Source organism: Ylistrum balloti, unplaced genomic scaffold, assembly GCF_031769215.1.
Source record: "Ylistrum balloti isolate Yb309-2 unplaced genomic scaffold, AGI_CSIRO_Ybal_v1 Utg370196, whole genome shotgun sequence".
Taxonomy (NCBI): Eukaryota; Metazoa; Mollusca; class Bivalvia; order Pectinida; family Pectinidae; genus Ylistrum; species Ylistrum balloti.
The window spans coordinates 741,376-879,669 of NW_026782173.1; the positions used below are offsets into that span (position 1 = coordinate 741,376).

At 34.8% G+C, this 138,294-nt stretch overlaps 8 protein-coding genes across 9 annotated transcripts; 1 reads left to right on the forward strand and 7 right to left on the reverse strand.

Annotated features, from left to right (window-relative positions):
• Positions 1 to 4,293: 4,293 nt before the first annotated feature.
• Positions 4,294 to 17,908, reverse strand: LOC132551437 (COP9 signalosome complex subunit 1-like). Its single transcript, XM_060215576.1, has 14 exons — positions 17,860 to 17,908; positions 15,502 to 15,591; positions 15,151 to 15,335; positions 14,388 to 14,549; positions 14,031 to 14,166; positions 13,650 to 13,727; positions 13,080 to 13,217; positions 12,465 to 12,559; positions 11,197 to 11,302; positions 10,115 to 10,195; positions 9,673 to 9,810; positions 9,167 to 9,253; positions 8,948 to 8,995; positions 4,294 to 8,378 (listed from the first exon to the last, which is right to left on the reverse strand). Exons 1-14 carry the CDS (start codon positions 17,890 to 17,892, stop codon positions 8,304 to 8,306), a joined length of 1,452 nt encoding a protein of 483 aa, XP_060071559.1. The 5' UTR covers positions 17,893 to 17,908; the 3' UTR covers positions 4,294 to 8,303.
• A 1,057-nt stretch (positions 17,909 to 18,965) lies between these two features.
• On the forward strand, positions 18,966 to 31,273 carry LOC132551348 (heterochromatin protein 1-binding protein 3-like). Of its 2 annotated transcripts, none has more exons than XM_060215485.1 (11): positions 18,966 to 19,020; positions 20,553 to 20,819; positions 20,986 to 21,109; positions 22,377 to 22,547; positions 22,978 to 23,109; positions 27,761 to 27,898; positions 28,410 to 28,599; positions 28,909 to 29,071; positions 29,619 to 29,731; positions 29,982 to 30,159; positions 30,686 to 31,273. In XM_060215485.1, exons 2-11 carry the CDS (start codon positions 20,590 to 20,592, stop codon positions 30,909 to 30,911), a joined length of 1,665 nt encoding a protein of 554 aa, XP_060071468.1. In that variant the 5' UTR covers positions 18,966 to 19,020; positions 20,553 to 20,589; the 3' UTR covers positions 30,912 to 31,273. The 2 variants fall into 2 exon arrangements, with proteins under 2 accessions (XP_060071468.1, XP_060071469.1); XM_060215486.1 differs by having other exon boundaries at positions 18,997 to 19,020; positions 20,550 to 20,819.
• Positions 31,274 to 34,562: 3,289 nt separating this feature from the next.
• On the reverse strand, positions 34,563 to 41,787 carry LOC132551331 (leucine-rich melanocyte differentiation-associated protein-like). The gene is made up of 6 exons (XM_060215463.1): positions 41,692 to 41,787; positions 40,344 to 40,444; positions 39,581 to 39,707; positions 39,130 to 39,269; positions 38,420 to 38,631; positions 34,563 to 37,768 (listed from the first exon to the last, which is right to left on the reverse strand). The coding sequence occupies exons 1-6, from the start codon at positions 41,785 to 41,787 to the stop codon at positions 37,689 to 37,691; spliced, it is 756 nt and encodes a 251-aa protein (XP_060071446.1). The 3' UTR covers positions 34,563 to 37,688.
• Positions 41,788 to 55,545: 13,758 nt separating this feature from the next.
• Positions 55,546 to 66,833, reverse strand: LOC132551377 (proteoglycan Cow-like). Its single transcript, XM_060215519.1, has 9 exons — positions 66,657 to 66,833; positions 65,945 to 66,026; positions 65,208 to 65,301; positions 58,606 to 58,768; positions 58,105 to 58,164; positions 57,806 to 57,860; positions 57,064 to 57,213; positions 56,299 to 56,505; positions 55,546 to 55,692 (listed from the first exon to the last, which is right to left on the reverse strand). The coding sequence occupies exons 1-9, from the start codon at positions 66,831 to 66,833 to the stop codon at positions 55,655 to 55,657; spliced, it is 1,026 nt and encodes a 341-aa protein (XP_060071502.1). The 3' UTR covers positions 55,546 to 55,654.
• A 3,733-nt stretch (positions 66,834 to 70,566) lies between these two features.
• Positions 70,567 to 71,427, reverse strand: LOC132551382 (inositol oxygenase-like). The gene has a single exon (XM_060215524.1). It carries the CDS (start codon positions 71,425 to 71,427, stop codon positions 70,567 to 70,569), a length of 861 nt encoding a protein of 286 aa, XP_060071507.1.
• Positions 71,428 to 76,144: 4,717 nt separating this feature from the next.
• LOC132551351 (manganese-dependent ADP-ribose/CDP-alcohol diphosphatase-like) lies at positions 76,145 to 78,895 on the reverse strand. Its single transcript, XM_060215490.1, has 3 exons — positions 78,722 to 78,895; positions 77,215 to 77,924; positions 76,145 to 76,996 (listed from the first exon to the last, which is right to left on the reverse strand). Exons 2-3 carry the CDS (start codon positions 77,906 to 77,908, stop codon positions 76,692 to 76,694), a joined length of 999 nt encoding a protein of 332 aa, XP_060071473.1. The 5' UTR covers positions 77,909 to 77,924; positions 78,722 to 78,895; the 3' UTR covers positions 76,145 to 76,691.
• Positions 78,896 to 80,695: 1,800 nt separating this feature from the next.
• Positions 80,696 to 82,015, reverse strand: LOC132551383 (manganese-dependent ADP-ribose/CDP-alcohol diphosphatase-like). Its single transcript, XM_060215525.1, has 2 exons — positions 81,328 to 82,015; positions 80,696 to 80,997 (listed from the first exon to the last, which is right to left on the reverse strand). The coding sequence occupies exons 1-2, from the start codon at positions 82,013 to 82,015 to the stop codon at positions 80,696 to 80,698; spliced, it is 990 nt and encodes a 329-aa protein (XP_060071508.1).
• Positions 82,016 to 84,422: 2,407 nt separating this feature from the next.
• On the reverse strand, positions 84,423 to 88,393 carry LOC132551370 (manganese-dependent ADP-ribose/CDP-alcohol diphosphatase-like). Its single transcript, XM_060215508.1, has 3 exons — positions 88,282 to 88,393; positions 85,417 to 86,134; positions 84,423 to 84,837 (listed from the first exon to the last, which is right to left on the reverse strand). The coding sequence occupies exons 1-3, from the start codon at positions 88,390 to 88,392 to the stop codon at positions 84,536 to 84,538; spliced, it is 1,131 nt and encodes a 376-aa protein (XP_060071491.1). The 5' UTR covers position 88,393; the 3' UTR covers positions 84,423 to 84,535.
• Positions 88,394 to 138,294: the final 49,901 nt, after the last annotated feature.

Genomic DNA, 138,294 nt, shown 5'->3' on the forward strand with positions numbered 1-138,294 from the left:
TCAGTAGCCATGGCCTTTTGTTATTGGGAAGAAGTCGTTTCAATTTTTAATACAAAAATTTTAAAAAGTTTCATGATGGTGTACTATGTTAATGGTAAATGTTAATGACACACTGAAGACTTCATTGGAATGGAATATCCTGTTGACTACAAAAAGAATTTTGTTAAATCGTTGTAAAATTTTTAAAAATTGAAAATTTGATAACCTTTGACCCTATAGTGAGCTTTTCAATTTGACTTTCTAGGTATTATATATCCATTATGAAATTTAACCCCAGACATTGTCAACTATGATTTCATTTCAGTTATGGCTGTTTTAAACTTTTGACATATGATGTCAAATTAAAGATGAGTGCACACCTTTAGACCATGTCTGAAAAGACATTTAAAAGACTATAAACATATCTCATACAGATTTGAAAATTTTAGACACCACGAAATCATTGAAAAAGAATAATTACAATAGGTTGTTTTCACCAGTTTTCACCAGGGTAAAAAGCCTTAATAAATTTATGATAGTGAATCTCCTAAAAGTTATATTGCACTATCACCAGCTATAATTTGTTTTACTGATAGTAACTTTCCTGCAATATTACATATCTGACTATTAGATGCTGTACTATATTTTATTAATGTGTACAAACCATTTCACTGTTTTGTCATTCTTGAAAGGTAATATAATCATTGATTGATCCAGTATCACTGAAATTAAGTAAGAAATATTCTGTCATTACCATTGGATAAAAGAAGGGAATATGAAGGTATGATAAGCTGATTTAATATTCACAGTATATTCTTCTAAATTGTTATTATATTGATCACCTTCAACCGAACTTTAAGCCGAATATAAACAATAGTTTCAATACTTGAGTTTTCCATGTTGTTCACTTTAAACGTATATATTTTGCAAATGAACATGGACGGGGATCTTGATGACTATGTCCTGGTACTTATTACAGACAAAAACTTTAACATTCAATACAGGAGAATTGCTGCCAGAAGCTTTGCACCTCCAATATGCAAACTTTCAACATAATTGTTCATGGTATTGAAAGTATTCTTTGCAGTTCAATGTATGTTAGTGAAACAAAATGGCAGTAGAGACTGGAATGGTCATCATGATACAATCAATGTATATATCATACCACTGTACTAATAACCCATCACTTAGCTCAATATGAGTTTGAAGAACCTCCCTCATCTATATTCGATTCCTAAACTTCACAAAAGTCATTTATTTCTGGCTCGTCTAGTTTTAACCAATCTGTGATGTTTGATCCATTCTACTGTCCATAAGAATTAGAAAAGAGATGGAGGTATGAAAGTTCAATCAGTTGGAGCGTTTGCCGACGTAACCTAATGTGACGATGCAAGATGTGCAGTGCAATACTCCCTAACCAGGGCGTTGTGTTTATCAGAAAGTTGTGGAACAGACTTGTCTCTGCCATCATGGTTGTATCCTCGGGCAAGACCCAAATTGTTCTGGACGACCTATGATGGGCCTCCCATATAATGTTCAAGAAGGTAGCCACAAATTATGAAAAGAATATGACGATAAACCCAACAAACAAAGGCAGCTATAAGTCTATTCCAAATCCACAAAGTTTGGGAAATCTTGTAAGATCCATTCTTGTCCACTCTACAAAGCTTAGGAACTCTGGTAAGGTATCCATTCTATAAGCCAGAGAGCTTAGAAACTGTGATAAAGTCCATTCTCTAGTCTACAAATCTTAGAATCTGTCTGAATAAGATCCATTCTATGGTTCAAAAGTCTTTGAAACTGTGATAAAACGAATTATCTATCTCACAAGTCATAGAAACTTATAAAATCCATTCTATAGGCCACAAGTCTTAGAAATGGTCTAAATAAGATCCGGAAGTCTAGGAAACTGTATGGATAAGGTGCACACAGCTTAAACATTGAGGTAAGATTATTCTATGGGCCACAAGTCTTAGAAACTGTGTGGATAAGGTGCACACAGCTTAAACATGGAGGAAAGATTATTCTATGGGCCACAAGTCTTAGAAACTGTGTGGATAAGGTGCACACAGCTTAAACATTGAGGTAAGATTATTCTATGGGCCACAAGTCTTAGAAACTGTGTGGATAAGGTGCACACAGCTTAAACATTGAGGTAAGATTATTCTATGGGCCACAAGTCTTAGAAACTGTATGGATAAGGTGCACACAGCTTAAACATTGAGGTAAGATTATTCTATGGGCCACAAGTCTTAGAAACTGTGTGGATAAGGTGCGCACAGCTTAAACATTGCGGTAAGATTATTCTATGGGCCACAAGTCTTAGAAACTGTATGGATAAGGTGCACACAGCTTAAACATTGAGGTAAGATTATTCTATGGGCCACAAGTCTTAGAAACTGTGTGGATAAGGTGCACACAGCTTAAACATTGAGGTAAGATTATTCTATGGGCCACAAGTCTTAGAAACTGTATGGATAAGGTGCACACAGCTTAAACATTGAGGTAAGATTATTCTATGGGCCACAAGTCTTAGAAACTGTATGGATAAGGTGCACACAGCTTAAACATGGAGGAAAGATTATTCTATGGGCCACAAGTCTTAGAAACTGTGTGGATAAGGTGCACACAGCTTAAACATGGAGGTAAGATTATTCTATGGGCCACAAGTCTTAGAAACTGTGTGGATAAGGTGCACACAGCTTAAACATGGAGGTAAGATTATTCTATGGGCCACAAGTATTAGAAACTGTATGGATAAGGTGCACACAGCTTAAACATGGAGGTAAGATTATTCTATGGGCCACAAGTCTTAGAAACTGTATGGATAAGGTGCACACAGCTTAAACATTGAGGTAAGATTATTCTATGGGCCACAAGTATTAGAAACTGTGATAAGATCTAATCTATAGTTCACAATGATTAGTAGACATGGAAATAAGATCAATTCTGTAGTCCACAAGTCTTAGGAGCTGTGATTAGGTCCATTCTTTGTCCCACATTGCCTCGTCATGGCGATAAGATCATTCTTTGACCTACAAGTCTTAGAAACATAAAAGATTACCTTAGTTGATGATAGGTAAGGGTTAGAAAGTGAAATTAGCACCACTGTGTTAAGACTCAAACTGTAATGGGTACCAGTCTTGTCCATAATGCTCAACAAGGGGTTCAGTGAGCTTTTTCACAAAAGTTTTAACTGGAAATTGGCATTCTTCCAAGTAATTTAATGTTAATTTTCATTTTTAGGCGACCATCATCAGCGGCCATCTTTTATTTTAACTTGGGAAGTTTATTATCACTACTTCTAGAGAATAAAAAGGTTCTTATCACTATTTCTTGAGAAACACAGCATAGATTTTTCGCAAATTCCATGTGTGTTTCCCTTGATCCCTAGTTGTGCTGGTTTGATTTTTGTACTGATCAGAAAAAGAAAATGGCAAATAGGCGTCCATCTTGGATTTTGATTTTAAAAGTTTGTTATCGCTACTTTGTGAGAAATACTGCATAAATTTTTCTCATATTGCATCTATAGGTTCCTCTTTTTACTAGTTCTGCCTGCTGGAGTTTAGGACTGACCAGAAAAACAATGGCCAACAGGCAGCCACCTTAGATTTCACCTAGTAAGGATTGCTATCCTTATTTTAAGAAGTACTAAATGGACCTCTCTCAAATTTCATACAGATGTTCCCTTTGGTCTCTACTTGTGCACATTCTAATCATGAAATCATGCTCATAAATGAACATTGTGTCCAGCTCATTCTTTTTATTTTTGTCTTTCAATGAAATCCTTACACACTTTGACAATAAGTAGTCTCCCTCATTTTCCTTAATAGTTTCTCAAAAATTTGACAAGAGGCCCATGTGCCTTAATGGTCACTTGAGGTCTTCAGGTCTTTGGACAGCTTTAGAACCTGTCCATCAGTCCCAGCATTGGGGCAGACAGAACAGAATTGATATATGCATACTTACAAATTTTGTTTGATTGTTTCTAGTTTGAAGGCTTTATTTCAATTAAACAGAACAGATAACACTGTCTGTTGTTGTAGTTAGTACATTTTAACCTTGTGACATTGAATGGAGGTCAAGGTCATTCATTTGAACAAACATGGCAGCCTTTCATGCCAGCAGGCTATTGGCTTAATATCATGACCCGGGACCTCTTGGTTATTGTGAAGAAGTTGTTTAAAAGATTTTAACACATTTGATCCCTGTGACCTTGAAGATAGGTCAAGGTCATTCATCCCAGCATGCTACATAACATGAGAATAGTTTCATGAATAAAAGAGTTATCAAAATATGAAACAAACAACTATGAAAATAATACTTCATTTATTTATAAACAGATTTATTATTGAAGACTTTACCAAGATGCTGTAAGAATGTGTAGATCCAAATAAGTACAACATGAGCAATCCATCCTCATTCAGGATGAAATGGCTGCTGACATGACAGTGATGCACTTTTTGGCAGTGTTATACAACATTACACCCAAGCTGAAGCTCTGAAAAATCACATTTTGCAGACTATCTTTGATAAATATTTGTTACTTCAACACAACAGGAAACAGATCAGACTTATTTTAATGGGATTCACAGAAATCATTCTCTGAATTTACCACCAACGTTTTCTCATTATGACCTGGTCGTCGAAAGATATCTAACAACCTTTATGATAAGTCCTAGCGCCTCAAGATACCTATCCTGATGGTTGTGAACTAATGAATTACTTGTTAATATCCACTGGAATTTTATAACAGAAAATTCAGCTGGTATCAGCCATGTTGAACTGTAAATACCCTGAAACAGTGCTGTAAACCATGTGATAAGGGAACTTCTGACAGATAAACATGTAATTTGAATATAAAGAAGTTTTAACTGCTTTTATGAACTCCTCAATCATCTACAACCATGCTGGCAATAACATCTTGAAATTTCCACATTACAATCTATTATATAAAGAATACATGGGAAAAAAGAAAATAACTATTATTTAGTCAATATTTTGCTATTTCTTGCTATAAAGTTGCATGGGGAATATTGAACTGACAAAGATTAAATGCGATAACACATAAATTATGAACCCTTTGTTTCTATGTCTCAATGGCAAAACAATGGCATGGCTTAAATTAGATCAATCAAAACAGAAAAATCATTTCAGCTACATTAATTACATGTTTGATTTCTAATCTATCAAAGTGCAATAAGAGATCTGCTTTAGACTAAATTGATATGACATTTGTCAGTATTTTTGGACTGAATAACTTCAGGAAGTGAATTAAGAGTGAGCTTAAGTAAAATTGTCAAACAGTTTAAATGAAATCAGAATATGTATATTTTCACATATTTTGTGTGTTGTAAATACACAAATTCTCACAAATCTGTGTTTCTCAAAACATTTAAGTCTCTAGTAGCTGTCTCCTGCCATTTATATAATAGTAACAATTTTTCCAAGACTTAGCAATAGGTTCACAAACATCTTTGCTAAGGAATAGAGTGAACCTTCACAGGTTTAAAACCAGTACTATTGTTCTAAATTTTACACTGAAACATGTTTGTTTTGCAAAAGTTGTATATCAGTAAGCCTTTAGAACTGTTAACATAGCTAGTATTATAACCAGAACAATAAATATTGCCTTTCTAAATTCTGAATTAGCCTAGAGAAAATGCAGGCACCTTGTTACTAACAGATGCTATTTCCAATATGAAAGAAACAGTCCCTAGTCTTCAATACCTTGCTCCTTACTTATGCTGTGATACTGAACATTTTTCAGTCGATATACCATACCTATTAACTTACTGCTTTAACATTTAAATGTAAGCAACATTGAATTGACATGTTTCAAGCAATTAAAAAAAACAGTCTAAAGTTAACTTGAAATTTCGAGAAATGTGAATACTCATTCAAATGCATTAACCTATATTTCCTGCTCGTATATGGTGTGTGGAGATTTAAATGGGTAACAGGAATAAAAATGAGCATCTACTATCAAGGTCTAATCTGCGGGTTATTAACATTCAATATATATCACATTTACCATGGTAATTATTTTTCACATCTTTTTCATCCAGCCAAATTAATATGGTGTAGGTTAACAATTTTTTCATCCAGTAATTTTGATTAAATAGGTTTACAAATTTTCCATCCAGTCAAACTTTTTCATTTTTCATTAGGTAATATCTTTATATGTCAGGTTTTAATCATAAGGCCTGGTATCAAGATTGTCTAGTACACATCTAACTGTACACTACAATTACAATGGTAGCATATACCAGTAAATGCATTGAGCTATTCATCAAACACATCAGCAGTACTGATAATCTACCACAAGGAACCAGGAAAAATATATCCAACATCATTATTCCTCTTTATATACATAAGGTTCTAATCTAAGTTACTTGAATCAACATGCAATCTATATTGTCATGATAACTGCTTAATATTAATTCTTTTTCTTTAACTCTATATTTCTTTCTTTCTTGAAAGATCTTGCACTCATGATCCTAATAAAAAGTATTTAAAGATATTTTTTAAAACCTTTGTAATCACATAAATATTTGTGAGAATTATTCTGTGTAACAAAAAAGATATAATTTTGCTAATTCAATCATTCCTTGTATTTGAATGCATCACCATTTTGCCTGTGATAGTATCATTAGTTAGTCGGTAGCTTGAGACACCTAATATACTAATCTTTGGCACCAAATTCACTGACAGGACCAATTATAATTAGATCTTAAAAGTTTAAACTTGTACAAAGTAGTGGTAGAAAATTATATAAAAAGCATGGTTGAACCTCTTCCTAATTTTTTATCAATCAATAATTAGTCATTATATGTTTAATATGGATTTGTTTTTCATTCAGCTGACAAAATGTTCTCCTGATCTGCTTTGCCTTAAAGTGTAATTTCAACTGTAAAAGCAAAATAATTTATCCCTGAAAAATATTTTTCAGTCTTTACTTATTTCAGCTCCAGTTGATAGGATTGCGTTGACAAATGAGGGATTTCTCTCAAGTTATTAAATGGAAAAAAAAAGAATGAAAAGATTAGTCTGATCTTGTGTCATATGACTGTTTTAGCATATTGGTTTTAGGACTATACTTTACGAGAATGAGTTTTTACCTAGAAATTAGTAAAAGGATTGGATCATAAATATCAAAGACAAAAAAACATCAATCATTGACAATTGATTAATTGGATCATCACTTTTAAATGCAGGGTACAAGAAACACTTTTCTGTCCCATGTGAGGTGAAAACGGCATAATAAATAACAGAGGTGAGGGTATAGCACAATATCACTGGAAATTGTAAAGCATCCTACAAGTAATAATGATATTTCTCTGATTCTTGTAACATTCTGCAAATAAAGACAAAATATTCCAGCAAAAACTTGATATTTTCAATATCAAAGCACTTGTTCCACATACTGACACATCTGCGATCACATTCGTTCATTAAAAAATATTGAATCTTTTAGGTAATATAAAATCACAGAGTAAAGCCAGCATGTACATTTTTACGCAAATATAATCTCACTTTCCATACATTTCAATCAATCTACATACAATAAGCATATGGAGAGTAAATGGTGGTTTCAGTATACTTGCATAAAATAAAGACATACTGCTCGCATAGCATACTGTCACTCACCGTTCCTCATTCAACTACAAATCAGGGTAAATAGCACTTAGATGTCTGTAGAGCAATACTCTACCACAAAATTCCACCAATAATTCACTTGTTCATAGAATTCACCTACACTTTAACTGTTGGGTCTAAATCTAGGCCCAGATCAGAAATAGGTCGTCTGACCCCTGTCCACAGAAATATCCATATTCTCCCCGAGTATGGCCTGTAATGATAAATGAATGTCCAATCAGGACTTTCCACTTTGTCTGCAGTTTTTTTTTCAGATATTTTGATATCTAGAATTATCATCGCTGAAAATCACAATAACATCACCAGTGATTTTTCACAAAATTTAGAATTGGTTGCAATGGTGGGGTTTGAATTTTAAATTCTGAAGAAATTTTGTATCACATTATCAACAGACTGTTCAACAAGTAAACATATATCACAAAACTGTCCTGTGGAAAGGTAACAGCACAGAATGAGTGTCCTTATCTCCAAGACTCCTGGATAAGTGGCTGTGTGGTTTTACTATGTATTCTCTTTGCTGCTGAATGCGGATATAAAGACCTGGCTAGGACTACACTTTCACCGATCGCATACTATAACTGGATCCTTGTATCACAGTTGCTGGAAGTCTCTCAAGGTGTATAGTATGCAGGCACCATACTAGACACACACTCTGTCACCAGAGGTCAGTTCCTCACTGATGAAGCTGTTCCTGGTGCAATGGACATTTCCCCTCCCTGACCTCCATCTCTTGGCGGTCCCTGTTGACAGAGTGCATACCATAAGGTGAGCTTTCTCAACCAAGTTTTTTAAGAATTTTCAACAATATTTATGTACAGAAGAAAAAATTATAGAAATAATCTTCAACCAATGGGTTTATCATGTTTCCCTTTCTTCTTCATCAAGCAGCAATCCTAGTAAGAAGTCAACCTTTATCTACATGTAGTCATGTTTATTAGAATTACCAACAAATATTATTTCATTGTCGTTCAGTATATCAAGTTCATTCCTTAAGTTTGAGTCAGAGATGATGTGTTAGTCGCCTGTGCTTTTTGCCAAATACAGTAGATATTGTAATGACAGGTTGACTATCATATTGCAGTTTTTACTACCAGGCTGCTTGGAATTGGAGGTGTATAAATCCAATTAAAAGTACATATTTAGACTAAATAATAATAAATATTTCATACATCTGGAAATGAGGTCAACTTAACCATGTAGGTTACACTCTTCACAGTATCTTAATTTGTGAACTCGTAAATATGTTAAATGAGGTCAATCAATATAATTTTTTAAGTATTTCAATCCAATTTTACTTTTGTTGACTTACCTTGACATGAATCTGGTTTTTCAAAATCGCAGACCTCAATATAAGAGCCTATTAAAACAAAATGGTTGAATTTAAACAATTTTCAAAAGGTTGCCTTTATAGAGGCCAATTTCTATAAAATAATTGACATATGGTCTCTTATAATTACATCACTGTACACTGAATAGAGTACAAAACAAATAAAACCTTGATACTACAGGTTGATAACATCGTCATTACCCTTGTTCGCCTTTGGTATTCCTTGCCCATGGAAAGTGACTTTTCAAATGTTGTACTTCTTTGATCTGTATCTTTTGCATATAAAATCTGAAAATACAGAAAGATGGATTTCTTTTATTAAATATAACTCTGATGAACCTACTTTCTAAATTCTGCTACATTTTCTTCATCTTCTGACATATAAATTATGTTGTAAAAGACTTATTTTTTCATGAATTATTTTGCTCTTTTTCTTTTCCCTTTTTCTATAGGCAGCAACGAGTTATGAAGTAATCTTATGTAATTTTATTAGTGTTGAAAGGAACAAAGAAGAGAATATCACCCCCACTTAAGCTTAGTATTATATGTTTAATTCCTTACATCATAAGATTTGAGGGAAGAAGTGATCGAAGAATACATAATCTTTCACTAAAAGTCAAAAGGTAGGTTCTGATTTTAGATTGATATTCAATGTATATACAAACAGTTTGAAAGTGAGGCTCACTTCAAGACCATTTTATACATACTTTGTTGTGAGAATCTATTCTAGCATTAATCTGCCCCTCCAAAATAAGCTGCATGAGCTCATCCTCCAGACCAGTAACTGACGTGTTGAAGGCCTCAGCCATTTTCCTCATGTCTGCTGACAGGTAAGGGCTGAAGTACTGCAGAAACACAGAAAAAAAACCAAAAACATGAAAATGAGATCATTTTTCAAGGCAATTTGAACTGCCCACTACCTAATGATAGTAGGTTAATAACTATGACTAAATTCAAAAATGAAAAACATGTGTGAGTTTCAGGTAACTCTTACCTTTCAACAATATTGCTATACTACATTTTAAAGTTTTCATCATGAATTGAGCATTCTAATGGAGAATGAAGTAAATAAATAATTTCACCTCAATGAAATTTTTTCACGTTAGATTATGCGTGTATAATGACTTGCTTATATGTTAAACATCTTACCTGACAAAGTGCTCTGTTGCGAATTTGAGAGTACAATACATTAACATGGGGAGCTAAATACATATCCAGTAACAGGTTGTCCTGCAAAAACAAAGTCAGTTGGACTAGTACTAGAAATTAGATACAATCTCTCAGTCAATTGCATATCATAACAGAAAAAAATTGGTCAGGGTCATCCTTACATCAAACTTTTTGTTTGCCCCCAATGTTAAATTTGCCTTAAAATATATAACTAGTGGTACATAGGGTCTGTATCACTCACTGTGTTTGGTTTGGTAGTGATCATAACTACTAAAGCATAAGGATTTTTTTAATTTTCTAATATAAGGACCCATCCCTTTGCCCCAGAATCACTAGGCTTGAATCGTTTAGCTAGTTTGGTGCTGATGAAATTGCTTGATAAAAAACTGTAATGGGAAAGAATTTTAAAGTTTTTTATTTCCCATATTGGGGCCCATCTTTCTACCCTTGAGAATGTCAGACACAACATTTTTATACAAAAGTAAGTAACCTCCACTCAAGGATGCTTCAGACCAAATTTTGACCACATCCTGTTATTACTACAGAAGGATTTAAAAGAAATTGCTAAATTTTCCCAACTTGGGCACACCCTTAGGCCTGTTTTTCATCTTTAAACAATGAAAACAGCCAATCACTATATAAAATAGAATTCAATTGGCAACAGTCCTTTTCATCATATGGAATCACCTTTGCTTTGTATGATTTTCTTCCAAGCACATTTGATCCTCTGAAGTGTAGAATTATTAATGTTGTAATTATTGTGCTAGATTAATTACCAATAGTGACTGCTGGATACAGAGGCTAGTTCATCGAAAGTGACTGTTGGGTACAGCATCACTGTTGATTGCTGGGTACAGAAGCCAAGTCATCAACTGTGACTGCTAGGTACCATAGTCAGGTCATCAATGGTGACATCTGGGTACAGTAGCCTGACATCACTATTGACTGCATGGTACAATTGCCAGATCATTAATAGTGAATGATTGGTACAAAAGCCAAATCATCACTGGTGACTACTGGGTACAGTAGCCAAATCATTACTATGTATGCTATGAACTCACCTTGATTTCTCCTAGAAGCCTTAAACATGATGCATATTTTGACTCATAAAATTTGTGAAGAATGTCTCGTAACTGTGGTTCCAATTCCAAGAACAATTTAAAAGAACTGAAACATAAAAAATATATGTTTTTAAGAGAAATTTCAACCAAAATTGAACAAATGAACTTTAAATTATGTGCCACTGAATATTGTCTTCCTAAACAAAAGATTCCATGATCAAAGAATACAAATCTACTTTTGTATTAATCAACATTTACAGTCACTAGAATAGACATACCGGGTAATTACAGTAAACACTGATAGTCTGCACTGAAAACATACAACCAATCACAGCCAAGGACACTTAACGTTACGTTTTGATATATTCATTTAGAGGAGGAATTTATAGCTTTCTCTGCAATAAATATAACTATAACAAGAGGCTCGAGGGTCTTAATGGTCACCTGAGTCACAATGCTTCTTGTAACATGCCATAGAAATGATTTTGTTAAAAAAGTTAGATTACTATAACTACATTGTACACATCATGCGAATGTAAATTGTGTTTAACATTAACTACTGTTCCATACTAAGACTTCTTACCAAGTTTGAATGTGTTTGACACATTTTTTACCACACCCCTCTGACCCTGGGGGTCAGCTGTGGTCAGTATGTGCATCTCTTCAAACTGTCAACTAATACTAATAATTCTAACCACTATTTCCAATAGAAAATAAACAAATAATTTTAACAAACGTAATTTTCCTATATATAAACTATAGTAAACTTTACCCCCTCCCCACGGGGAAAAGCGAGACCCTGGGTCATGAAATTTACAATTTTGGTAAAGCACCTGTAGGCCTTTCCATCAATGAAGACTATCTGATTCTACCCTACCTGGAATTTGAGAAGAAGATTTTTGAAATTTCAATCAATTTGACCCTTTTTGGTCGAAAATGTTAACAGTTTAAAATGCAGAATGCTGGACAAAAGGGGATCACAATAGGTCACCCTGAGACTTTGTCTCAGGTGAACTAAAAAAGACTATTTATATAAAAGTATTTAGCCAGTCCATATTAAGCTTTGGCAAAGTGCCTTGTACCACAGAAAACCTGAATTCTTATTTTTATTTCTCACCTACACTACAATCAACAGTATTAAGGTCTCATTTATCTTTTTGTTTTCAAGTATAACCAAACCACATCATTGTGCTAAAATAAAATGCTGTTACAGTTATAATTTGCTTTTAATTTCTCATTATAGGTGGCATTTCACAGTTTTTATGTACCTGCTAGATATAACATTTTTCTGTAACTCCTGCCTGTCAAATGAAGCCAAAGCACAAAAAACACCATAGGTGGCCACGTTACTAGCAGACAGCAACTGAAATATGAAAATAGAAATTATTGAATCAAATAAATAAATTATTGTTCATTCTATTTTACATTTGATGGCCAAGTACTCCACAGAATGATACAGGTGTAAGGTTTCAAATATACACATCATGTCGTTTTTGTAAACTATGCGAAAAACAAGAGTTATTATTAAGAAACCATTTCCTGTATTTATCCTTTTATAAACCCAGAGGTCAACAAGTCAACTCTGACTTGAAGTAGGAGCCAGATTTATCACCTGACAATCAAATAGTATTTCCTTTTAAATTCCATCCTAACAGTAATAGACAATGGGAAGGTTTACATTCAGGTATGAGCTGAATAAATATGGGTACAATAATAAAGTAAAATCTTATACAGGTAAAATAATACAGTTTAATTTTCTACCTCAAGAAATATGTTTTCGCACACACCTAAAGAAACAAGAAGCATAATCACATACAAACATCTGTAACTTATCATCAACATTTTTATGTATATTTTAACATAATAATAATAACCATGCTTACCTCAGGAAAGTCACAAAAGTCAAAATTTGCTTGCAAGAAGTATTTGGCAGCAGATTTGTATTTCTTTGTGGCAAGGTCTGCTAAACCTGCAGCACATTTCAATTTGGTTAAAACTGCTTGTCCCCCATCTTTTCCATGCTGAAATTATATTGCATAAGGATCAGGTAAATGCATTCTGATAATTTTCACTAGACAGAAAACAATCTAGTGACAAAAACAAGACAATGATTTAATGAATATGAGCTAGATCTGTTGGAAAGATCCATGAGATATATGGTGCACTAGCTTTCTGCTATGGACTGAAACATTCATTGCTAGCTATTTTCATCCCTTCTTATATTAAACAGGGTTGTAAGCAAAAAAATATTTCACAATGTCACTTTAGCTTTTTAATGTCTAAGCAAGTCACCCAGAGATTAATTTAAATTGAAACAGTAAATATTAAAACTCTGATACATCTATATCCTACAAAGTAAACTTTTTGATAATCTATCCATCACACAAAGTTTTGAAGGTTTCTTATTTCTCTTAAACAGAAAATCTGACTTCTGTCTTATTCCAGGTACTTACCTCAGCCATCTCTGGTGTGCTCTCTGCTTTATTTACATAACTTTGTACATGGGACCAGTTTTGTAGATACACACTAACCTGTACAGCAACAGAAAATAAACTTTTAAAAACACATCAACAACCTTAGGGTAAAAAACAAGGGAATTTTTAAATATACATCTTGGCACATGTCTTTTGACTTTTACTTCACATGAAATATAAACAGTGAAAATTCTTACTTAAACAAAAACACTTATAGCTTCAAACATAGTGACATATTGCAAAAAATCCCTAGGGAGTAGCATGGTGGTATATTCCTATAAAAAACAATAGTGGCCTCGATGTTGACCTATGATATTTGAAGTCAAGATCTTACCAGACCACCTGACCAATAAGGCTTACCTTGATAACATTTAGACACATATTGACTACATGTTTAGAGATTGTGCAATAATCTCTAGCCCTGGAATAACACTTAAGTGCATTGCTTAAATCTCCGCAGTCCAAATGGTGATCACCAAGATCGTCATGGCCTCGTCTGAAAATGTCATAATAGAAATTTCTGTTATAGTGTTATCTACAGTTTTGATACACACAAATAATAAATATATACTCATGTTAACTTGTATTTAAATGAATATGCAGTCAGTTGATTTCCAATTGACACAATTTATATATCATCTGTCTGAATAATCTTTACCATCTTTATTAAGTAGTTATATGCTATAAATCAAATTCAGTGCTCAGTTTAATTCTCACCTTATACTTTCTTTGATAGAATTACTTTTATAGTTTTTCAGATCTGTATCTAGCTTCTCTAACTTCAGCGCTGCTTTCTTTGCCGTTGTTTCTATCCATTGCGTATCTAGAGCTGGCATATTGTGAACAACTCCAGCAACAGCATCCGGTAAACTTGATGAACTGTTTTCAGAATCAATAATAAATAACATATACTGATATGTTAGTGTTATATTTCAAAAGAATTCCAAAGAAGTTTTATTCACAAACGTTATCATGCATGCAGAAATATGTTATGACTTTTTACTTATAAAATTAGTACATGTATTAAGGTAAACGGAAGTATCAAACTAGGACATTTATTTTATTGATTTTAAAAAACATTAAAATGTAAAATAAATATCTCATACCAGAATGTAATAACTTGTCTTGCCTGCCCTGATTTGTTAGTATTGTCATTTTGCAGCAAAGTGCATAATACAATGTACCTATGTCTTACATTAAAATTCATGTCTTATCATCCCAAATACCAAATTTTCAAAGGTAATTTTAGTTACTTAGATGTAAGCATCATCGATATGTTGTTGTCCTGTTGAAATATTAATGCAATGCAAGCCAGGAAGTGGCAATTTACCAAACTGTTCAATTCTTTAAATTCACTCAGGTACAATATCTTTAACCCCAAAACATCACTCTTCCTTGGGAGGAAAGGAAAACATTCCAAATGCTGTTGCTGTCAATAAATTGATATTCAATATACAACTATAAAAGATGACCAACTTACGAAGCCACAGCTTCCTGAAGCTTTCTGTGGATTTCTTGGTACAAGTTTGTGTTGTATGTTGTCATTACATAGGAAAGAGCCATTCGTAGTGCTTCAACACGGAGACTGGGACAGTGTTCGGCAATAAACAGCTGTCTCTTTAACCGGGCCAATCCCGTGTACTGACTTGCATACTGCTCCAAATCCTGTAAAAAAGAAACACAATAGGAACTTTCAAGATTCACTTTTTGTCAAGGATAGAAATACAATACAAAACACTGAACTTATGAGGAAGTGCTGTAAGTTGCAAAAAGCGATTTGTTACTGCGATAAACATTTAGTTTTGAAAGTAAAGGGAATTGTTTCACTTACTAATGATGTATTTTCAACTTGGTACTGGTTATCCTCCACATTGTCATTCTCTTCTGGTTGAGCATCCACCTGCATGGGCTCAACAGCACCCTGTTGACAGCAAAATCATATTGAAACTTTTTTTCTTGATATTAAATCCAGAGACTGGAAATACAATTTGTTACCAATATCTACATCACTGCATGACACAAAGTGCAAAAGATACAGACATTGAAAGTTGACAGATTAATACAGCATTGTTGCTACCTGTTACATGATAAATCCAGTTACCTGAATAAAACCATTTAGCATTTAATAAACACTGAACATTTAAGATACTTTATGAATGTTAAACCATAAAAGAATAAGATTATTTAACTTGTAACAATTAACGGCTCCTTTGAAAACTTGTTGCTAGCATTGTCTTCCATAACTATTTCAAAACTGCATATAATATTCTCAAATGTATCTTGTTAGTGACAGTACTCAAACATACAAATACATTGAAACTGATGGTACTCCTAACCGATAACATACCATTAGTAATGGGAAAACATCACTTTGGTAATGTCCATGCAAGAAATGCACACAAAGCAACATTTGAAGCTGTTTGTGCAGACATATTTATGGGACACATCTATGTTAAGTTTACTTTCAAACATCACAATCTAGGTTTCATCTTTGAACAACAAAGACAAACTAGACATAATAAGGTACATCATAAACAACCTTTGTATTTTCAAATAAGGCCACTTAGTCTGTCCTGATTACAACAATACACAAAAATGGCACCAATTTCTTTTAGTGGTCTGGCCTTTTTAATGGTAATCAATGTCAAAATGATTGATCATGTTATATGCAGCAGTGACACAGCAGTAAGTGGCAAACTAATCAACTAATTAGCAGAAAGTGGCGATACTATGTCACTGAATTAGATATTTGTCTACAAATTTAAATAGCTGTACCATACCATATAGATGCATTAGTTACATAATTAAAATACAAAGTTAAGTTTCAATTTCTACATACTGAATTATATTTTTCTCTAATTTCAAGTCAATTTACTTCTTAAAATAAAAAGACATTGATTCTATAATTGGTTTGTTGTTCGGTGTTGTGAAAGTTCAGTCAGTATACACAGAGAATCTGACTTTACAAAAAGATCTCAAGTAAATCATTCGATGACCCCTACTCAATGTGATAAGTGTTTCTATGGAATCGGAGATGAACTCTCTTGTGTGTAGTTTTGTCCTTTGAAAGACATTTTGCAAAAGTTGTTTTGGATGGCATTGTGACAGGCCTCCAATATGCTGTTCAGTGAGGTGGTCACCAGCTACTTCAATTCAATGCAAGGACACCATGTTTGAAAATGACCCTTGCTGTTGACAGGTCAATAGACCTAATAAACCTCGCAAACGGCAAACTTTTACACAATTATATTATTAGTGATTTTTTTTGGACCTGTATTACACCCAAAATGAAGCAATCCCAAGAATACATTCCATTTTCTTTTTAAACCATTCAGCTATATTTTCCAAATTTACAAAGGTAAAGGCTTGTATAATCATCGGAGAAAAAACACTGATTGTTATCATCATGGGAAAATGGTTGAACTGCTTTGAACCTCCAAGGGTGCTTTTGAATTCTGCTTATTAAATCAAATGTAGCATTTCCTCTTATGCACACTTTAAACATTTTATCTCTGTTGGTATTTTTCTATTGGAGAAGTGAAAATGTCCATTAACACAACACCTGACTGTTTGGTAAGGTTTGATTTGGTTTCTGTATTGCTTAACTAAAACCAAACCAATTCTTTCCGAACATGGTCATAATTTACAGAAATCTTGTAGTCTACGATGAGAATAATTTCAGTGTTTTAAAGAATTTAATCAGTTGCTAAAGAGCACTATCTGACTTCAAAAGAGAGGAACATTTCTTTCAAGGTCATATTCCCATTTCGTATCTTACTTTATTTTTCACAAGGCCCTTAAGAGTCCTAAAGAGTACGGTTAACTTAATCTCTTCCTAGACGACATCGTCTGAAGGGAAGCATATTGCTATCAGCTTGGGACACCTGACTGACAAAATGAACACGAAAGAGAGACATGAAATATACAAAAATAGACGGTTCAAAAAACAAATAGGATAATTGTCAGTAAAGCATGTAAACATGTGGTAAGGATCCAATCAAACCTATCTTTGGAAATATGACAGTTATGGCAAGACCAAATCTCCGCCATGTTTGTTACTCATATGTAAGAAGCAGCATGTTTGACCTTTCAACAAGCATCACTCGGTAGTGCAAACTTGCTGACCGTCAGACATCCTATTAAATGAATCAACTATTTGCCATTAAAGGCATTAAAAGAGGTGGAATACCTGAAATAATCCCGGATGGATTGGAAGCGGCATCTTTCCGGAAGCTTCTCTTACATCTTCCGGATATAAAATTGCGCAGGTGCAACGATCTCCGTCTCACAAATGTTTCAATGAAAACATTTTAAGCGCGAAAATGTTTAAATACAGATTGGTTAAATGGCTGATTAATTTATTTAATTTGGTTAAACATATGCCGGTGTACATTTTTATTGGTCATTATCGTCGATTGGTGCGATCTTGGGATATTGTTATTCTGGATGATATTTGGAAATGCGCAAATAGCTACTTAACACGCTGATTTTGTGTTACTTTCTAAGATCGAATTTTTCAGTCTAGTGCTATGACGAAGTTTCCATATTTACTTCAATCTGTACTGCAATCCATTTGATAACTTTAAAGAGTGATGTTTGTTTGTTCAAATTGTCCGTGAACAATCACGACAATTTTTGGGCGGAGCCCCCTTGGTATTTTTTGTCAATTATGTGATGAGATGTTCATATTTCAGACTGGCATATGATCATCGTCAAAAGAGTACAATTTATTATTATTTCAAATTTTAAAAAAAATATCGTAGTCTTATGGTAGTTTTACCACGGATTTGAAAAAAAAACACTTCAGAATAGGCCTTGTGTGTCAATATATTCTCTGTACGGAAATTCGAACTTGACTTGTCATTTTAGTTCTGCATTCCTGATACAGTTTTATTATTGTATGTGTCGTTAAAATCTTTAACCCCTTGTCTTATTTTAACCAGAAATGTTTAATACAGAGGGATAAGAAACTTGATTGAGCGGTGACTGCTCTGGCATTAGCTTTGGTGCTTGTGCACTGGGGCGTAAAATCCCCTACACTCCATGCTGTTACCTAACTTTATCAACCTATGCCCGATTGCAGTTTTTCAATATTCATTTATTTTATCTGAAATAACCTCCGAGTACAGTTATTGCACAAGTTAACAACAATACAGAAGTATGCGTGTCTTGTCTCTGTCAAACAACATTTCTTTTAATCATTGTAGACCAGGGGAAGTAACCCCTACAACTAAAAATCATGAACACGCGATTCAATGACGTTTTGTACAAAATAAAGCGTCATCACATTGTGGGCACGCACAAGGTAGCGGTTTCAGCGCATCTGTGAAGCAATTTGCTGCATTCTACGGTAATTTGCATAGATTTCAAGAAAGTTTATTATCTATTTGTTTCCATATGTATATGCAAGTAGTATTCTATCTTTGCAAATGCTTTCTTAGTATAGCAAATAGTGTTCAGTATACATGTTCGATTGTAAACAGATTCAGTCACTGTGCACCGATTTACTGCTGTTTTGCAGGGCTCCACCGGGGTACATTTTCTATTGGGTTTTGACATAAATGTTTATATGTTACTTGGTCTGTACTTGCAGAAGATGCATATATCTGTAGCAACATGGATGTCGTATTTTCGATTTTTATTGCAAATGTACTTTTATTTATTTTATGCTTAAAGTGCACATCAGAAAAAAGTCAAATTGAGCCCCTAAACATGGCGAGTGCCCCTAACCTATTTCCGTCCTGCCAATGTCTCAATGAATCTTTGCATAATGATTATTGAGTTGTCAGACAAAGGTAAACAATCTTGTAACATAGATGTTTGCAGCTCAAGCAAATTTAACCTAGCAATATTGATACAACAGCATTAAGATTTTTTTAATCCGTAAATAATGCATTATTTTGAGACAATATTGGAAATGAGTCCTTTAAACCACAGGCATTGTGCTGCATCCATTCCAATATATATTTTACACTACTATACTTATACCAAGTGTCCACATGACTGTAAGGAAACTATTACCACTTGCTAAATTCTCATTATAAATTGATGATATAGATATTTTTTTCATTTTGTACACATATCATCAGTGTTTGCATCAAATTATTTTCTTGGTTTAGATAGTACTGATGCATAAAAAAGGATATGAACGGTTTTTCAGCATTGTGTGTCCCATGTTATATCTATTTTATGAGATATCTGCTATCACAAGTTAAAGACATTAGAATCATAAAAAATTGGATTTAAATATGCTTGACCAAAATTGCTTGTGTAAGCATTTTTTACTACATTGAATAAATGAATTAAATGATAGCGAGCAAACTTTAAGCATACTACCAGGTATGTACAGGTATATCTTATTTCAACATTACAGTGTCAGGCTGTCAACTGATTCCTATATATCCTATATTTTCCTATATTTTATAGAAAATTGGTCACCAATAAATGTAGAGATTGTAAATATTTCTTTGATACTGCTTTTGGCTTCTTTATTTTTCAAGATAGAGAATTCTTAAGTATTTAACAGCATCACCAGCCACCAGAAAATAATTCATTGCATCTCTTCATTGCCTGTATGGGCACCTTGCAAGACAGTACAACAGGATGTTGGCCTTTTAGGTGCCCATTCAGATGATGATGACAAGCTATGCAACAGCTCTCTGCCTGGATTGTGATACTGTTGAAGTAAATGGTTACTTTAAGGTAGTTATGAATGAATGATTAATATAGAAACAGTAAGTGAAGATAAGAATTGTTAGTATAAATGCCTTTGAATGAAACGATTTTCGTTTGGAAAGCTCTTATATTGTGCCTTCAAACTAGCAAGAAACTCCAATATTTGTTGAAACAATATTCCTATATTCCTCTTATATTTTGAAGTAGACTTGGTTGACAGCCTGCAGTGTGAAAACCTTGCACAATGCCCGCCATTAAGCTAAAGAAGGCGACACAAGAGTATCTGGCAGAAAAAGAAAGAGAAAAAGAGGCAAAGGCTGCAGCCAGTCTAGCTGCTGCAGCACCACCACCAGCTGAGGAACCACCTGCAGCATCCAAAGCAGTTAAACCTAAGGCCAAGTTCCTTGAGGCAGAAGTTCTGTTTGAAAAACGTAAACGTACCATACCACCAGCAGAGCTTCGGGCTGGAACATGGTGGGTTTAGGATCAATTTCACACTTTTTCTTCCATGTTTGCCAACAGATTGATTATATAACCTCTTTTTACATACCCAATTTTAAAATGAGCTAGATTTTTCATAGGTTTACCATCCATAGCCATTTCTGTTGTCTACTTATTCTTTTTGTATGTGTACTACCAGGCTAGACGACAATCTAGAGGTGAAAGAGGGAATGAATGTTTCCCTGGTGGCTCTTTATGATTACTATACTGAGACTTGTGTATTGGAGGAAGGCAAAGTGGTGGATGTCCCAGTATTTAACCGGGTAGGTATATTACAATATCGAAGGAGGACAAAGATTAAGTTGTCCCAATGTTTAACTGGGTAGCATATTACAGTACTGGTGGAGAGCAAGGTAGTGAATGTCCAAGTGTTTTCCTGGGGAGGTATATTACACAATTGGGGAGGGCAAGGTGATGGGTGTCACAGTGTTTACCTGGGTTGATATGTTACAGTACCAGAAAAAGACAATATGGCAGATGTCCCTGTCATTAACTCGGTAGGTATATTACAGTACTGGAAGAGGGCAAGGTGGTGGATGTCCCTGTCTTTAACTCGGTAGGTATATTACAGTACTGGAATAGGGCAAGGTGGTGGATGTCCCTGTCATTAACTGGGTAGGTATATTACAGTACTGGAAGAGGGCAAGGTGGTGGATGTCCCTGTCTTTAACTCGGTAGGTATATTACAGTACTGGAAGAGGGCAAGGTGGTGGATGTCCCTGTCTTTAACTCGGTAGGTATATTACAGTACTGGAAGAGGGCAAGGTGGTGGATGTCCCTGTCCTTATCTTGGTAGGTATATTACAGTACTGGAAGAGGGCAAGGTGGTGGATGTCCCTGTCTTTAACTCAGTAGGTATATTACAGCACTGGGAGAGGGCAAGTTGATGGATATCCCCCTGTTTAATTTGGTAGGTATATTACAGTACTGGAGAAGAGCAAGGTAGTGGATGTTACAGTATTTTACCGAATAGGTATTTTATAATACATTACAGTACTGGAAGAGAGCAAGTTGTTAGGTATCCCAGTGTTTAAACAGGCAGGTACTTCTAAGAGTGATTCAGAAACTGATGAACTCTGATATATGCAAGTTGCTTGAGGTAATATTCTGTCAGTAAAGTAATGGGCATTAATATAGTAAAATATAAGCCTAATGCCTATTGGGCATTAAAACCTTAAAAGGAATCCTGTATGTTTATGTTTATGGTATAACACATTAAACACAATATATCAGGTACTTCAGATATTAGAATTAGATTTCATCAAAACATGGTAAATCATGGTTTTGCTTTTTGATATATGGAAAACAATTAGAGTCAAATTGTGAATTGATTTTTTTATATGTGTTGTGAGGTTGTTGAAAGTTCTGGGGCCAAGTTTGGTGATAACATTGAATAGCCCTGTATGTGCAGGCATAAAGACTAGTCCTAGATGTTTGGCATATGGAATTCCACATCTCTTGTTTTTTTTTCATTTTATTGTTACATGTTCTGATTCAGTAATATTCTGTATGTATGTATTCAATTTTCAGTTGGTTAAAGATAAATTTGGAAAAGACTATGGCTTGAAAGAAGATTCTGCTTTAAAAGGACTAGTTAAAGAACGTAAACATTCTGATAAAAAACCTAAAGTGCAAGCTGAATCTCTCAACCTAAAGATGAAGGACATTTTGGAGGAAATCATCAACGAAGCTAAGAATCCTGTATCCTTTCAAAACTTTCCTGAAGAAGTAGTGATTTCTGCTTAAAGCAAGTCAAGGTTAGGAACTTTATATATAAGTCAGAAAGGAACTGTAACATGATTGAAAGTGGACAATATCACCCCACCTAAAAAAGGTTTGGGTAAATTGCTAAAAATAAGTGTCGAGATTAAAACGACTGAAATTTTACTTATTTCTTTCTAGCTTCATGATGGTGAAATGATATTCACAATGTAAATCTTTTTCAGTAAGCAATGGGAGGACTCCCAAGAATATCAAATATCTGGGTTTTTTTTTTTTTTGTTCATTTGAGTTCTTTCAAGTAATAGAGTGGGATAAGTTATATGAGACTGAAAGAATCTGTAGACAATGTCATCAGTGTCTATCAGTTTGAATTTCATTCTAATTGAAGCATTTCCTTAACCTATCAAAGAATAAAGGCTTACGGTTTCAAACATTAAAGAAGAACATTAGTGTGAAGTATCCAGCCCTGCAGCTGGACATCAAACCACAGAAGTTACTTTCTGCTCTAAACAGAGGCCTCATGTATGGCCACCTGGAACTGGTAAGATCTGTGTTTCAAATATCATTCAGTATTCTCAAATAGATTAATCACTTTTAATGTGTGGTTCACATCATAGACATAACATGTTCATATACTTTAATGGGAAAATGATAGAAAGGCTTAATGTAAATTGTAGATATTATTAATGTTTCTGGGATATATATTCTCTGGTAATATAAAAATATATACATTAATACTCATTTGTGTCCAACACGCTTGAGTCAAATTAAATTGGATAAGTCAAATTGTTTGGGTTGTTTTTCTCCTAGCTACGGGTCTGAATGACTGAGTGTAACTGGTCAGCCATATCTTTGTTAATGAGCCCTGTTGTAATTTTCAATCAGACATTAATCTCTGCATTTCCAAAGGTGCACAGGTGAAGGTTAGAATTTATCAGAATTAGGCAACCAAACTTACAAGAAAATATACTGTAGTATGTTAACCATAAATCAACTGTGTTTGTTTACTTTTTACTATAATATAGCCATCATGCTTCATCCTTTGTCACATGCAACCCATAGTGCATCGTGCATAAACATTTTTCCAGAAATGACCCCTAGGGACTTCAGGGTCTGAAAAGGGGAAATAAGTCAATATTTGCTTCAAAACGCTATACTTTATTATTGCTAGGTTGGATTTCAGCCAAATTTGGTCTGAAAAATCATCGAGGATTGGGAATCATATCTTAAATTCAGAAATTTGTTTGACCACAAGGGACTTGCAGCATTTTTCTTTAATCTGCTACTCCTTCTTAATGCCTTGGTAGATTTAAAACAAAGGAGGAGTGCCAATTTGGGCCTTCTGGCGGCCATTAATTAGTTATGGGGGGGTAAAGTGGGGGGTAAAATTCATAAACAGCTCCATTATGACAAACCTACATTATATTTTTGGATTTTTTCTTCTTAATTTTCATGTAATAATCCATATCAAAACATTCATTAGTAAAATTGATTGAAAAAAATATTCCATTGTTGAAAAGTAGGTCATGGTAATTAAGCTCATTAATTGCTAATTATATTAAAGATGAACTTAATTTTCTGCCTTAATGTACATAAAAACAATACCTTTATCATGTGTCATGCTTTAGTAAGATTTATTTTTGAATACTTTATAGAAAATGGAGAATTAATTAATGGGAGGGGGCGGGTTCACACTTTTGACAACTTTTGGTTGATATCAGAGTTGTCTTATGTAATTATATTAGATAATAAATATCTAATAAATAAATGTTAAATTGTACTGCATTAAGAACTGTTTAAAATAAATTGCTTGATAAATGTAGAGATATTTAAACCAGTTTGGTACGGCTGGTTGAGCTTTAAGCTAAAATGGCGGGATATAATGCCATCCCCTGACATATACCTTGTTAAGGATCTTTGTGTCTACCGGTGAGTATACATGTGCACCTTGTCTCAGACAGTTCATATACCCTTATATATACAATTAATACGTGGCAACTACACTTCACAACCTCAGCGATTTTAGTATACTTTCTTGGTTTGACTGTCACTGATATTGTACATATAATTTAGACATATAATTGTAATTCAACTGTTGTTCATAATTTTGTTCATCCAAATTAAGGTTTTAATAAGGAGTGTTTTCTAAGTTTATGCCCTGTTTTCTTTTCTTTTATCAATATGCCAGTGCACAGGCAGTGCGCTTGTTGTAAAGCACAATATAAAGTAAGGCTCTGTTGTCTGAATAAAACGGACATTCTGTCTTACTTGAAAGCAAATATTAATGATGCCTTAAGGTTTGGTGACCCCGTATGTAAAAAATGCAGGGGAAGATACTACAATCACCATTCATCTACTGAACATCCTAGTAGCGATGTAGAGCACCAGCTTGAGTCACCTGAAAACAAAAAAAAATCAAACTTGACATTCCACGGGCTACATTAGGTGAATCTCGATGTTTCATTTGTAAAATGTTAAGAGAGGAATGTAAAAGTAAAATGGTAATGCTCTCAACAGAAATGCGAGTAAAGATTTTTATTAAGACAGGTATCCTTGTCCCAAACACCTGCAGATGTTGTTCTTCCCACATAGTGAATGGTGATTTCCCATCTGATAGTCTATCTTCACTCGCATATTCCAGCAAAGACACTGAACTGGATTCTTCTGAAATATCAGAGATCCTTTTGACACTTAGGGCAGCTGCTTCAAAGAAAAGTTGTTTAGACTTTGATTCCTCAGATGGATTAACTGATCAAGATTACTACCGTCTCACAGGTCTGTATAAAAATCAATTTTCTGACCTTTTACGATCAGTTAATCCCTCTCTTTACTCTACACTGAACAGAAGCGCAAGGACTGCATTAGCTATCCTGCTTGTAAAGTTGAGGACTGGCATGTCTTTATCAATATTAGCTTCTCTGTTCAACATGACAAAGAGAATATGTGGAAAATGTATTCATTCAGCTCGCCAAGCATTGATGACCCACTTCGTTCCTTCACACCTTGGCCTGCAACACATCACTAGAGAACAAGTAATTCAAAACCATACAACGGTATTTGCAAGGAAGATGTTTGCCTCTGGTGAAGATGTCGCTATAGCTGTTGCTGATGGCACATATATTTATGTTGAAAAGTCCAGCAACTATACTTTCCAATGACGCTCTTTTTCGATGCACAAAGGACGCCCTCTCCTGAAACCAATGCTTCTTGTGGCCTCAGATGGCTATATACTGTCTGTCCTAGGCCCATATTTAGCAGACGGTCGAAATAATGACGCCAACATTACAAAACACATGTTGAAAACTAACACTGAGAACATCAAGGATTGGTTTCAAGATGATGATATTCTTGTCGTTGACAGAGGCTTCAGAGATGTGACAGAACTGTTGAATGATGCTGGCATCAAAACAGAAATGCCATTTTTCTTGCCAAAGGGGCAGAAACAACCCCCCCCCCCCCCACTTGCCTCTGATTCTCCCAATGACCTCATCATTGCTGAGCGAATGTTGGCTCTGTCAAAATGTCCCAATAAATTGCAAATTCAAGTTGAAAAAGAAGGTTTGGCTAGGAAAAGAGCCATATGGGTCAAGCTTGATGAGGCCAGTTTGCCTGACTTTCCTCAGCTGACAGAACCGGAGTTGAGAGATCTTACCATGGGAGTATATCAGTTGAAGCAGGCAAAGTCATATACCATGGAGCACTTGTCTGAAGATGGCCAGTATTAATTAATGGCATGCAGGGAAAAGCCTGGCTTAATTAAAGTTCAGATTCGTTCCAGACATGTTGCTTCGAAACTGTACAACCTGTGGATCAACAGTATTCCCCTGGTTTGACTCCTATATCTGGTTGGTATTGGCAGTGTAAGGTTGGTGCCAGGGTAGTGGGCTGCTGTGCCCATATTGCATCTGTTCTCTGGTACCTTTCTTATGAGCGACACCAGCCTAGGATAGCACACCCAACTGCCTCATCAAGCTACCTCAGCTGTGCTGATGACGCAATGATGATTGAGGACTGGTCTGAGTCTGACAGTGACAATGAGTAACTAACTATGTGTACGACCATTGTATGTATAGTGGAGTGAAATGCAACACTAGAGGTTAAGAATGATATCTTTCATTAGCCATTTCTGTGTAAATACTTCGGTAAAACCACTAGATACAGACATATGGTCAAAGTTGTCGAACTAAAATTCAAAGCACCGCCTCTTCTTTGTTTTCTTTAAAGTATGCAAAAATATTTCTTATTAAAACATGGTACATGATAAAGGTGTTGTTTTTATGTACATTAAGGCAGAAAATTAAGTTCATCTTTAATATAATTAGCAATTAATGAGCTTAATTACCATGACCTACTTTTCAACAATGGAATATTTTTTTCAATCAATTTTACTAATGAATGTTTTGATATGGATTATTACATGAAAATTAAGAAGAAAAAATCCAAAAATATAATGTAGGTTTGTCATAATGGAGCTGTTTATGAATTTTAACCCCCACTTTACCCCCCCCATAGCTAATGAATGGCTCAGATCTGACCTTAATTTTATGTCATATCATGACCGCCTAACCCCAAGGAATTCCTACACAAGAAATAAAAAATATCGGTCATGGCCGCCAGAAGGCCCAAATTGGCACTCCTCCTTTGGCCTGAAACATTATCAGGGAGTGGCAATATCATACATGCATGAAGTGATCTTGAGATTGTCTTGACCAAATTATATTTTTATGCTTTTGTCTTGTCAAAAACCCAACATAACTCATCTAGAACAAATACCAGTCGTCTGAACTTCTCATGTTTCAGTCACACTAATGAGAAAAATATTTGGAGTTTGATTTTTTTTAAAGAAAGAAAGAGAAGATTTGTTGTTACTTTTCAGTCTGATCAAAACTTCAACATGGTAACCACAAGAGTTATTTTGTAACATGGTTATGCAACTGTTTTTCATGCACAGAACGTACCATTTATGAGTTTCTAATACTTTAAAAGAATGTTCAGAATTTGACTTTAGCAGATTTGTCAGACCACCATCAGCGAATTCTGTGGTTTGTCCATCCAATTGTTAGATAACCGTTGATGGCCATGGCCCTCTTGTTTATGTTGTTAAATTCGTTATGTCATGAAATGTAAATATGTCGTGTGTAATTGGTTTTTGATGACTTCTCAAGTTTTATGTATCACTTGTTTTCTCTAAGGTGAGAGGTACAGGTAAATGTGGATTCTACAGGCTACCAGGTGAAAGTACTGCAGAGGAAGATCTAAAAAAAGAAACAAAGGAGAAGGAAAAAAAGAAGAAAAAGGACAAAAGTGACAAAGAAAATGATGACACAGCAGTAAGTACATACATGTAATACATATTTGTATTTTTCACTTGTGTTTAATACTGCCTACCAGTGATTGCCACCTTGCCACCTATCAGTGATGTATTGTTTTTGGTTGTTACTTTTAAACAAGTTTCAAACACTCCAGTTTTCCTGCATCATGCGAGTATAAGGAATACATAAAGGTGTGGATGGAAAAGAAAAATATTCAGCAACAGGGTATAGATTATCTTTCCTTTCAATATTACCTTCATAGATAGTGTGTTGGAAGGAATCATTTTGTCAGGTTTTCAATTCAGTGACTGTCACATTTGAATTGAGAACTTTCATTTAAAAAATGCTAAATCTTATAAACTCATGCACAGACATACATCTAAGAGAAACCATTCAAGTAGTACATTTTTTATCAGATATTTAAAGTGTGATTCAATGACCTTTTCACCTTTGTCACTGTTTGTTCTTAAAACCTTTTTATTGTGGTATGTTTTATTACTGGCGATAACAAACATATCCTTTTTCCAAGGCCGAAGGCGAAGGGGGAGAAGGGGATGAAGGTGAAGAGAAGGAACAAAAGTCCAAGAAAGGCAAGAAGAGGAAGAGGAAATCTGATGAATCTGAAAAGAATGAAGAAACTAAAGAAGGAGAGGATGACGAGGAACCCAAGAAAAAGGCAAAGAAATCAAAGAAAAATAAAAACAAGAAAAAACGTGCAAGTAAGTTATAATAAGGATATCTGAATCATTGTTGTCAGGTTTTGTTTGTTATAATCATACATTTTATCTTTAAGGAGGAGTGAAAGTAGCAATGAAGCATTTTGTCTTCAAGAAGGAGTGAAAGTAGCAATGTTGGTTGATGATGAAGATCTGTACTTGTCATAAAAAGTGAATGCAATTGAATTTTGTGTGAAGATTTATATGTTTTATTTTATTTTCTTAATTCATGTGTTCCTCCTTCTTTTAAAGCTGTTTTCCACATCTATTTTCTCATTTCAAGTTGTCTGTTTTTCTTACTCATTTGTGCAGGAAAGCCATGGTCAGGAAGTGGATCTATTCACAGTGACCCTCAATCTGTGTCTGATACATTCTCCCTTGCCATTACCTATATGAGTGATCCCAAGGATGCCTCTGTCACAAAGATAAAAAAGTATATTGGAGATCATTATCCGAGTGCTGATACAGATACCAGGTTTGTAACATTTTGTATTGGCTAGGAAGCAGCGAAAGTGTATATCTAATATCATAATGGTTATCCAGTAATATATTTACTCATAGAACCAAAGTGCTGCTGTTTGTATAGTAGTGTTATTGAGGAAGACCTTGTGCAGTCCAACCTTGGCTTAGCCAAGTATTGATTGTGTACCTCATTGCAAAGAGTGTACAAACTTGTCAGATCATGACAAAAATCAACAGACTTTTTTTAGAAATCTATACAAAGAGCTTAAACTGGTTTAGGGTAAAAAATCTAGTCACAAGGATAAATTTTGGGGGTTTTGTGGGTTTTTTTTTTTTTTTTTGTCATTTTAAGTTATTCCAATACTAATTGCACTTATTCATGCAAATTAGACTGTATTGCATCATAACAAATATCATGTATGATATTAAGAACTTTATTAGTCAAGTGTTGCATGTTAAGTTCATGACTTAAAACTAAGTTATGTGTCATTACCTAACATGTCTTGTGTACAAATACACAGTGCTTATGTCATACTGTCATGTACTCTCTTGTATTATAGATTAAAGAAGGCTTTGGAAAAGGGAGTGGAAAAAGGACTGTGGGAACAGGTGTCAGGTACAGGTAGTACAGGAAAGTTCAGGTTATTGGCAGAGGACTTCAATCCAAGTGATGGTAAGTCTGTAACAAACAGTGGAAAGATTTGTAGCCTCCCTTGTTGCACTTGTGAAAGATCTCATGTTTTTTAGGAGATTGATATTAAATGTTTTGCATAAAGTACAACAATTCTGTTATGGTCATTTTTTTATTGAATTTTTTAAAAAGAATGAAAAATGATTTACAGTTGATATTTCTTTCGAATTTTGGTTGAAGAATAAATTTTCACATGTTTCCAATAATTGGAATCTGTTACTTTTCTGTGCAGCTAAATCTATGGAGGACATGGTATGTCAAGCAATTGTAGCATGTCATGAACCCAAGCAGGCATCAGCTGGCTTGATTAAAAAATACATCATGGAATACCATCCAGAATTTGGCATTGACAATAAACCACATTTGTACAAGGGAGCCCTGAAAAGAGCCTGTTTAACCAACAAGATCAGGTGAGTTTTAAAAGATAATTTATCTTTGTAATCGATATTTAACTTTTGTCAGATCACTCTTTCTAGCAGATGTAAATTTGATTTAATTTAGCTAAAATGTATGACATTTTCTTTTCAACCATTCTCAAGATACTCTACTCTATTTATGACTAAGCCATTGAAAAAATATTTGATCCTAGGACTCCAAAATAAATCTCTTCTATCCGTGCCAAATATAGATATCTGTGTACGAAAATAAATTTGTTTTGTCAACTTTAGGTGAAGATACAGACCTGAAAGTTTGTTGTAGCTATGAAGCTACCATAGATTTATGAAGCTGCTTTAGTTAATTTGCCTGTGTATATATTAACTATCCATAGTCCTTTGAAAATTGGAGACTTGATAATTTGTGGTCACAGTAACCAGGTGTAATCATTGTAATCTTAATCCATCAATTTCTTATGCTAATTAAGTAATAAATTTATTTTATTGATGAGTGAGGTAATTAATTTTGCAGATATATTTTGAAATCAAACTTAAATTTCAGGCAGCTGTCTGGAATCGGAGCATCTGGATCATTTCAGCTGGTAGGTTCATTTTATCCTTCACCAGCCATCTTAGCTGGTGATGCTGAAGCGGAAGCTGAAGAGGCAGCAGCATTAGAGGATGATGACACCGAAGAGACTTACCAGGAAACCTATATCGTCCGTAAAACCAAGTCGGGGCGTGGAGGCATTCCAGTAACAGTTTTAACAAAGCAGAGAAAACGCTGACATCTTCATTTATCAGGATGGGATTCCCATTTTACTCATTGCTGTCATTCTTTCCAGATTTTAAAGTTGTCATACCATTATATAAAACTCATATGAGATATTGGACAATTGGTTCATTCACACATGAAAAGATATGAAAGCATTATTATTTCAATTTCCTATGAATTTCTTAAAGTATTGTTATATTCATATATCATATATTAAGTGTAGCATTGAACTTTGTTTTTGTTTTGTATACCTTGCTTATTGAAAATGCCAAACTTTTTAATGTTATATGCAAAAATTTTTTTTAAAAAGAACTCTCTTTCAAATTAGATAATGACACCTTTCTTGATGTCGCCAATGATTATTTTTTAACATTAGTTAAGTGTCATGATTTTTAGAATGAAATTTTACAGTATTACTCTCTAAATAAAATCATAAATATTTTTGAACATATTGTAAATAGTCTTGAAAAATAAAACCGATTTTAATAGAAAGCTAGGGTATCTATACATACTTAAATACTAATATGATGAATAATATGAAATATGTTTCTTTTGATTATTTTCTTATTGTTTATCGATGCTAGTTAAATTGATGTGAATCTTAAAAGATTAATTTTATTCCAGTTTAAGCACAGTATGATAGATGATAATGTATTATAATGCTGAAAGTTGTTGCTCTGTCCCTGATATTTAATACATTAATTTGATCATATGAATTAAAACATAACCAGTTCTTTACCAGTCATGCTTCTTTAGTGTCTTTCTTTGTTGAAGTTACTACAGTGTATCACATTTTCAGATAAGGATTTTTTTCTTTATATATTGTGTCTTGTGGGCTCCTTAATTTCCATTTTGTGGTGCAAAACAAATACTGTTAAAGGTTTACATAAATGAATCGCAGGCATTTAATTTTCACTGCACTATACATTTTATAAACATATACCAATTTAAAAAAAATTCTTTATGAAGCAGTATACAGAAGTTTAATCCAAACAAAGCAAAATATGGCGTTCTAGGGGGTTGGCATCATAGAAAAAGTGTTCCTGTATGTTGCCATTGAATTACTGTCCCAAATATATGATGGTTAGTATTTATGGTATGATCACCTATTTGTTACCATTAAATGTGTCTAGTTGCATCAGACACACTACAAATTCCTGAAAGATGTACACCTGAAATGTGTTTTTTTAAGAGAACCTGTTTTGAACCCAGTCAGTGGGCAATACATTACAGAATTTATGTCCTAATATTGACATTTCAGTATTGATTCAGGAAGTAAAAAATTGTTGTGTTTTCATCAATCTTACAATAGATTAAGCGAGTACAAAAAAACCTTAGGTAATATTTCTAGTTGTCATTGTACAGAGAAAAGAAAAAAATAATACAAAAAAAAAATTTGACCTTGATTTGAAATTGTAAAAGAGTGAGTGCTGATAATTTGAATAACAACATGCTATCTTCCTGTTGTTAAATATTCACTTATATTGATGCTGACGGAAGAATTTTTTACTTTTGGCTGTTTGATGCTGGTCATCATTTGTATTTTTTGTTATCATTATACATGGCTATCCATTTGTACACCATTTTGTTGTCATTGCTTATATGTCAGATGTAAAGCTCACAATTTTGTTTATGCATTTTCAACATCTCAGTTGTATTCAGTTCTTGAACCATGGATCAACTGTTCATAAATTAAGAACAAGATCAATCATGCCAAGTTGTCAAAGTTAGTACTTGTTGTTCAATCAAGTGTATTCTTACGTACCATTATCATAAAAGTCACAGGGGCCAGGCATAGCAAAGTGATGTTTGGAGGTGTTATCCTATTATGTATAAACCTTCCCACAATCATTATATTGAAGTGTGTAGTCCCTGTGATCCCAAGACTGTATAGAGGGAGCTATACGATAAAAACGGAAAGGCAGCAGCAGAGATATATAAGAATTGTGTTCATTATACATCATACCTATTCTCTAGTGTCAATAGATGTTGTTTGTTGTGGCATTAGATAAAATTTCAACCATTTTTGTAGAAGAGACACAAGAAATATCAATATGTATTCTGAATGTTAAGAGACGAGGGAATTTTTTTTTTTTTTGTGAGGAGAGGGTAGTTTTTGTTTTGAATGACTCATTTTCAGAACTGATATTATTACCTTTTTTGTTTCAGGTAAGAAATACCAACTTTCAGTGAAATATTGTTATGATGTTATAAAACACAATTTCTAATTTTTTCCTACCTTTATACGGAATTGAGTAAGATTTCATTCATAGCATATATACCAATGTTACTAAGTTTTTTGTCCATGTGGATGAAAATGTGACCCAAACACCATCCTTTATTTTCCAAGATATATATTTACATGTCTTTATCAGAAAAGCAAATTCTTCCGGGTAGAAGTAAATCAAACATGTAGGTCACATGTTTTTGTGATTGATTAGTTTACTGGAAACATGCCCTCAATTGATTTTCTTGAGTGTGACTGAAGCTAGTCACATTATGATGAAAATATGTGTACAAATCATGCATGCTGAGGACTTATAAATTCTGTGTGAGCTTTTATTAATTGTGTTTTGTTGATGTCTTACCTACATTTGATGTTAGTGGATTGATTAGCAGTCATTACATTTGTACACAGCCATTTTAACTATATAGGTCTGGCTGGTTAGTATAAATATGTCATAGTTAACAGCAATAAAATAACATGACATTCACCAATATTTTTACTTGTCTTTATGTTTGTACAATCATTATAAAGTAATTATGGTGTCCATTGGTCTGTTCATCCAACTAACTCTTTCACATTCAGAGATATTTTAGAGATTTAATGTTGAAAATTTCTGAAATTTCACACGGTTTGACTTGTTGTTTATATGTAGAAGAGCGATGAAGAATATTCCAAAGAGTCATTGCAACTGAAATGTGCATTGATATCTTAATATACTGGTCTAATATAGGATGTTACAAGTAGATTTTTTCCTATTTCAAAGCAGTGATTTTCATTTACCTTTAGCAATGATAATTCTACAGATGTTAAGCCTTAGGAAGATTCCGATTAAATGTTTTTCTTTTCGTGCACTTTTTAACAACTTTTTTAAAAATTTCATGCAGAGTAAGGAATACATCAAAGTCAAGCAAGCTATTTTTCAAGGAAGATAAGTCTTAATAAAGTATGTGCTTAAAGTAGTATTTCAAGTTAGTATACCATAAGGCCAAATTTCCTTGGATTAAGTGAAGCTACTTCACAGAACATCATACAGAAGTACCGTACCTTCCACAAAACAATTTGGCTATTACTGGCCCAATAACAAAACCACATCAGTACAGACTAGTCCAATTCTCAGAAAAATAAACTGCCACAGGAAGGGAGCTTTAAACCATATATCTCTCATCTTCATCTGAAGGTTTTGTAGACCGTCAAAAACATCTCACTCCTTTGGATTTGGGGTGTTTTGTGATGCAGTAGATGAAAAAAATGACAAACACTTTAATTATTGTCTTTTTCCTTTTTTATTTTTTTCAAGTTTCAATATATTATTTAGCAAATTTGTACAATATTGCTTATAAAGTAAAACAAATTATATTTCATTATCATTAAATAATCATATGTCATTCACTAATAGATCTGGATGTAAATATTCATCTATTTATGAAACTGTTTCTGTTTCAATTTAAAAGAAAATTATCTTTCACGGCAAGTAATTGTATGTTTGTAGATGCAGTTACTACTCCCTGCCACATTAAATACTGAAGACTTATCAATGCAATAATGAAAGTTTCAACATCTAATGTACATATACAAGTAAAGTGGAAATTAAAAAGAAATCTCAAACAGGAAGGGGAATCAATCTTGAATTTGATCTAACTCCAAGAGTGATTTCTCCAGGATGTGTGATCATAATGAATTCAACTGAAAGAAGGATTTCATTAGGGATTTTGATCTTGTCTTTAATTCAAGGAATAAATTCATCTAGCAGCATGATCTGGCCCGTATTCATGAAACCGTCCTCATGCTCAAACATGAATTTTGTGCTCAAGCCTTATGTCATGTTTAAGTTAAAAATTTAAAAATAAGACTGATTTAGTCAAAGATTTAAAGAAAAATTTGAAAGGACTTCAAGTCAAAGTTATATTCAATGTTTATATTAGACATATGTATTATTTTATATGATTTAGGCAAATTATAAAAAAAAGTCTGCTTGAGCATGAGAATGGTTTCATGAATACGGGCCCTGGAGTTGAAATCAACTGAAGGAATGAATTTATCATTGATGTGATCCAGAGGCAAAATAAATAAGACATGCATTGAAACAAGTCACTTCTTCAGGAACGTGAGCTTCAAGTGAATTCAACAGAAGGTGACGTCAACAGCAAAGTGAATTCAACTGAAAGGTTAATTCATCAGTCAACAGGGAAACAAATTTATTTAACAGATGAAATAAACGTTACAATTGGAACATACTTTTTCATATTGTTACACAGGGGATATATACTAACACTACCCAACATCCTATTCCCTACAAGTGTGACCATGTGCATGACTACTTTATTCTCACAAACATTGAATTTGGCATCAGCAATGATGAGTATCAAATATAGCCCCGTAAGACTTGTTCATGAGATCACATTTCAAACCTCAGTTTACAACACATTGGGGTCAGTGATTGTAATCATAACTGGGCTAGCCCATCAGGATCACAGTCTGATAACTAAATCATAATTTTATATATTGAAATCTACTTAATTTTATTTTTATAAAAATCATTGTATTATATACTATTTAAAATTATGATATTGGCACATTACTGACCATTATTTTTCATTGATGTGAAAACAATCAGTTGATTGTGACACCAATGAAATTTAATGTCATGTGTACACATAAAGTTAGAACAACAACATTGTATAATTACAGCATGATTACAGCAGTTTATGAATAAACAACACCAAGGGATTCCATGCATCTATTAATAAGCCCATTCAAGTCTAAACCAATACAGTAATAATATCAAGCAATGCCTAATCTCTGATCTGTGACAATCTCACCTCCCTATATTGAGTCAGAGATCATGTGTTACCCCTGGATTTATTGTAGAATAATTCATATGCTTATACAGTAAAGTTCTTCCTCAGGTAATATCTGATTGCTTATCCCTCCAATGTTAAACCGGGTATTTCATGTAAATAACATACTTAGAGTACATCTCCATATTGTCTGCTAAAGAGTAGACATGGATAATTTCTAAAACTCTTTACTTACTTTAGGAAGACTTAGAAAAATACATATATAACAAAATACAACTTTAAAAGTTGTCATTCTCAAGGAACTCTTTTTTTGGCTTCTTTCTAGGAGGAATAAAATATAATGAAAAAACTAGATAAATTGAAACCAATATTCATAACGCGAACAATTAATGCAGGTGATACAAATTCCATTATGGTTAAAAAATTGACTTTAGAACAATGAAAAGATAGCCAATTGTCTTAATTCTTAACAAAATCCTGCAAGGAATGAAGCCAATACAGAGTGCTGACAAGGATTTTCTGAAAAAGTAATTGTGACCTTGACAGTGCCACCCTGTAACTCAAACTAGACTGTGATATTAACATCCTTTATACGAATGTGAAGTTTGATTGAAATCTCTCCAGGGATGAGGCCATCTGATCGCTTGTGAGTATAAGAGTTATACACATAGAGGAACATTCCTTTATCGCCTTAACAACATTTGTTGTAGGGGGATAATGAACTCAAGACATCCTTGTAACATCAAGCTTTTTGTAAAACCGAGGAAATTGTTGAACCATCAAAAAAATACTTTTACAGAATAACACTGAAATTACCCTGTGAATAAGGCGACGCTTTTCTGACCAATGTGACAGTTTCTGAATGACATGTTTCTTCAACAAAAACAAAACAACAATATACATAAATAAACACATTTCAAAATAACTACAGCTAGGACATGACATATGTGATGGATATTGTAACGATGCATTACCCAGTAAATATCGCAAAAATGGTATCGAGTCCTTTTGCTGGAATGGAGACTTGAACAAGCTTTTAAGCTTTACATAAGACTTACAATACACATATATACTAGTTCACTTGTTACTAGAGACAGGACATTCCAGTTTCAGTGCATTTTTTCCTTTCAAAATAATATACTCTATTCATTGCAGCAAATTGAAAACAAATATATACACACATGATCTTAGGTTGTTGCATATAGTTTTCATCTAAAAACCCACTCACATACAATCTTTTAAGCTTTCTTCATTCAATGCAAACAATCTTCTTAAACCAATGTCATGCTCACCACAAGCAGTCCAAGAAGAAATCTTACATCTGCCTACAAGAGGAACACAACAGGAAACCTTTGATGTACTTGCAGGCAGACAGCCACATCATTTACAGTTACAATATTCATTTTGCAAAAAATTCCCGCAAGTTCAATTCATAAAAACTTCAATTTTGATGTGGAAAATTTCACCAAAACATTGAGAGCAATTCTTTTGGGAGAACAACATTTTTGAAAAAACTTCAAAAACATGAATGGGCCATCTTGAAAATTGATACCAAAACAGTTTCCTCAAAAATAAAAAAATGATAGCAGACCATTAATTCATATATTTACAAGAAAAGATGAAATATTGTCATGAAACGATTCTGTCTATCTTGTTAAAATCTGTTGTAAATGTGAAATCCTTATAGTCAACTAATCACTAGGGTGTGACTGTCATAAAAAAACTTGGCACTATAACTTATTTTGTTGTTTGTTCATTTTAACAACTACAAATCATTATTACGAATGAACCGGTTGCCTTCAGAATGTCTTCCATAATATACGTATTTACTTCTTCCATATGAACCTGAAGAAACAAACAAAAGGCAATCAGTCAGATACTGAGGCATTTCAAATAACGGCATATCTTTTCAATGCTGAGTGTTTGGACAATCTTTAATTTTACAGGAAATGTGCACATTGTACATGATAATTTTCACTAATTATCTCACTTTGACCATTTCTTAGACAAGGAAATTTACCCAAATGCTTTGTTCAAGAACACATTTAAGAATTGATAAATATGTGCTATGTGTGTCTTTTGTTTCAATCTTTGTTTTTCACAACTTATAAATGTCATTATGGGGTGTGTTTAAAAGTGATTGAGAGTAAGCAATGTATTTACATATTACTTTGTCACTACACTAATAACTTTCTTGGAATGATACCTAATCTGGAATATTGGTGAGGGAATTTATAACTGAAATCTGTCTCCTATTTCCATCACATTTTCTTTACTAACTGTCAATAAAACAAATTCATTGTAGTTATTATTATAAAAGTATTGGGAAACCTATTCATAACAATAAACAAATTCTGCTTTGTTATAGTGCTTTGTTTGTACAGGTAACATTGGACACAGGTAATTTTCAGCTTGTAAAGGTTACACTTAGCACGGGTTCCTATAATGTTCCCTTTGTAACATGTTATTGTCAACAATTCCCTCTGAGTCACATACCTTTGTGGTCATCCACTTTCCTCTGAGATTCAGGAAGGGGTGTGTACCCAGTAGGATCTTCCTCTTCTTTTCCACCTTCAATCAATGTCTCAGCAGTACCCTTGATAATCTGCATAAATGGTCCAACACGCTTGGCTTCAGCCAATTCTTCAAGTTTTACAGGTGAAGAATCCAGGAATTTCAAATTGTTTAAATGAAACAGAACATAAAATCTGTAAACAAAAGTTTGAATTTTTAATTAATAAAAAACACTTAGCATTACAGTCAATAGGGAACATAGAAGAATATTTTTCCTGTAAATTATGTCATTATCATACAAGTTTCATTAATCTATGTTAAAAAAAATTAAAGGAAAATCCTGTTTGTTCACACAACCAAAAGTTTTTTCATATATAACAGAAATCATGCCTTTCCATGTGCTTACTGCTGTATAAATAAATGTTCATTAGCATTCCTGATGGTTCCATTGCTGTTAACCTTGTGACATTACTGACTTTGGTTGACCAAGATTTACCTGGTGGATTGATGAAACAGAAAATACTTCTTCTCCAGGAACACCTGGTCTTGTTCTCCTTGTACTTTTTCAGGAGTCTCTGTGTAAATCTTTCTAATGTTCATATCTTGCCATAGTTTTTTTCTAATTTGAGTTTGAATTATGAATTTGTTGACATGTTGCTATTTTCTTCATTGTTTATTCAAACAGTAATTACCTGTATCTTCTGTAGTCTTCTTCATCCTTCTCATGGTCAGATAACTGGTTTGGACACGCAACATTGCCAAGCATGCTAAGGTATCTCAGTCCAGGAAGGTTGGAGGCAAGATTTTGCACTATATTGCTTAAATTGGTAATCTAGTAAAAATCTTAAGGAAATTATTTCCTAGAACACTAGTTATCAGGATAAGTTTGTTCCATTTATTGACACTTAAACCTGTGATGATTTTTAACATATTATTGTTCACATTCAGGTTTATGATACTTTCAACCAATATCTCATCCATTTACCTTTCTTTCATAAAACTTATATTTATCATTTATATCTTCAAGCACTTGATATTTTCAAAACATGTTTAAGGAAATGAAATTTGTAATACTGACTAGAAATGAATGGGATTTCTGATAAAGAACGTAGGCTATGTTTACTATTTCTTTTAAAAGGATACTTTATTTTTATTCACTGTAAGTGTGTGTAAGCTTTCCATCTTTGGAAATTTTAAATTTTCATCAAAACAATTATTATCAAGTATCAATTCTTCTAGATTGACAAATTGATCTAATCCATTCAGAGACCTAGACAAAATGAAAAAAAGCATTTAAATAAAACTTTGCAGAAAGCAATTTACAATCTTTCCAGCTTTACATTCACATTTTAAAACATATGCAAATTACATATATTTTCCAGACAGATTATTTAACTCATGCCATGACTGGAAATAAGCCCAGCCATATCTACTTTTGTTCAATAGAATTAACAATCATCACAACACTATTTTAAAGCTCTTGAAAACATGCTATAAGGAATCCCTTGACTTTGAGGAATATGTCTGCTGCCTTTTCCAAGGTTAAGTACAGTACCAGTCACAAAATTGATCACAGGTTATATATGGTCATAAGAGAAAAAAATTATGAGCATTCCATGTCTAAAAAAAGACAAACTAGATTTCAAATATAAGAATAGGTAATTTGCTAGATATATGTACATGCATTTAAGTTATGTTTATACAGTTTTTCTCATAATATTACAACATAATAAACAATATTCCAATATTGCATGTAAATTATAACTACAGTTGTGATATACATCAATCTATAAAGTCAAAAGCTGCAGATGCTTTGTATATTGTAAATTCTAATTTGATTATTCATAGGGAAGTAAGATCAATACTTCTCGTCAGCATGATATGAATTGCAAAACAGTGATCTTACTGTAGTTGGTTGAAGCTCAGATCTAGTCTGCGAGTGATGCTAGCATAGTCAGTAATTAACTTCTCAGGAATTTCCGCAGCATCGTGTCCTATATATGAAAGCTGAAATATAAGTTGTATGATGCATTTTGAATAATTGAAAAAATTTAGTTCTTTGCATTACATTTACATTACATTACAACTGGCCTGACAAAAAAATTAAGTAACAGTAATGGAAAATTGGTTTATTTTGAGCAATGTGAAGTGCTTCAACCAGCTTAAAAATGTTGGCATTTATGTGTTTAATTTGCCAGAAAAAACTGTTATTAAAATACACTTCACACATTTTTCAAAATGTATGGATGTAACAAGGACTTTCCAGAGAAATATGGACAATTACTATCATAGGTCTCTGTATATTGTCTCTAGCGGTATCAAGCTACCATGTCCAGGACATGACATTTTCGTGAATCGGTTCTACAAAAACGTCTGTCAGTTGCCAGCTGGCCATCATCCATATGGACAGTCTTCGAACTGATTACCCAGGCTGTTGCAGGGATGCTAAACCCTAAACAGTAAGTATATCTAATATCTACTCCTGTTGTGAAAGTATTTTGAAGTGACTACCCAGTCATGCAATGTAGTATTGCACAGTACAAAGGACGGGGCTATAAAAGAAAATGAACAGAGGTTATTTCCAAATGTATCTCTATTGAACAGGTTTTACTTTAGCATTTGAATAGCTGTGTGTTTTACTGTTTGATGGCCCTGGTAAGTTTTTATGTGTTTTCGGGCTGTTAAGAATGTCATAATAATAATAACTTTAGCAGCAAAATGGTGTAAATGTTAGCTATCTCATGGCTGTCCCTATAGACCTACAACTCATCACAGTGGATTATTTAACAACCATGAATTGTTGGTAAAAAGAATATCATTTCTTTTATGCATCTTAAATTCTTTTAAGAAATAAATGTATAAACAACGTACATCTGTTTTTATGTCACCTGACATTTGAATAACGGAAGTATTTTGCTAACTCATCTCATCGCATATGGCTAGTTTTAAATTTGGCGTTCAACATTCGTGTTTTCCAAAGATAGATCTAGTTATCTTATTTTGGAGTCATCCATGTAAAATGCTATAAGTTTTTAATCAAAACAAGTTTTTTATTCAAGTCATATAACACACTGATAAAGCTCTGATGTTGATACGTATTAACGAGGACAATGCACTATTATACCTAGTAGTTACAGATCTGATACAAACAGAAAGTTGACAAGTCTTCATAGGGTATGTGACAGAGCCCATTCAACAAAAGTTATTTCCCACTTGATCAAAGCCAAGATGAGCTCTTCCCCTCGAACAATTACCTGACCATCAACAAAGGTTATATCATCTTCCTGTGTGCCATTTTCCTCTGATTCTTCAGACCCATTGGGTTGTTTATCATCCGCTTCGTCCGCCATGTTTTCAATCACGTGATAAAAATTGTCGAGCACTGTCACGTGTCTATGATTAAAAGGGAGGTCATATTTAGGACGAATTAACATGTTGAATTTTCACAAGCTAGTGGTTACGCTATCTGTTACCAAGTTTTGAGCAATTTGGGCCTGTTGACCAAAAATTTAACGTTGTACTGGTGATAACTTTTTATGATATAAGGATAATGACGGAAAATAAGAAAATGGTATATATATATTTTTTTCATTTGCTGGATTAAAACCGCATTGCCACCAAAATTGTTCAATTTGAAAAGAAAATGTTTAAATCCTATATTCCTATATATGATTTTGTTCTGAAATCCAAATTTAAAAAGAATTTTGTGCATCATATTTGCAAGCTTTCACTTGCAAATCGTAAGGATTCAGGAAACGTGCTAAAAAGAGGTACCATAGTAACAGGGAAAACGTTAAAATTATTTACGCTAAAACCCGTATCACGACGTCAACAACGCCGTCACAAAGCACATTTATGTCTATATCAGGGTCTACATTCTATATGAAGACGGTTTCCTTGAAACAGTTTGGATATTCCACAGAGCTTAGTCGGAGTTATAACAGGGAAACTTTATAGGATAATAGTATATCATGTGTTTTTATTGTTGTTTTAGGAACTTACTTGTACCACTCTGATTAAGGGGAGTACTGTGTTGTGTATATTAAGATATTAAAACACTATGATTTACATGTACGTTTGTCATTTCTATGCACAACCAATAAATCATTTGATAATATAAACAACGAATAAGAAATCAATTTTACAACCAACGCTGTTAAATGATGATCAGTCACCAATCGGAGGTCTATTTTGTAGTCATAGACAGTTGACAGGTCATAGTTGACAAGGGATATCTATACACAGAAACTTAGACTCTCTGAAAATGGAAAATCTGCAAGTAGACACAAATTAAACCATACTTTGAAATGCCACTGTTTCAATAAATAAAGCAATACATTTTAAGTCAAATTAATTTATTTTCCGATTTCGGAGATCAATGTAACCGTCATTGTAGATGCACGACCTTTTTATTTTGACAAATGCTGTAATTGTTATTTTGTTTTGGGAAGGGACTTAATTATGTTGTAATAATTACCTGTATTATTAGTCTATCATTGATTATTATGACAGTAAAGCATGTTTAAGTCAGGTCTGAAGAGTGGTTGAGTGGCGTGGCAGGTGACCGGTTTCGAGTTCCGGATAAGATGTGATGTGAAAAACGTATTCAATCACTTGCCCGACATCGTAGGTTTTCTCTAGACACTAGTTACCTAGTAATTTAAGTTAAGTCGTAGACAGGAGAGTCGTTTTTATGCTGTGTATGTAAACCTTGGACTTTAGGAAGACTGCACATCATCGTAAGTAGTTTAATTTTGTAATCTGAATTACTTGTACATTGAAACAAATTAAACAGCTGATACAACTTCACCAGCATGATTTTATCCCTTCATAAGATGAAAGGATTTAGTACAATGCAGATAAACGCAAGATGTATAATTTTGAAAGACAAAATGGGAAGGTACAAGCTGTAAAAATGTTTTGCTGCAGAGTAAATTATCTTCCTTGCCAAAAACCCAACAAAACTAGAGTGATGTGCATATATATTGGTATCCGGAACGACAATAAATTTGATGACGCAATAATGACTGATGACGTCATAATAAATCACACGTGATTTGCCCATCGCAACCACAAATATTAGCAGCGCGCTAATGATTTCTCTATAATTTTACTCCAAAAATGTCACTGATGCCCCTCTCTATGCCAGGGAAGGACAGATTGGCCAAAAGAGGTCGAATACCCGATGTAGGACAGCAACATTCTTTAGACAGATTCGGTCCTGAAAGGGACATGAGAAAACCAGGAGGTCTGAGTCAGTTGTCTACAACGGCAGACGGAAGTATCACGCGCAGAAAAGCATTGGCACCACTCAACAGCGCGGAGAACGTTACGGTCCCAACCCGAGATCCATTTAAAAAGACCGACAAGATTCCAGGGATATCTGGAAGTAATCGTTCAAAGACCAAGAGGCATGACTACGATGTGCCGAACAGTGCCTTAGACATTGAACTTCCGAAAAGGGACCCGTTCACCAAAGCCGCAAAGATACCGGGAATATCAGGAAACGAGCTAGGTAAGACCAAACGGCATGACCACGGTGAAATGAAGAATGTCTTCTTAGACACCGGGTTTCCAACAAAGGATCCTTTCACTAAAGCAGCGAAGATTCCGGAAATATTGGGAAGCGAGTTTAGCACAACCAAAAGACATGATCATGACGAAGTGAAAAGTGTTATGGATACCGGACTCCCAACAAAGGATCCTTTCACAAAAGCGGCAAAGATTCCGGCAATACTGGGAAGCGAATTTAGCACAACCAAAAGACATGATCACGAGGAAGTGAAAAGTGTTATGGATACCGGACTCCCAACAAAGGATCCTTTCACAAAAGCGGCAAAGATTCCGGCAATATTGGGAAGCGAGTTTAGCACAACCAAAAGACATGATCATGACAAAGTAAAAAATGCTATGGATACCGAACTCCCAACAAAGGATCCTTTCAGAAAAGCGGCAAAGATTCCGGCAATATTGGGAAGCGAGTTTAGCACAACCAAAAGACATGATCACGAAGAAGTGAAAAGTGTTATGGATACCGGACTGCCAACAAAGGATCCCTTCTCGAAGGCGGCGAAGATTCCTGGGATAACAGGAAGTGAAAACAGCAAGACAAAACGGCATGATCATGAAGAAACAAAAAGCGGATTGAATCAAAAGAACCATTCATTCAAAGTGGATCAAACGCCTCTCCAGCCAACTGGCAGCCTGAGTAAACTATCCACTGGAACAGACGCCACTCTCCGGCGTCGGAAATCCTTGGCACCTATTGGCAGTGAAACTGACAAAGATGCCGGAGAAACGTTCCTGAAAGGTGTCAAAAGTGCAGTTGGAGACATAGCAGATCGTAACATAAAACATACACAAGGGAAAGAAATCCACAAAGAACTCGATAGTCGTGCCAGCGATAACAGTACTGTGTTACGAAGTGGTGACTCTGAGGCACTAAGCACTGACGAAGAAGAGTTTTATAGGCAGCATATACTGGCTCAAGATAAAATTCGGAAACAAAGCAATCAACAACAAAAGATAAAGGAGTTACAGAGCCAGGATGTACATACCGCGGTTAGTAAGGAAACTGTCGGAAAATCCAGTAAAAAGAATAAGAAAAAGGAAAAGAAAAAAGACAAAAAGGAAACAGAAAAAAAGAAAGTCGCATCAGGGGTATGGCCGAACATGTCAAGAGGACATAAGTTTGAGGATTTGCCTTACTTCCGCCAAATCAGAATGAGGTACCCAGAGTACCCTTACAACGGATTGCCTCACTGGGCAAAGTACTTTCCAACACCACCAGGATTCGAGAAAATGCCTATTCCAGAAATGTACCGAGATGGGACCATGCCATACGACATGGCTGGATACGAGGGAATGTATGGGGAAGGAGGACCGCCCTATGGAGGCCTAGAGGGGATGTATGGTTCAGGAGGATTACCATACGGAGGTGATGAGGGAATGCAATATGGCGGTAATGCAGGTTTCAAGCACCAGGGAATGTAAGGCAAATAAGAGAGAAAAACGGGGACCAAGGGTGAGTTGATTAATTATTCCCAATTTGCAAACAAACTGTCATACTCGATGTAAGATACTATATATCTTTTATTATTTCAATTATGCTAACACAATCAGGTCCAATCGAAAACATATAAAATAAATCGTGTTGGCTACTACATATTGTTATGGAAATCCTCACGGTTATCATGTGTTATTAGATTTTGTGGGAAAGACATTTGTTAGTTATACAATTCAATGACAGAATTAATGACAAATATAAATCTAAAACTCTGACAGCTTAATTCAGCTTTTATAAACTTATTTTTAATTTATCAATACTTGGTTTGTTTGTATGAACTAGACTTTAGAGCATCAGCTCAACAAACAAGAATGGCTCGTGAGAAAGACTACAGTCCTGAGATATCGCCATCGTCCGTATACACAGAATTAAAGCTGCCATATCTGCTTGGAGCCCGCTTACAAAACCGATGTCCCACTTCTCACCAACGTATGTTCGGACTCCCGCTTGCCCCTTATAGCGCATCTATCCGTGCTTGTCGGTCGAGACCCGAAGGTGTTAGATAAACGCTGAATAACGGAACTTTTGAAGACAATTTTCAACGTAAAAAGAACATAAGTTTGATAAAATTGAATTCAGCATGAAGACTTATGAGAAGAGCTTAATAAACTAAATATGAAAAATGCGAGCTATGTCACGAATAATGAACGTTATTAGCGAATAACCTTATTGTAGTCCTATGAGCCTTATTTGAAATATAGAAAGAAGAAAATTTGAAAACGCATAAGCTCAATTAAAATAGAAATGACAATGTAATTTCATGTTAGAGATAAGATATTTGATGAGAGAACATACGTACATTTGCATATAATTGTAGAAATCAGCAGTTAATGGATCATGCTTACTTTGTTGATATCAAGCAGTAGGATGGGTTCTTGATAATGTATAGTGGTAGGGTGGGTTCTTGATGATGTATAGTGGTAGGGTGGGTTCTTGATGATGTATAGTGGTAGGGTGGGTCCTTGATGATGTATAGTGGTAGGGTGGGTTCTTGATAATGTATAGTGGTAGGGTGGGTCCTTGATAATGTATAGGGGTAGGGTGGGTTCTTGATGATGTGTAGTGGTAGGGTGGGTCCTTGATAATGTATAGTGGTAGGGTGGGTTCTTGATGATGTATAGTGGTAGGGTGGGTCCTTGATAATGTATAGGGGTAGGGTGGGTTCTTGATGATGTGTAGTGGTAGGGTGGGTCCTTGATGATGTATAGTGGTAGGGTGGGTTCTTGATAATGTATAGTGGTAGGGTGGGTCCTTGATAATGTATAGTGGTAGGGTGGGTCCTTGATGATGTATAGTGGTAGGATGGGTTCTTGATGATGTATAGTGGTAGGGTGGGTTCTTGATAATGTATAGTGGTAGGGTGGGTTGTTGATGATGTATAGATTCATAATGATGATGATGATGATGATGATGATGATGATGATGATGATGATGATGATAATGATGGCAGTTGTTTTCTTTCTAGGTTTAGATAAATGCAGAGACGAGCTTTTTGATGATGATGGCAGTTGTTTCCTTGCTTTCTATAGATAATTGTTGATTTGAGCTTTTAATGATAATGGCAGGTGTGTTCCTTGCTATTTATAGATGATTGTAGAAGTAAACTCTTTGATGATGATGGCAGCTATTTCCTTGTTATATATATGTAATTGTAGAGATGAGATGTTTGATGATAATGGCAGTGATTCCTTTGCTTTTTATAGATAATTGTAGAGGTGAGCATTTTATGATGATGACAGCTGTTTGCCTTGTTTTTATAAAAAATTATAAAGGTGAGCTTTGGATGATGATGACAGCTATTTCCTTGTTATATATATATAATTGTAGAGGTGAGATGTTTGATGATGATGTCAGTGATTTCTTTGCTATTTATAAATAATTGTGGAGGCGAACTTTTGATGATAATGGCAGCTGTTTGTCTAGTTATTTATATATATTTGTAGATATGAGCTCTTTGATGATGATGGTAGTTATTTTCTTTCTATTTATAGATAATAGTAGAGTGTAGCCTTTGATGATGATGGCAGCTGTTTGCCCTGCGATTTAAAGATAATTGTATAGGGGAGCTCTTTAAAGATGATGGTAGCTGTTTGGCTTGCTATTTTGATAGACAGCTGTAGCGGTGAGCTCTTTGAAGATAATAGTAGCGTTTGCATTACTATCGATAGATAATTGTAGAAGGGAGCTCTTCGATGATGATGGTAGCTGTTGTCCTTGTTAATTATAGAAACATGCAGAGGTATATCTTTCAATGCCTTGCTACTGACATATACTTGTAAAGGGAAGATGATCACGTGAAAACCATGAGAGTGGTTAATGGTAAAGTTAAAGCAATGGTAGGCAGGTTTAATGGTTAAGTTAGACCCTAGGTAAGCAAGGTCAATGGTTCTTAAAACCATGACAGGCATCAAAATTGTCTGATGAGAACCATGGTACACAAAGTTAATGGTCAGATGGGGAACATCGTAGGAAATGTTAATGGTCAATTGAGAAACATGGTCGGCAATGTTAATGGTCAGATGAGTAACATGGTAGGCAATGTTAATGGTCAGATGAGGAACATGGTAGGAAATGTTAATGATCAGATGAGAACCATGGTAGGAAATGTTAATGATTAGATGAGAAACATGGTAGGCAATGGTAATGGTCATATGAGAAACATGGTAGGCAATGGTAATGGTCATATGAGAACCATGGGAGGCAATGTTAATGGTCAGATGAGAAACATATTTGGAAATGTTAGTGGTCAGATTAGGAACATGGTAGGCAATGGTAAAAGTCAGATGAGAACCATGGAAGGAAATGTTAATGGTCAGAGGAGAACAATGGTAGGCAATGTTAATGGTCAGATGAGGAACATTGTAGGATATGTTAATGGTCAGGTGAGAACAATGGTGGGCAATGGTAAAGGTCAGATGAAAACAATGGTGGGCAATGTTAATGGCCAGATGAGGAACATGGTAGGCAAAGTTAATGGTCAGATGAGAACCAACGTAGGAAATGTTAATGGTCATATGAGAAACATGGAAGGAAATGTTAATGGTCAGATGAGAATCATGGTAGGAAATGTTAATGGTCAGATGAGAAACATGGTAGGCAAAGTTTATGGTCAGATGAGAACAATAGTGGGCAATGTAAATGGTTAGATGAGAAACATGGTAGGCAATGTTAATGGCCAGATGAGTAACATGGAAGGAAATGTTAATGGTCAGATGAGAATCATGGTAGGAAATGTTAATGGTCAGATGAGAAACATGGTAGGCAAAGTTTATGGTCAGATGAGAACAATAGTGGGCAATGTAAATGGTTAGATGAGAAACATGGTAAGCAATGTTAATGGCCAGATGAGTAACATGGTAGGTAAAGGTTCTATAAGGAACATGGTAGGAAATGGCAAAGGTCAGACGAGAACCATGATAGGCAAAGTTTATGGTCAGATGAGAACAATAGTGGGCAAAGGAAAAGATCAGATGAGGAACATGGTATGCAACGGTAAAAGTCAGATGAGAAACATGGTAGGCAATGGTAAAGGTTAGATGAGAAACATGGTAGGAAATAGTAAAGGTCAGATGAGAAACATGGTAGGCAACGGTAAAAGTCAGATGAGAAACATGGTAGGCAATGTTAATGGTCAGATGAGAAAGATGGTCGGCAATGTTAATGGTCAGATGAGAAACATGGTAGGAAATGTAAATGGTCAGATGAGGAACATGTAAGCAATGTTAATGGTCAGATTAGAAACATGTTAGGCAATGGAAAAGGTCAGATGAGAAGCATGGTAGACAATGGTTCAGGTCAGATGAGGACAATGGTGGGAAAAGTTAATGGTCAGATGGGAAACATGGTAGGCAATGGTAGAGGTCAGATGAGAACCACGGTGGGCAATGTTAATGGTCGGATGAGAATCATGGTAGGCAATGTTAATGGTCAGATGAGAACAATAGTGGGTAAAGGAAAAGGTCAGATTAGGAACATGGTAGGCAATGGTAATGGTCAGATGAGAAACATGGTATGCTATGTTAATGGTCAGATGTGAAACATGGTAGGCAATGTTAATGGTCAGATGAGAACCAACGTAGGAAATGTTAATGGTCGGATGAGAATCATGGTAGGCAATGTTAATGGTCAGATGAGAACCAACGTAGGAAATGTCAATGGTCGGATGAGAATCATCGTAGACAATGTTTAATGTCAGCTGAGAACCGTGGTAGGCAATGTTAGTGGTCGGATGTGAAACATGGTAGGCAATGTTAATGGTCAGATGTGAAACATGGTAGCCAATGTTAATGGTCAGATGTGAAACATGGTAGGAAATGTTAATCGTCAGATGAGGAACATGGTAGGCAATGGTAAAAGTCATATGAGATACATGGCAGGAAATGTTATTGGCCAATTGCGAAACATGGTAGGCAATATTATTAATAGGAAATGTCAGATGAGAACCGTAGACAATGGTAGGCAATCAGGCAATGTTTGTGAAAATGGTAGGCAAATGTTAATGGTCAGATGTGAACATGGTACAATGTTAATGGTCAGAAACATGGTAGGCAACGTTAAAGGTCAGATGAGTAACATGGTAGGCAATGGTAAATGTTAGATGAGGAACATGGTAGGAAATGGTTAAGGTCAGATGAGAAACATGGTAGGCAAAGTTTATGGTTAGATGAGAAACATGGTAGGCAATGGTTAAGGCAATGTTAATAGTCAGACTAGAACAATGGTAAGCAATGGTAAAGGTCAGATGAGAAACATGGTAGGCAATGGTAAAGGTCAAATGAGAAACATAGTGGGCAATGTTAATGGTCAGATGAGTAACATGGTAGGCAATGGTAAATGTTAGATGAGGAACATGGTAGGAAATGGTTAAGGTCAGATGAGAAACATGAAAGGCAAAGTTTATGGTTAGATGAGAAACATGGTAGGCAATGGTAAAGGTCAAATGAGAAACATAGTGGGCAATGTTAATGGTCAGATGAGAAACATGGTAAGCAATGGTAAAGGTCAGATGAGAAACATGGTAGGCAATGATAAAGGTCAAATGAGAAACATAGTGGGCAATGTTAATGGTCAGATGAAAAACATGGTAGGCAATGGTAAAGGTCAGATGAGGAACATGGTAGGCAATGGTAAAAGTCAAATGAGAAACATGGTAGGAAATGTTAATGGCCAATTGCGAAACATGGTAGGCAATGTTAATGGTCAGATGAGAGCCTTGGTAGGCAATGTTAATGGTCAGATGAGAACCAACGTAGGAAATGTTAATGGTCGGATGAGAACCAACGTAGGAAATGTTAATTGTCAGCTGAGAACCGTGGTAGGCAAAGTTAATGGTCAGACTAGAACAATGGTAGGTAATGGTAAAGGTCAGATGAGGAACATTGAAGGCAATGAGGAACATGGTAGAAATGTTAATGGCCAAACATGGTAGGCAATGTTAATGGTCAGATGAGAATGTAGGAAATGTTAATGGTCGGATGAGAATCATGGTAGGCAATGTGGTAATGAGTCATGGTAGGCAATGTTAATGGTCAGAAAACATGGTAGGCAATGTTAATGGTCAGATGAGAACATGGTAGGCAATGGTTAATGGTCAGATGAGAAACATGGTAGGCAAATGTTAATGAGAGCCATTATATGCAAAGTTTATGGTCAGATGAGAACAATGGTGGACAATGGTAAAGGTCAGATGAGGAATATGGTAGGCAACGGTAAACGTTAGATGAGAAACATGGTAGGCAATGTTAATGGTCAGATGAGAAACATGGTGGGCAATGTAAATGGTTAGATGAGAAACATGGTAGGCAATGGTAAAGGTCAAATGAGAAACATAGTGGGCAATGGTTAAGGTCAGATGAGGAACATGGTAGGCAATGGTAAAAGTCAGATGAGGAACATGGTAGGAAATGTTAATGGCCAATTGCGAAACATGGTAGGCAATGTTAATGGTCAGATGAGAGCCTTGGTAGGCAATGTTAATGGTCGGATGAGAATCATGGTAGGCAATGTTAATTGTCAGCTGAGAACCGTGGTAGGCAAAGTTAATAGTCAGACTAGAACAATGGTATGTAATGGTAAAGGTCAGATGAGGAACATTGTAGGCAATGTTAATGGTCAAATGAGAAACATGGTAGGCAATGTTAAAGGTCAGATGAGAGCCATTATATGCAATGGTAATGGTCATATGAGAAACATGGTAGGCAATGGTAATGGTCATATGAGAACCATGGGAGGCAATGTTAATGGTCAGATGAGAACCATGGTAGGCAATGTTAATGGTCAGATGAGAAACATGGTGGGCAATGTAAATGGTTAGATGAGAAACATGGTAGGCAATGGTAAAGGTCAAATGAGAAACATAGTGGGCAGTGTTAATGGTCAGATGAGAAACATGGTAGGCAATGGTAAAGGTTTGATGAGGAACATGGTAGGCAATGGTAAAAGTCAGATGAGAAACATGGTAGGAAATGTTAATGGCCAATTGCGAAACATGGTAGGCAATGTTAACGGTTAAATAAAAAAAATGGTAGGCAATGTTAATGGTCAGATGAGAGACATGGTAGGCAATGTTAATGGTCAGATGAGAACCAACGTAGGAAATGTTAATGGTCGGATGAGAATCATGGTAGGCAATGTTAATGGTCAGATGAGAACCAACGTAGGAAATGTTAATGGTCGGATGAGAATCATGGTAGGCAATGTTAATGGTCAGATGAGAATCATGGTAGGCAATGTTAACGGTTAAATAAAAAAAAATGGTAGGCAATGTTAATGGTCAGATGAGAGCCTTGGTAGGCAATGTTAATAGTCGGATAAAAATCATGGTAGGCAATGTTAATGGTCAGATGAGAACCAACGTAGGAAATGTTAATTGTCGGATGAGAATCATGGTAGGCAATGTTAATGGTCGGATGAGAATCATGGTAGGCAATGTGAATGGTCGGATGAGAATCATGGTAGGCAAAGTTAATGGTCAGATGAGAACCAACGTAGGAAATGTTAATGGTCGGATGAGAATCATGGTAGGCAATGTTAATGGTCGTATGAGAATCATGGTAGGCAAAGTTAATGGTCAGACTAGAACAATGGTAGGCAATGTTAATGGTCAGATGAGAACCATGGTAGGCAATGTTAATGGTCTGATGAGTACCATGGTAGGCAATGGTAAAGGTCAGATGAGAGCCATTATATGCAAAGTTTATGGTCAGATGAGAACAATGGTGGACAATGGTGAAGGTCAGATGAGGAATATGGTAGGCAAAGTTAATTGTCAGATGAGCAACATGGTAGGAAATGTTAATGGTCAGATGAAAACCATTATAGGCAAAGTTAATGGTCAGATGAGGACAATGGTGGGAAATAGTAAAGGACAGATGAGAACAATGGAGGGCAATGGAATAGGTCAGATGAGGAACATGGTAGGAAATGTTAATGGTCAGATGAGAACCATGGTAGGCAATGTTAATGGTCTGATGAGTACCATGGTAGGCAATGGTAAAGGTCAGATGAGAGCCATTATATGCAAAGTTTATGGTCAGATGAGAACAATGGTGGACAATGGTAAAGGTCAGATGAGGAATATGGTAGGCAAAGTTAATTGTCAGATGAGCAACATGGTAGGAAATGTTAATGGTCAGATGAAAACCATTATAGGCAAAGTTTATGGTCAGATGAGGACAATGGTGGGAAAATGTAAAGGACAGATGAGAACAATGGAGGGCAATGGAATAGGTCAGATGAGGAACATGGTAGGAAATGTTAATGGTCAGATGAAAAACATGGTGGGCAATGTTAATGGTCAGATGAGAAACATGGTGGGCAATGTTAATGGTCAGATGAGGAACATGGTAGGCAATGTTATTGGTCAGATAAGAAACATGATGGACAATGTAAATGATCCAATGAGAAACATTAAAGGAATGTTAATGGTTGGTTAGAACCATGGTAGACAAAGTTTTTTGTAATAAGATCATTGAAGCTGTTGAGGCAAGATTTGTTATATTCTATACTGTAAGATAATTTGTTTAAGTAAATTATTTTTTGGAAATTGTACTCAGAGAGCTGAATAGTAGATATGATTAATTTTCATATTGTTCAATATATCAACATTTTCCAGATGTGAGCAAAGCGTAGGAATATCATGTGGACGAAAAACTAAACATTGCTCAGCAACAATGTTTATATAAAATTCTTGTCTTTTTCAATAACCCTATGTCATGAATACATTTCTAATACTTGTGTAAAAAAATCAATAGAAATACATGGACATATTATGATGAAATAAATATGTTTAAAGCATACTGTACCCTCTGTTTGTGTATATTGTAAGATATCAATGAAGAAAATGTTTATTTTCCAGCAGAGTTGAACAAATTACAAATATAAGTTTGCCTATATCCATATTAAAATATATTAGACTGAATTTTGAAAAATATCTCATTACATATCTAATGAATGAAATCCTTATAGTATCAAACTTTTCAGACTCACTAGATAACATGCATAAGGCACCTTTATTTAGCCTAGGAATTCCAGAATGCTTTGTGTATAGCACATGTAGTTGATGAAAACATGAACAAACTGCATCCTGCTGGATTCTAGGTGAATACTGCTGAGTATTGTATTGTAGTATTGTTAAAAGTATACCATTACAGTGTTACAATGACATAGATATTTGTCATATATTCCCCTTTGCATATGATCCAGTTGTACGAGAAAATGCAGTCCAATCAATGATAAAAATTAAACCAATCTCAATGTGTCATTATATGTATATATATATATATATATAGCTTTTCCCCATATTTTGAAACCCTCTTCATTTTGTTGATGCAGCCTCGTTTGCGATTCGCTTTGTTACAGTACTAAAAAGTGCTAGATTGCACCATTTTCAGGAAAGAATTACCCCAGTCAATCATCCAACTTGAAAACAGGAAAAGATATTGAAGAGCAATGCATATTTATAAGAGAAAAATATATTTCATTAAGTATAAGTTCATCAATCAGACATGAATCCAACATGTCACCATCCTTTTAAAAAAACATCATTTAGAAGTGGTTTTGTTTAATCTGGAAATCACATTGGATTGACCCAAAATGATTTTTTTTTATATACAAAAGAACAATAAACAAGGAAACTTTTCGACTGCAAAATTTTATTACAAACCAATTAAAAATTTGATCAGAATGTACAAAAATGTATTTAAACAATCATATAAAAATGTCTTTATTCAAATCAGTAATCAAAATTGTTTTTGATGCAAATTTTTTTGATTGAAATATTAAAATCAATGTTTGATCATTTCTAAATCAAAGTCTAGTCTAATAGAGATTCCAAATTTATTTCTTCGTCATTTTTACCACAAAATATAAAATATAGATAAACAAACCTGGAAAAACTGTGAAATTGTGTGGAAAATTTGCAGCTGTTCACAAAAATAAATGAGATGTGTTTGGGATAATATCATATAAGGTATATAAAAATATTAACTGTTTAATACAATTTACTTACTATAAACAATACCAGAACTATCTACCTTTATCTTGAAACACATCACAGAAAAATGGCAAAAATTGGAATGTTTTTTCTCCCAGCTAGTTTTCACAAATATGTTAATGATAAATGTAATGTCTTCTACGACTGACAGTTTCTATGCGTAGATCATATGCATATACAATGGAGTTGATCTTATGTACAAAATTGTTAACTTCTTACTATCAAATAATGTCATTTTGTTTGTAAAAACATAAAGGAAAATAAGAAAATAATGCATTATCCCCCTTGATCAATCTTACATTTCTCAAAATCAATTGCTCACAACGATAAAAATATAAATCTATGTATGATGTTACCCATATCAATGCATAATAAAAGTATTCAAATGGAAGACAAACTTTATATAATGTCTTAAAATATGACATCACACAATCATGACCAGAAATATACTCTGAATATACAATGTACACCAAAGTTAAGTTATAATTTTGCAGCAAATATCCCTTTTATAAGAAAAGATATTCATTATCTGAAAAAATATAAGGGTGCAATACTTTCAAATACATCTCTATTATATTTTGTACAAAATTAAAAGTCTTCTTATGCAGAAGTTGGTGAGCATGGGTTTGAGAAAGAGACAATCTGTTGTTATTCACATCTAGAGCTCCACAGGTCTTCCAGTGGAATCTGATTTCCCTGCAATAAAAAAGAAGAACCAATTTACTATTAAGGATGAATGATGATTGAAGACATTTAATAATCCAGCCTTTTTAAAAGTGCAAGGAAATTCTGAAACATGTATGTGTGCAATATTGCATTTCGATATATTTTTCAAATAGATACAACTGATAAATCATTTTGTCAATAAAGATATTAAAAATATGTCCTATCCTTGATTAGATCTTTTACTAATTTTTAAATACTTTAATATTCACTAACAAATGTTTATAATAGTAAGGAGTGAGCAATATGGCTTAGGTTCTGCCCAATTTCATTTATTAAGTAAAACCTTAACCATAAAATACTGAAACTAGAAAAACCAGGAGGGAGCCTCTAAAACGATTTGGACTCTCCAATAAAAATCACTTCAGAGCTAATCCCCACTGCTGGCTGCTGTGGGCATGCTTATAAACTTTCTTTTAAATACAGTTTCATATTTGTTCTTTTTTTATATATGGCTGGCACATCAAATAGATTCCAGTGTATTACTACAGTACTCTCCAAGAAACAGGATGTTCTCATCTGCTCTGCACAAGTTATGTTCAGAAAAGAATGAGGGATTTACAACCAGATTACACTAACCAGGGTCACTAAAACAGCAGCACCATTCCTTCTTGGAGAGCAGTCTGTCTTTGTCTGTATCACAAGACTCAAGCAATGGTGTAATACACTTCTCTTGATGGATGTCCTCAATGATGGTCAGCTCGGAGGTATCCAGGTAGGCGTTCTTATCTTTGTCAAGTGTTCGACGCTCCCACATCACAGACGCAGGACACTTACACTGGCCAACTACAACAGGAAGGCCAATTTGATTAGAGCAGATTATGTAAAACTTATAATACTTTAATCCGAGACAAAAAAAAAAGCTAAAGATGCTCTCATCTGAGTCAAAAAAAAGCTTTAAAGTATACTTCAATGAAAGTAATCTCAAGGCACTTAAACAAAAGTCAATTTGATAAAGCTCAATTCACTTCAGAAGGCAAGTAAAGCCTAAGGCAGTCAATCTTGCTAAAGCAGTGCCCAAGACACTTTGGAGTCAGATACACTGTACAAAGTAATGCTCAAGATCCCAAGTGAGGTCTCTAGCAATGGAAAATAAGAATGTTTCTTGTATAGTTCTTACCAAACTGGTAAATGTATATTTTTTGCCTCATCCTTGGTAATATGTGAGAATTGCACCATCCTTCTTAATATTATTAGTGGGAGTTTCATTTTCACCTTGAACGGTGTGAGCTTAAATTAATAAATCTAATAAAAGGGACGAAACACTTGGTGCTTAACTTTGTCACACAGAAATATAACTATGCAGATCAATATGTGAATATATTATTTTCAAGGTAAACCAACTTGTTCTGAAGTCTCTAAAATGCTTTGGTTTCCAGGACTTGGAATGGTTTCTTTTGAATTTTTTACTCCTGTGTTCTTTCTTCTGTGTGTGAAGTATCGCAAACCAATCATTCAATCGTTGTCTGATATCCTCAACTTTGTTGGTACACTCTGAAACATGTTTACAACAATGGTTTAAAAAAGATTATTACAGAATTATTTGTTTGTTGAAATACAGCTCCCAAAAAATTACTTTTGTTTACTGGAGGATGCTTTTGAAACATGTTTGGGAGACTGCCACTTTGATGGAAATATATCTTGCTAGCAAAGGGTTACTGCACGATCATTCAACTCTTATGTAGTAATCTAATCATGACACTTGACTAGCGAAGATGACAGAATTTGAACTTATGGAAACAAAGACTGGACCTAGTTAAACTCTCATCAATGTTATGGCAAAGCAGAATAACAAATCACTGAAAGCTGTAATTGAGACACAACTCAAACTATCGACAACCACTTCAGAGTCTATCACCAACAGACAAAATGTTATTTTTGTCACTTCACTTAAATTCAAATAATAAGACATTTCAGGCCTTTTTTTTTTAACAATTTTTTAATAACAATAAATCATATAATTACAGGAAGAAAACTTTCTTTACATCATCAAAAATTTATTGAAGTAAGGTGATGATATGATGAATTTCTAGTGAAAAGAAAATTGTAACAGAACAAATGTTTCATATATTGATTTTGAACTCACCCGGATATTTTCTGCTGATTTCTGACTGTCGTCCTTCTCCCAAATGCATCAGTTCCTAAATAAAGTAAGCAATATTATGTACATCTTTATAGTATAGGTCTAAAGAGGATTAAAGATACTTTACTTAGCAATCAAGTTTTGTGATTTCTTACAATTTCTTCAATAAATTAAGCTGAAAAGCTATGATTAACACATATCATTGATCTGACAAAATTTAATTTGACAATCAAACACTACTGAATACTTGACTGACATCTAAAATGACAAATAAAAGCATTGTTATTGTCACTCAAACTTACATCAACGGCTTCCATGTTCTCAATAAGTCTGTGCCTTGTTACGAAATCATTACCATTTTTCTGTAAAACAAACAAAAAAGCAATGATACTTACATCCATAGTTGAAAATTTGTGTTGATGAGAACATGTGTTGAGAATTTGAATTGATGAGAATCAGTTTTGGTGAAAATTTGTGTCATTGACAACCTGCATAAATAACAACCTGGATGATGTGCACCTGTATTGATGAAAATCTGTGTTAATGTGAATCTGTGTTAATGAGAATCTGTGTTAATGAGAACCTGTACTGATGAGAATCTTTGATGATGAGAACCTCTGTTGATGAGAATCTGGGTAAATAAAAACCTGTGTTGATGAGAATCTGGGTAAATAAAAACCTGTGTTGATGAGAATCTGGGTAAATAAAAACCTGTGTTGATGATAATCTGGGTAAATTAAACACCTGTGTTGATGAGAATCTGCACTGAAAACAATCTGTGTTGACAAAGCAAACAGCCTTACTTTAGCTTTCTTTATGGCCATTATTTTCTTGTGTCTGATGTTCTGAGGACGCTCATCCAGCTCATTTACCCTTGTCTCCAGGCGACCAAATCGCTCTTTCATCAGACGACTGTGGTGTCTGCTGTTCTTCTTGTGATGTCCTTTGAACTTGGATAACATGTGACTGCAAAATATAAATAATAGCAATGATTTGAAACTGGTGCTGACAGAAATTTGTTGCCACAACCTACAAGAACAACCAATGAAAACAATAGCTACAATAAAATGATAAATACATGTAAATACATGTTTGATATACTAGTGAAGTATTTACTTATACCAACAAGACCAAAACATGCCTAATTAAAAAGTATTACACATAATTTCAGCAATGTCTTACTGTAATATATCACTATCACACCTGAATACAAACAAAAGGGAAATTTATTGTATAGTTAAAGAATTACTCTCAAGTGTTTCATTGGCTCATAATTATTTGTAACTGGTTAGCTTAACAATCAAAATGAAGCCTGTGGCTAAATCATGAAATGACACAAACAGCCAAACGGTTCCTTCACCAACATCATTTGATAAAAAAGATCCTGGAGGGATGAGGGATATTGGTGCCCATCATTGCATATTACTTGTTCTGAGAAAATTTGATATTTTTCCTTTTTCATCTTTTCTTAGTATATGTCAAAAGTGAATGAATCCTTGATATTATTCCCAAAGACAATCACATAGTGAGAGTGAGAGTGCAAGTCTTCCAGATTATTGACTGAAAAAAGTAATAGTGATATGCAACAAAGATAAATTTTGAACATATTTGAAATACAGTTCTTGTGATCTTCTGGAAGTTGGTTTTGTTGACAAAATATCAATAGTTTATCAGTTTAATCAAGGTTCCGTGCGTCAACTTAGGTCAATATTTAAATTTACTTATTGGATTATTGGAAGGTTCAAGTGAAGTCATACATATACATCTGACCATCAAGATGACAAATTCCCCAGAACCTCCCCCCCCCCCCACCAATCCATCTACATGTGTTACCTAATGCAGTCTTTCTCTTATACACATGATATGTTTTTGAATGATAAATTGCATGCACATAATTACCATGTCCATTTAGAATCAAGAATTAAAACAACAGACATACCGTCTCTCCATTTTGGTTATTTATAATGATAAATCACCATTCAACATTTTATACACAAGTTTGCTATTCTCATTCTGTAATGTTTGTAATATGTCTGTATTTATCCAGCGATAAACAAGCACATGGTTTATAAGCCAAACAATACATATATTGCTGCATGATTGTATCCTAACTGATTAGAAGTTATACTATCCTAACTGATTAGAAGTTATACTATGAAAATGTTATGTAAATGTATGGAAACTTTTATGAACATCCTACAGAAACTGTAAATTATTATTATGTTAATTCATTTTCGTTTATGGTGTTAAGCATTCTAACATCTTATAATGAAGGGCAACAGTTAAATGAATGAATCATGCCAGGTTCCATGAGGTACTTAGATTCAAGCCTAAAACATACACTAAAGACAATGTACTCTCAGTAACTCAAATCTTTCTGGTGGATAAATATCAACTCAAAAATAAAATGAATAATTACAAAGATTTAATGATAATTTCTGTCAAATATTGAGCTTAGATATTAGAAGTTGTCCTACAAAGTACCACAGGTAGGCAGAAATATGTGTCTATTAGTTTTTGTTTACATGTATTTAGCCTAAATATGTCAAACAATAGAACAGATGACTAATAATAGAACCTTCATATTCAAAACATACAAGCACTGACAGTTTAGATTACATCATCAAATGACAGATGAACTTGTATTCATTATTCGATGTACCATTTTGAAAACTTTGGAAAGTCAATATATAGACACAGAACCATGTCCATTTTGCATACAGCGGTCTTTCTCACATGGATGAACACTCAACACAAAAACCAATGTAATGCTACATCTTGTTAGAAAAAAAAAGGAAAAAGAACTAGAAAAATGGGAGAAAAGACAAAGCTACCTTGTCAAGTCACCATTTATAATATCAAGCAATGGGGACAAAGGGTATAAGTCTTACAGGGAAGAAGATCTCTATAGATAATAAATACAAATGTAGTACATTTATTTAATATTTTTCAGTTCTCAAAAAAATGAAGGTTAATATAATAGCTATCTCTCTTGCAATAAGTCAACCCATGTCCCTCATTTTTTTAAAAACTGTTCTAGTTAAAAAGCTGACACCTGTTGATGAGAAGGTACAAAATACAAACAATGGGTGTGTCTTAGTTTTACTGTGATAAAGATTATGCAGAAGATCATCTATACATGAATGTTTACAATACATGTGATGTGATGAAGCCAGTTACAAGCTGGTTTAAACATGTACAACCTTATACACAGAGAAAACTTTCAATTTATTTTCTAAAAAAAATCATGCATAAATTGGAATTCTAAAGCTCCAACGAACATATCTAAAATCAAATTCTATTTATGTGTCTACCTTGTAGTATGTATACCATGGACAATTTAATTTGTAAGTATGGCATACCTATATACAGGTATATATACTGGTTAGCCAATATAAACATGCAGGTATGTCAACTTGCCTGAAGGCACAACCAGACACTGGTTATGACATGGGTCAATATTCACACACCATACATATATACACATACATGTAGATACCATCAGTAGAAGGGCATCCTGGAAATTTAAATACTCTCTATGGACCAGTGCACACTATACAGTTTGATAGATGTTTACTGAGAAGCAAACGTGATATTTGTCAATTTGGTCATGTTTGTACATTTGATGTATGTGTGGGTTAGGTGTTGTTGACAAAATGGCTTGCTGTACTCACTCATCTAAATCTATATCCGCCTTTTTACATAACAATTTAAGACAAAGAAAAGTAGAATTTTTAATAACCAATTTGTGAAAATTAATACACAAGTCATGTTTGGTATTAAACTAGCTGCATTCACTCCAATTGTTTTATAGGACAATAGAAAATGTAAAATATATATGTAGTACATTGACAAACTTTGATTAACGCCAGCAAACTGCAACAGCATAGCACTGTGAGCAAATCTTGTGCACAGTGGGTAAAGAGAACCAGATTAACAGACTATCTTTTCGTCTAGATAATTTATGAGGATACATGGCAATACAGCTATTTGGTGGCATAGAGCAAATTTCATATCTTTTAAAATGTGCATTAATCTTGTTGAATCTAAGAAGTTTATGAGAAAAGTAGTAAACTTGTGTGGAAATGACAAGTTACCTGTCTCATCTGTCTAGTATGTACCTGTATACAACACATTTAAATGGTACACAGCAAACATCTCATATTTCTTTGACATTTTAGTTGCATAATGAAAATGTCAAGGTTTGAAACAGTAACTATAAAGATATTATGTTACCTCTTTCAGTAAAGGTCACTCACACCTGCAAGGTAAACTGCAGTTTCTTCTCATGCTATATGAAGTTATTTTTTCATTTTTCTACATGTATACAGTTAACAATTTCTGACAAACATGCATATAACATAAATGTCCATCTCACTAATAGGTTCTAGGTAAACTTAACAAGAACAATACCTTCAGGATGTTGTACCGCCATCCCCACCCCCCTACCCTCCAGTAAACAACCATACAAGTACGTGCAAGACACATTACTGTAAAGCACATACATGTATGCACTGAAAATGTGGTTGCTCTAAAATTCTTCCCATTAAGAACTTGTGTGTCCTCCCACGTTCTTTCTAAATTTGACTTCTTAGTTTATTCACAAATAATAATTTCTCTTAATTTGTATCCATGGTTCCATGACGGCATCCCTTATAAAAAAAGGTACAATGAACTGATAAGCATGTACACCCAAGTGAAATACCACAGGCTTGGGATATAAATTTGAAATGCACCATATGCCTATAAACACATCATAAGACACACATGCAAAACTAAGAACTTAATCTATGAAGATATAGAGCCAACGCCGTAGTCTTTAGTAGTGGATTACAGTATCTTCGCCGCCCGCGAATTAAAAGCCATATTTGCCTAAAAGTTAAAACAAATGGCACAGTATATTGAAATAATCGGTGAGAACGAATTCAAATCAAAAGACTGAATTTAATGTTTCAAAATTTTGCTTTAGCTGATCAATCTAAGAGAACACCAGAAAATAAAAAGGGTGGTAATTATAACTGATCACGACAAAGGTTTGATCTTAAGAACTGAGATGACAGAAAGGATACGCCTTAAATGTGATGGAATATCACAGTTGGTGTACTCGTAAGATAAATTACATGCAGACGGACAAAATTAACATGGTCTGTGTCTGGATGTTTGACAGGCAAGACTTTTCAGTCTGATGTTTTGTAAAATTATCCTGATAAGAGCCAAAATGACTAATTTCATTAGAATACTGAAGGTAATATTCTAGAGATACATGTTGGGAATCAAAGAGCTCCACAAACTCGGCCCCTTTTAAAACATAAAAAGAGATTAAATAGCGCATCTGAGGATGAAACCTACTCTGCAATATTCAACTCTAGGGCCACCACAGGCAGAAGGTGAATTGTTTTGTGTTATTGGACATTGCAGTAGATGTAGATGGGCTTATTGCCAGATAATAATTACATTTTCCTTCAGCTAAAACCACTTGAAGACTATTATTTCATCAGAATACATCTTAGGATATTTCATAAATGATTTAATCTGAGGCAAAAACCATCTTTAGGATATTGGAGATTAGAACAAATTTTAAGCTGTATTGCTCATAGACACACAACAAAGTTAACAAAGTGCTATGATGAACTGACACATCAAACCAGGCACAAGTCCAGTATTTTTTTTTTCTTGTTTTTTCTGGGATTGTTGCCAACACTTCAAAAGCCTGTGCACTTATTTCTCAGTGTATAAGAACCAGTGTATGAGAATCGCCAAAATTTGGAAAATCACATTCAGGGCTGTAAAAAATTCACAAAGATCTATAAGTGAAACATATATATCACCTCCCACATACTGTATCTACATGGAGGAAATGATGACTATGACAATACATGCAAGCAGAACCAGATGAGTATGACAGTGTGGTTAGTAGGTTGTGTGGTAAATTTATTCATAATACATCTTACTATATTACACCATTGGTTTCAACTTGCAAATAAAGAAAATCAGCATTTATTTCCATGCATCAAAATGGGACAAAAGATCAATTATTTGCAGCTATGTCAGTATAATAGTGACCACACACCACCAACACACTGACCACAAGGTGCGAGAACACTGACCTGTCACACATCATTCTTATTCATCACTGGTGGAAAATCATAAACCTGACTAGGGCATAAAATATGTTCAAAGCAAGTGTGGGCGAAATATAAGCATGTACATGTTCATGTTTAATGAATACAAACTGTATATCTATCTTGGAAAAAAACCCCATCCACATACAATATACGTGGAAGTTTTAAAAGTATTGCCTACAATGTTTCATCATTGTCCTCAATACCCTGTTGTAAGCCTTTCCTCTACTCATAACTTGTAACCTTGACCCTAGGTTCATGGACCTGAAAATGACTAATCACACACCGTCTTGCCATCCTATCAATATTCATGAATTTAAATGACTCAACTTATTTGAATAAGATATTATAGCCTTGACAATAAATTTGAACTTTAACAAAATGTGACCTTGACATTGGGCTTGCACACCTGAAAATGGTATGCAACACAACACATGTACATTGCACCAATACATCCACATAATTTTATTGACTTTCCTTCATATAGTACTAGTCAGAACATTGAGTCAATGCTGCAAATACTGTATATGTACATGGCAATGATCTGGACATGCATCCTAGACGGTTGAACTTGGTCCTTAGAATCTCATTGTGACACCGAACTTGGACAAACGATAATGAATATGGTATGCAACACATCGCATTGCCATTCAACATGCATGATCATTCATGAAATTTCATTGGCCTGTCCGCATAGAGACAGTGGTATGGACAAGGATATTGTTTTGACAAACTGTCAAGATATTTAAATGACTTTTGAAATGGTCATTTGCCTTTCCCAAAAATTTTGAGTACGTGTAACAATAATGTTCAAAACCACATGTTCTAACACCTTAATAGTGATTTAGGGAAAAAATGTAGGATACCATATATGACCTTTTAGGGCGTATGCCTCAATACGGGCGCTCATGCCCCTTTTTCAGGAAAATTTCTTGACTGAGTGTCCAGTTGCATATAGAAAGGATATAAAAGAAACTACACCAACTTTTTTTTCAGAATATATAAATAGGAATATGCTAGGGATTACTCTGACTGCACTGTGGACATTGAAAGCAGGCCTGATTTAGGTCATTTAGGTTATTAGGTCATAAACAGTATTCAAATTCCTGGACTTTGCCTGCAATCTTTCCCTACATTTTGAAAATCCTGCATATGAAAGGAGTACAACAAAGATGATGTAGCATCTTTCTGAAGCCTCTGCCCAAGAAATATATTTTATATGACCCTTGATGTTAAAAGCAGGTTAAATTCTAAATAAAACATCCTTTATATAAATTTCTTACCTCTCCTTGAGATATTTCTTGTGAACACATTTGTTGTTTCCAGTCCTGGTGTGTTTGACACATACCTCGTGACGTTCACATGAAACAGTACACCCTGTGAGGTAAAACAAAAAAGATACTACAAACACAATAAAAAAGGGTAATAAATCTTTATCTTATATTGCATCAACCTAACCCCTTAATTCCTCAATTAATCATGCCAGTTCAGTTTCTTCCTAGCATACACATTCAAGTTTTTTATCATTACTTTATCGTTTGCCTTTATTCTTAAGAGCAAAAAGATCTAACGGCTAAACTTTTAATCTTGTCTGCTGAAGATTGTCCTCGTGTTACCTGAAACATGGGTATCTAATCAATTATTTAATTACTTTTAAATTTTCAATCTTGTGTAGTTTATGGTTGCTTTATGTCCTGTTATTGATAACAATCAGGATCATTTAAGGACATGACAGGTTAGAGTGATGGAAGAAAGCTGGAGTTCTTGGGAAAAAAACTACTAACCTGCAGCCAGCATCTGGCTATGTATACATATAGGCCTCAATCCTCTGACCCAGAGGTCATGTAGACACCTTAACTACTTGGCCACTGAAGTCCCTTACATTTTCAACCATACCATCTTTTTCAACGATGAAAGAATACAATAGACAACTTTTATCCGATAAACAAAAGTTACTTAACATAAATAAACAGTCTTTCCTTCATTCTGAAACAAAATTCAATATTTAAGATATTCTTACTTTCAGCTGTTTCAATTGTAAAATCCAAGTGCTTCTTCCTTAATACATCATCCTGATCGATCATAAGAGTGGTATGCTTTCCCTGCAGCATTTGAAAAAATGAATTAATATGCAAAACATACATAAGACAAATGCAGCTTCCTGCACTTTGAAAAATATACTGAAATAAATCTCAATCAATTATATGTGTACAATTTGTAAACATTTCTAAAGGTTCAATTAAATATCACTTTCAAAATTTCTAAATTCAAGAACCTTATAAAAATGGGAATTAACTAGATAAGAAAAGTAAGATTTAATACATGTAAATGACGCAATATATATATCACAAAGAGTTTTGGAAATTTGGACTGATGCCAAAAACCAGTATTTCATTAATCGTATTATGTACATTTATCCTGATTATACAATTGTTTTCTACCACATGCTTAGCCTTTCGTGTACTAAATATATATGCTACGTAAACATGCTTTTATACAATACAAAAAGTAAACGATCTGGTATCATCCATTTGTAATGAATAAAGTTCAGTAACCAATGTCAAAGTATTGTTAATTTGAAAAGTACAAAATGTTACGTAATATTTCTGTATATTAAGATAAAGTATGAGCGATTAATTGAGCATATACTCGAACGATACGATCACGCGATACCTGTAATACTATACAGGGATCAATACAGGTGCGACCGTCGTTTCTTAGTCATGACTTACCAAAAAGTTTTTCCGGTTGTGGTGTGTTTTACCTCTCGCTTCACGGCGCAACTTTTTGAAATCTGACAGATTAAAACGTTTCATTTCACCATGGACACGACTTTTCATGTGTTCTGCATCTATAGTCCATATCAAAACTGCCAGCACCAAAATAGGTGCTAAACGTGCTCCAACCATCTTCGCCGTCCTCGAAAAGTTCCCTTAATGAAAACTCACTCACATAACTTCTATTATGAGTTGGGAGTGCTTATTATATTTTATAGGTAAATCAGGTTTCCGAAATAGCGATAATGAAGGACAATGTCGTATCAGTTCTCAGTGATTTAGAGACAAAACATGAGAGATGTAATAGTTCAAATAACATTAACCTTTCTGCTCGGTATTATAATTACGGCAGTACTAATATAATAATCAAAAGAGCCGACAAACCCTGTACGTATAGACCCGTCCAAAAGTTTGACAGTGATTCACTGACACCTAGCGGAAGTACCCACCTGTACAGGTGATTAGGAGACACGACACGTAGGAGTTATCGCTCTTGTAACTTAGTGTTAATCTCGTCTGTATATTTATGACCATACTGAAAATAAGCAATGCTGAGAATTCAACTGATTTTTTCTCTCGTTTACTGGATTTAAAGAGTCCTCAACGGTTCAAACACACAGCGTATCATATAGGAAATTGCTTTGTTGTATTTCTGTACGGACTTACATATAATTATGTAAGATAAATAATTGAACAATTTTCGTCTTGTCATGGACTTAAAATATTCTATTCAATCAAGTCCGAGGTCATGTTCAGTAACATATTGGAACAAGTATTTCAGTATTCCATATAGGATAAAGCTGAAGTAGGTAAAATAGTGTATTTTGGTAAAAATATCAATTAAAATAAATATGACAAGACTTGATTTCATTTGTATCAATATTAAATTAACGACGACAACATAATTAAGTTCTGAATTATTTTGTAAGAAAAATAGAGATATGACATAAAATTTCTAAAATGTCGACAAAACGGTATTGGTCAGATTTAGGTTTGTTCGTTATGATGACATTATACTAACTTATATATATCCATATCTATTAAAGGTGAGCGAAACATGATTTTACTAAAATGAGTCATTAATACGAAAAGTCGGCTTCGTTATCCTCATCATATCTGTACTTATATGAATTTTAATTGAACATTGTTGTTAGTTTTGGTAACTGTATACATTTTTGGTGCGCTTTAACAAAACTACGGATACAAGTTGATCGAACCGTTCATTTTCAGCTATTTCTATGAGACAAAATGTTTTCATACCCATGTAATCCAGAAATTTGGTTATTTTCTTCACAGATAACATAACATAACATTTCTTTGTCTTATAAAAGGTGGACAACCGCCATCTTGGAAGTCTCTATGTCACGCTTTTACCCGAGTCGTTTACTATATACATTTATCATCTTCCCACGCTCCGACGTCATCCACCATCTTGAAAATGACTGAGCTTACATGTGTGTTCCCAAAATATGTTTATGACACCGCGTCGAAAAATATTGTTTTTGTGCTGTCTGTTTGTCTGTTGCCAACTTTAACCCTGCCCATAGCTATTACACCGTAAAAGGTTGGCCTTTCATATTTGGTATGTGTGTTCCTTGTAACCAGAATGTTTCACCATGTGACGTTGACCGTGACCTCTGACCTACATTTGATTTTTTAAACATTTCCCATTACCATGGCACCATAAGAGGTATGGCTTTCATATTTGGAATGTGTGTCTCTTTTAACAAGATCTTTCCGATGATACCAAAATTTCAGACCATGTGATTTTGACCGTGACCTTTGACCTACATTCGAAAGTAAAAAAAAAAAAAAACATTACCACAATGAATACATAAGTGTTTCACAAAGTATGGATGTAATTAACACATGTCTACAACGTACAGCTTTAACGTCCCTCTTCCAAATTTTGTTGGAACCGGGGGAATACATCTTGTTTTCAGTGTTATTTAGAACTTTATATAATTTATACAATTATTTTCAAAGAACGACAATATTAAAAACTTAGTCTACACAACCACCATTTGTTTTTTTTCTTGAAGATCCAAGGAATAACATGAACAGAACAAATCGCTTCATTTTCAATTCTATGTAAGAAGTTTTGAAGTTTAATGTGTGTTTTTTCATACTTTATTCCATGAACGAATAACTAGATTTACAGGGATCATTCATTAAATTATACCAGTAGTGCCATGTATCACAATCATGAATTCATTTCGTTGCTTTTTTTCTACTGCCATTCCAAATGTATCCCCAGTGGCTGGAAAACACTCGCAATTGCACAATTCATGATTCAAATGCTGCATGGTAGTTTCCCTTTGGTGGGACAAAACAATTCTTGACGCATTTTCTTCGGCGAACGAAAAAGGAAATGAGTCACAAAGACTTTGGTCTAGTGGATACTTTGTTCTCATGTTTAATAAATACCATACAATGTTACTTGTGTGGAATCGAATTACATGAGATAAAGTCCCTTTGTCTCTGTAAAACTTGGCATTGGTGATTCTCACTTCTGTGGTGTCTGAACTAACTGAACACAAGTGTTCTAAAAATGACGTCAATATTAACATTCTTCGCCATCTTTGTATGTGTGACAATCACCTGCCTTGCTTTAATTTGCGCATAAGTAACTCTTATCAACAATACCGTACTGTTTCGAAGCTTTTTAACACCATTCGAACGCTTGATCTGTTATTCACGCTCAGCAAAAAAATGGACGCAAGGCTTTTAAATTTGAATCTCTCGGTAAGAACGTTGTGTGTCTTGCCAAATAAAACGCCAACCACACTAGCTATTCCGGAAACCGTGTATAAACTACCCTTCCCAACCAATGTTCTCAAATCACACAACAGTATCCCCCCCCCCCCCCCCCCCCCCCCCCCCCCCCCCCCCCCCCCCCCCCCGCACCTTTTTTTTTTATACAGAAACCAACTGTTCTGTCTAGTTGCATTTCCTCTTGTATATGAGTTTTATACTAAACCATCCGGGAACAGTTTTCATGGAGCGAACAGAAGTACTGTGTTCTTCACAACTGTACATGTATCTATTTTGGATGTAGATGTAAACCATAATCCGTTTAACTATAGGTATTTCAGCATTCAAAATTATGTTATTTAACAAGTCAATATGTTATTTACAATTGCGTCACCAACCTGCTCATTTCGTATGGGACTGTGTTAAAATTTGGCACGTGCATATCTATTTAAAACATTTGCGGTGTGCAATGGCGTTATACAGTTTCATTAATTCTTGGTACGGAAACTGTGTAGTGACAGAACTAATTGAGTTACCCTCGTATTTTATGTAAGTTCATCAAATTATTGGAATCCGATTAAAATACATCTCTTCAATACGCCCAAACTTAATACGTAAAGTCTCGTAGTGAATTGGAATTAGTTTTAATAAGATTGAAATTATTTATAATTCATTCAATGAGCAAATAAGTCGATCTATCTGAAACCAAGTGTAACTACAGGAAATATATGGACTATCAATTTGATGAAAATAAAGTGTATATTAACTACAAACACCCGTTCAGGAATACAAATATTTATCATATATCTACATACATATACAAAAGTACATATACCAACAACAAGCATGTATATATCTACAGCGACAAACAATTCTATGATATAATAAACATACTAAAATGTTCAATTCTAATTTATGTAAGAACACAAACTGGTTACACATAGTCTGGGATATTGATACTGTAATTTAAGGACAGGCAGACAGCCTATTTGCTAACGTTATGAAATTATAATTTCCGTATGTGACAATACCTCTCTATTCTAAACAGCCCATCCATGTCTACAGTAAACTATTTAAAGCACCTTAGTATCGTCTGATTCAGGTATACTGTCTACCACTTCACCTTGCCGGGGATGTATTTCTCCACGAGTGCACTGTAATAGGCCTGGAGTTCATCCACATCCGGCGTCACAGCGCTCTTAGTGTACAAGTCAAACTTGTTAAATTCATTGATCCAATCCTTCATCTCTTCGTCCTTGTTGTTACTCAAGTATCCGTAAGCCCCACTCGAGTGCCAGGGGTAGAATGAGTGGTACCGGATCATGTACAAACCCTCTTCCGGTATCTTGCATGTGTTGAGGTCAGAGGTTAAGACGCGGTACAAATATTCATCATGGCCCCATGACAAAAGAACTTTATCCAATCCGCAGTTTTCCTCATACATTCCCAGTTTTGTATTGTATTTTTCATTTTTCATGTCCGGATTATCTTTGAAACTCTCCCGCCCGAAAACGATTCGATCGTCTGGGAGACAGCCTACAGGAAAAGTGTCCCCTACCGTGGACCATTGTGGCTCCCCCCAGTGGGCCATAACTTTGCCTGCGTCGTGGATCAGACCTACCACATGGAACCAGTCTTTGTCCGGGTGCGCCCTACGAATACCCTCGGCAGTTTGATAGCCGTGCAAGGAATTCGGCATATCAACATCAGGATCACTTTCATCCAAAAACGAGTCAAGGGAATTCAACGCTTCCATCATGGTCATTTCGGCGTGATTGAATTTGCAATATTGGTCGATCTTTCCCTGGACATATTCCACTGTCTGAAAAGTATGCATGCTTTTGTATGTGTCAATGACCCGAGCGGGACACGTATGGATGTTAAAATTTCGATATTCTGTTTTGTCCTTGTACTCTGGTCGGTATTCCGAGGGATCGCTTAAAACTATCCGTTTCTGCACTGTCGAAGCCATTTGAGTCTCGATGTTCCAGTTTTAGAAAAAAACAGTAGCTGTGTATGTTCCTTGTGCAAGTCCGCGGTTAGTGTGCCAGGCACGACAGTCGTTTCAATTTTAAATGTCTCTTGTCCTAGATAAACCCCAGGTCGACCTCGAGGCGGCTGTCCCCACCGATAAACAACCCATGCAATCTCGTCCCGAATTTGTCAATACAAAACGTTCGACTTTTCACCTATAATGGTGTTCTATATACATTTCCTGATGAACTTGATTTTTTTTCAAGAATTGACTTATAAAATACGTAAAAGCAGTTTAGTCTCTATTTGATATATTGTACTTAAGAATCAATCAGGAGAAATACTGCTGCCATTCATAGTTCGTTGTTTATTGCCCCGTGAACAAACAGGATCATTCTGACGCAGTATCCTTGTAATAGCTGGGGGCTATCTCAGTGAGCAACACAGAGGAGGCCCGTCGCATGTCATCAAGAGTAATAAGGGTCCATTTCTCAAAGGTTATGTTTTCCGTTAACTTAAGGTATCCATTTTTCCCGATCTCATAAATATCTGTTTAGCATTAAGAATTATGGGGAGAGATTCCAAATTTCTATATAGCACATGTGTTTTGTTGCATTCCTACCCTGAAGGCTGAAGAACAGGGCCCAGAAAAGGGAATTACGTTTAACAGAAATTAATGTTTTGGCAAACTGGTCTTTAACGGGAGAGAAACAGAGATGGGTCGCAAGAGATTAGGTTATAAAAAACTACTTTAGCATTAACTAACATGCGTTTAGGTGCATCAAGTGTGGCTCCAGAAATGTTTCCGGAGAAAATGGAGAAACATGAGTATCTCGTTAGTCTAAAACTGTCAATTTTTCAGCTTTCTCAAACAGGAAATGTGGAAAGCAAAATGATGGCACAACAGAAATTTTAAAATCATATCGCATGAATATGGAACAAGATCAGCTCGTAAAGAGTGAGGTAAAAGTCATTTCATATAGATGTCTTAATATTTAGTTTCTTGAGAGAATGTGGATTAAAAAAAACGCTCACACGACTATTTTTTAATTGTAAACTAAAACATTATGACCAAAAATGTTGAATGTCAGGTCTGGTATTTTGACGTTGTAAATGTGACAACACTTTTTACTTTAGTCATTATTTCGTCCACTAAGGGAACACCCGTGCACTTGCATTTTTTTCAACAGTGTTTACAACAATGAAAATTGTGTGGCCTCATATTCAGACGAGGTCAATCTTGTCAAAATTTAGTTCAGAATGAACGAAAATGTATATCTTTACAAAATTTCAATATATATACGCACACACGTCAATTATCGATATTGAATTATCCTCCTTTTCAATATGGCATCACAACATTTTTTTTTCACTCGGAGTGTGAACAAATAAGAAGAGTTCTACTCGTTGTCCTCGTGGCTCTTATCACAACAACCTGAGGTCAAACAGCCACGGTATCTGGAGTTCGTGCTCGACTGCCTTTAGAAAAGACTGGTGTCAAAAACAAGGCCGACATGAGTGTGAAACTTGGGTTACACAAACAGGTGTAGTGTTTATCATCTAGGTGTACCCACAAATCAAATAAGGCACACGATATTTTATACATTGAGTTGCTATTGCTGAACGGTAGAGCATCGGACTAATCTAATGTATATTTTAATCCCTAGCTGGGCGGACTATGTTGTCTTGTTTAAGACATCATAAATCAATTTCTATTGATACCAAGCGACGAGCCTCCCGAATGGTGTTCAGTGAGGTAGCCAATGTGACAGCGCCTCCAAAGGACACTGACTGTACGATATATCTATCAAAACATCCAGTTCCCAGTCCGGTTGACCGAAAGACATGTGATAAACCTTCTCCTGCATAGATGGATAATGAAGTCCTTGGCCAAATATTTTGTTGGTCGACGAATGACAGATGTTGCAATAAGTACCGTTCCAGAAATTAAAAAGAGCAAGGTCGACGGCAGTGAATAATAATCTATATATAATACAAGACTTTCATTTACTATGTAAGAAAAAAAGATCACAATATCGCTAACCCATATTGCTGCGGAACGTTAAGGATACTTACAGGATGGTCGGGTGGCGCAGTAGGGTTTACTACTCCCGTACAGACGTGAAAAATGCATGTAAGCTATCTACCTGATCACTTCGGCATTCCCCGGGCACTCCGGTTTCCCATAGTATGGCCCCCTGCGCTTTTCCGAGGCAACCAGAGTGATAAATGAAAACGTAAGATATTGTTTCCTACTTGTAAATAAAGTCTGTTCATTTACTGTAATTTCACAGAAATCTTTTAGTAATTAATGATTTTTCCGCCAATTTATAAAGACAGAATTCTGGCCTATTTCCTTACACAGATTTCATCCACGTATATTATGTGTGTTCAGCTTCAGTAATTCGGAGCGAGGTGGATATCTTTGAACGGATTTTATCTTTTCTTCATTGAGTTTTCTTTATTAATTCTATATAGGAGTTATTCTTTAGCTTTTGGTTTATGTAACGGAAGGTTCATATCGTATTGTCAGGTGAATGACTTAATCACTGAGCATAGGAAAGAAGCTGACTTTGAAAAAGATCCAAGATGGCCGCCACTGGGTTCTAGTCTCTTTAATAGGTCAATGCAGATTGTCAGAGAAATCACAATGGCCAAATCCTATATACACAAAGGTAGAAAATATAATGAGGAGATGGTAATATTAAAGGAAAGACTACACTACATTATGCTGGAGTTAATTCTGGTATAATTTGTTTAATACTTGATCATATATGAACACTCCTAGTACACTAAAGTTCTACAAAGAACAGTGCTAAATAGTGCCCAATGTTGACTTTATTGGTTCCATTGATTACAATGTCCAGATCACTTACAGACATTATAGGATCCTGGTGGGGAAATAATAACATCATGTCAAAATGTCCAAGGACCTTGCAGACAGTATGTCCACAGTACTTATCCAAAACGATCAGTAATCCATTCCATACGATGTAGTGTCGAGGTATCAAATTCACCGACGTGGAAAAAGTCGATGCCATTCTTTGACACCCTTCTAGAATGATGACAATATTAGCATTGGTCTATAGGCAGTTGGCCTTGTATGAACTTTGCTCAACAGATGTGAAATTATTGTTACAGACGAAGAAGACATGAAGCAAAATCAAAATGCAATGAAAGCATGTGAATACCCTAAATTGTGCAATTCAGAAAGTTAACAAGGAATTAAGGGAGAGCAAAGAAAAGGACAAGAGATAAATCACCGAGGAAAAGAGCAAAAAAAAAAAACCGAGGTCGTGATATTATAACAGCCACGAAACCTCACATGACTCTTTGTAACAGTTCACCCTAAGGATTAAACACCCAATGAGAACAGTGTTAAACGAAGCATATCAACAGTGTTATCATTTTGTCTTCACACTATTTCCAATCAGAATCTTCATCATGAACGGCGATCCAAAAGATACACACAGACACAATACGAGTAGATTGCTTTATTACGAAATTAACACGTACGAAATCATCGACGTGTTCGTGTTACCTGTGTCAGTAAAAACAAGAATTCCTTTATGTATATATAGAATGTTTCGAGGGATTCGTTACATCCAATTGACGGTGTAGTTATATTGGGTGGCGATAGGTAGCGGATGGTGGTCCTTAGCGTCTCGTACACTACATGCGTTAGACTCAAATTCTGATTAATTTTATTCCTTGCGTTTCATATACAACATAGTGAAATAATGTAACAGTGCAATAGTGCTTTACAATAAGTACATCAGTTATACATATACAATACATTTTCTTAATTGTTGTGTAGATCTGAATTAAATCTGTGCTAGCACGCGTCACACTCACACTTAATTGATCGTCAGATTAGATCCGATATTCTGTTGAAAATTGTATGTTCCTTCTCATCAGTTTTGTATATTGGGTTGTCAAAATGATATGAAGACGCAAACAACATCTTACATAAATTCAATAGGCATGAAGATTAAACCAGAATAAGGTTTTTGAGCTTCAGAATCGGAAAAGAGACAGAGAGCACAATATTCCATTATATAATGCTAATGACACACAAGTTACATCTACATTCCGCCTCATTGCAAAACTCCATGACCTATTGATGAGAAAGTCATCTAATCCGCAATATGCCGCAGTCTTCTCGTATGCAAATAGGCCTTACTTAAATAATCGCGTATCGAGTGTCTGACTGTAAATCAGTGAGTTTTAGAACATGTTCGCAACCACACATTTAAATCCCCAACGCTCTTCATGTATTTCATTTCATTAAAACAAACCCAAAATCAAACAAGCGAACAAAAAACAATTTCCGTTAAAGCGGTTTGTAAAATTCAGCCTTTAAGCTTGAAATGTTCAGTACCGTTTTGAAGTGGTTTACTTGGGCTCGCGTTTAAGGAATAATTCGGGCCACTTGGTTAAAGCGTTTGTGTTTTATTCACTTTCCTATCTCATCACCCGAAAAGATCGAGATATTCCAACGCAAGACATTTTTGCGTCAGAAAACCTAACGTCTGATGCATAAAAGAAACATTCATTGCGATAGGTTACGGAATGCAGTTTGTTTACCCGTCATTTGTAGACATATACAATTATAAATATACATGCAAGGTCTCGAGTCCTGTAAACATAGCATTTCGAAGGGACTCGTAGAGTTCCTGAAAAAAAAACCGAATAAATTTTACATTGTGAGACCACTATTCTAAAACAAACTTAAAAAGGACCCGTGAAAATAAATGGTAAATTGATCTCTGTATATATATGTATATAATAAAAGGCTAACAAGAATCACAAATTATTGCTGATTAATGGTTGTTATTACGCTGTAATACATTTGTAAGAATCAGAATTGGACCACTGAAAAAAAACACCACGTAGTTTGAAAATATAACGCGTTTGGAATCTTCACGAGAAATAAAAAATTAATTAACAGTAATAACACATTTTTTTCAGAGTTGATATGAATATATTTCTTCTTTTGTCTAATTGACTTCCGTACATTTGTGTTCTATCAATTTTAAAAAGGATCTTTATCCCCAGTGGTGAGTCGATTCCGTGTCAACAAAGTTCAATATCAAATTATCTTTCAAATCATTTATATAAAATATTTATACCAATACAACATGTAACATAGAATGGCAGTGTATCTAAGGCACTAGAGGAAAATGTTTCAAAATATGTAACATATAAAATAGTGTATTTGATTTATAAGTGAAAAAAGGAGAAATGAAAAAAATGATAAAATTATTCTTGAAGAGGAAAGCGTAATGTAGTTTTGTAGGAGTTGTAACTTCCTCTACCCTTGATAACAAGTTGGTCGTTGTAAAGGTATGCTGTAGCGTAGGAATCGGTTTCAAGACTCTCTACAGTTCCGGGAAATGTTATGTGCAATATACCGGAAAAATCTACACTACTTCCACCCTCGTGGTCATGACCAGCTAAGTAACAAACGACACAGTCACTGAAATCGGTTAAGACCTCCATAGCATCTGTGCAGTTTAACAATAAATCCATATTGTTTGCGCTATGCTCAAATATAGGACAGTGACCTAAAATTGAAAACAAACAAATAAATAAGTTACATATGATGCAAGGAACGATAATTGTAAAAACAACTGCCGGGTTTATGCTTCACTTTGAGTATACGTTTGCAACTACCCATGGAAACTCGTCTGATTGAAGCCTAATATTATGCAGTACATTTTCAATATTTACGTTGCCTCGCCGATAAATTTGAATTTTGTTGATTATGTAATACTGAACTTACCCATGATTATAACATTTACTCTCTTATTTGTAGCGTCCCTAAGGTGTTCCTTCAACCAGTCCATTTGTGTTCCTGATATTGCACCATTTAACTTAAGGAAACGACGACACATTCCACGAAGTCCGTCAGGATCGTTCAAATTCTCCTTTGGATTATTGCCCTTTATTATTGTCTCGGCCTCTTTATAAGCAGGCGAGTCTTCTGACAATCCCAACATGCTTATTTCATAACAGTTAAGCACGACAACTTTCAACTTCCGATGTATGCTGAATGAGTAGTAAGATTTCCCCTTTGGACATGTGCATTGCGGCATGTTACCACTAAATAGAGGGGTGCTCATGAGTTCTTCCTGTGTGAAATTATAGAGCTCATGGTTTCCCCATGTGTGATATATCGGACCCGGAAACGCTTTCAGTACTTCAAGAACCGTTCTTAAGGCACTTTCCGAAGCCTTCTCCTCTTTGTTGAATCCGTCGATGACATCACCAAGTTGAAGGACACAATTTGCTTCTTCCGCTGTCCAGTCTGATACGGCTCGTTGTAACAAGGTCAAGGCCTTTCGATAAAATCTTAATCGTGTTTTCCGGAAATTGTATCTATCTTCTATATCAGCATATTGTACATCCGCGATGATGCCCATCTTACACACCACTTCCTTTTCCTTTGTCAGTTCAGTGTTTCCGTTGCAATCCATACTGGTATTTTTGCACCTGTAAAAAGCACCAGTAAATAATAACGGTCAAATTACATAATCATCATTATTTTGATAATGTGAAACAGCATAATGATGATTCGTCAACATATATTTAAAAATCCATCTATCGAAATCAAATTTGAATAAGAAATTCAAATAATACCTGAACATTTCAGTATCGGTATAAAGCTGACAACTGATACCAATTCCCAGTCTCATAATATACATGCTGTACAATGAGCAAGGGGTCGGGAATCGGTTCAAAGCCCTGTAAAGTTGACTGATCATAAGATAGTGATTTTCCGCGGATAATTTGGACCACTCAGACTAACTGAAATGGTACACTGAACGTGTGATTTACATACTATTTAGGCCTCAGTTTTTATGTCTATGTATATATTATGATGTAAGATTGGTGTTACTACAGACTTGAATGGTTCCGTAAAATTATTCGATATACATTGTCTATAAGTAAAACCCATTTCACAGCTTGTCCAAATACGACCGAATTTTTCAACCTTATACCTTCATTATATTATTATCATTAATTGGACTAATGCAAGTCTATTGATATGTTACACGTACAGTGTGTGTATACATACACACGCTAGTGTTATTGTGTGTGAACTACTCGCTATACATATATAATGTATCTCGATTGACATTTCATGTATAAACATAAACATAATTCAGTTAACGTTTAGTAAAACTATCTAAAGTCTTTTGCATGTCACATATACCAATCATGCTTAAACAGCTACTCTCGTACTTGTAAATCATATACATTTGTGGAGTAGTGTTCTATTAACCTACCTGACTGACCTCCGTCACCCTCTTTCCTTGCGTGGCTTTTGCTATCATTGAGGACCTGTTGACGTTGTTGACTAGTATCTGTTCAGACAATGACGTCAGCGGTGCAGTTCATACTAAAACAAGTCACTAGCTTGACAACATAACAACTTCCAACTTCTCTCAAGTGTCACAGAAACACTAGGTCGGGGTGGAAACTACGGAAGGGAGATAACTCTAATATAAAACACACACGGAAACACTGTAATCTGATCTGGGTAAATAATGAATAAGGCATGAGCTACACGTAAATACAAGGACAGACATGTTGTATGTTACTAATATGCGTTAAAGCTAATTAACTGTATTGTCCATAAAACAATTTGCTTACTGAATTATTTACTTAAAAGTTATCATGGAATTATAAAGAAGTTTGTTGTATAGTCTGTTATATACAATGTACAATGTACACTGAAGCACAACGAAGCTTATTGCGGCGTATAATTCAAGCCTCGAGATAATTAGCACCAGTGCACATGTCTCCTTAGCAACTCATTGTCAGCGAACTTTCCATGCACGAGTGACCTCTCTTGCATTACTAGGTTAATTTACAAATGTCGCCGTCACCCGAATATGAATGAAGAAATAAGTGAAATGGGACTTATTATGAAAAAAATTAATGTGTTTAAAAAGGAACGTTGTTATACTTTCCCAAAGAATGTCACTTAACAATATTGTTCCTCTTCTTAAACATGAAAATAATGTTAATGGAATCATCTGTTTCATGCATGATTTGGTTCATAACTTACTCTGTTACATGTGACTGTCTCGTGTGACAATCTATTACTACAAGAAAGAGGACGAGATGAAAAAATCTTTGTGAATTGTGAAATTATCATCTTCCGGCCTTTAATCAAACGCCAATAACAAAATTAAGCTTATCGTATGTCTTCGTCATACAACAACACTGTACGTCATGTAATATAACAAGATCCAACAGTTATTAGATACAAAACATTACAAAGAAAATGTACCCGTGGTATATCAATTAGCGATTAGAAATTAGCTTGATTGGCAACGAGGAAAAATAAAGCAAAATTCAAAATCAACTGTAGTGGTATGATCATAACAAAGCCGCTGGGTTCGATGTTTCACTTTTATTAAGAGAGAAACATTCCAGAAAAATACAGAGACAGACTTACTGACAAAAGAATCCAACCGTTCACACGGAGAGAGAACAATAATAGAAAGACAGACACTTTCAACCAATCTTACAACTTCATCAAAGTCCGTCAAGTGTCACATGTCGAGTCTGTAGCTGACCACAACTTACATACAACACACATACATACGTACAAAGCTAAAAACAAAGAAACGTACTCGACAACCAATTCAGTATATTGTACTAAACGACAAATTAATTTATTTTAAATCCAACATAATTTGACAATTATATTATAACTTAATATTTTTGACCTTGTTACATAACTACAAAAATAGCTATTAACTGGCCTGAGTTTAATAATTAAGTATATGTAGTTACTTTAAGTTGGAAAGTCAAGGTAAAGGATAAACAAAAATGACTCCCCCCTCCTCCCCTCAAATGGTTAGTTAGAGCGACTACGAGACAAATGTTTGAAAATGTATAAAAGCCCACTATGTACACGTACCTGTATCAAGACTATAAGGAAAATTATATCACGTGAGATGAAGCTGCATTAATGCCGATCAATACACAAGTTAACGTTTTGAAAAAAAGGTAATTAATATGGGACAGTCCTCGAGTTACCGTTGTATCTCGACATCATATTAACCTTGTCGTTAACTTAGGAACTTTCCAGTTAGTAACGTGTTAAATGACGTAAGGTCATTCCGTTTGATTATGATGTCACAATTCAAATCATGCCAACTTTTCTCATTATTGGTCGACCAGTATATTACACTTGAAACATTAAATGAATTTTCCGCACTTGAAAACGTCTTTTTCTTAAGTTATATCTAGCTGATTGGAAACTTGAGTTTTGCTTCGTGGGATGAGTAACTTCCCATGCCCTTTATGACTAATCGGTCACTGTAGAGGTAGGCTGTTGCATTAGCATCCATATCTTCACTTTCTATAACTCCGGCAAATGTTACGTGTAGTATACCGGAACTGTCCACGTAACTTCCGCCCTCGTGGTAATGACCGGCGAAGTAGCAGAGTACACACGCGCTGTATGTAGCTATTGCTGCCATGATTTCTGCGTAGTTTAAGCATAGAAACATGTTGTTTGTACTCTTCTCACAAATCGGAACATGACCTTAAATAGGAAAAATACAAGATTCATTAATTAGTTTCTGTACCTGGATCTGCCAGCGACAAACACATATTACGGATCAACAGTATTTGTCATTAGTTCAATGTAATGCGATCTGTTTAGAATTTAAAATGAATTCGTCTCTCACTTGCTACATTGTCACGTTTAACTGAATTCGTTACAAAAAGTACGCAGTGACACGAGTTATATGATTTTAATATGACCGTAAAACAAGGCAGAAAAAACGACGAAATTTCTACGTCATCAAATTGGATGTACAAACCGATTAATATTCATTAATATACACGCTCATATATTTATAAGAAAGCTTACCCATTATGATGACGTTTTCCTGATCTTCTTCAGCCTTTTGTAAAATTTCTTTCAACCATTTCAGTTGGGAATTTGACACCATTCCATTAAATTTGACAAACCGACGATTTGATCCCTGCAATCCATCTGGATTGTTCAAACTCTCATTTGGATTATTTTTTGAGATCAGTTCATAGGCCTCTTTGTATTCTGCGGAGTCTTTTGGTAGACCCAACATACTTATTTCATAACAATTCAGTACCACAACTTTCAGCTTCCTGTGAATGTTGAACGAATAATACGTCTTTCCATCTGGGCATGCGCACTGTGGCATGTTACCACTGAACAAAAGGGATCTTTTAAGCTCCTCCTGTGTGAAGTTGTACAATTCATGGTTTCCCCACGTGTGGTAAATTGGACCCGGAAATAGATTTAAAATATCAATAACTGATGCAAGTGCACTTCCGGAAGCGTTGTGTACTGTGTTCAATCCATCTATGATGTCACCGAGTTGAAGAACACAATCCACTCCCTTGATTGTCCAGTTGGTAACCGCTCGTTCGAGTTTACCAAGAGATTTCCTGTAATTTCTTAGTCGTGTTTTATGGAAGTTGTACCTTTCTTCTAAGTCGCCATACTGGACATCAGCGATGATACCGAAACTGCATTCTGCACCTAAACAAACTGATTCTGGACAATTCAGAGTCATGATTTCTGGAAAATAAATATGTTATCTTTACATGATATATTTAGACAAATTATTTATGTATAACGGTAATAATACAAACGATTGTTATGTTACAATGAACATGGTTACTTTCAGACATGCTGATCGCTGATGCACTACCACGTGTATTTCTTAAAGTAGACTTAAATCGCCATGCATCATTAAGTATAGAAATAAAATTTTCAATGGTTCAAAGTGATAACAATAATCTTGTTATATACACTCATAGTTCATCAAATCTAGTAAACCAGTCTTTCGAGAATCTTACATATTGTATATGATTCGGTAAAGATGTACAATCTGGACATGCCAGTAAAGGTATGACTGTGTTTATGGGTCACTCTTTATTATATACCGGATGTATCAACAAATTCAACTGCCACGTCACCGAAAATGATTTCACAACAACGTGTAAAATAAAGGGAGGCAACTCCCGTGAGTTTTTGTGGCCAACATAGGCAATGCCCACCCTCTAAATGAAACTTCGCTTTTCTTGCATACCAAAGACGATTAATAGCTCTCAAAACGAATCTAGTACTTTAAATTAATATTTATATAGGGTGACGTGACATGTAATTTTAATTTGTTTTATAGAATGTCGTGTTATGACCTTAAAATCAACGGAACCACAAGTATCACTATTATGTCCGTCTACACAGAGTAACCAGACGTGGGAAACATCGGACAAATTTGAGACAGCGAGATTTGTACTCAAAGTATCATGCCAATATTGATGGACGGATATTATATAATTACAGAAATACTTCTCCATCCTCTAAGAAGAAAGAAGGATACAAACTACACTTGTTAAGATTATACTACACTTAGATACATAGGCATTACACTAACCGTATTATATTTTCATTTCCGTTTGTATTTCATACCTACATTAAATATTATTTCACAAACAAAATGGTACAGTCCATTCCGAACATAATAACAGATAATTACAATCGTTATATTATAAAAAAAAATCAACATGACAAGCCATATTGCATCAACATTAAAACAATTTTATTTTCCTTGAATACTTTCAGAATTTAACATTTCATGTCGTTTCCTTTAGATAAAAATATTTCTTATAAATCATTTGAAAGACATTTACATATTAATACTGTATTAGAAATATACAATTGGAGAAATGTATCACATGACATACACAACACAGATAAAACTTTAACCAAACAATTTTATGTATCCCGCACTCCATTATTTTACTCCAGTTACTAAATGTCGTAAATTGATTAAAGATCAATTAGTGCATGCTCCATATCAATAAATACTTTCAACAATTAGTTAGGATAGGATCACTCTATGGATTTCGTTTTATTTCATATCATTTGTAAGAGATGTAAAAATGTGTTTTCCATTACAAAAATACAAATAACTATTAAATAAAATGATTCTCAATCACAATCAACAGTTTTATTTCAGGAAATAGATATTTCAGGTGTTAACTACCGTCATACATTTTTTGAAGGATAAACAAGAAGCTTTTTATTAATACGCATAAAATCAACCTGCATTATGTTTTAAAACTGATGAACAAAAGCAAAGAAAAGTAGAAATACTTGTTTTAGAAGGGAGATAACTCCCACAGCTAAGTCAATCATGACGAGATCAGGTTGAAATTGCATTAGACTTCCTCTTTTGTGTTATATACATGTTTTGATCAGTGTGAAGACACAATAGTAAGCATTAATAGAGGACTTAATAATGTAGACTAAACTATATAAATTGCATATAGAGGCACTTGATGTTCTGATTAGGCTAGGAAAGGACAAATGTACATCGTAATTCAAATAAAAATATTGTGAAGTGTGGTGAACTTTTATAAGAAATATATAGAAAGAAAATTAAAATTACCCCTGAAACAGAAATATTTCGGACATGTAAAGATAAAACTAAATTTGTAACATTGATAAGCTGACTGAATTAATTATCTACTTATATGAGAAGTACCTCAATGAAAAAAAAAAAAAAAAAAAAACATGGGTCATTGTCACAAATGAATTATTGAATGACCATATACGACCGAGACAACCATTATTAAAAATAAAACGGGGAAAGTCATGAAACCTAAAAAATAAAAGTAGATGTATAGTTTTATCTACACCTATGTGTATTATTAACATGGTCCCTTAAACCTACCAACTTTCATTAAAATTCCCAAAGACAAAAAACCAAAACTAAAAAATTATGTCAAATTATTAATGTAAATGGGAATCAAATCAACAACGACAAATTACATCGGAAATAAAAGAAATAATTTAATACTACACTTCCAAGGTAAGAAAATAAAAAAGGGAATATTAGTCTCATATAACTATATAAACCAAAATGACTATTAGAATTGATTGAAAATAAATATTTGATAAAATCCGTTATAATTCATCCTGAAGTTAGATATCAAAATGAAAAAAGTCATGTGTTGCGGATATGTATATGGTATGATCTAAGTTTATGTAAACCAAACATGACCTGTCTGTCTTTTTTCTATAATCATGTGATAGGGTATCTGAGTTTTGTTTCAAAGGAAGGATAACTCCCTTTCCCATGTATGGCGAAGCTGTCTTTGTAGAGGTAGGCTGTAGCATGGGCATCTGGTTCCGAACTTTCCACAGTTCCGGGAAAAGTCACGTGCAGAATTCCGGAACTGTCCACACAACTTCCGCCTTCGTGATCATGTCCGGCCAAATAACAAAGTACACATTCTCCGTGATTCGACAGTATTTTCAAAATGTCCTCATGGTCATAACATAAACATGCACTGTCTGCACTTCCCTCATGTATGGATATATGTCCTAGAAAACAAAAATATTGATATGTTTACCAGTCTTAAGAATATTTTACCTATATTTTCATATATACCATTTTATCAATCAATAATGCTATTTCATTAATTGGTTCTGATTTTTTAACAGTAAACAAACACGGAAATAAATATTTTGGCCCTTATCTAGCAGTTTACACACACAAATGTGTATCAAAAAGAATAAAGGTAATGCAAATCACGTTACCTACATATATGCATCGCTAAGCGTGAACCTCCAGATTGGCACTATGTTTAAAATAGGTTTTTGTACAGATAAACATGAAGATTTGCTAAATCAAGTGGTTTAATCGCCGTAGGCAATATAAAACACAACACTGCTTGTACCTGACATGATATTTGACATCATTCATGATCATTAAACAGAGAATTCGAAATAATGTCAACATTCTGTTGTTAAACATATACAACATGATGAAACCGATCCCTTCCAGAGCATGTCACACCGAAAGACACTTTGGTAGAGATAGGATCAAAGTGAAATAAGTTTTTCTCTGTAAACAAAATGTCCTGAATCAAGACGTGGTAAAGTAAAATTATCACAACATACCAATAATGATAACATTAGTCTCGTTCTCTCTGGCCTCTTGTAGGGTCTCGTTTAACCACTGCAGTTGTAAGGAAGACAAAGTACCATTAAATTTCACAAAACGCCGATCTGTTCCAGTAAGACCCACCGGAGAGTTAAGATCCTCGTTTGGATTTTTATCTCTGAGCATTTTTTCTGCCTGTGTATACTCTTCAGATCCCTCTGGTAGTCCAAGCATGCTTATTTCGTAACAATTCAATACCAAAACCTTTAACTTCCTGTGAACATGGAATGAGTAGTAGGACTTTCCTTCAGGACATGTGCACTGAGGCAAGTTACCGCTAAACAGAACTGAGTTCATTAGTTCTTTCTGTGTGAAGTTGTAGAGTTCATGATTTCCCCACGTGTGGTAAACCGGAACCGCAACATGTTTAAGCGCTTCGGTTACTGTTGCTAAGGCACTATCGGACGCATTCTCAGCTTTGTTGAACCCATCGATGATGTCACCAAGTTGAAGGACGCAGTCAACATTTTCAGTGCTCCAATCCGTAACGGCCCTTTTCAGTAAGGTCAAAGCCTTTCGATAAAACCGTAAACGTGTTTTGGTGAAATTGAAACGATCCTCTAGATTTGCATACTGTACATCAGCGATAATGCCAACTTTACATATGGGTTCTTGATGATTTTGCGTGGATGATTCAGATGTACAGTTTGTTAACATATCCAAGACAATGTTGATCTGGAAAAGAAGACGATTCCGTGAAAAGAACATAAACTTAATAACAAATCTCAAAAAGACATTTTGCCTATTCGTGTGCTAATTTTCGCCACAATATTTAAAATACAGTTTTCACTGCTGTAAATACACAGATATTTACTCAAGAAAGAATGCATGTACCAATCAAGATATGTTTCAGAGATAAAGATTTATTGTGCATGTTATGAAGTAATCGAACAAGTATTTTTTTAAAATTGACCTCATGGTTCTGCTGTGTTCGTAAGCGATCGTTACCATTGTTTAACATATCACATTATCTACACAGAATCATTGCAGATGTCAATTAATAAGATAGAATATAGTTTTTGTTGTCACAATACTAGACCCCAGTAATGATAATATCTGAATGTGCATTTTATGGTATGTACATTGTTGTACTCCGAGTAGTCGGACAATCTGTCATCCACATTCTGGTGTGTGGCACATTGAATGGATGGATGATGGATCATTCACTTTCTAGTGTGTGGCACATTGAATGGTTGGACGATGACTCGTCCACATTCTGGTGTGTGGCACATTGAATGGATGGACGATGACTCGTCCACATTCTGGTGTGTGACACATTGAATGGTTGGACGATGACTCGTCCACATTCTGGTGTGTGGCACATTGAATGGTTGGACGAAGACTCGTCCACATTCTGGTGTGTGGCACATTAAATGGTTGGACGATGACTCGTCCACATTCTGGTGTGTGGCACATTGAATGGTTGGACGATGACTCGTCCACATTCTAGTGTGTGTGTAACAAAATGAGTAAAAAAATGGGTTTAATGGTAATTTTGGAATGGTGTGTATCGTAGAGAGCAGCATCTTAGTTTAAAGTACATCAGGTCAAAAGTCAGTTAATCCCGTGAGTGATAGATAGTGATGCACGCCTGATAACGGGCGGGGTGTGTACCCAAGTGGTGAAGCACCGTGGCAGAATATCGCCATTATGATTGATCAGGACAGGTAGATGCTTTCTTGTATGCCTCGCGCTGGCGAACACATTTGTAAGTAAACAAGATAAGAAACAATGTATAAGGTAGATCAAAGATGGGAAGTTGATAACGGGTACTCCTAGTCGCACGTGCCTTCATAATTAGATGCTCCGGGGGCTGGGTTATTGTTGTCCAGTTGAGACTAGGCTTAAATTAAGTATTTGGGTATTATTTATACAAAGATAATTGCCAGCAGAAGTGTAGTCGAGTCTGGGATCGAGTAGCTAGAGAGAGTTGGGAGTCGGACGTGCAGACGGGCAGAGTCCCGTATGGGACCTGCTCCGCGATGGAGTGGGTCCTGGCCAAGTTGGCCCATGGACATTTGTATGGAACTCTTTGATATGGACGGGCAGGTTTTTCGTTGTTGTCTGCCTTACACAGGTGTTTAGTTTTGGTGCCACGACATGATGCTGTATGTTGATTAGGAACTATCTTTTGTAATGGATACTAACGCGAAGTACTAACTATGGAAAACCACTATACGATGAAATAAAAGTTTCGGTCAACCCAAGTAAACACTGTGTTTAGTCATTGTGTTACAGTGTGGCACCCTGAATGGCTAGATGATGACTTATCAATAATCTGGTGTATTGCATTCTGAATGACTGGACAATGTTTCGTCCACATGTTGGCGCACTCTAAATGAATATTTGGACGGTGACTCGTCCACACGGGCCATATATTGGAAGACTACCCAGTGTAAGTACGTTATGTATGATCGTAGCAAAATATTTAAATGCTCTCTGTACTAAAATGTTTAGTTCTGTTTTCAGACTTTCAAAAACAAAGTAGTGGAAAGGGTTTTTGGGAAATGTTGCCTAAACATGCAACCAGCCACACATAAAAATGTACTATACTAATATAGTTTGCATTTACTACACCTGTTGTCTCACAGGAAAAGTATGTTTATAAAATATTTAATTAATAATTGCAGAAGGACCATTTAGTTTCATATCTATTGTTATCACCACAATAATACAATTCTACCAACAAAGTTACTTTATTAATCAAATCTAAAATATCTTTTAAAAACTTGCCTAATCTACATCAGGGACGCTATCTACGCCCCTGTCTACATGTATATACATACTACATAGTCTGTCTGAAGTAGATTTAGAGAACACACCTGAAGTGGAGATTGTAGATATGCCCTCACGTTATGGTTGAGTAAGGACAATCGCTGATGTACACACAGACGTGGGAGTTCAAGTATGAGAGCAGCCCAAACCAGTTTCATTCAGAATCCTCTATGACAAGGCTCCTTACCCACTTCTGATGATACGTTTGTTTTTACTCAAGTGTTCCGGTTAAGGGGCATAACTCTAACATATTTGTTCATGCCGGTTCAGAGTGGCATTTTTGAGACGCTTCCCTAATCTCATCAAGCAATCTCTAACAAGAAAAACAGAAACAGTTTAGGTAATCCCGTTATGTAATTCAGCCATATTACTCATGAATGTTTCATGACTTATCAGATAATACGATAAAGATGTATACAATAAATGTGGACACAACTAATCTACTTTTATTTGTTCCTGTGCTTAGGTATGCTTTATGTGTCTTTTTACTTTTGTAGTTTTGCGACATTATCCTGTCTGGCTTTTTACATATATGTGTGTATCTTTTTGTTTGATTTTTATTTATTATTTGCTACCCATCTGTATTTTCATTTAATCTGTTGCATGATTTTTTTTTACTTTGGATAACCAGCAGTATTACTTCTAACATTAATTTCCTAGTCATAATTTTATTTTCATCGTTTCTCAGTAGTTTTAGCTTACACTATATTAGTGTATATCATGTCAATTTTTACACCTTGCTATATTAGCATGTATGTATGTTACACCGCCTTTGGTGTTTTACTAGTATATATATATACAGAAATACTTGAGTGATATTCTAGTTTTCTATATTATGTTACGTAAACCTCACGTTTATTGTTCTCCTCTCTGTCCTAACTATTATATACTGCTGAGTTATCTTGTCAGTCTTATGTTTTACTAATTGTGCATGCTAGTCTGCTTTCTGTGATATATGTCTATAATTCTTATGTCCCATTTATTTACTTGACATGTTCTGTTTTTATGTTGTTTGTCGCAGAAATAGCGCTACAGCGCTAATGTTGTCTCTGTTTTATATGTGCGACACTAAATAAAGTTTCTTGAATCTTGAATCTTGAAAGCTGTTCGGCGTAATCTGACCGGCTGCTTTGTGTGAAGTACAGTATACCTGTAGCACATAGGTATGATATTTAAAGGCTGTTGTGAATGTAGCAGTATATTTTAAAACTGCATTTACCTCTATCATTTCTATAAAATATTTTCGTAATAAAATTGTGTGAAAGGTGATAGAAACCAAGAAAGTAAAATCTTGCTTGGTACACGAATACGTCAATATAGCGTCATGTTAAAAGCAATCTTTACAAATACTGAAAATTGAACGAAACATGAAGAACGCTTTGTTTGGAAAGGGCAATTTCCCTTTCCCTTGTCGAATTTATTCGTAGGTTTGGTAAATTAAAACATCTCGCGACCCAAATTGGAGTACTTTTCGAAGAAAATTGTAAACAATTTCTACCGAGTAATTTACAAATAGATAAGTCGACTTTCATCTCATGCTTCAGTAATATGTCAGCTGCGCGTATGTCTAAAAATAGAGCGCAACATGGCTTACAAACTGAGAAAGCAATGCGTTTCAACAGGTAAGAGTACACACAATGTTCGTTTTTTTAGAAATAATTAACATACTCTGAAATATTTGTTTTCGGTTTATAAAACTTCACTTTCTCATTAATTTTAGTCACACTTACCTATAAAAATATTCATTTCAGCAATACCTTTCTGTATCTCCCTCCCCCCTCCCCCATTTTTTTAAATAGAGATAGCATTAATTAATTAATAACATAGAAGACAAACACTGATAAAAAAAATATCAAAGTTACTTAAACCTTGCTTGGAATAGTCATTATTCATTAGTATAGTAAAAAAAATTCTGCGTGAGCTGTTTGAAAAAAAGTTCCATTTTCGGTACGTTAAGAATAAGTACTTCAAACAGAGAAAAACCCAAACAAATCGTGATAATTCACATAGAATAAAATATTTATGAAGGCAGTTAAAGTTAACAACCCCATTGTAATGTACTAAAATAAAACAAGCCAATTATATCAAACATACTACTGGTTACATGTAGGATCATAATGGATATAGACTTACAGTTGTTACACATCTGGAACTGTAAAGGCTTTATAGACACCATGTCTTGACTTTCTATACCATTTGTAGGTCAGTCTGGCTGTCCTGAGAATCTGTCCTTAATCTTCTTAAGAACACATTACAATTTCAATGTTTAGTTAATGACTGAAATCCTTTGCGTGCAGACGGTCATTTGGCTTGTAAATAGTAATAATGACGGCGCGAGCCCTTGATCCTAGTAGGATTATCACGTGTGTAAATGTACACGTGTATCGGGTGCTTACATGATGACACTGATAAAGTGGTGAACAGATTGCGAAACATTTCTGCGGCTGTTGGAAAGTTGAAAATCTTCTGAAATTTTTATTATAGTGTGAGTGACCCACTTTGATGTATCAAATCAGTGTACCTAATATTCAGTCTCAAAAATAACATCTCTTTGTCCTCCTATTATGATATCATATAAACTGATTTCATCTTTATTATCGGTTTGGGGAGTATAAAGTTGCAAATGATAAAAACATGGGGAAAAAAGTTGATAAAATAATGACAACTATTCAATATGTATGTGTTTTCAGAGATTCTTACAATTTTCCGTGGGAGATAAAATGCAGTCACAACCTGAATATTTCGGGATACTATTTGTCTTACACAGTTAACATTGAGCAGATGTCGACTGTAAACGTCCCATCCGACTGAATCCTAATAAAGTTCGACGTACAAGATAAAATAAGCAACGGTGACACGCCGATCGGGAGCAGGCCTAATCACCAGCCCGCAGACGTGATATGGGGTTTATCGTGTAATGGTTTCTATCGAGGCCGACTCGCGAGATCATCGATTTCTTATTATTTTGAAAGCAATACCAAGTTTTGTTTTTTATTGTTGACATTTGGATATAATATATAGCCCATCTAACCGCATAAACCTTTACCATGTTACCATATGTAATTCCATTATTTTTTATGGCGAGTCTCTGTTGGGCATGTGACGAGCAATCTTTAGATTTATGTGTATGGTATTTAAATATTATTCTTGGAAGGCTAGAATAAGAGATCGGCCGATTTGCTGATATTGTATCATAAATAGGGGTCGTACATCCCGAAGGAAACAGATGTACCCCGGGAAAACCCAAGTAGTCGAGCTGGTAACCCCGGCCTTTTCACGTTCAGGGAATCGAACCCCGGATGGCTAGGTGAAAGGCGAACGCGTTACGACTGCGCCACAGGACCACCGAAATGTGTTTATATGCTCCACCGTCAGAAAGTAATCCATGAAACGTGTAAGTGGTAATCACCGACAAAAACTTCAATATTAACCATTATTTTATAAACAACAAAGGTAGCACCTAACCTTTCCCCCAGAAACAGAAAACATCCCACGTAACAATTATTCTACGTGCAAACACTGCACATTGAAACTACACAGGGACCATATCGTCCCAACTGCTATGTTCCAGAGCACAAAGAAACCATATTGTCAAGACTCCCTCAGTTTCAGTGTACAAAGACACACAAGTGAACAGCATCTTTGAATAAAAAAATAGAATACAAAATGGTCAAATAATGAATTAAACTGCATCATACAGCTGTTTCATCCTTCTAAGACTGGTCAGTGATGCTAAGGACCTAGATATCACAGACTTAGCTCTCAGTGTACACAGAACACTAGACTGTTTAGACTAAGTCCCAGTGTACACAAAGACGGAATGAGTTTTAGAGTACGTAGAAACAATTTGTGTAAGGTCCAGTGTATAAAAATACTCTGAATGACTAAATTCGAAAGTAAACCGGAAAGAATATTGTCTAGACTAAGTTCCAATGTCTGAAGGAACAAAATGTCCAAATTGAGTTAAGTGCACACAGAAATTGGATAGAGTGAGTGACGGTGTACATAGAGACTAAATTCCAGAGACATACACTATATTCCATTGTACAAACAAAACTGTCCAAGCTCATTAAGTTCAAGTCTACAGTGAACCCAAATTGCCAAGATTAAATGATATCCAATGAATGCAAAGTCTGACTACACAGAAACCAAATTATTTACACTGATGAGGCACTTAGCATGGACAGGAATGGCTCATCAAGTTGATATTACGAACAAAAAACCTTTGTTTAACGGCTTTCATTTTTGCACGGAAAAGGAACACGCTCGGAAGAAAATTACATCTCAAACATAAAAGTCTTACATAATTTTTATGTTTTTTTTTTATTTTTATGATCTATGCATTTCGAGCGACGTAAAAGCGCCAGTGTTGGTCTCACTAGGATTCATCCAGCACATATAGAGTGGATTAATTCATTTAGACACCATAAAAGTTTGATATCTAATTTGTAATCCCTCCTAGAACAAAAAACATCCAAATAATACTATGGAATACACGACTCAGACTTAACATCAGGGAGCTATCTAAAGCAACTTTTTTCTTAATGCTAGACAAAGAATGGTTTTATTGGAAATAATCAAATCTCAGATTTTCTCTTCAAAATAAATCTTTATTTTCGAGTAGTAACTGTAAATTTCCCCATGGCCTTGGTATTTTGTATTGAGCGAATTGATCGTCTGTAACCTATAGTACAAGTTCCCTGGTATATGTCAAACTAATAGATTGATTCTGACAGTGACTTCAAGCCGCCTTCAATAATTAGCCTATTCTGTTACCGGGCCATGTTAATGCTGATAATCGGGTCATGCTTGGTCCCTCGTGATCGAACTGAAGCCAAGAAAGTTATCGCATTAACAGATTGCCAGACTTGAATAATTATCCCAGTTGTATCATTTATCCTATGTTAGGAGAGTCCTTGCTACAGTAAATGAATCATTTAGAATATTGTTTGAAATTTTTGACATGTGAATCTTTCTCAGTAACTCTAAAATTGACCGAATTCATTTGTATGATATTTTGCATTACAGGACCAGACAAACACAATCTTTGCTCCTTTGCTTCATCTCTTCAAAATCATTTCACTATTTCATATTCCATTTATTAAAATCATCATTTTGAGTCAAGTTCGTCTGCCTTGCAGACAACACGTAAAAGTTTTACCCCCTCCCCTCCTTCCATTTCACATCCTCGATGCTCCAGGGGATACGATCACTCTATTCACCCTGGAATGTGTCATCGCAAAATTGAAGGTTCCATGTGCGACATCGTGTTGTTGTTAGATGAAACTAAATTTGGAATCGATAATTTTTTAAAACAACCATGTTTCCTTATATATTCTTTAAAACTATCTCACTTTTGACGTTAGTCGGGCGTTTACCTTGCAAGGAAGACTTTAAATTATGTCTCCAAGAGACATAGCAGAGTCTTAATAGTAGTTACTGCTATCTACTTATTTTAATATGGTGGTAGGGTAACGACCTGGTTCGGCCTTTGAAATATACAATGTGACTGAGGTGATTGTCCAGTTTAGGGCCTTAGGTTGTATACTTCAAGGTGATAGCACTATAAATCGGCTCAGTTCCGCACCTTTACAATGAGGCTTATCGAATGATATCCTATCCTCCTACAAACACTCGCACTCAACATATACACTCGCTTCGCGTGCATGGCCGTCCTTACCTGGCCATAGCTGTGGAAAGGACATTAAACAATATAAAACCATTATGATCAGCGTTATTTCAACTCTTTTTCGTCGTTGTTAAACGCGATTCAGCATAAGATGTAAACATTTAGAGGATGTCAGACAATTTAAAACATTAACTTGAATACCATCAATACGTATTGAAATCATACCAGTATCAATACGAATCAATTACGTCACGAACGCCTCTGGGTTTCATGCAGTGTGGATAAACAGGTCTATGTTATCCAGCGCAACAGAAAAGTTAAAATGGTCGACAGTGATTTAATCCTTGTCTCGTAAACAAAAGACAATCACAAAAAATAGGCATAGACATGCTCGGTGTGAGTGTACTTGATAATACAAGTGCATTTGTTGTCATACATTTTTTTATTCTAAACATTTAATTATATCAAACATTTTTCCTAACAAGTAAACAACACTACCAAATAACAAGGGATGCTGATACAGGTAATGGCCCGTGGCAAGTACTGCTGTAGTAATTTCTGTTGTTAGGATCACGATGGTGAGTATTGTCGCCGTGGTAGCCTGAGTTAATGAGGCAGACATCCTCGACAGACGCGCGAGAGGAATTAGAGACAAGATGATGACACGACTACAATGTAACTTATCACGACATTATTGTCGATGTCCAGCATACTCCGGAAATAGTACCGTACTTGTGTTGTTCGTATTTAATCAATTCCGGTCGATACACCGCAACCTAGCAGTACAGGGTTTAAACACGTCAACAGGATAAGGGCATCAAATACACCGTTTCATCACACCTCGCCTTAAATCAAAGAACAAAGATATATGCGAAGGTATGATGACCTCCGTAAATCTATCCCATCGCTTCTATCAACCGAACCCCAAAATCGATGTAAAGCAATGACGAATGTCTGGGTATAAATGGCGACCCACACTTCGGCTGCTTCTGAAGCCTGCATCATTTGTCGTAAAACTCCACAAGTCAACTTCACTAACCAACTAGCAATGGACTGTTCGCTTCACTTTATCAGAAAGCGACGATCTGCCATTGACAGCTACTACTCTATAAGATAAATACAACAGTAGTTCATATTCTAACATGAGAATCGACTCTGCCCTCTGGTTTGAGTACAAACAGTTTTTATTAGAAACTTTTTTTTTCTTTTTTAAATCTCCTAACCTTTATTTTGTCTCTATTCTGACTGTTTGATATCCTCATCTGCTTAGCTTTGGGACGACTTCTTACTGATACAATCTTAGTCGGTAATCTAAGCTAGTCTTGGCTGATCAATATGATTTACCATTAGAAACGCCAAAGCAGACGAAACGGAAGAGCATAAACAATGGAAGGTCAAAGAGACATATGATTGATGTCGCGCCACCAACAGTGTCATATGGGCGTTTGAATGTTATATAGTCGTATATAGAAATGTGATACAAGCTACACGTACGTCGGTTCTTACAATTCCTCCTCAAATTATAGGATAGATCACGATAAATATAACGATTTATCATCAGTGCCAACGATCTCTTAACAATGTTCATGACGACAAAATAATCTTTCATGCCATATCTTGTTTCATCAGATATTTACTAGAAGAACGAAAAATAACACTCACAACTTCTTTTGAAAAAAATCTGTGATACATTGTTCACTTGACCTGATATCAGACGTTGAAATGGCTGTTTCCGATTCCGGATAATGATCTATTAAGATATATTGACGTTTCTGCTAGATTACTTGGCAAACCGGAAGTACATGACAGCTGCAATGAGGACACATTTGCCAAGGACAGACGTGATCAAAGTTGGATATATTCCTACCTCTATGATTGTTAAATGAATCATTGTAGTATCTGGGTTATAGCAATTCATAATGACTGTATTGACAGTTATTGTTAAGGGATTGTATTTTTGCTATTTTTCAAAATAGAAAAAAAAAAAAAATTATAACCATAAAATTAATAGAGAAAAACTACGGTCCATTTCACGATTTCACGATAAAAAGGTTGTATGAGCAGTTCGCATTAATGTTTGTGTGATTTTTGCGCGTTCCTAAACAAAACAGGTACACAGAACAATTTATATAAATGTTTCAAAACTTTAGCAATGTATGACTATCACAGAGTCAACACTTCTGCAATAGGTATTAATGTGCATGATCGTGTGTGCATGTATGTTCCACATTAATAGCTTTAAGGAAATCAGCTTTCTGACAAAACACATTTATAGAAATATATACTGAAGCTTTGATTGTAAAATGACATTACCTCGAGGCATTTGTCAGATGCTTCGAACATACACGTATCTGCCATCGATCTTTGTACTGCTTATCAAATATACTACTGACCAGACGAACCTTGATATAAAAGACATACATTATAGGAGACGTTCTAGCCAAGACAACAGCCGTCCAAAGGTATCAAATACACATTGAACAGTCGACCTTCAGAAAGTCATATTCATGAATCATTCAAAGCAAGACTAACATTTTTGGATGACCATGATCCCTGATGTCCAGAAGATCTAGCACGCCTTAATGTCTATGTACTTATTTGTATAAACGAAATGTAGACGACTGCTGCATGTAATACGATGTAACATTTGAATATATTTTATTCATATTTAGTATATTTGTGAATTGGATTGTAAAGTATGTTCAATATGATAGTAATTTATCATGTAAAATTAGAGATTTATGTTCAAATAATTGTGATATACTTAGATATCCATTGCACAAAAAGATATTCATATTCAATATATATAAAATTTAAACAAATTGTCAATTAATGATTGAATTTTATGAAACAAGTCTTAGGAATATTAAATTTTGCAAACCATGGCGAGCACAAGTTAAAACATATTTTAGACATTCAAAACAGCTATATTTTGACAGGTTTGAAGTGGTTAATGTGTAGGGCAAAATCAATTGGAGCCAGTCGTTTTGTTGTGTCATTTTTAACTTATCATGTAACTTCATTGTTTATCTGCCATCACAGTCACAGTGAAACTCCCCTGGGTATATTCTACAACTGACATATACGCAAAAATACATTGGATGGCAGGCGGATAATTGACAGATTTAGATACAAATGTTATTTAGAGTTAACAGGGTAACAGTTTGTCAGTGTGTAATAGAGACCCGGAAGTAACTAACGTTTTAGAATAATGAAGCTCTTACATTGATTTTTTGACCTTTCAACAGCTGATGTCAGAGGACAGTAGGCACAACAGGATGCCCTTCTTTTCTGAGCAAACATTCACGTCATTGCCAAAAATTGAAAATCAATAGGAAACGAAAAGGTAGTAAGCGAACAGATAATATAAATATACCACATGTATCAATATGAACAGCAGATTCTGTAAAGAACATAAAGACAAGTCCCTAAGTGTTATTATCATACCGACTCGACCACTACATACGACTAGCAAGGATCTCCGTATGTTTGTCTCTGGTATGATAAAAATGTACTTTTAAATGCATACATCCCTTCCCTTGATGTTTGTTGAATGGAATTGACGTATTCTAACCAGACATACCACTAAATGAACTTGTACACGCACATGAAATTGTTTTATTTACTTGGAAAGAAAAAAACAGACGTCATACTGTGTAGGTAGTCCTTGCTGACGAGACTGGTTAGTGTTGCAGATAGCCATTGCCCTGGACAAGCAACCTTCTCTTTGGAATTCAATGACCATTCTAAATGAAATTCAATCCTCTGTAGCAATGTTTTATATGCATAAAGTTCTTCTAAAACGTCTTTCTTGATTGGTTTTATTAGGACGGGTACCATCAGCATCAGATAACTCCTTTCCACGTTGTTCTACAGTTTACGTTTTCTGACAAATGTGATAATGATTTTTTATATATATTTTTATTCACTTGTTTGTTTATTACTCTGCTACGCATACCTATTTGGTATATTTATTTATTCCCAATATTTTCCCTTTATGTTTTTGGACTGAGGCTTATGTACGATAAACAGGATACTTAACACTATTTTGATCTGCACATGTTTCCAGAATTATTATACAAGCACCACACATATCGCATTGTCATCGCTGTAGATATAGGCGATGGAGGCACCTGGTAATCTAGCAAATATAAACTGATGCGTCTTTGAAAGTAAAGAGTGTAACCAGACAGTTGATAATAGGCAAGCTTCTGACAATAGATAGCTGGTATAGAAATGACATTCTGCCCTGCTAAGTATTATTAATATTATAAAAGCTATATATTAGGTGTAGTTTCCTGATCAAATGGTCCAGTCAGAAAGGACATAAGTCATATTAACAGATAACTCTGCCAATTCTTCCTAATTAATCACTAGCATAAGGACGTGAACTCATAATATGACAGTGTAACATGAAATGGGATTTCACGAAAGAAAGGGGAAAATACTCAAACATCACCAGTTTGAACTGAACGTCATTCTGATCAATTACATTCTCGTATTTACATGCATTAAAATTCATACATTCATGTTCATCCTATTCAATACTGGGCGACTAACAAATGGCGCAAAGTACTACTTTAAAAACTTTGGTTGGTCACAACTTTGGGACAGACCCAACAGGTATTGTAAAGAGAGAAAATGGAAAGGAGAAACGTGTTTAGAAAATAATGAAGTGTCTACAGCTGTAATAACGGATTTGTTTATGTAAATATTCCACATTTATGACAAACAAGCTTGAATAACAATTTGTGATGTGTGAATTTAGAACGGTCATATAACAGCTCTTTTAAGGTCTTCAGAATATCAACAAGAACTAATTATAACAAATTGAATAACATTATTGTTTTACATAAACAGTAGCTCACAAATGTATTATATACCATTAACACATTTGACGGACTTAATGCGGCATCTATTAACCTGTTACATGTAAAACAACTGTCCAATAAATGGGAATGTAACCAGGAAACAGACAACAAGAGCTCAGAATCCTGTTGCATCACTTTATGTTAAGACAAATGTAAACAAGCTGTTCTGAATATTGTTATATGTTTAACAAGAGTACAACACATGTGATTTCATTTTTATGTTCCGTAACTTAATGCAAATACAACGAAAACATTACACAGACTTATCGTTTGTTAGTTTTGGCTTTAAAGTATCTCAGTGAAATGAAGACCGTGCTGATGGATAACAGAATCTTTGTAAATTGTGTGAGTCAAACAAATTAAATGTCGTGTACAACGTATTGATACTTTACAGTTAATCACCCAGTATTGTAAACTATATGTCTTGAATTATGAGGCAAGCGCAATATTGGTTTTCTCAGTCTTTTCTTAAGACTTTGACTCCAAGCATCACCAACTAGTTAGAGAAGAAAGAAACAGCTGTATAATGCAGTTAAATTCATCTTTCCTAATTCTAAATTTGTATTGAATGGCGAAACACATTTGTTTTGTTTCGTTTTTTATACAATGCTTCCAAGTATTGTTGTGTTTAAGCAGAGACAATATCATGCAAAATCTTTTCCTTTAAAGGCATAGATATCAGTAAGTTGAAAGATGCCTTTGTCAGGATGCATAATTTCCAAAGGTTTCTGAAAAGCACTTTTTTGATTTCTATTCGTGTCAATTCACTGCATCCTTGGAACTTTAGAACTTACATCTACTTATGATCTCTGCATTGATATCGTAAAGTTATTGTAACCATGGAAATGCGATGATGCCAACTGCCGTTCAACGTGAAAATGGAAAATGGACAGGTTAACAACAACCAAAAGATTTATCACCTACAGAATACAGATGAGCAATAGGCACATCCACAACCAATTTTTAACAACAGATTGATAATGGTCTTTCTTCGTCGTTGGGTGATTATTGATGTGCTTCCGGTCCGAATATGATACAGGGCTTTACATCACAGCAACAGTCCGGGTTATATTGACAATGTTCCCGGATGATTGCACCGCTGAATAAAATGCTATAAGCTGGATTTGGAAGCTACCAATACGAATTATTAAAAAAGATCCTTCCGTGCTTTGTTCGTCTTGTAACAAAAGGGTAATATGGGCACGGTCTCAAATGGAGTGACTCAGGAGTAATTTAAGAGTGATTAAACAATAAATATTCTTGTTCCTACTAAACGTGTGATTTGTCGGAAAATTCAAGAGGTGTTTGAATGAGATTGTTATAAGTAAAATATTATTACTGATTTTATGAACTTGTTTAGAAAGGTTAAAATGAAATACGTTATTGGATGCGGTATCGTTTTAAGAATACAAATATGAGGATTAATTAAGAAAATAAAATACTTTATTAAGACTGACGACATTAGGAGTTTTGATACGTAGACAGCTGACAAAAAATGTCTTAAAACATTGTCAGGGGAGAATGAATCGTTATTTTCTTGAGGAGTGAGTCATGAAATAAAAACCTGAGATCCGATATGTTTTCAAATGTGATGTTTACACATCATAAACAAAAATTACAATGACAGCCTAAAGGAACAAGTAAAAGATCTGTTGTGTGTCATGGTATTTCATAATAATTATGACTAAAGCAAGCACATCATGCAACCGGCCTTCCAATTAAATTTCTACGACTTCGTGAAGATAATTGGTTTCATTTCCGTGTGGATTTGGGTCATCAAGGTATGTACAACCTAGAATATAACCGATAGTCAAGGAAGGGGGATTAAAATGGCGTCCAAGTACAATGCATGGAGTAATTTAATAAAATAGTAGAACTTATTAAATATTCCGATATGATGTTCATGTTGTTGTAGCGGAACTGAGATGGGTGACTTCCGTACATCGATTGGCGAGAACGCATGCCTACAGCGCGTTGATATCAGATTCGAATCAGGACCAGTCATGTTACATTTTTTCTCCCACGTGTGAAAAAACATTTTTTCTGATAAAGGAGTTTTCTTTTATTTCCAAATTTCTGCAATCACGTTATTAACTTGTTATGGGTTCTTTATCTAAGACATCAGATTGTACCTTGATATCTCTCAAGGCTGTTTCTGCAGTATGAGTTTTTCTACTCCTGAGCAACAACGGCTTGCCTGGCAAACCATTCGACAAAACGATGGTTTGTTTCCTGACAACGACAAATAACAAAAATTGGCAAGTTATTGGTCTCTGACTGTCATTTAGCGTAAAACAAGTCATTGAAAAACATTCCCATTGTTTGTAAAATGTCAAAATAGAGGGAGTCATATTACCATGTACAGGTTGTGATATTTCAATTTGATGGCGCTTTAAATGACATTTAACGTGCATCCATAACCATCTTCATGTGACGTTTGAGTTGTTGAGTGTTCGCGCAAGTGAGGAGAGCTATATGTTTTGTTCTAAAGCCTTGAAATACTAATGCGGAAAAGTCATCAAACTTGTATTTGGTGTTTCCTCTTTGTCACGCAAGGAGGCGGAGGGATCTCTTTCAAAAGTATAGTACAAGGTGTGTTAGTAAGCTTTGATATTGTTAATGGGTTTGCCTTGTGATATAGCAAAAACCATGTACACCATGGAACAGTTAAGGAAAGAAGAAAATGCCCATAGCGTCTTTCCCTTGAAATGTTAATTAGGAGGAATTTTGAAGTTACGTTGGAGGGAAAACAATTATATTTTGTCACCTGCTAAATTAATTTGATCTTGAGTATGTAACCCTAGTAAAATAATAACCGTATTTAGCTCGATGGGTTGAGACTAGTTAGCCGGAGGTTCCGGGTTCGAAACCTTGTTGAAGCATGGAAGTAAATAATGACCTCTGTTACAATATGATATTGCACTGATAGGGGAACCTTTCAGGCAACTAATATCTTTTTTCAAATCACTGTAACGGAGATCGCGTGTCCTTTATAAAGGAACAATTAATGATTTGGTGAACGTCATTTCTCATTGTTTTAATTAAGGCAATTACGATCAGTTCGTACGGGGATTATTGTAAATATCACTAAATACCATTGCATCCTGATCGATAGCAGACGTGCCAAGCAGCCAGGATTTCTCGCGAGTTTTTTTTTAGGTTTTTTATCCCCATTCCGATAAAATCTAGGTTCCAAGTCAATCTCGACTTTGGTTGTCCATAATAGCAACATATCTTATCTGAAAAAGACTAGTGCGCTTAACTAGAAAGGAAAGGGTGTTATATTGCACATTCAAAACAACCAACAGTACCATTAGCAGTTCAAAGAAAATACGAAATATCTAAGCTAGAATAAAAAGAAAGAAGAAAAAAAAAGTGATAATTCAAATATCTGAACACACCAATGTTTCAAGACAGTAAGGATTCTATCATTCGGGCATGTTTTTCTTAAATTCTTGTAAGAAAATAGTGTTTTCCCCAGTGGTGCGACCATGACTTAATTGCTACTTTTAAGGAAAAGGGAAGCCGCACATACAAGGAAAATGTCAGGTGCGGCAACTGAAAGACCTCTCTGATGTATAAAACAGTATTAGTCAAAAATTCTTGCAACATGGATTCATGGATTAAGAGTAAGGAAAGGAAGCCCCTCATTGATATTAATATCGTAACAGTTGTCGGTATGAAGAAAATTCCACATAAAACACAGTATATAGTTAATGCATCATTTATCCTCTCTACATCTTAATTTATTTTTATCATTGTGCTTTTTAGGTCTGACGACAGCTGTCACAAGAGATTAGAGAAGATTTGCATTATCATTTTGATTAATTCAGTATAACTTGCTGCAACTACTAATGTTTTCTCTCCGCTGTAATATCACAACATGGACACACTATCATGAGGTTAGATCACAGTTTGAAATTGGATGATAGGAAGGATCTTAGATAGCCTTCATAAGTAGAAATATCAGTAAGGGTTAAGGTTAATTCCGAGTCAAGTGTGAGACAACTGATCAATATTAATAACTAACGACTTTAAATATCAATCAATAGAGAAATAACGGTCACTGCTTGGATTATCGATATCACAACCAAAAGTTAGGTAACGCAAAATGATGTCTTATGAGCTAAAATATGCAATTTGACAATATCTCCGCATCAGATATTCTTTATAGACAGGTTGAATTGTTCATATAGGTTGCTACTGATATTATCGGAACCTCCGGTATTCGGTATGGACATGCTTCCGGCGTATTTTTTATGGATTCAACTTTACATGTTTACAAGCACGAGAAAGAAAAATCCAACGCTAGGATGCAATGTATTTGACAGTAAATTATTGAGATGATGACAAGTCAAATCATATTTAAATGTTATCATGTATGTAGAACCATAGAAATGTGTTGGTGGAGTTGTATTTCCAACTAAGAGGATTTCACCGATAGTCCAATATCTACTCAGCAGCCTCATCTTTACCTTAACATTTTTGTGAGGAAGTATGTCTTATTTATGACAGATATACACTACCGGCTTTTCTATTCTTATGTAACCACAGATATCGTTTGATAGGCAACCTTTATCTTCGCAACTGCGAAACTGTGAAAGTCATGTGGAGAGGGGGTTTAAGGATGACAGAACAATTCATCAGCGCCACGTTTATTGTGCCATTGCACTAAAACACCGTTGTCTAGACAACATACTTACTAGTAATAAATCAGATAAGTAAACTACGACCGATTTTGTATACTTTGGTTTGTCCTAGTCAGAAGAGAAACCAAACATACCTTGCTTCGACGGACTCCCAACACTGAAACCAAATGCGGTAAAAGTATTGCTAAGCGAGATGATACAAAGTATAAAAGTATTGAGGAGGTTAATCGCAACCTGCAGACATTCCAGAACCAAACTTTTCATTATTGTACATACAAGTCTATCAGTTCAACGAATATGTTTACATCAAATATTACCTACAGCATAAGGTTCCCTTAGTCACATAATTGAAGAAATAAAAGATCACCTTTGCCCATGTGGTAATAATTGGTAAAGAATTTCATCTCTTTCTTTTTATCAAGAAGGTTAATTGCATCGTTGCGATAAAATTTGAAAAAATTTGAAAAAAAAACAAATTTTTTCTTCCTTGATAAGGTTTAATAAAAACAACAAAGAAAATACCATGTCAACAAAGTCTTTCGATCTCAAAATTGATGAATTAAAGGCAAAATAAGAATTAAACATAAACACAATGAAATCCCTGATATTAATCTCTCCAAAAGTGCATTACGGTACCTCATTTTGACTGTTAAGGACTGTTCCAGAAGTTAAAGCATCTGCAAACGTTTAGCACTGACTGTGGCAATGATATGTCTGTTCTTGTTATAGCCGATATGCCTTTCTACGTATCTAAGCTTTGTACATATTCTCCTACAAATTCAAAATTCAAAATTCAATTTAAACAGCATTTGTAATAAGCTGGTCAGTTTAGCTGTTATAACTACAATCAGTACTCAGCATCAGTCTGCTTGTTTACAAATTAATGTTTTTCTATTTTTAAAAAACATTTTTGTCGTGAAGAATATTACATGAAATATCATTTCATATCAGTCGATGTCAATTCGGAGACAACACAAGACAACAATATAACGATATTTATCTTCTTCTCTTCGACGTTTTCTCAAGATGACAATATATTATGTTAGATTCAAGATGTTCTACGTCTTTTAAAAAAATTAAGAATCCTTGTCTCACCAGTGGCAGAAACAATCTGTCAGTGTTTTCCTCTACATCTAACCGACTTAATTTTTTCACTGCGTTGATTCATTTACTTGAAAGCTGTATTTAATAACATGGAGAACAGATCCTATCAGGAAGTCATTCCTCTCGGGTTATCCTTAAGAATACACTGCAACAATATACATTGTTTACGCGAGCGAAATCCTACCGAAATGCTTGATACTGAAATATAAGAACACTGTAAAAGGAACACATTGTTTTAATGTGTTTTATTTTCTTTACTACTAATACAATTTCTCTTTCATCAATGTATCTCGTTTTCATTAAATTTTGTGATAAATGTCAATTACAAGTCTGGTAGGCTTTCCCTATATCAATCTCCTATTGCCATTGTGGAGTTTTCATTGTATATATCAGGCGTTTAGAGATCAATCCGTTATATAGACAATCATTTACAGATCATACAATCTGTTTTGATTACACTGAAACTTCATCCTAAGTTTGTTTTGTCAAAGGTAATTGAAATGTTTATGAGGAGACACAACCTGAAGAATTCCTCAGAAGCAAATAAGTACCTGATATTGACATGATTCAGAAACTAATTAAGGCTTATGCATTAAAGAATACAATAGTTAACTCTCGATATCAGTTAAGTGCTTAAATCTATCTCATGCGGTTTGATATTGGCAGCAAATGACATTTAAATTTTTTGTTTTGTTTTACAAGGTGTAACGTCCCCGCAAGAGCCACGGTCATATGAGGACGTGTGTCATAAAACGAATATAAAGATTGGAAAACAAAGCATAAAGCGAACAAAGAAAAGAAAAAAAAGAGAGAAAAAGGCCTAGATCACAACTATTGCAATTCAGACATGACTCCAGGTTTATGCTCCCAGAGAATACAGAGTGCAAACTCACGATATCCGTGAAGTGCATGTATATAGCAAATAGAGATTGATATTGTCTTCATCCATACGAAAAGTCTGTCAACATTTAAAGACATCAAGGTCTACACAAGAAAGAGTTTTTTTTTCAAAAGATATATCTTTAGACAAAAACATCATAACGCGAACACGACCATTTTTTTCTATCTTAAATGATAGGCTTGATATACATTTCTCCAGCATACAGTAACCATGAAATCCATATTCTTCTTACAGAATGATGTCTCAGGCAGATGTCTTTGGTAAATATCAAAGTTTCCACACCACTCGATGAAATATGACTTTTTCAGCAAGAAACATACAACATCCTCTACATGTTTCAAGGTCTGTTAAATGTTAAATGTTGTATTGTCAACCAAGATATTATAAAATTCAGATAAATGGGTCAGCGATAATCTCGTTCAGCAACCATATGACCGTGTATAACTTGATGACGAATGGAAATATATATGAATGTGCATAATGACTGACCGATGATTAATTTCACTAGAATCTAACTAATTATATTACATGGATAATCATATGTTCACTGCCAAGTGAAAATGCCATGGTTTACTTTGATATGCAAATTTATTGTTAAATTTTTCTACCCCTGGGGAGTTGCTAACATTTACACTAGGTGCTGGTATATTATTTAAGTGACTGCATCATTTCTGAAATATGACGACGGTGTCCTACAGATTGTGGGTACTACCCAGGGTCGCTTTTATGAGTAAAACATAACATAGAAATGACAGCATCCCATCCAATTAGGTCACAGTCCTCACTTCCTACAGATTTCAAACTGATTGTCAAGCAAGTTTGGACTTTTTCATTCGTCTTGCAACGGAACAAAACACATGGTTACCCTTCTTAAGCAAATACCTGACGCTAAAGCCAAAGGTGAATTGTTGTAAATGAAATTTGAGAAGAAAACCATTGTCAAAGATAAAGATCCCAAACTAACCCCCCATCTTTCGATCTTGCAATGAGGACTTATTATACTATACTTCGTTCATTCCAAATGGACAGTTCACTAATATGTACCAATTTCAAATATTAAATAATTTCGCGTTTACCTTTTTTCGTAAAATATCATAGGTTCTGTATTAGGTAACGTCATATCAACAACTATAGTCATTTTAGGACGATGGTATAAACACTTCGCATATCAAGCATAAAAAGAATAAAACGTATTGAAAGTAAATTTGCATGCGGCTGTTGTAATGGTAGGTTCTAGTTATCAAAACAAACAGACATTCAATCGATACTCTTGATTGATGTGCATATAACCTAATACCAGTGCGGACCATTTGTTTGGAGGTCATCAGTTATCTGTATGTGACCTATGCCAAGTAAATAATATTTAGTAAATTCAGCAGAAGATTTGCTAAGTGTGAGTGTATTAACTGTCTATCAGCTGAAGATTTGTAATCGATCGGCGATCCCTATACATTGTCAGTAGTTTCACCTATCGTCTTGCAGGACGATACCAAATCGAGAAAGCGGTGAAGTCGGACTGTGATTGACAGTATTGACCCCTACAAGACGCCTGCTTGTCGAGAAAAGACATTTGTTTCACTAAAGGAATTACGGAGAAAATACGATTTTGGATTAGCTGTAGAGAGCAGTCGTGACTGTCGACCGAGTTATCAGGGGTCACGTGTTATCAAGTTACTGGTATGGCAAGATTTTATACATAACGAAATTCCACTTGAAGGTCATGTTTAAGAAATGCTGTTGTAGAATGTTGGCAATATTACAAAGTTTTTGATATGAACATTTCATCGTCTTGTTGCAATTACTATTTTTATTTTTTTTTAGAAAGTGTTGTTAAAATTCGAGACCCGCTCATTAATGAAGAAGGGAAACTACCTGCACAAAAATGGTCGTTTTTGCATTAATTCGTTATGAAAAAAGTTCTTGAAGTTCCATTACTAAAGCTATACTACAACAGCATGTACAGATATTGTAAGATAAAGATATACGACCTTCTATTTTTCTGATGAAAAATTCCATATATACTAGACTAAATGAATAGTACTATAAAAGTAGACAATTACAATCTAACATCATATCACAGAAGAAATTAAAATATTTCCTAATAAGATCGAGATAAAACTTACCTGTAGTCTTTATCACCCTATATCTCACCAATACATAATATGTAAGGTGTTGCGTTCAGATATATGGTGCTCTTGTAGTTAATGTCTTAAAATCAGGTACGTTATATTTCAATTCAGTATTAGACATCAGCTACCCCAAGCTTTATATATGGAACACTGTGAACTTAAAGACCCTGAGAGTAATTTTATATTTAAATATAATGTTAAGAATGCCGTAAAAATAATAATAATGAAAACCCCGTCAAAATCCGTCGCCCCAGTGTCGAGTTATTAAAGCTCAAAGTTGTCGATTTTCACCTGTTCGCCCAGACCTAATTAGCCGAATCGTCATTTCCGCGGAATCGAGGCTCTTCTACTCGTGACGTCATAAGTTCCACAGAAATGGCAGTCAACATGACTGACAGTGACAACGACACCGCAACCGAGAGCGATTTGAGCATGAGTTTTGTGGAGTCTGATTATGGTGTGAATGATGTGTCTGAAGACGGAATCCAGTCCTACCGATTTGAACTGGAATTACAAGACGAAGTATCCAGTGAGGAGGAAAATGACCCTTCGAAAAGTGACGATCGCTTGGGCAACATAGATTGGCACGTACTTCACTGGGTCTCACCAGTAGTCGTGAAAGTAGTCGAACAGTGAATCGTCGTTTCAAAGAAACAAAATAAAATTGGGTGTGGTTTTGGACTAATTTTACTATCTTCAAGTCTCGATCAACAATTTCTAACGTCGGGAAATCGCGTTTGTGCAAGACTATGCATACATTCACGAGGTGTCGGGAATTTTCTTACCGAAGAAGTTTCGTCCGAGGGGAATTTTTCTTTCCAGGGAATTTTCGTAGCACTATGGATATATATAGATAGGGTGTCAACAACCAATTATAACACCCTCCGCTGTGTTAATAATACAAATTTGATGTTTTAGAAGTTTAAACAATTATTTGACTGGTTTTTACCCTAGCACTGGTACGCGTCTGTTGTTAGCCGACAGGCGTGTCGCCTCACAGGTGTCACAATTGTTTTTTCCAGCCACAGAGGTGCTAATTGTGAGTTTTGATAACGTCTCTACACTGTGAACTGTGTTTTCAAATCAAGATTGGTGATCTTATTGTTATTTTTGCGATCGCAAAATTAATAACTAAACAACATAGTCTGCTGGAAGATCTAAAAACCAAATACACCTTATACAAACAACATACACACATAACCTATTCTGTAAATTCTAATAATTCTATTCTATACTACATAATAGTAGTATGAAAATTCTCGGGGTGAAAATTCCCGTGACCCATTCACGACTAGGCCTTCTCCGAGTATTAGGCGTTCACGATTACGAAGGAATAATATTCCTATGACCGCCCAAGTCATAGGCTAGCCTATCAATTTAAAATGTATAGTTGTAGAATTAATAACAAAATATCAACCTAACAAATATACTTTTATTTAATCAACAATCAGTTTTATTTATCGACGTCATGCATCGACACCCCATCCGTGTTAGGACAACCATACACACCGCTTCCCTCCTCGATAGGAAGCCATTTTAGCGGATTTAAGCGCTAATTCACCGACCCCTCGTTCACTACCTTAGACATTGCGAAGATGTGAAGTACTTTCACGTAAATAAACAAAGAAATTACCACGGAAAATCCCAAAATAGATCACAATCACATGTAGCACAGTAAAGACAATATGGCTGCATCAACAAAAGCGTTGAACTTATGACGTCACAGGTTTGGGTGCCCGATAACGAGGTCAACGCCTCTCAGCCCAAGGTGTGTTTTTCAGAAAAATCGCAATTTCTCAGTAACGGAACATTCCACGGCATTCGCGTTTTCGGCATAGTGTATTTTATGTGCAGAACTATTTTTCAAGGTCAACATAGCTGACCTCTCAGGGTACACTTTAAAATCTGTTGTTAAATCTCTTATTCAAAACCGTTAGTTTGTCTTCGTAAACCGCCGCCCACTTTCCGATAAACATGGGCAAATTACAAACAAACCGGGAGGTGTGTATTGTATATTTGATATAATAGGTGACCTTCTTAGCCTTCTTAAGCCAGTAAACATTCCGAAAACAAAATGAATACAAACGTCAGCGAATGACGTGAATTATCACTTAGAAGAGATTCAATGTGGCACGAGCCTGCTGTCTGAAAACAGGTCCTGTGATTCGTGTACCGGATAACCCTGTGTTACACGTGTAGGAACATTCTATGACCTATGAATCTACGGGTGTACTTTATGAACTAACCCAATGACGCTTCTCACCCACCTGCCAACATCGTCTATATCACCAGGATCGACCTCACGGGTCCTACGCCAGGCTATCATTCCTCGTGACATGTCTTTATGTGTATATAGATAACATTTACTGTCAGAATTCCGTTGTTGTCCTTGCATTAGCGTGAACATAAAACTTTCTAATATTAAACATCTTAAACTTAGAATTTGAAATATAAAATTATTCAATGTTATACGTATGGCAAAAGTGATTAACACGTCGAAATGTTCAGTGTTCATGTCATCAAGATAGATGGCTTCAGGAATGTTTCCGGTTTAGGAGCCGAATCAAGATAAATTCTTCGACAAATCATATTAGTTTTCTCATGGGCTTTGAACGTCTGAGCTGGCAGTTGCAATTAGTTGGCACTAACGACCTGGATATGACGAAATGTTATCTCAAAGACTCACAGGAGCCTAGACACTGGTCAAAATCAGGAAGACCTGAGGCATAACACAGCTTTGTCCTAGGGTTTGTAGTCCCCAGATGAAGTTTAGATTGTTTTGCTTTAGGTTCTATGTTCTCGGAACAGCTAGAGTCATATGAAGACGGTGTTCACGGCTGAGGAATGTACATACCGACGATTGATAGTGCCATCACACTGAAATGATTCAAGAGTTAAAGCTCTTGGCTAACTAGAGCAAATAAATATAAAATACTTAACAACAACAGGACAAAAATTAAACTAAAATAATTAAGACAATAACATTGAAAGGATAATTGTGAGCTATGTACAAACGTATGTAAAGATGGAATGTGATGGAGAATATTCCATTGCTAGTCAATCCTGTGCACACGACTCATTACAAAATGGAGAAAGTTCTGTGGTGAGTGAAAGTGGCAAAATAAATCTAAATACTTGACAATTTTGGAATTTTAATTTGCTCTCTAGCTGGCCACTTTCATTTTTAAATGCCTTTATCTGCAGTAACTTGGCAATTGATTTGGTGTTTAGTGTCATTTGACTGAGAACTGAAGTAATTAGAGTTTGTTCATCTTGACTGAGATAGAGTTGTCATTGTGAGACAAGTTTTAGCCGTTGCCAGTGTAAATTTAATTTCAGTGAGATGTCCTGTTACACTATCCAGGTTATTCTTCAGTGTAAATAACGCCCATCCTAACGTATACCAAGGAGCATTATACATAGCAACCAGAGAACTTTTGATTAGCCAAACTAAAAATACATTTTACTGTTAATGCGTTTTAATCGATAAGATACACATAGTATTTCTTTGTCAAATTTTCAACTCACTGTATTTTTTCAAGCGTCTTCATTTTAATATTTCAATGTCGATATTTTCCCGTCGTTTCAAATATTTAGAATTTGAATATTCTTTACATTATTGTTTAGTTATAAGTTATATTTGTTGGATATTGGCCGTAAAATGTAAATTATGATTAATCTTCATAATTGGCGATCCTTACCAATATTGTTTGTTTGTGGTATTATATTTTCGAAAAGGCTAAGACCTTAAATACACAGATCATCAGACATTATGAGCATTTGGCGGCATTCATCCGCTTTGACTACGCATGCTTTTATTTTCATCATACCGACATCATTACACCATGTGTTTTGCTCACTTATTAAGTAAATTTCTCTATTTAACTTCGCTGCCAGTAGAAGGCTAAGCATTCGAGTTATTGATCCGCTATACTCATGTCGTTGTTATTTCGATTATTTTTCGTTTTTCGACAGAATTTATTGCAACTAATCATTACATGTATTAATCGATTATACGCTTTATTGATTGCTAATCGTCATTGAAGCGCCCAGCACAGGAACACACACACAGAGTCGCACCGAAAAGAATTGTACCAATTAATTTACTAACCTATGCAATGTGGCTGAAATCTTGTATGTAAGGATGCCTCCAGAAGCTGTGCACACCCTGAAGAGTTTTGACTCCAACGGCAGATGTATGTCTCAATAGCAAACACATCACTGGTGCTCCTCAAGGCCAACTGGATTGTAGACCTATTGTGAAGTAGAATAGCCCAATTGGTCCTTATAAGGACATTTGATAATGAGATACATAAACTCGACCGTAAGTCGAGCAATTTGAAAACAAAAATAACATGGCGTATTAGGGCATTAGCACAGACACAACGATATCAGTGGTGAACTGTCAGCGGCGTCATTGTACAAATTTACACGATACCTCTGGTGCTACCTGATTTTCAAACAGATTGATTATCAGGTTTAATACATTCGACATGATATAATAACATCTTATGTGGTTATCAAATTAAAAAAAGGAAGTTATATTACAAGTGAATTAACAGAGTTGTCTGTCTGTTGCTAAGCATTGGATAAGATACAGAAGGACTTGTTCAGTATTATCTCAGTCGGGAGGCGTATATCAACCTCACTTGAGCAATATTTTTTGTTATTCTTTTTTCAACGACCTTTGCATCCGCTTTGTGGCATTTCAGTAGACAAGAAAATGTAATAAAGTACAAGGAATGAAAGTGGACAAGAGAGATACGGAATAGGATAGAGATGGAGGCGACTGATCTTGTGTTCCTATGAACAAATATTACCTTTTATCGACTCAGAGCCCTAACCTAAGCCTGACCACTCGAAACCAGCTACACCAATACAAGAACGAACATCACACGCAAAGCATGCATGGAAAGGCATTTTGTTGTTCTTTTTCACGTTTGTTTCTATAAATCTATTCTTGTCGATGCTTCCTGATGCTTTCATCAATTCTGAACTAAAAATTATGATACATTGTACATGTGTTGATATTCCTTTTGGAGTTTGTAAAGAAACTAACTTAATTATTGATAATCATTGCAGCAATGCGAATTTCTTTTATTTCTAAAATAATTTTTCCAATTCTATTCCTTGTGTAAGACCACACTTTGAGTCAATTCGGTAGTCTTATGCACGTTTCCTTGATATATAACGTATTTACTAGCATGTCTGCTTGATTTATAGCGATTAACACAGAAGGAACGGAACTTGGGTAAATGGTTATTTGCATACTAGACTGTGCAATAAGGAAATAAACACATCACGTTTTCGCAGACTTGATAGTGCCTTATCATTGCAGATATATTCATGACTTTGGTGCCATATATTTTCGTTTTGTAGCTACTGTGAAATGTCAACTGATGACTATATACCATTTTGTAAAATAACTGTAAATAACTAATTGAAATGGAATAGAAGAAAATTGTTTATGGAAATAAATTTTTGTACACGGAAAACATAGCTAATAGATATAGACGCAGATTTCCAAAGATTTATCATAAAGTAGACAGGGTATTGATTTTTCACTAGAACCCAGAATCTTAAAAAATGGAATGAGTTCACAGGGATGATATTGAACGGACCATTTTGTTTGATGCTAAATAAAATAGCACTGATTATCGATTATAATCTTGCTGTATTAGACCTCATTAGGCTAATGATATTTTAAGGTACCTGATGTGTGACTGATATTTTCCAGATAACAAAAACAAACATATATTTCAATATGAGTTCGCAATTCATCTGTGACAACATTAACGAAATTGCTTCAAGCTAATACAATATAATACAGCTTTTTCCCAGACAAATCTTTATTTTTCCAGTGTTCTGCCCTCAGCTTTCTGGGAAGGAGTTTTACAATGCAGTTGTAAACATGTTCATTATCAGGTGTCTCCAAACAAAAACGCCACTCTTGGCTTAATACCTTGCTTCAGGTCTTACTATTGCTTATCCGTCAGGGACGGGATTGCCTATGTTCTTTATACAAAACATGAGTTATCGTCTTCTCACCAGCTTTATATATTTACATTCTATTTACATGTACAAGTATGTCATCAGTATATTAAATTGTAGTATATGAGACTGTAAACTGTGATTCATAATCATTCGGTCTATGTAGGAATACAGCTCGACTAGATGTTTCTCCGGTAAACAAAAATGGCCGCTGGTCACTGTTGGAATCAATAAACCGACCTATAGGAATTTACTCCGACATGAAGAGGCTACAAATTTTGAGAAAACAAATCAATCATCAAAAACGTGGTTTACACCAGAAATTCTTATTTCAAAGCGAAATGCATACAAGAATACGACGTTTGTCAATGTCTGATAGACAGCGATCTGACATAGATGATTTTTTTACAAATTAAAAATTGTTTTTTGTTTCAAACAAACGGAAACAATAAAAAACATAATTACACATTTCTGTAAAACAAAAATCATTAACTCATGCTATTCAATATGATTGTTGTAAATGATGACAAGTATATATTATTTTTATTATTTCGGTTGTTCTAAGATATGAACATGCTGACGTCAGTATTTTGACTGTATTTCCGTCTGCGGGAAATTACTTTTGTTTCAGTTTACGAAAATCATATATGATAGACAATACCATTTAGCGGGCAACATTTCATTTTTAAGTAATCTATCAAAAAAGATTTGTAAAGTTTGACCGGATGGGAAATCAAGTAACCTGTCCTGGTTCCGACATTTCAGTGCGAAGACACTATAAAATACGACCTCTGAATAACTCATACATCCAAGGACACCGTATTAATTTCAAGGAAGTGAAACGAACGTCAATATATCAGGATGTATATCAAGTTAACCTACTCCTAATTCTGGTATTGCAATGAATTTCTAAGATTGTACAAAAACTAGACATTAAAGTGAATAATATTTTCAATGCCAATTTACAATTGTAAACAAAAGGAGTCAAGAATTACTCAAACTGTATCATACTAACGGTTATGCTAATGACCTTTATTTTAAAACCCAGAAGAATCCCGAGGAAAAATCGAAATCGATCGAAAGAAATATCAACATTTAGATAGATGGGAAGGTGCACATTCTCCACAAACTCGTTATTTTTTTACGATATCCATTATAATTTCAAATAAAAATTAGGTTGTATGTTTTCATACTGAACCGTTCCTCTATTCGAATGAATTAAAAGTGATATACAGAGATCAATTATCGATAATGTGAGATATGAAGCAGTAGAACTATTTTCATAAATATCAGTCAAGGTAACATTTGTAATAATGTGATTGTATGCTGGTAAAGAGCCAAAGTTGGTTTTCACGTGCTCAATTATATAGATGATGAACACTTAGAACTTGAACCTGGTCTCAGCCTCCTTTTACGTTTAAAGGCGTCCTTGTATAAATATTAATTTCTTTCATAATTTCCCCTTTTAATCGATTGCTTTGTACCTTTTGAACCTAGATTGTTTACATATCAATATTTTGACCTAAAACCTGGTTAGAAATAAATGTAAGTAAATCTACGATCCGACAGTGACAGTTTGTGTTGGCTTCCCGCAGTTTCAGACCTTCTGGCTTCCTTTCTCGTTCAATGCAATCGAGAACAACCTAACAGCTGTCTTTTCTGTTGTTAATGATAGGGCCTTTTACTCTGTGTGAATAATTTGCCTCGAAATACTGTTTTCTTCGAAATCATCAAAAAGTTCTAAATTCATAAAGTAACTTCTTGAAATGGTTCTTTGATTATTTTTCTTAAATACTGAAGGCAAGAGCTTGATGTGGCCTAGGCTGTGACAGGACAAAGAACCTCAAGCGATTATTTCATATTTTGAATTAATTCATTACATTAAGGACATATCTCAAGAAAAAAAATCTGAATGATGAATTCTGTCAAAACACAGTGATCGTGAAACATGATTTGAAGATTTAAAAACTCGACTTGATAAGGATTTCAAAAGTTAAACTAATTAGTTGACATGTTCAGTTTAACAGACAGAGAAACCGTCATTTCAACTTTCAATAAAGCTGTCGTTCGAAAATTCACATCATCCCTCGCTGACTCAGATATCCTCTGGGAAAACTACTGCGGAAAAATAACTCCAGATAATGTGTGTTGTTTCTGCAGACCTCGATGTTAACAATTCCAGGCTCTATCCATGTAGCCATTAACACCTTTTCACTTACATGATTGTTATTGCTCGAATCATAGCAAATTGCTTCCAGTTGAGAATTGGTTTATCATTCTATCGAGTTTGGCGTTTATTTCGAGAGATCAATCCCTGTTGTTGCCATTGTATCAGATTTCCGGAGGACATTGCCTGTTTGTGTTAGGTGATAAACACACGTGACAACAGAGCAGTCATTACAGGGATTATTCGTAATAAGTGTTTACTCAGTAAATGGTCAACAAATTTAGAATGGATTTCCAACACGGTGCGAAGGAAATGAGTGCCTCGTTTGTTTAAAATATTGATAAAGAATACTTAGAATACTCCGACATTCATTTGATCTCGATTCTCACATAGGATCGTGATATATACAGAGGAATGATTATGTCACCTAAATATATTCTAAGGCACGAAGACGTTGCCATCGCAATTATCCTCTCCACAAACAAGACGTTATAGATAACCTGAATAAAACATAACATGCAAATTTATTTCAATAGCAATACCTTTCAATCATATGAGAGTCCAAAAGTTTACAATTTATCCTAATAGCTTGATACATAGAACAAACCTTTCCTTACACTCCTCTACCAGGAAAACGTGACAATATTGGCTCCATCTATCTGTTTTATTTCTTTCCCTTTCCTTGTGTTGTTTTATTGATGTCTGCATAGATAAAGGTCATAGATATAGATATGATCATATGTGGCGATAACAAACATATACGGAAAACCTGATTCAGCCAAAATTATGTGAAAGTAGCAGGGCGTAAAAATGGTACCTGTTGTCTCAATACATGATTCATAAGAGGCGTTTAAAGTTTTTATATTTTCCTTTTTAACCATTTTCCTTAATCCCCCTTAAAACCGCAACACTTCTCCAACTTTAGTCTTTAGTAGAGTGCTTCCCCTGTAAAGATGCTGGGGATTCTATCTCCTTGTCGAGACAAACAACAGTATTTTACAATGGTGGTTAATTTTGCCTGGATTACGCCCAGCATTGTGATAGTATAATGACTAATTTGCCTGTTGTAGTGAAAGGACGGCGGGTTCTGTTGGTGCCTCAAGCGATACACGTGTGGTAGAACTATTAAGTCTGCATCATTTCCGCATTCATCTCGTATACATATGGAAGCCTTTCTTAAATGAAGATTATAAATAAACACAAGAGTGAATGACACTTTGTAATACAAATTTAGAGTTAGGCACAGTAGAGGAAAACAATACTACTAAGTTACATTATAGAGCTTTTTTGTCCTTATCGTAAGTGATAAGGACTTAAATTTTGAATCCTAGGTGATGTTTGGGGAAGTGGTCAAAAGAAAAGTCAAAGTTCAGACGTGGAGTTGCACTAGATTCAACACACTTCGTCATTTTCATATATCAGAACAACTCCAAATACATGTGTATATTCAAAACACATATTGAATACAAATCAAGAGGAATAAACTAAAATATGATAAAAGGACGATAAGAAATATAAAACAAAACAAATCATTTATAAAGATAGTACAAAAGACACACAAGTAAAAACCTAACAACTTTGCATAGAACGAACAAGGAATGTTTAGTACGATGTCAGTATGATATGACTCAATGTGTTGTCTTACTCATACGTTATTTTAAGTTTTAGAATCACGACACAACACCGAGTTAGTTATTGGCTACATCACCAGTGACTATTGCGAAATTGTACCCCGGAAATGAGGCTTACTTATTGCACCATAGTAACTTGCCACCCAAAACATGACATTAGAGTGACAACCCGCTGACATGTCAAGTAATACGTTACATTTTTTTATTGCAGACATACTTATTTAATCTATTTTTCAAATTTTGGCGTTTTTCAGTAAACGTTGACTCCCTGCACGTGTACTGAAACAGTTACGCCAGCTTACAAAACAATAGTCGAAGTGTCATGATGAATAGAGAGGGGTATCTTTTAATTCTGAACCACTTCGTTTTTCAGACAGTATGAAACAAAAGTGGTCGAGATTCATCAGATTATAACCTACTTATCCCTCCTTTCAATGTAGTGAAAGCAAAATATGAGACACTTGACATTATACAATATTTTGCATTAGTTGGTAAATTACCAAAAATTAAGCGTATACAAATTAGATATAAAAAACATTTATTTCTAAAAAGTATATGTATTAAAGATCTTAAATATGTCTATTAATTACCATCCTGTAGAAAAACAAGGAAAATTGTATAGGAAGCTAAATTTAAATGGCGATATTGATTGGAAGAAAGATTATATACTACACTTTGAAATTCCAATTTACACCAGTAATTTTGAGAAAGTTACTAAAATAAATTGATGTAAGAAGTTAGTTGAATAGTACCAACGACGATATATTTCAAAATAGTTGAAAAGGATCCACATATAACAAATCAATTGATACTTATACTCATATAATAGATTCAACCATCTTTTGTTAACGGGAAAAACAAATCATTCAATTGAGAAAAATGTAGCAACAGGAAAAACATCATTATAAACTTAAATCAGAAATGGTTTTCCATAAGCATTTGGAAAAAATAACAATAACTACATATAGATTTTGAAATGATTATTAAAAAATGACAAACTTCTTTTGAAGGAAGACTCTCAGAAAAGAAGATGTTTTTGCTGTAGAAACAACAAATGCTAACAAAATCGTGACATCAAAGACCATACATCAGAAAATTCGTTCTTAGTTTTATATTTTATGTACAAGTGTTTCATTATCTTATTTGTTTCTTGTATTTTGCTGCTGTTGTTTTATTGTAAAATATGCAAATATATCATATATAGGTTCTCACTTGGATGAGCTGAATATCTTGGTACACATGCATATACACATTTTCTCTTATACTTAAGGAGCAATTATTGGTTGTATTATATTGAAATATCAAAAATTGCAGCTATTTATGTGTGCATGTTTTTGTGTTGAATAAACTCACTGTATAAATGCATTTAATGAATGGATGGTGGAAGAGAGAAGATTACATGTGATTAAATGAAAATGAACAGAATGACCCTCCGAGAGGTTCCATTATGCAAGGGGATGAACTCAGGGTCCCAACCTTAGCATCCTTCCAAATCATTTGCCAGAAAATAAAAAAACCTAAACTTTCAAAATAAAGATAAATGATTGCTTGACATTAGAAACAATACATTTGATACTTTTTAATGTTAAAAATTTGTGTTAAAGCAATATAATTCAAACAGGAACCACTAAGAAATTCAGAACGGTTAACCCTAAAATTCAGTTCAACCTACCTTATCCATCTATTAACCCATGGACACTGCGTTCTATGATAATTGTATACAATGAGAACACGTGGGAACCAACAGCAAAAATACTATTTTACAACTGCTGCAGGCATTCGTTTATTTCACTTGTTTCTGTACCTCATGTTATTGTTAAGTCTTTAGTGCGCGGCAGTTAGAACTATATTGGTTATATACGTCAATAACAAACGATACAGGAGTGTATGGTCCTTGTATTAGGCCCTTACATAGACCTGTATGGTGGTACATATCTGTCTGTTTATGATTGTCCGATATAACCTGCTTTCGTTGTCTCTGCTGTGGTGGCACGGTGCGTTCGTCATATACTGGCTTTAGAGATAATCCCACAGTAAGGAAGGATGATGGCTAAAAGGCAATCCGCCTAGGCATAGACACATATCACACAGCATCACCATTCAGATCGACTACTATCTGCTGACAAACTGCCAGTTACACCGGCGTACAGGTATGTACTAAATTTACTTAAAATTGTGCATAATATACCCACTGCAGGCGAATATTTGAGTATATCAGGGACGTAATTGTACACATGTATGTCGGTATAAATTTATTGTGTGAAGAAAGATAATCTAGATGTATGGATATTTATTTTGAAGCCACTGATTGGCATATCATTGGCAGTCGGTAGTCTCGGGTATTGTATAGATGTGTATTTCTGAGATTAAGTTTGTTTGGGACTATTCGGTCTGAAAAAAAAAGTAATACACTAATTTTCTTCTTATTGACAGTCCAATAGTCTCTTGCATTCCAACGATATATATTTCCAAGATTAAGAATGTTTTTACTATGACTTCTGTTTGAAAAATTCCAAAAATGAAGAACATCAATGTGCTACGCATTGCATCTGTAATTTTATTGAATAATTTTGTGATGTGTTAAGAGTGCTGTCCTATTTACCTTACCGATGTCATATTTTTAATATCTGATGCATATCAAATAAATGTTTGTTAATTTTATCGAAACAATACTTGTGATCAAAATCATTAATTGTTATTTTTTTCGGATTTATATGATGTAACTTCCTGAAGATTTTCAAATATTATAGGACATTTTATTTCAATACGAGTGTTTATGATCGGATTGTCATTATTTTGCTTTAATCATGCCTTAGGGAAAAGATAACGAATGGTTTTACGCGTTGTTACAATTGCATAATCCACCGCACCAGTTTACGACAAACGTTAAACATTGCATAACAAGGCATCGATCTGAAATGGAAGGTATCATGGATTAATAATTAATGTAAAAAATATCACGACATGCACGTGCCAAAATATTTTTTCTCTTTTTCTCTATTTTGAGATCATTATGATATTTCTTTAAACATTGGACTGTTTCTAAGTATATACCGTCGATCTGAATACAGTTTGGGTGACATTTAATAGAATGTATGTAGGTATGTTTACCTTCATAAAGATTTACTTTTTACTCTAGCTAATGACGCGTTTAGATTTGCCGCTTAACATATCACTGACATCATCAAATTCAACTACCGGAAATGCCGAAATTTTTCAGATGGAATAATAAAGTCCGTCATAACATGCACATCAAACAGTTTTTGCACAAATTGAATTTCATTTTAGACAAAACGAGTGTTTATTCGTCAAATAATATTAAATACTTCAATAAAAGCTATTATATTTCACTTGTATTCATACAAAATTCGCGCATTGTTATCAATTAATTGGGCGTGACGCGGTTTCTAAAAAAAGCTTGGGTTGGAATGACCACTTGGATGGCAAGACGTGAAAGTAAGTGCGGAAAAAATGACGACATTTTCCTCTCCGTTATCAATTTTTTAAAAAAATTATCGTATATCCATAAATGGCAGACAATCCCGGGGCTAATGTCATCGATGTATTTCTAGAGAATGTGATCTGTGAGTCATTGTATTTCGAAATCGTGGTTGATCATGTGTGACGATTTGACCTGCAGTGGCGAGGTCTACATTCCATTTATCGGTAGTTTCTTCACAGGGGAGTGAAATGGTTAACAAAGCTGTACACAAAGCTTTTTTTTCCTGTCAAGAAGAATTGTTTCTCGTGTAGGTTTCGTTTTTGTGAAATAAAGTAGGAATGTATGCATGCAAGCTCTGTTTATTTATTGTTACTGGCGGTCATGTTTATTTTCATTGGAGACACTATCAGCTGTATAATGACCTCATCACTGTAAATTATATTATTTTCAGGAGAAAATGACATAATGTTGTCTTTATTTGTCGCGACCATTGTGTATTGTGTGGGTTGGAAATATGAACCGGGGTTTCAGATGCATGGCCTCTCTATACTCTTCAGTTACCTAGTAGTTATGAAATTGGTGAAAAGAAGTAAAAAAAATATTCACATATGATAGTTAGATCCAGTTTGAAGAAAATTATGGGGAAGTTTTAGGGGAACGATCGTTATACCAAAGGGAAACATTGAATTGTTGTATGTGTTCGATATTGTTAATAGTGTGCCTTCTGTTATTTACAAGGCAAGTGTCGCCGTTGGAGTAGACGATAATTTCTCGTTCGGAATATCTGGGTTTATTCTCTTTCGTCTTTTTCAATTATCACCATGTAAACGTTTTTCGTTCGTGTTTTCCCCTCGTTTAATTGTTTTTTTTTTTTAAAAATTGACATCGTTGATCATTTGTCAATACCAGGAAGTCTTGGGGTTTTGTTCCTTGTTTCAGATCAATCATTTTAATTGTGTAGTAAATCACTTTTCTGCTCAACCATCCTCTGCTTGACATTCAGTAGTTAAATAGTTGACATTAAGGGTTGGTTAATATGTTGTAAATGTGGCAGGTTGATATGTTCTAATACTGCTTCAAAGCTTTGATAGGTTTCAGCATATTTAAGTACAAAGTCATTGCTATATTTAACTAAAGAGATTTATTGACCACGTCCATCAGAAATGGAAATCAAAGACACGACAGACTCTTCTGCATCAGCCAGTATTCTCGATCTTTTCTTACAACGAAACAAATATGGACAGCTTTCCCAAAAGCTGTATGATAAACGAGATGATTTCAATTCCCCTATCGTAAAATTTCCATTTCAGGATAGCAGTTCCTTGCATCCCATACATATGGTATTTACATGTTGCAGTTGATTCGAAAGTCAAAGGCATGTTCCCATTATCATTACCATTTATGTTCAAAAAGTCGTCAACTGACGGAACAACTTGTAACACAGGGTTTCAAAAGATCCGTCGACCGAGTTTTTATAAAATTATTCCATGGCATTGCAGACATGCAATGATTTCGATATTTTTCATTTGAAAAAATAATGATAATAATAAGAAGAATTTTAACATGTTTGAGAAAAGCGGGATTTTTAGTTGTGGTTATTAAACATGAGTCAAACGTACATGATATACTTACTATTTACTTAACAAACATGGGAACAAAAGTGACCTTTAGAATCCTAGATTTCATTGTTAAGGATTCGACTATTTTGAACCAAAAACATTTGTTGTAATGAAATGGAATGGCACGATAGGCAGAAGCTTTCATATGTAAATAGTGAAGACATTCAAGATATCTAAATAGTTTTCAGTAATATCAAGTAGAGCTCACGTCTTACCAAATTTGGCGTTCATTATACCTGGTCTTAATTTGACAGCAAGCGAAGCAGTAGTCTTTTAGTATCCAAGATATGATCATTTGCTCTTGCAGATAATATAAATGACGGGACCTATTAAGTGCCGTCGGAGACATAAAGAGAATCTTAAAGCTGTTGCCAAGATCTAAGATAATAACATGTTTCGTGACAATGACATCAAAGTTTTGTTAAGGGCCTTAAAAGATGTTTAAAGACGCTCAATACATCTGCTTGAAAATGTTATCTAATTACGTTAATGATGTTTATTTAATATGAAAACCCTGTTGTGAGTAACAATCATGTTTGTAGGTTGTTTCCTGTTTAACGTTTCTTAGTGTCCGCGTTTCGCTTTTGTGACAGTAGTTTTAGGATAAGCTCAATACACGTTACTCCCGGAACAGACGGAGTCAAGGAAATTTGCCTCCGAAAGCAATGATCAGTTCATGGAATATCAATAAAGCGTTGACAGATGTCTGTGTAATTGTGGGGGATCTTGTAACCCTATAATAATTGCTGGAATCGTGTTGTTTTACTTAAAATCATTGCTCGTCTCCGAACCAACTCCAACATTTCTTATCAAACTCCACACATACAGCGACATCTAACGTACTACCGGCCTGCTCAGTAGGCAACGACCGATGCTAAATGTCAACTGTCTAGCACCGCAGTAAAATGTCTTGTTACCGTAGAAATTCGTATTGAAATATCCTATGGTTACAGTACGGTCAAACCTTATCGTTACGGTACGGTCACACCTGGCCACCTGGTCGAAAGGGCGTCGATATCCGTTCATGCTCCCTTTTTGTTCCAAGGAATAAAATGAAATACAGAAGTGTGTAAGGACATCGCTAGGTACTTCGGAAGTTTGTCTATCACATAGATCGTGATCTAAAATTGATACCCCTTCCTCGTCACGATGAATCCGGAGGTTTTCAATATTTCATATTGAGGAAAGATACTATTCATATAAATGAATACTTGATTTATTGACATCATTATTTGTTCACGTTTAGTTGTATACTATAGCCAAAGCTAACATGTATGCAAATATGACGTTTGCAGACTAGTATTTTACGCTGATGAACATATAATACTTTCTTCGATTATTCGCGCCTTTCTTTGTGTTCAGATATATAATATTCCGCAGTCTGGGAACATATATGTTCAGATTATGTGAATAGTCCACACTAATACTTTAAAGTGTATTTGTCATTAAAAGTAATATCGTATTCTACAGAGGATTATGTGGAAGTTTTGCTATTTCCAAAATGGTCGCATTAAGAAATTTTATGTTTCCTTGTTTGATGCTTGTAAGTGTGCCTGTCGCTTCCTTTATTGTTTACCTTGTTCTCATTTAGAAAAACGACGTGACTGACTTAGATTGAACAAGGTTTACATGGCGGGTGTCGTCCACGAAGCATAAGACCCTCATTTACATCAAAGTTGCCTTAGTTTCATCGAATCCTACTTTATATTAATTTCTTGTTGACATGGCGGGCTTTGCTTTATTGCTGCCAATAGTCTATAGAGCACCTTTCCCTTCTGCAGGTTGTAGATTAATCCAAACGTGTTTAAAAGTCAATGAACTGTGGCATGCTAAGCACCTAAGCTGTCTTTCGTACTTTAATTAACTTTATCATTTTCTACACATCTGTTGCAATAGGATTACCACATTTCCATTAAAAGTTGTTTATCAATAGGTTTTAAATATGTAAAATTAAGTTTAAAATCAATATGTTGCAATCTGTTGACATCTGCGTTTTCATATTGAAATTAAGCATATTATATGACACTGAAAGGCAAAATGCTTTGAAATATACTTACAATTTATCGTAAAGAGATATAATCCAAATTTCTGTTGTATGATGGAAAATTAGATAATTGCTTTCGGTATAGCTTTTCTTTTTTATGTCTTCGAAATGTATTGAATTATAGGGCTGGTGTACCTCCCTATTTTGATATTTCGTTCCACCGATTTGGATTTTCCAGAGTTGCCTCTTAGGTTTTCAAAAGTTAGACTTTACCATCACTGACGAAGAAGGACGAAACAGCTGGCTAATGCAGTTTAATTCATTATTTGGCTCTGTGCCTAATCTGAAATTTCATTAAAAAGGCACTCTTCACCTGTATGTCATTTGTACATTCTTCGAACGTGATGTACTTAGAGATAGCTTCGGCAGAGAATATCAACGTAGCATCTGGTTGTCGGCGTTCAATTTTACGATAATTTTTCAACCATCGGCAAAGAATGATTTTAGAGTCATTATATTTTAAATGAAGTTTTAAGAAGGCTGAAAGAAAAGTACGTAAGCTATCAGCTATCATTACCATTTATCGGTCCTGAAGTACAGGCAAACTTGCTGTTTACCTCTTCCGTTTGCTACACATATCTAATACAACTGACTGTCTATGCAACAACAGCTTAGCCGTTCCTTTACAGCTTTAACTGTGTCTGTGGATTTTAATATAAACACACATGTCGAGTCAACGTAAACCGTTTATCAGACAAACTGTCGATAAACTAAATACTTCTGTTAAAGTAGTTATCACAATAGCAGTTGGTCTTGAGATATTCATTAAAATACGTATTGTTTTGTATTGTTGCATTATTCTGAGATACAAATGTCCTAAAATATACACATGTATTTACTAAATGCAAATATTAAACATTACATATGGAGTGAGAACGTTTGATGTATCATCTGATAGCTTTCAGTATTTGTTTTGGCAGTAGGTAAAATTAGCGTTATGGACGTGGGTATAAAGTAACAGTACATGTTGAAGTTGACACCAATTTTATAAAAAAAGATGATATATATATAGCTTATTCCTTTTACTTTGACATTACTTTTGACAACAAGAAGACGCCATTTTGAATTTCCGGTGTATCTTGTATTCTTCCATGTCATGCTGTTACCAGATAAGAATGACTTGCAAAAACTGCTTTTCTTGTACTTGATTAGAGCAAACCCAAAATGTACACGGAAAAGATTTGATGGAAAGCGAACTTCTTCACCCTTCTCTCCATAACAATAACCGGTTTATTTCAATGCAGTGGTTAGACAGCAATAGTGTGATTGGTTAAAACAACAAAAGTTATATAATCAATATTGATGACACCAGTAATCATCAAATCGTTTAAGTCCATTATTTCACAGATAAAAATGTAATAAATACATATATTTGACCTTTGGTATCAAATTAAGATCAATCTTCTATTTTTGCTCTATTGACAAGAGGATGAAACAAACTGCTGTAAACATTTTCGTCGCTTTGTGTATACCCGTACCTAAATAAACCTTAAAACTCTGACTCACAACTTAGAGTTGTGAATCATTGATGTGATGATGGGTATCATTTGGTTTTTTGTTTTCGTTTTGTTTAATTGGAATAAACTGATTATGATAAATATTTCAGAAAAAGCTTAACCGCACCTAAAAACACCAGATAATAATAATAATAATGAAAATAAAAACAACCTAAAAATGTAACAATCCGAAAAGTCTCATTCACTAATGTGCGTCAATGATCAAGTATGATGAGCGATACAGTAACTGTATCAAATAATTATTTCATAAATGGAACTTTGAGTTCACGGGTATGTTTGAAATCAGAGCAGCAATCTCAATCAGTATATGTCTGATAGTCAGAAGTAGGTCACATCCATAACAAAAATAATGACCTTGTCTCAGTAAAATCAAGTCTTTTGCTTGTTGTTCTTAATGTTTGACACCAATGATTTTGTCAACTGATTTTGATAAAAAAAAAGGGGGTGGGGGTTGGGGGGGGGGGTTGGTGGGGGGTTGGGGGGGGGGTTAGTGGTTTCAAATCGGATTAAGGCAGTCTAATATTGTTTAGTCATAAGGTTTCATAAACTTTCACATTACCGTGTTACAAATAATCCAGCACACTTTCAATAAGCATTCTCGGTTTCTGCTGGACCAATCCTCACTGAGCAGGTGGTGTTGACCAGTCACACCAGTGCAATATTTGTACTTCCTGTGAAATCATTAATTTCCGTGGGGGATTTGTTTTTCATTTACTTCGTCGGTACTCTCAAACCATGAATTCATATGTCCACGAGCTGTCATAAGCAGTATCAATCGATTACTTGGACTATTATTATCCTGGAAATTAAATGGCCGCGAAACAATTTTTCCTGAAAAACCTCGAAAACTGAGCTCTTTAAGTCTACAAGTCTTCTAATGATTGTTTATCTCCAATCTGCAATACCAATAGTATTGTTCCAGTCATTCGTTTTGAGATCTAACTAAATCGTTCGCCTGCAGCTATCTTGTAAGTGTTTTAGATACATAGCACATGGACATGATTATCTACTAAATCCCAGTTTGGTTTTGTAAGCAATAGCAATACAGATAATTCTCATGTTCCTAAAAAACAAACCAAATAGATCATTATAATCATTTTCATCCAATTATCGCTTTCAGTCAAGTGTACCTCTATTGCATGTTTGTTTCCAGTGTTGCTTATGTAATTATTTGTTTTGCGTATGAAGTTTAAGGTAACTAGATATGTGACCATTTGTAATGAATATCTGGTACTCTCGGTGGAACTGCCATATAAGTCCCTCACATATATCGAATATCTGGTACTCTCGATGGAACTGCCATATAAGTCCCACACATTTGGCGCTCTCGGTGGAAGTATTCTAGAAGACATTCACATATAACACAAAAACAAGTGCTCATCAGCAGGAAGACTCAGCATCGAACTGAACAAATGTTGAAACGGTGAAGGAGAGGTCGTGAGTTTTATAATCAATAAAAATGGGATACTAAACTTATATTAGAATACTTTTTAATACTACCATTCGATTGAGATGTTCGTTTGCATAGCCTAAGTAGCACAAATCTTCCCTGTTTATTTGGTATTTTAAGTCCTCACAACAGCCACGGTCATATGAAGTTGATTTCCAAGGATGAGAGGACAACTGACGGGGTGATTTTAGGTTGTTATCACTTTGCAATAACCTCGACACAAGAGCACGCTTTCCAGTCATATTATACTGACTAAAGACTAACCAGTGTTTTTAATGGCAGACTAATACCTTTTCCCTATTAGAGCGGACGCAGCATTTATCCCAAAAGTAAGATGACACAAAGAAATAAGAAGAGCGAGAAACGCATAGATCCCAAGTACAATTTCCTCGTATAGATATGTTATGTGTCAGCAGATGTCGTCTTTATATCCTACCAACAGTATTGTTCTACAATGTTACGGCAATCTCTGGCTGATTCTTGTTATAACTTTACCATCTCTACAGTTAGCAATCTTTATTCACATATGACAACTTTTCACTCTGAAACTATGTTTTCGTCGGCAGCTCGTTTTACAAGATTTCTTTCTCGGAACACAGAAGCGGATGTAAGAATAACAAACAGGTTATCTCTATGACGCAAATATAGACCTGACAGTTTGTTGTTAACGAATCACGATTGTTATAAATTCATACTTTAATTAGTTATATTTACCATTGACATTTAGCATTTACATCTTCAAGCATGACAGGGATTTGCAAGGAAACAGCTTTGCTTTGCCGGCTTATGACATCTACGCAGGATTTTGTTTAGGGCTGAATTTAATTGATTTACAATAAAATCAAATTTCAGTATCGACAGTGTAATAATTCAAGCGGGACAATTATTTTGACTGTGAACCGTCAGTATTTCAATGTAATGATTAGTGATGTCATTCATGGTACTATAAATTACACGTCCATATGATTAGTTATTAGAATGGCATTGTCCTGTAATTATTATGTAATATTGATTTTTTTATATTATAGTATGATAAATTAGCCATCTATGTAGATATTTTCTAGAAGTTAATATGTTCACAAGTTAAGTAGAATCTTATATGAGTCTGCTCCATAGCTAAAGATTTCTCAACGCCCGGATTGTAAATTGTTTTGAAACCTATTCATCGCGCCATCATAAATGTCCTATGACATGTGGGTTAAAAATGATGACGTTAGCAATTTTTGACAATGCTTACCCTGGACAAGTATATCCATGCTGATTCTTGGTGTCTGGACAGGGGTTGGAGATTGAGGGTTGGGAATTACGTAACCAGGACAATGAAATGACGTCATAGTAAAAATTCATTGACGTCAAGTCAACAATTCAATTGGGACAACAAAACACACACGATTACCTGATAAATCCAGCATAGTAAGAGAAAAATAATCGTTCACCCACTTGTTAGTGAGAAAGGGTGATCTCAACTCTCAGGAATAGATGTTTAAGTCGCAACCACGAGATTTTTACCGAGTGTTTGCTAACTTAGTCATATTTCTCTGCGGGCCGAGATCCACTTATTTAACCATCAAAAAAGGGGTAAAAGATTTTATCAATCCCTTCCTTGGCAACCATGTGATCTCTCTGTGGAGTATGTTAAAAAGATTATGAAGATAAAGTAATTTCAATTCCTACTATTGACCCAAATATGTAAAACTTGTGTTATTACATAGATAATGATAACACTTATTAAACGTGTGTTTCTGAAATCCATTTACGCAGTTATGTTTCCTAAGATATCAATATTATTTTGTAAAAAGTAATATGGGATCAACCAGCCAAATTAAATATGCTATAATTGTTTTTTATTCTTGAAACGCAATTCTTCCTATTTAGTTGGAGTTATTTAATTTAAACGAGAGAATTGTACAGAATCGATTCTTCCCTCTTTGATTTCCCCTTCAATACGATTGGTCACTCGTCTTGGTATCATTTTTGTTGATCACGAGTACATTTGTATAACTGGCGTGGACATATATAAATGTTCGTGTCATTCGCAACATATTGAATAAGATTGCCTGAAACACAGCGAGATGCCTCTTTCCAGGTTTGTTTACACCACTTTGTACACTGCATTAAATATGATATTTACTTTGCACGACATTATTGCTTATGGACATGTTTTCGTTATTCTTTTTGCATGATCAACATAAATAAATACATCACTCACATTAAAGCGCGGATGAAAATTCAGACGTTCTTTTCTTCAGTTGTCAATAGTACTTAAGACGAATTAAAACAGTGATAATGTATCATTTGTAAAGTTCAGTTCAACAGTAAGACTCATCCATAAGAAGTCAAACTCTAACATGTGTGTTGTCACAATACCAATTTCATAACATGCATATTTAGTTTCTTTTCATTTGTCCGCTAACGCAAATGTATGTTTTAATTTTATTTAAGCTGTGCTAAAAGATTGTACAAAAGACGCAAGTGAATAGCACCTTTTCATAATATAGAGTGAGAAAAAGTAGAGCCAAACAATGAATTAAGCTGCATAATACAGCTTTTTCGTCCTTCTTGCTTAGGGCCTAATTTTGAAGCCGAGGAGGCGACTAGGGAAAATCTAAAGTGGTCGAAGGAAAAGTCAAAATTCAGACGGGGAGGTGCAGCATCCTCATAATTAGATAAATTTCGTAATTTTTAAACATCAGATAATTTTAGAATAGCGTCAAGTACATGTGTATTTTGTGAACCGTACCACAATTCGAATGACTTAAAACGTGACTTACGGCAAACCTCGGGGACTTAAAGTCCACCAGCAGTGTTTAAAGCAGTCAACGTAGATTTGCAGCAGGGATCGGACCATTCTATAATATAGCCTTTAGTCACGCACCTTTTCAATGTATGTTACACGTGTTGCACAGTAACTTAACATGATTACAAGTCACCCGACACATTTTATGAACGATTTGCTACTCAATTGCGATAAATCAGAAACATTCAATTAAGAGTTACATTTAAAAAAGGGCCTTATGGGTAGAGTTATGTCAAAATCTTGGACAGAGATGTGGCAAATTAAACAAAGGACCATGATTGCTGTATGATCAGTTTTGCTTTTGTTTTGAATTTTATGATTGTGTCGACATATTGTTGGCAAATTAAGTTCGCTTTTATCTAAATCTCACACAAAGTTCAGAGATGTGAAAGTCATGTGACGAAACCGAAAGCCTTCCTTGCCTACGTTTACACTAAACAGTAGATTAAGCGCTATTACCTATTTAGACATGCGGAGTTTAAGCGGATCAGCTTAGGGTCCTCCGTTACAAGATTGTCACAGGCCACATAATTGTGGATAAGTAGTTTATTTTTATTTCTTTAATGATTTCTAAATTTTTTTTTTTTTTTTTTTTTTGATAATTTCCAAAATTTATTTTTTGTTTGTTAGGTTTCGGAAATTTATTCAAAAGCGAAAAATCAATATGTTGCTGCACTTCTTTTTCCAATACATGCGTAAGAATATGTGTAACAGTAAATAATAATTTTTTGGATATTATTTTGATTTTTTCTTGAAGAAAATGCGATCTTTATTATTTTCAATATATTTTAAAAATTAATTTCCTTTTTCATTAAAATGTAATAATATCATACATGGATAATAGGGAAAATCACATGAAAATACTCAATTAGCAAGCAAGAAAAGACATAATTAATAAAAGAATCGTTGATTTGACCATATCCTAAAATTCAACATTAATTAAGACTTAATCAAGGATCTATGAATGAGGTCACTGTGCTTTATTTTTTGTGCAATTTTAAACCCAAATATTTTTTCCAAAATGAAGAAACGAGTAGAAATATTTGTTTCGGGTAGGAATGAAGGAATTAAGTTCACGGAGTCAAAACTTCAGAACTTGAAATCTGTGATTTGTTGTGTTATTTCGTAAAGAGTAAATTTACCTCAGACTTCCTACATAACACTCGAGAGAATAGCCAGTATAAGTTAATACTTTCAAATTCACTTTGATTTAAGTTTGTCCTATACTTACGTTCAAACGTTTCATATATCCTTAAATTGTCTTGTTTGCAGATCAGTGGCTTTCTTCTTTCAGTCACTGCAGAGACAAAAATTGATATATTTCCCCCACTGCATTACTTTGGATCTATCGTTGCTATTACTGTCTACTATATGTATGTCTGTCTCCCTAGTCACCTATTTTCACGTGATCCTGGCTGGTGTCAAACCCTAAAACCACTAAAAATCAAAGGTTAATCCTACTCAGAGAAGCTTGGTAAAAAAGTGTATTTCTTTCTCAAACCAAATATATATATCTTGTTCATCACATATTTGTCAGTGATATATAGGGATTTCTCCATTGATAAAACCTTACATTATTTTGTCAGAACCATTTCATATATATTTATTTATATATTGTATTTATATTTTCACTTGTTATTTACACTCTTGAAAAATACAGATAATATGTCATATTCAGGAAGTAAAAGTACAATTAACTCGAAGCTATTAAATATCCTCTGAGTATTTCATAGAAATATACACATTTCAGATACATTGTCTCGATTAGAGGCAATAAGGCAATGCACGCTAACAATAATGTTACTTTAAAATACAAGGACAATATAAATGACTTCACAGACATGAGTATGAAACAAGCTGTAAGACTATTTCCAAGTCAAGCTGAGAAGAAGCATGCGTGATATTAGCGACAGCGACTCAGGAAGATCTTCATTTAAAACCTCATTCTTATGCGAATCCACACCACCGCTAGGTACGTGATTTATCTCTCGCGAAGAAGAAGACGTTGTGTGCTTTTGTCCCTCCCAGTTGTATGCTATGTACTTTTGTCCCTCCCAGTTGTATTCTGTGTGCTTTTGTCCATCCCAGTTGTATGCTTTGTGCTTTTGTCCCTCCCAGTTGTATTCTGTGTGCTTTTGTCCCTCCCAGTTAAATGCTGTGTGCACCTATCCCAGCGATGTTTTTCTTTTCTTTTTTTTTTTTTTTTTTTTAATTTTCTACTTATTGCTTCTATTAATGTCTGTTTTGGAAAACGAGATTTACATCCGTTTTAGCAACTTGAATCTGATGCGAGTGTGCTTTCTTTCTTCGTGATATTTTTGAGTTTATTGACTTTAAACTGACCCTGTTCAGGTAGGTTTTTTCTTCCGTTTGGTTTGGTTTATATTTCTGAACCTTCTATTCACAGTTATGGTTATTGAACAACGATCCCCTTATGTGTGTAGTGAGTGCATATCTTGGGCATATGGTTGTAGGGAGATTACGATATTTCTTACAAGTCCTATCGTGTAAGAATTGGTATAATGCTGAGTTAATAGTGATATTGCACTGACGTACACTGTGAAGGTGGACCATTTCTCGGCAAAGGGACAAAACCAAAAACCTTTCTCACAGGAGTGGAAGTCCAAGTTAACACTAAATTGAGGTCATGTCAAGAGCGGCTTAAATATCTTAAACTAACGGGGACGCTGGACATCAGATATCGAGTGATTTTAAAACCCCATAGTTTGACTTTCAGCTTTATACACAACACAGATGGTAATTTTCCAGGGTTTCTTTTCTTGCTCTTTGCAAAGATAGAATAAATTTTCGAAAAATAAATATCTGGGAAATAACATTTATAGAGAAATCCAAATTAATTTTCATGACGACCGTAGAAAAGATAACGTTAATTTATACCATGGAATAAACCCATTACAGCAAATTAGGGCAAGGATTTATCAATCTATTTTCAGAACTGATGCTGTCGTACTAAGCATGATGACAACAAAAAAAAATGAGTGGCTCCATCATCAATAGACACTGTCTAAGTATGCTGTTGGAAGGCTGTTAAACAAGCAGTTTGTAATCAGACACAGTCAAATATATTGTCTCCCTAAAGTATCTTCACAACATCTATTGCAGGTTGTAAATGTATTTTCACATAATCCTAAAGAAATAAAGTGTGAAGGAAATCTTGTTTTAGGAGATAAGGGAACACTATTGCTTCTGGAGATTGTGATAAATTACGCGTTATCTCTATCTTCTCGGTAGTCGGCCAAAGCCCCATTGTGTTTCTAAGGAAGCATTGCCAGTGCAAGCAGGTGTTATTGCCTTTGCTATTTTCCGGTGAAAAATATCTTAATTGAAATTGTTCATGTTGAAAAACATCTTCAAACACGGTGTAGAAGGAAACCAGGGTTTATTTACACATGTAGGCAGATGTAGCATTCTTAAACGATATATAGAATGCCATTACTTTTAAAGGTGTGTAGTATTATTTCACTAGCGTAGCCAGCATTTTGATGTAATTATGTTTTAAATGTTTGTGTAGACATATCAACATATACAACTATGTTGAAGTTATTCCCCGGTGTACAATCGAAAACAAGACCTAAATCTCGTCAAGGAGATCACGGATATTTGAACTGAAAGTGAAACAGATGGCGAGCATCACAAACTGTTATTACTGCTTAGGATTAGAACCGTCGCAGTGTTGAACGCAGTGAGAAATGGGAAGGGGATTTGGAATCGTTATTTTCTTAATGGGATCTTAATGTGTTTTATTGACTCTGCATTGTCTTCGGCTTGGCACATGCAGTGAATGTACTTATTCGTATTGAGCAGTATCGGGGAGTTAAACGGTAGTTCTTAGTTTTCTCTAAAAAGAATCATGACCATGTTCCACGTAGTAATACGTGTCCCAATCACACAAGGATCCCAATGGATATTCCGCTGCAGCTATATCTTCCTGGTGGCTGTTAATGGACAACATTTTTTATACATGTTTGTGCTAAGTGTAAAGTACATGTTACTTGCTGACGAACAAGCATAGATCTTTATAAGGTAAAGAGCTTTTAAATTCGAAAAAAAACAACAGTATAAATTAAGTGAAATTCTTAACTACTCCTCTCTATGGATCAAATTTACGGAATCGATTGGAGTAAAGACCTGTTGTATTTTGCTACGTGTTAAAGCAGCAACGTGGGGTTATATGAAAGTCTCTCCTATCACTCTAAATTATACCGGAATCGAAACGTTGTATACATTTATGTTAATCATATATTTTATATATCATGTTGAAACATTGTCCTACCATAAACAAAATTCTTCTCTTATATTTGTTTATTAATTTCAATTTAAACATTTATACTTCATCGATTGGTTTAAATTCTACGTCTTCTCTACTCAACAAATTGGCACCATTCCATCTATATGATGCCATGCGATCGCGCTTATATCCAATCACGTTTCGAAACAAGGAAACTATAGTTGAAATGAATGTTTTTTTATAGATAAGGATCAAAATTGATGAAAAACTATTGATTCTTTATGAAATGAATAAAAACTTATCTAGATTGCGTGAACTAATAACTGACTGGATGAACTAGGTTTTCTGTTTGGGTACTCTAGCCAGTCTACTTTCAAAGTAAATCTAACTTTAATAGATGGGGACTGTAAACAAATACTCGTAGTTATGCTATCTAAGAAAGGTATTAACTATTAGTTAAATGTATCTAAGTGTATCTTAATGAAAAAAGGTAACATTTTCACATTTTGCTCAAAAAGTATTCCAATTTGAGTAGTGCTACAATGTACTGTGAAGTCAACGGAGTGTATCTGTCAGGAACATGACACTATAAACTAATTTTTGAGTTGAAACTTTCAGAACAATTTAGTTATTACGATAGAGAAACACACACAAACACACACTCACACACACACACCCTCACACATACACACACACCTACACACACACACACACACACTATCCCTCACTCACACCATCACGCACAATCCTATCAGTGACACTCAAGACATTAATTGTTGATTTTCTTGTAAAATTGAAGGTTATTAACTACATTGTGTTTTCTGCCGAGGGGTCATGCAAGAGGCAAAGTCTGATAAACAACAGTTATCACGGTAATGAAGTTTCTTTGCTACTCAATATTACTGTCCAGTACTCTGTGTCCCTTGCCATTAACCGTCACATGACATGCAGTTGAGCTATTAAAGTCACACAATCCTATCACAACAAAAATAACAATCACGTGTCTTATTTAAATGTTGCTGACGGTGTTCTCAGAATTATTTTTTAGAATATCTTTTTTATGTGATGTAATGTTAGATGATGAAATATATTTCCATATATCTATATATCCTCTGACGTGAAGAAGCATATTTCCCAACATGTTTACCACATTGTTAGACTTCGTGTTCCACTTATTGACAGTACAATGCAGCCATTAGGCGCTAACACCGCCGACTGTCGCCTAGCGTTGTCAGTATCAGTTGCGTGACCCCATCTGATATCTATAATACATATCCATTTATCGATTTCATATATTCGTTGACTCTAATATCTATATTCAGTACATCACTCGAGGTTTAACCAATATCAATAAATACATATGGCGTAATGCTTTTAAAACAAACTTAATTAAATGGTAATATGATGTTTCTGTATGTGGTATGCTAAATACAATGTTATTTGTGTCTAAAATAGCTAAACTACATGACTCTACTATCATCAAACCACAATTATATATCGCAACACTAAACCATATCTTTATTTGGGAAACAAAATACACTGTGTTTGTAACGGATTTACATACATGTACTAAAACTGAACTTTAAGTACAGGTTTTATTACCAAGACAGCTAAATCGGATGTGAATTATGACCAACCCCGCGTGACTTCAGGGCTTTCAATATAAACTTTATTTCATTCCAAATTTCTCATATAAGATAGGTAATTAAAAAACACGATGAAAGAATACCTAAACAAGCCATGATTAATATATAGAAATTCATTTCCATACGTGAGCTTTCTTGGGATCGTTCGAGTTGCTCTCATATTAAAACATGCGTGTTCCATTCTGTCGAATTGGGTGACTGAAGGGATGATGAAAATACGACTGCTTTGGTTGAACTGTGTTCATTATTGACTTTATTTCACTCCAAAATATATATTAAACAGGATATAAAAAACACAAAGAAGAGAGGATACTAAAATAAGTCATGATTAACTTATAGATATCTGTTTCCATATGTGGACTTTCTCGGTATCCTTATACAAGTATAGATAACTTACAATTATCCTCTATACCTGGACTTTCTCGGTATCCTTATACAAGTATAGATAACTTACAATTATCCTCTATACCTGGACTTTCTCGGTATCCTTATACAAGTATAGATAACTTACAATTATCCTCTATACCTGGACTTTCTCGGGAACATACCTGTTTCTATCCAGGTTAAATTGGGTGCATGAAGTGTAGAGAAATAAATACATATTCCATATGTAGTAAAATACAATAAGAAGGAACTCGACATAAACAGAATGGCATAAGGAAGAAACTCGACATAGACAGAATGGCATAAGGAAGAAACTCGACATAAACAGAATGGCATAAGGAAGAAACTCGACATAAACAGAATGGCATAAGGAAGAAACTCGATATCAACAGAATGGCATTAGGAAAAAACTCGACATAGACTGAATGACATAAGGAAGAAACTCGACATAGACAGAATGACATAAGGAAGAAACTCGACATAGACAGAATGACATAAGGAAGAAACTCGACATAAACAGAATGGCATAAGGAAGAAACTCGACATAGACAGAATGGCATAAGGAAGAAACTCGACATAAACAGAATGGCATAATGAAGAAACTCGACATAAACAGAATGGCATAAGGAAGAAACTCGACATAGACAGAATGGCATAAGGAAGAAACTCGACATAAACAGAATGGCATAAGGAAGAAACTCGACATAAACAGAATGGCATAAGGAAGAAACTCGACATAGACAGAATGACATAAGGAAGAAACTCGACATAGACAGAATGGCATAAGGAAGAAACTCGACATAGACAGAATGGCATAAGGAAGAATCTCGACATAGACAGAATGACAGAGCAAACCCTTTATGTATAGCTCATGGATAAAACTTTTCTGTCAACAATGCATCACGACCCATTGCTTTTTTTTCTTGAATTAATGTATATAATTAATTTCTTCATCTTGGATATATATATACTGTTAAAACGTTTTTCTATCATAAAATGACTTCCATGTGACCATGTGTTGATGTTCTAAGAAGGATACTATTAATCTCTCTAAATGAATTTTGTCATTTTGTATCGCGAATCATTTTGTTGGTTTATTTGATTGAATCATTTTTACTTTCTTATTGTTTTCGCGTTTGAATCCTTATGTTTAATTCGCCTGCTACAAATAGTCGCATTCGCACAGAAAACTCAGCTGCTAAAGAAATATGTCACACAATATTCTTACCGGAACATTGATTAATGGATTCGATTAAGTTCTAGTCTCTGCGCTGCTAACAGTGCTGAAAGTTCATATGACGGATAATATCATTATGAATAATATGTAGGTCATGCACTCATGTCACAGGTAATATCATAAGTAGGACATGAAACACAAAAGACTTATATTATCTTAATGTAGGGCATTCTGCTGTTGGTTGACAACGTGTCGAAAACAGTTCCTAACTGGAAGCCAAATCAATCCCTTCTTCTACCACAGATTCCAAAGACATCAATCAATCCAAACAACTGTTGTATAAATAGCATTAACACAACAGTAAAGTAAATTGTAAACGCGTTTTTGATTAGCTGACACGATGAACCTTGACCGGAAAAAAAATTTCCGCACTAGTGGAAATTAAAAATGCCAAATAAGTAGTTCACCAATGTTAATGCAATAATTTTGATAACTCCTTTACATTTACATCGAATTTATGATTTGAAAATAATTAGCCTTTTTCATAAATTGCTATATTATGATAAATCATATATTTCCACATACATATGCGATTGTCGCTTAATCATGCAATTAATTAGCGGCACTTCACTACATGTCATATCATTATGCCCTAACTGATGT

Bases quoted from the DNA above. Each gene is read 5' to 3' on its own strand.
- LOC132551437 (XM_060215576.1), bottom strand. From the start codon at position 17,892: ATGCCGCTTCCAATCCATCCGGGATTATTTCAG. The intron at 14,550-15,150 runs GTAAGTTGGTCA...TTCTGAAAACAG, and splicing joins CTTCAGGAAGCTGTGGCTTC to TTCATCAAGTTTACCGGATG. The intron at 9,811-10,114 runs GTAAGATGTTTA...GTGTTTCTGCAG, and splicing joins GCAACAGAGCACTTTGTCAG to TACTTCAGCCCTTACCTGTC.
- LOC132551348 (XM_060215485.1), top strand. From the start codon at position 20,590: ATGCCCGCCATTAAGCTAAAGAAGGCGACACAAGAGTATCTGGCAGAA. The intron at 21,110-22,376 runs GTAGGTATATTA...TTCAATTTTCAG, and splicing joins ATGTCCCAGTATTTAACCGG to TTGGTTAAAGATAAATTTGG. The intron at 30,160-30,685 runs GTGAGTTTTAAA...CTTAAATTTCAG, and splicing joins TGTTTAACCAACAAGATCAG to GCAGCTGTCTGGAATCGGAG.
- LOC132551331 (XM_060215463.1), bottom strand. From the start codon at position 41,787: ATGGCGGACGAAGCGGATGATAAACAACCCAATGGGTCTGAAGAATCA. The intron at 38,632-39,129 runs GTAATTACTGTT...TTTTGTTTACAG, and splicing joins GAAGACTACAGAAGATACAG to ATTTTATGTTCTGTTTCATT. The intron at 37,769-38,419 runs GTATGTGACTCA...TTGTTTCTTCAG, and splicing joins GAAAGTGGATGACCACAAAG to GTTCATATGGAAGAAGTAAA.
- LOC132551377 (XM_060215519.1), bottom strand. From the start codon at position 66,833: ATGGTTGGAGCACGTTTAGCACCTATTTTGGTGCTGGCAGTTTTGATA. The intron at 66,027-66,656 runs GTAAGTCATGAC...CAAATGCTGCAG, and splicing joins ACAACCGGAAAAACTTTTTG to GGAAAGCATACCACTCTTAT. The intron at 55,693-56,298 runs GTTAGTGTAATC...TTTTTATTGCAG, and splicing joins CTGCTGTTTTAGTGACCCTG to GGAAATCAGATTCCACTGGA.
- LOC132551382 (XM_060215524.1), bottom strand. From the start codon at position 71,427: ATGGCTTCGACAGTGCAGAAACGGATAGTTTTAAGCGATCCCTCGGAA.
- LOC132551351 (XM_060215490.1), bottom strand. From the start codon at position 77,908: ATGGATTGCAACGGAAACACTGAACTGACAAAGGAAAAGGAAGTGGTG. The intron at 76,997-77,214 runs GTAAGTTCAGTA...TTTCAATTTTAG, and splicing joins AGTAAATGTTATAATCATGG to GTCACTGTCCTATATTTGAG.
- LOC132551383 (XM_060215525.1), bottom strand. From the start codon at position 82,015: ATGACTCTGAATTGTCCAGAATCAGTTTGTTTAGGTGCAGAATGCAGT. The intron at 80,998-81,327 runs GTAAGCTTTCTT...TTCCTATTTAAG, and splicing joins GGAAAACGTCATCATAATGG to GTCATGTTCCGATTTGTGAG.
- LOC132551370 (XM_060215508.1), bottom strand. From the start codon at position 88,392: ATGAAACTGGTTTGGGCTGCTCTCATACTTGAACTCCCACGTCTGTGT. The intron at 86,135-88,281 runs GTGTGTTCTCTA...CTTCTTTTCCAG, and splicing joins ATCTACAATCTCCACTTCAG to ATCAACATTGTCTTGGATAT. The intron at 84,838-85,416 runs GTATGTTGTGAT...TTTGTTTTCTAG, and splicing joins GACTAATGTTATCATTATTG to GACATATATCCATACATGAG.